General features: G+C 46.1%; 3 protein-coding genes across 8 annotated transcripts in view; all 3 read right to left on the reverse strand.

Annotated features, from left to right (window-relative positions):
* The window catches only part of celsr2 (cadherin, EGF LAG seven-pass G-type receptor 2), a 198,603-nt gene extending 193,663 nt beyond the window's left edge, over positions 1–4,940 (reverse strand). For all 5 annotated transcript variants that reach the window (XM_078420733.1, XM_078420736.1, XM_078420735.1 and 2 more), the window contains exon 1: positions 1,388–4,940. In XM_078420733.1, coding sequence (XP_078276859.1) covers positions 1,388–4,925 — 3,538 coding nt within the window. In that variant the 5' untranslated portion in view covers positions 4,926–4,940. The remainder of the gene's footprint in view (positions 1–1,387) is intronic.
* Positions 4,941–21,861: 16,921 nt separating this feature from the next.
* sars1 (seryl-tRNA synthetase 1) lies at positions 21,862–47,614 on the reverse strand. Of its 2 annotated transcripts, none has more exons than XM_078420739.1 (11): positions 47,419–47,614; positions 42,042–42,112; positions 40,528–40,605; positions 36,244–36,402; positions 35,071–35,214; positions 32,399–32,554; positions 31,311–31,532; positions 30,046–30,175; positions 28,686–28,843; positions 25,881–26,010; positions 21,862–22,761 (listed from the first exon to the last, which is right to left on the reverse strand). In XM_078420739.1, exons 1-11 carry the CDS (start codon positions 47,552–47,554, stop codon positions 22,607–22,609), a joined length of 1,539 nt encoding a protein of 512 aa, XP_078276865.1. In that variant the 5' UTR covers positions 47,555–47,614; the 3' UTR covers positions 21,862–22,606. The 2 variants fall into 2 exon arrangements, with proteins under 2 accessions (XP_078276865.1, XP_078276864.1); XM_078420738.1 differs by having other exon boundaries at positions 21,871–22,761; positions 40,528–40,608.
* Positions 47,615–56,495: 8,881 nt separating this feature from the next.
* On the reverse strand, positions 56,496–121,527 carry LOC144605284 (semaphorin-3D-like). The gene is made up of 17 exons (XM_078420387.1): positions 121,378–121,527; positions 100,415–100,575; positions 97,439–97,498; positions 96,505–96,624; positions 91,297–91,390; positions 83,298–83,426; positions 81,405–81,547; positions 70,396–70,510; positions 70,059–70,125; positions 68,982–69,126; positions 67,788–68,010; positions 67,336–67,424; positions 66,525–66,566; positions 63,859–64,016; positions 61,396–61,460; positions 60,183–60,322; positions 56,496–57,874 (listed from the first exon to the last, which is right to left on the reverse strand). The coding sequence occupies exons 1-17, from the start codon at positions 121,490–121,492 to the stop codon at positions 57,500–57,502; spliced, it is 2,241 nt and encodes a 746-aa protein (XP_078276513.1). The 5' UTR covers positions 121,493–121,527; the 3' UTR covers positions 56,496–57,499.
* Positions 121,528–121,896: the final 369 nt, after the last annotated feature.

Consider the following 121,896-nt stretch of genomic DNA (forward strand, 5'->3'; position numbering starts at 1 on the left):
AACTTGGAGTATGTGCCGGCAAATACTAATGAGACCAGAGTACTCGGGTTAATACTCTGATAAATGTAAAGAGATAAAAATTGAACTCGTATCATATCAAATGCACCAAATACAGGAAACTGATTTTGTCAATATTAAAGGTTCTGCTCTCATATCTACACGGTATTATTGTAATACCGTGTAGTCTTTAACTGTTCAAAAATGCAAAACATGTATTTTATCACAAGTGTTATCCTTTTACAGTTCTCCAAAATGTAACCCACAAAATCTAGGAGTTTGTCAAGGCTTATTTTTTTTAGATCGGATTGCCATCAAGTTTTCTCCAACTTATTTCAACAGCAAGTAGACTCAAGCGTTTCCTCCCTTAGGCAAAGGATTAATTAATACAAAGAACATCAAACTAACTCCTTTCTATCGCTTGCCTGAATTCAAGAAGTGCTGCTCAAAACAGAATAAACTATGTAGAACCTGATCAATAACTTAAAACGTTTAATTAAACTACATCAGTTTCGATGTGAAGAACCTATATTGCACCATTTGAAATAAATTATAATAATCACACAAAAATAGTCAACAATACAAAAGCCATCCAGATATTGATGGCTTTAATAGAATGTAAAACTTAAACAAAAACATTTATACAAAAAAATAAGTTACTGTAAAGTTTATATCCACTTAAAGTTACAAATGAAAATCTACTGCAATTTTTTAAGATACTCTGCACACAGTAAGGAATGGTGAGTTGTTACTTTTATGGTAAAGGTGCTATAAAATCCAACAACATTGACAATTATGTATCTCAACAACGGCTGGCTTTAACAATAATGGCATTTGTATCTTTGCAAAAATATACATTCATTAATGTACTGAAATGGGGACGAGATCTGCAGCACTCTCTCTGCGATGCAAAGTGTTGGACCAAAGGCTTTACTCATTTATAATCATCCAAAGCAATGGAAAGCAAGAAGGTACCAAACCCTGTTTGCTCAGGAACAGCTTCTTCCCCTCTATTATCAGGCTTCCAAACAGTTCTTCCATAAGCTAGGGTACTGTCCGATTCACATCAACCCCATCGCAGATGTGATACTTTGCCTCTGGAACTGATTGCACTACATTGCTAAGAACTATATTCTGCACTCTGTACATTCCCCTTTGCTCCACCTATTGTACTTTGAGGTGATTGTATTTACATACAGCATATCTGATCTATTTGGATGGCATGCAAAACAAAGCTATTCACTGTACCTCCGTACACCTGACAGCGATAAACCTAAACTTAAACTTCTCTCCGCTCTCTTTTTTGCTTGTTATCTGTAACAGGCGTTTGCAAATCCAGGCTATAATCCTGACCCAGGATAAACAAAAGATAAACTCCAAATCACCTTACCAGACACAGAAACTCTCATAGTGGCTTCAAGTGGCCTGTTGTTGTCCAGAGCGTGACTCAAGCTGAGCTCCCCTGTCGTTTGATTGAGAAGGACCAGGTTTAATTCATTCCCATGGTCAAAGCTGTAATACAGACTGTCAGAGACATCTGGGTCATGGGCTGGGATCCTGCCGATGATCCCAGAGGGAAAACTACTGGATTTGTTCGTGACATAGTTGTTGAAAATGATCTCAAAGTTCTTCAGCACAGGGACATTGTCATTTTTATCCAGGAGACAGAGATGAATGGTGGCTCTGCTGACCAGGGGTGCGGACGTGGCCTGGACCACAATGACGTACTCCGATTTAGTTTCATAATCCAAATCCATAAGCGCAGTCAACTCTCCAGAGAAGATATCCAGCTGGAACACCTCAGGGATATTCCCCTCCACAATCTGGTACATGATTTGTGCATTGGTGCCTTCATCCGGGTCGGTGGCAGTGATCCGGGTCACCACAAGCCCAATGGGGCTGTTCTCATCCACAAAGATGTCAAACTCGTCCTTCTCAAACACGGGCGGGTTGTCGTTAACGTCCATCACCATGACCTGGACATTGATGGGCGTCCTCATCGCCGGGACTCCTTTATCCACTGCAAAGGCCTTCAGGTGGTAGAGCTGAACGTTCTCCCTGTCGAGTCGACGGAGTGTGCGGACAATCCCAGAGGTGGTCTCAATGATGAAGTCTCCGTCCCCATCATCTCCACCTTGGAAGGTGTAAAACACCCGGCCGTTCAACCCAGAGTCGCGGTCGGTGGCAGACACCTGGAGGACACTGGTGAACGTGGGGACATCTTCATAAATGGACCCCTGGTAATGGTCCCTCAGGAACTGAGGAGCATTGTCGTTCACATCGTTCACCAGGATCTCAAGGTAGGTGGTGTCAGACTTCTGCGGGATCCCATTGTCTTTTGCAGTGACGGCCAAAGTGTAGGAAACCTGGTCTTCATAGTCCAGGTCCATTAGTGTTGTGACTGCCCCCAAATCAGGTTCAATCTTAAACTGAGGGATACTATCCTCCATGAAGTAGGTAATCCTAGCATTCTCACCCGTGTCTTCGTCGGTTGCGCTTATAATCACCACGGTGGTGCCAACAGGCCTGTCCTCGTTGATGTTGACGGTGTAATGGGAACTCTGAAACACCGGCCTGTGCGTGTTGGCATCGGTGACATTAATGAAGACCTTCACGGTGTCCAATCGCGTCCCGTCGCTGGCGGTCACGGTAAGTATGAACTGTCGCTCCAGTTTGTAATCCAGGGGCAGGGCCAGAGTTATTAGACCGCCTCCACTCTGGCTGGTGATGGAGAAGCGGTTCCTGGTGTTGCCGCTGGAGATCTGGTAGGTGACCAAACTGTTCACGTCCCTGTCGATGGCGGAGACGGTCACCACGCTGGAGCCCACGGCCGCGTCCTCGTTCAGTCTGACCTGGTACAGCGGCTGGGTGAACTCGGGGTTGTTGTCGTTGATGTCCAGCACCGTGATGCTGATGCTGGCAGTGGACGACATTGGCGGGTAGCCCTGGTCCCTCGCCTCCACGCCGAACCGGTAATAGTCCGTCGCCTCCCTGTCCAGCTCCGAGCCGACCACCAGCCAGCCGGTGTTGCTGTTGATTGTGAAGGGGGTGTCCGGGGCGGTGTGGGTCAGACGGTACTCCAGCCTAGAGTTGTTGCCCGAGTCGGCGTCGATGGCCTGGACGTGGATGATGGAGTAACCTATGGGCACGTTCTCCAGGACGGTGGACTGGAACGGGGTGCTGACAAACATGGGGGCGTTGTCGTTGACATCCACCACCAGCACGGTCACCATGCCGGTGATGTTGGACAGGGGGGGTCTGCCGCCATCCTGCGCCCTGATCCTCAGCGTGTACTCTCTGTTCATCTCGTAGTCCAGGTGGCTGACCACGTCCATGTTGCCGCTGTGCGCGTCCATGTAGAACTGGCCCCTGGTGTTGCCGCTCATGATGCTGTAGTGCACCACCGCGTTGTTGCCCCTGTCTCGGTCCGAGGCCTTGATCTGCACCACCTGCGTGTTGGGGGCCACATCCTCCGGCACCTGGACCACGTACCTCTTCTCGCTGAACTGCGGGGTGTTGTCGTTGTCGTCTTCCACCGTGATGTGGACGGTGGCGGTGGAACTGCGAGGACCAGGGTTCCTGCCTTGGTCATTGGCCTCCACCAACAGCTGGTAGTACTCCACCTCCTCCCTGTCCACCGGCCCCCTCGTCCTCATCACCCCCGACCTGGGGTCGATCTCGAACACCTCGTTGTGCCCCTGGCCGTTGAGGATCTGGTACAAGATGTTGGCATTGGGAGGCGCGTCCCCATCTGTGGCCCTCACTGTCAACACCTCGTAGCCGATCTCCAGGTTCTCCCTCACACTCTCCTTGTATTCCTGCTGCTCAAACAGCGGGTCGTGGTCGTTGGCGTCGCTGACGGTGACCGTGAGGGTGGCCATCGCCGTCCGCCTGGGGCTGCCGTGGTCCACGGCCATCAGCTTGAACACATGGGTGTCCTTGGTCTCCCGGTCCAGGCTCTGGGTCGTGGTCACCGCTCCCGTGGCCGTCTCCATGACGAACAGGTTGTTGGATCTGCTGTCGAACAGGGCGTCCATGGAGTAGTCCAACCTGCCGGACTCGCCCTGGTCCGGGTCCACCGCCCTCACCGTCACCACCCTGGCCCCCGGGTCCATGTTCTCCGGCACCGACACCTGGTAGATGGGAGGCTGGAACTGGGGGCCCACGTTGGCGCCCCTCTTCCATCTCCGGGCCGCCCCACCGTCCTGGCCCGAGGTCAGGGGCTTGGCAGAACCTCTCCTGGTGGACCCCCCAGCGGCTCGCAGCTCGATGGTGACATTGGCCGCGGCTCCACACTTGTTGGGGCAGATGACCTGCGTCCGGATACTCTCTGTCCTCGACAGGCAAACCTTCTCCCGGGTCCGCAGCTCCCCTTCCCACGACAGCACCAGGCGACCACCTCCCAGTTGGCAGTGCCAGGGCGGGCAGGGGGCGAGGGCGGTGGGGAACAGGTCCCAGAGGGTGAGGAGGGTTTGTCCGGCGGCGAGGCAGGGTGAGGTGTGGAGAGACACGATCTCCAGGTCTGCGCCTCGGCGGCGCCGGCGTTTGGCGATGCAGTGGCGACCGTGCACATGGATGTCGCTGCGGATGGAGATGTTGCTGACGGACAGTCCGGAGCCCCGGCTTTGGCGGCGGCGGCTTTGGCAGCGGGCGTTCAGGCGCAGGGTGAACGGGTTGGTGGGCAGAGCGGCACAACGCAGGCGGCGGGACAGGCGCACCGTGCCCGACCTCCAGCCCGGCTCCAGGTAACTCCTGACGGCCGCGGGCGCCCAGAGACGGCGCAGCTCACAGCCCCGAGCAGCGGCCAGCTCCAGGACCAAGGTGCCGGCATCCGAGCCCTCGGGAAGGTGCAGGGTGAAGCCCTCCGACACAGGCGGCCGGGCGAGTAGGCAGGTCAGCAGCGCCCAGCGCAACGCACAAACCTCCATCGCTCGGTCAACGCATCGCCCCTGCCCCATCCACCCCAGCCCAGCCCAGTCCAGTCCAGCTCACCCCCAGCCCAGCCCGTCCCAGCTCACCCCAGCCCAGCCCAGCCCGTCCCAGCCCAGCCCGGCTCCTCACTCCTGTCGCCGCCGCGCCCCGCTCTCCCGGCGCCCCCACTGTCCCGGCCGGTCCATGGTCAATGCTTCCCCTCCCTCCCTCCGCCCGCGGCAACTCTCCTCCTTGTGTGAAGTGAACGCACAAAATGGCTCCTCTCGGCTCCCCGGCGGAGCTTCAATTAGCATTAAACCTGCTCGGACAAGGCGCAGCCAGCCGGCAATGGGAGGGGGCGAGAGCGCTCCGCACACACTTAAAGGGGCTGCGTCCTCTAACCTCCTCTCCCTCTCCTGTACCCCGGGCTTTTTAAAAATAAAACAAAATTACATTTATTCAGCTCTACACACCCAGTGCGGCTGTCAGGGGTTATGGGGAGAAGGCAAGAGAATTGGGGTTGAGAGGGAGAGATAGATCAGCCATGATTGAATGGCAGAGTAGACTTGATGGGCCGAATGGCCTAATTCTGTCTTTCCAACTTACCAATATTTACATCAAACTACAACATGAACTATCACCACCATAATACACAACTGCCAAGTGTTCCTTAACTACTAAACATCAAATTACTATATCGCAACTGTGCCCGGGGTTACCTACTCTCGGCACCATCCAGAGTGGATAGAAAGCACATCTTATATAATATTATATACAAGTGGTTTCAGTTTATTCTGCAGAGTTTGGCTTCTGCCAGCAGCAAGTGTTCGGTGTCGGAGAACGGTGTCAAAGATCGCTACGCCCGAAATACGACCTCAACCCAAACATCATAGTCACGCAGCATGGAAACAGGCCCTTCGGCCCACCTTGACCATTCCGACCAATGCCCCATCTGCACTAGTCCCACCCGCTCGCGATGGGCCCATATCCTTCTAAACCTTTCCATTCCACGTACCTGTTCCAATGTATTGTTATAGCACCTGCCTCAACTACCCTCACCTGGCAGCTCGTTCCATATCTCCACCATTCCCTCCACAGATGCTGCCCGGCCCGCTGAGTTCCTCCAGCACTTTGTGTTTTGCTCCAGGCCCCAACATCTGCAGTTCCTCGTGTCTCCAGGTTCTTCAGTTAAGTTGGAGTGGGCTTCCTAAACAAGTCCATCCCATCACCATCTTACCCGTAACCCCTCCTCACCCGTATCCCCTCCTCCTCCCCTCCCCTCTCCGCTGCTCTTCTCCCATTTCCACCCTCCATCCCCACACCCCCCCTTCCCCCCTCGCCTGCTCCTCCGTGACAAACCAAAGGCGGAGGTACGGGCAGATGGGGCCAGCTTTGGTGAAGCATCTTGGTCGGCATGGACCAGCGGGGCCGAAGGGACTGTTTCTGAATATCTGAAGAAACGTCCCGACCCGAAACGTCACCTAACCAGGTTCTCCAGAGACTGCCTGACCCGCTGAGTTTTACTCCAGCACTTTGTGTCTTTTAGTGTAAACCAGCATCTACGGTTCCTAGAGTCCACATTGCGAGCGGCTTTGTCTAAACACATGCTCTCTCTTTGTTTAGGCGTCAAGGTTAAACCAATTGTCTCCGAGCAGCGTTAGTTCTGAGTCTGGGAGGTGTTTCAGCGGCAGAGCCCTGATTGTTTGTGCTTTAGGCAGTGGGAATGAACAGGTTACAACAGTTACTCCCGTGGTGGTGAATTTACAACGCGTGCTTGGTCGGCTGCGTGCACTTCGCTAATCGCCATCGCTACTGCAAACAGGGAGGGACGAAAGGTGACACGACTCGGGGAAGAAAGGAAGCCGTGAACTCCACGGACAGGGAGGGATTATAATTATAACGGAGACATTTCTGTCCCGAGTTTAATTGGAAAATAAATTCAACCGAGGACGAAAAAATGCCCCCAGCGTGAATTCAAATCCATTTCGCGGACTAACTCAGTGTCCACGATGCACAGGAGTAATTATTCAGCCTCGCCGCGCCAGAATGAGACCCGGGTTCAATCCTGACCTCTGCCGCTGTCTGCGTGGAGTTTGCACGTTCTCTCTGTAACCGCATAGGTTTTCTCCGGGTGCTCCGGTTTCCTCCCGTACGGGTTTGTAAGTTAATTGGCTTCAGGTTTTTTTTTGAAGTAACATTGGGCCGAGTGTGTAGGATAGTGCTAGTATGCGAGGATCGCCGACTCGGCGGGCCAAAGCTGTATCTGTCAAGTCTAAACCAACGCCCGGAGCTGCCTCCATTGTCGGGCCATCTGCCGCGCTCTCCGGGGGTAAGACAGCTGCGTCGGGCCGACCGCGAACCTCACCTTACACCGCCTGTTTAATTGTGATCTACAAGCCCAGGGCCCGATCCCCGTGTTGCCGGCCATCCAGCTCCAAGTAGTTAGCCCTCAGGCTGAGCCAACGGTACCGACCCCTAACCATTCTGGAGAAGGGTCTCGACCCTATTCCTCCTCTCCAGAGATGCTGCCTGTCCTGCTGAGTTACTTCAATGTTTTGTGTCTATCTTCTCATCTCAACAAATGGGTCTTGGTTTATTATTGACACGTGTTTAATTGTCGCATGTACAGATCAATAATACTCTTACTTGCAGCAGCGTAAGAGGCCTGTAAGCACAATACACGTAATTATATAATAAACAAAAACAACTTATTAACCACCATACGAGTGAAAAAAAAGTCCTTAGTGACTGTCTGTCCACAGACGTCCAACGTTGATAACCTGTTGCGTGCTCACCAATCTAAACCAATACTTCGGGTAGTGCAAGGAGAAACATCCTAGGGTGCAAAATACAGTGTTCCAGCAAAATAGCGTTAATGACAGAGGGGGGGGGGGGGGGGGGAGTGCGATGTCTGCAATGAGGTAGGTTGGAAGATTGGGAGAACCGTTCGGTAGTCTCACAACAGAGCGGGGAAGAAGTTGTTCCTGAACCTGGTGGTAGATGCTTTCAAGCTTCTGCATCTTTGGCAAGAAGGGGGGAGGGCAGCGAAGTGCTGGAAGGCAGCATGTTAATAGGACATCGCCCCTTTAAACCATCCCCGCCCGACCGCCTTCCTCGCGTCCCCAGCGCCCCCTCTCTCCGCTGCACCCGCGGACACCTCGGGACGGTTCAGGCGCCGTCAAAGGCAGGCACCAGGAACTGCCGACGCTGGGGTCTTGAGCAAAAACACAAAGTGCTGACCCGCTGAGTTATCCCAGCACTTTGCGTTCAATCCAGCAAGCTTAGAGATCAAATGTCGCAGCACATATCATGGACACAGATGTTATTTTCGATCAGTTTCGCGGTACGTTAAACCCTAATAATCAATTTAACGGCGCATTTTGCGTAAGCGAGACAATTTAACTGCAGTTCTCGGAGTGACCAGAGTAATTGGTTATATGGTCAACAAGGAACTGCCGATTCTGGGTTTACACAAAAAGACACAAATGCTAGAGTAACTCAGCGGGTCAGACAGCATCTCTAGAGAACATGGATTGGTGAGGTTGCGACTGCGGTTGTAACATTTCACGCCTCTCTTCTCTGTATCTGACACCCTTTTGTCTTCTTTCTTCCTCTCCTGTATCCACATATTACTACCTGAGTCGCTGAGTTACTCCAGCACTTTGTGTATTTTACACAAGACCCCAGCGCCTGCAGTTTCTTGTATCCACCTATCACTCGCCAGGCTTTGGCCCACTCCTGTTTTCCATCTTTCTCCTCGCCCGCAATCTGTCTGAAGAAGAGTCTTGACCCCGAAACGTGGCCTGTCTATTCCCTCCACAGACGCTGCCTGACCCACAGAGTACCTCGAGCACTTCTGAAGAAGGGTCTCGACCCGAAACGTCACCCATTCCTTCTCTCCCAAGATGCTGCCTGACCTGCTGAGTTACTCCAGCATTTTGTGAATAAATCGATTTGTACCAGCATCTGCAGTTATTTTCTTATACTACTTCGAGCACTTCTATGTTTTGTTCAAGATTCCAACAGCCCAGTTTTCCGCATCCACACGGGCTACCAGTGCCCCCCAGAACCTCCCCACTTGTACACAACCCGAGGCTGGTAGAAAAGCGGGCAATGCACAGAGCGCCCACGCCTTCAAACTTCCATCTGATTTGTTTACACGAGTCTGAAGAAGGGTCTCGATCTGAAACGTCACCCATTCCTTCTCTCCAGAGATGCTGCCTGTCCCGCTGAGTTACTCCAGCATTTTGTGATACCTTCGCTTTGTACCAGCATCTGCAGTTATTTTCCTACACTGTTTACATGTGCTGTTACCGATAACTGCATGAAGTCAATTTGCTTGTGTTTCATTTACACAGCAAATCCCACGCTTGACTTCTCTGTATCCCACAATGGAAAGTTACACAGACAACTATCAATGTAAGTGTTTGCCTTCGTATATTTGCAAGACCGCTGACACAAGTAGTTCGTTGCTAAGTTGGAGACACAGGGAACAGCAGATGCTGGAATCTCGAGTAAAACATGAAGTGCTGGAGGAACTCAGCGGGCCAGGCAGCATCTGGAGAGGAAATGGACAAACGACGTCTGAAGGAGCATCTTGTTCCGAAACGTCAACCACCCACGTCCTCCAGAGATGCTGCCTGACCCGCTGAGTTACTCCAGCACTCTGTGTTTCACCGCGTCAGAACTAGGAGCGAGGAGCACAGTGCAGAATCAAGCTCACGGTAAACACCCTCACTCCTGGTCACAAAACGTGAGATCCCAGCAGCCGAACATCTCTGCAATGTGCGAGGTCAATTTTCAGTGCGTGTTCCGTCAACTGTAACGTCTACTTAGAAGATGGACACAAAATGCTGGAATAACAGCCGGACGGGCAGCGTCTCTCTCTCTCTCTCTCTCTCTCTCGAGAGAGAGAGAGAGAGAGAGAGAGAGAGAGAGAGAGAGAAGGAATGGTGACGTTTCGGGTCGAGACCCTTTAGTTTAGAGATACAGCGCGGAAACTGACTCCCACCAAGTCGGCGTCGACCAGCGATCCCTGCACACCAACACTATCCTACAAACACTAGGGATTTTTAAAAAAAACATTCATACCAAGCCAATTAATCTACAAACCTGTACGTCTCAATATCTGCGTGGGAGGAAACCGATGATCTCGGGGAAAAAAACGCGCAGGTCAGGGGGAGAACGTACAAACTCCGTACAGACAGCATCTGTGGTCAGGATAGAACCCTGGGTGTCTGGAGCGGTCAGGCAGTAGCTCTACCGATACGCCACCGTGCCACCATTCTTCAGACTGAGAGTCAGGGGAGAGGCAGTCATTAGAGGTACGGAAGGGTAAGGTGTGAAAACTGCATCTGCAGTTCTTTCCTACACGAGTTGCATGTTCTATCTATCTTTGGTGTAAACCAGCATCTGCAGTTCCTTCCTACGCAATTCTGCTTAGATTCCATTTATCTGCACATCAACAAAAAACAATGTGACATGCGTGTATGTTCATTCAACCCAATCGGTTTAAATTGAAAAAATACTCTTCGATTTAACAGCAAGACTTAATAACGAATGAACACGTAGATAATTCACTGCCCCATTATTGTTCTCGCTGACAGATCTTATTGTTCAGGCGAATAATTCGACATCAGGCCGTTATTGATGTGACTAGATATTCTGATTGCAATTTCTCGGAAATCATTAAAAAATAATTCGAATGAATTCAAAAACGTTACGAGAAGCTTTCTCGCCTTTACACGCACTGCCAAGGAGAGTCCATGACCAGCCGTTAGAGGTGACTTTAAAAAAAGGACACTGTGAGGTGGAGTAATTCAGCGGCTCAGGCAGCGTCTGCCCAGAGGTGCTAATTTAGGTACTCATAAGTTCTAGGAGCAGAATTAGGCCATTCGGCCCATCAAGTCTGTGCGTGGTATTATCTGATGTGATTGGATAGCAAGCAAAACGTAGCTTGTCACTGTACCTCGGTGCACGTGGCAATAATAAACCTACCGAAACGTCACCCATTCCTTCTCTCCTGAGATGCTGCCTGACCTGCTGAGTTACTCCAGCATTTTGTGAATAAATACACATATTTACAGCTCTTCAATCCTCCTGTCTCACACCTATTTTAATCTCTAGCTTTTGTTCCCCCGCCAACCCCACCCCACCTGTGTTCACCTATTACCTGCCTCCCCTCTCTCCTAGCTCCACCCTCCCCCCCCCCCCAAAAAAACCCCAAAGTCATTCTGAATAACAGTCCCGACTCGAAACGTCACTTATCAATACTTCTCCAGAGATGCTGCCTGAATTGACCGGTCCTGGTCTTTTCTCGCCTCCAGCCCCCCTCCTCCTACTTTCAGTCTGAAAAAATATCCAAACCGGAAACGTCACCCATCCTTTTTCTCCACAGATGCTGCCTGGCCTGCTGAGTTTCTCCAGCACTTTGTGGGGGGTTTTGTAAACCATCGCCCGCAGTTCCTCGTTTCCACCTATTAATTTATTGCATGATTATCGCATATTTATCTGTGTTATTGTATTAACGGGCCTGTAAAGCTGCAGCTTATTGTCTACATAAGTGATCATTCAACACTCTTAAGGTTTAGCTCAGTAATTGTTTGGCCTTGCTTGGCATTAGGTGCAGGCAGCGACACCTGGTGACTGTGAAGGTGAGCACCGGTCTGCTGCTATTAGACCAGGTGAATTCAGTAACTTTCCAATTTCTGGGTGGTAAAAGAACACCAATACAAGATGTAACACTGTCGTTTAAAAATGACACATTAGGTAGCTTCAGGGTTAGAATTTCTACCTTAGAGACACAAGGAACTGCAAACGCTGGAATCTTGAGCAAAACAAAAAGTGCTGTAGGAAGTCAGCGTCTGTGGAGAGAATGGGCAGAAGAAAATTAAACAGCTGTTGGTACATTTTCTTGAGGAGAGTTCTTTTACTCCTCGTTCCCATCTTCACCAGAAAGCTCGTTCATGTTATAGGAGCAGAATTAGGCCATTCGACCCATCGCGTCTACTCCACCAATCAGGGCAGGTCGATCTCTCCCTCTCAATCCCATTCTCCTGCCTTCTTCGACACCCTTGACACTCTAGCCCATCAAGAATCTGTCAACCCCCGCCTTAAAAATAGCCACATAACGAAATATTTGAGAAAGGTGCAGATTTGGGTTAATTTGCTCTCCCTCAGAACGCCCTGACAGTTCCCCAAATTTAAAGTGACCTGCGCTGAACTTCAATAGGGTTGCATGAAGCATCTCCAGTGATTTGTGACCCGAGGCCACTTTATGTAATCAGTCTGAAGAAGGGTCTCGACCCGAAACGTCACCCATTCCTTCTCTCCCGAGATGCTGCCTGACCTGCTGAGTTACTCCAGCATTTTGTGAATAAATCGATTTGTACCAGCATCTGCAGTTATTTTCTTATACTTATGTAATCAGATTGATTGGTTGAATTTGTCGGCCTTTAATTCTCGCTTCTTCGTACTGCGAGGCTACTGAATTATAGGACATTTGAAGGCATGTTATGGAGGCAAATGGGCTTCTGGGGATGAAACTTTCTGCGTACGGTTAGCATCTGTTTAACCGTTAGACATTGTCCCTGCCTGCTGTTACATTACAGAGGAACAAAGTCTGTCGAATGACCAACACAATTTCCTCACATGCCCAACGTGCCAGCAACTGCAAAATCTTGAGCAAACACAACGTGCTGGAGGAGCTCAGCGGGCAGGCAGCGTCTGTGAGGGGAATGGGCAGGCGATGTTCCGTTTCGGGCCCCTTCTTCAGTCTGAAACCGTCTGGGGTTTTTTTTTTTGCATTAAATTATCACTTTGTAAAATAAACCCCAGATGAACTAAAACAACCTGCTTTGAATTAGTTGGTCTCGCTAAAATTATCGTTCCGCCACAGCGGTTCATCTAAACGGTAAACAATTAGCAATTAATTAGCTAGATGACGCCGTCCTTCCTCTTCGATTGTAAAGTGGTGCAAGTGAGAATGTATGGCTGGACGATTTCAAAATTCAGACACAAAGAGCTGCAGCTGCTGGAATCTTGAGCAAAACACAAATTGGACATGGATGAGTGACGATTCGGGTCGGGGACCTACTTCAGACCCCAAACTTTGCTTGTGCATTCCCTCCACAGATGCTGAGTTACTCCAGCACTTTGTAATTTGAAAATTCATCAAGTCCCATCTCGAGTCAGAATCAGAATCCTAAAAAAAATGAAAGAATTGTGTTAAAAAAATGTTTTATAAAATAAATCAAAAGGCATTTGAACAATTTTATTTGTGATGTTCAAATAGTGTAAATATGCGTAGAGTTGGCGTACAGGCAGTGAAGGGTCCAAATCGTTTTCAGCTTTGAAGACGTTACGAGTTCTTGGGATTGAGTTGGTGATCACATAGAGGGTAATGGGTGTATGGATCGAGCTGCCAGAGAAGGAGTTGAGGCAGGTACTATGTTCATAAATTATAGGAGAGGAGTTAGGCCATTCGGCCCATCCAGTCTACTTCACCATTCAATCATGGCTGATCTATCTTTCCCTCAACATTCTCCTACCTACTCCTCAACAACATTTGATAGATGCTTGAACTGGTAACCGGGTAAGAAAGGTTCAGAGGGATGTGGGCCAAACGCAGGTAGGTGGGAGGAGCGTAGATGTGGACGGCATGGACAGGTTGGGCCGAATGGGCTGTTTCCATGTAACATAATTCCGTAGACACAGAATGCTGGAGTCACTCAGCGGGACAGGCAGCATCTCTGGAGAGAAGGAATGGGTGACGTTTCGGGTTGAGACCCTGTCAGGGGAGTGAGTGGGGCAGAGATAGAATGTAGTAGGAGACAGTAAGACTGGTGGGAGAACTGGGAAGAGAGAGGGGATGGAGAGAGAGGGAAAGCAAGGGCCAACTTACCTGAACGTACAGCCCTCCGCCCACTCTGCACCAACCCTGACTTGATAATCAAACCTGCCGGCAAGGAAGAAATCTAACTTCAAATAGCCCCTGGCATCAGTCTGAAGAAGGGTCTCGACCCGAAACGTCACCCATTCCCTTCTCACCAGACATGTTGCCTGTCCCGCTGAGTTACTCCAGCATTTTGTGACTACCTTCGATTTAAACCAGCATCTGCTGTTCTTTCCTAACGTAATTCCGTATAATATAAAATTGTTCGCATGGGGATTCATTTTGGTCGGTTGTTGTCAGTTCCTAATAAATACTCACGGTGCATTTCATCAGATGGCGTGACATCAAAGACCGAAGATTTAGTTGTTTAGATGTAATAAGTAACTTCAGATCGATCGATTATCAAAGTGTTAATTAGGCGGATGAGCCATCTGTCGGTGGCTGGAACTAAACAGTTCAGTTACACGACACCCCAGGAACCGCTCTGGGAAAACATGAGGCTGATTCCTTTGTGTAATGCGAGTCGGAAACCTGTTCTCACCTTTTCAGATCACAATTCACACCCCATGAATCTTCCCCATCGCCCACGACTTATTCATGCTCGATTAATAAAGAAGCCTATAAGGCAAACTGGGCATTTCTTTGGAAGAGTGGGATGAAACTGCAACTGGGAAAAGTGCAATTTAAATAGTTTACTATCCTACCACAAAGCTTATTGAAGGTTCTCGATCCAAAACGTCATCCAGAGAGATGCTGCCTGTCCCGCTGAGTTACTCCAGCATTTTGTGTCTATCTTCGGTGTGAACCAACATCTGCAGTTCCTTCCTAGACAATGTACCTACCATCCTATCAGCAACTAGAGAGCGGCCCTGACGTCCAATAAACCTCATTGGAGATAGACACAAAAAGCTGGAAAAACTCAGCGGGGCAGGCAGCTTCTCTGGAGAAAGAGAATAGATGACGTTTCGGGTCGAGACCCTTCTTCAGACTCATTGGAGTCAAGTTTATTTGTCACATACACATACAAGATGTGCAGTGAAATGAAAGGTCACCCACAGTCCAGCAATAGAGCAATAAAAATAAACAATTTCACACACAATCACAACCAACACAAAACATAAAAAAAGAAACATCCATCACAGTGAGTCTCCTCCAGTCACCTCCTCACTGTGATGGAAGGCCAGAATGTCTTTTCTCTTCCCCTGCCGTCTTCTCCCGCGGTCAGGCTGTTGGAGTTGCCACATCGGGGCGGTCGGGGCTCCCGGCATTGAAGCCCCCGCCGGGCGGTGAAAGGTCCGCGGCGGGCCGACCCAAGCCCCGTGACTCGGGGCGGGCGAAGATGCTGCCGGAGCTCCCGAAGTCGGCCCCCACCCAGGGGCCTGCGAGCTTCCGACGTCCACGCCTAAGCCTCGTACTACCTTTAATCGGACTTCACTGGACTGGCAATAAACATTATGCCCTTTTTCAAGTATCTGTACACTGTGGACAGCTAGATTGTAATCGTGTATAGTTTTTTTGCTGACTGGATAACACGCAACAAAAACATTTTTCACTGTACCTCGGCACACGTGACAATAAACAAAACAATTTATCACCAAACTTTACCGTCACAAAGATATAAGTAGGAAAAATGTGCCTGGATAATATATCACGTTCAGAGGGTTGCTTCAAACGTTGCTACTTTCTGAGGCTTAGTTTAGTCAGTTCCATTTTAAGGGCTCTGCCATTGTCTAGAATCGCCCACCCTTCCAGGAACTACACACCCATCCTGCTTCTTCCGATTTCTATAAAACACGCTATCAAACCAACACGGACACAGTGAAACTAAGTTGTATGATTTGTGTGTAGGAAGGAACTGCAGGCGATGCTTTGTACCAAAGATAGACACAAAATGCTGGAGTAACCCAGTGGCTCTGCCAGCATCTCTGGGGAAAAAGCTGTTTTGTGTATTGGGGACACAAGCCTGAAGTTGCTGGAATTTGGGTCTTGCCAGCTGTTATTAGGCAACTGAACCATCCGATCACCATCTAGAGAGCGGGCCTGAGCTACGATCTACCTCGTTGGAGACAGATTATCTTTAATCAGACCTTATCAAAACGGTAGCGCAGCGGTAGAGTTGCTGCTTTACAGCGAATGCAGCGCCGGAGACTCAGGTTCGATCCTGACTACGGGTGCTGCACTGTAAGGAGTTTGTACGTTCTCCCCGTGACCTGCGTGGGTTTTCTCCGAGATCTTCGGTTTCCTCCCACACTCCAAAGACGTACAGGTATGTAGGTTAATTGGCTGGGTAAATGTAAAAATTGTCCCTAGTGGGTGTAGGATAGTGTTAATGTGCGGGGATCGCTGGGCGGCACGGACTTGGAGGGCCGAAAAGGCCTGTTTCCGGCTGTATATATATGATATGATATATGATATGCTGGTTTACAAATAAACATTGCTAAGTGCCTGAGTAACTCAGCAGCAGGTGAGTTACAGTGAGCTCATTGTAACAATGAGGGATCAGCATCTGTGCAGAACATGAGTGGGTGATGTTTCAGGACAGGACCCATCTTTAGACAGATTATTTATTGAAAATGAATCTGGGATTAAATTTAGCTTCTTGCCACACTGAGGAAACAACGTAGAACAAGCTGGTGTGCACTGCTGTGAAACAACTTATGCTGTTCCATGGACAACTCTTCAAGTTCTCAAGGGAAATGTAGATCTAGGTTTATAAAAAAAGGCACTAATGTGATGGAGTAACAGCAGGTCAGGCAGCATCTCTGGAGGACATGGATAGGTGACATTTTGGGTCAGGATCTTTCTTCATGCAGCTCCTTGTTTTCTCTGTAGACCCATGTAGTTTGTCATTATATCAAGAGGAATGGGAAATTTACTGCTCGATTAATCTAATCTAAAACGTGCCCACTCCCTCATCTTCCTGTCACCTTTCTTTAATTTCATTAGTATTAATTTCATTATTTTTCAGGAATATAAAGTGTCAAAAGAAAGCTTGAGGTGAGAGGAGCAATATTTAAAAGTAACCCGAGTGGTGTAGGGACATAGGGATTGGCTAGAAGAGTTCGAACCCTCGGATTGGCTAGCGATGTCACGAGGTGTGATAGCGCGCGAGATTCAGGAGTCTAGCGTTGAACTCTGTATAGGTAAGAAGTTTGGTAGTTGTCTAGAGTTTTGAGTGTTGCGAATTGTCACGGAGTTTTAGAGCTATTCAATAAACTTCATCTGCAACATCCATTCGCTATTCGACTCTCTACATTGGTGACCCCGACGTGATCCGAAGATCACAAGAGCATGTCGCAGGTAGGAGCGAACAGTGGGCAGCAGAACGCGAGCGGCGTTCACTTACCCCCGTTCTGGGCCCATCAACCGCACCTGTGGTTTGTGCAGGCAGCGTCCCAGTTCCACCTCAAGAAGGTGGAAGAGGACCAAGAGAAGTTCCACCTGCTGGTAAGCTGCCTACAGCCCGAGGTGGCCGCGCGGGTGGGAAGGTACCTGACCAACCCTCCCCAAACCGAGAAGTACGAGGGGCTCAAGAGGCTCCTGCTGAGGACTTTTGGCTTTAGCCAGAACCAGCGGGCTCTGAAGCTCCTACATTTACCGGAGCTGGGGGATCGGCTACCGTCGGTTTTGATAACGGAGATGCTAACCTTGATTGGCGACCACCAGCCGTGTATGATGTTCGAAGCGGCATTCCAGGAGAAATTGCCCCGGGACGTCAGGTTAGTGTTGGCGGACGTCTCTTTTGAAGACCCGGTAGCGTTCGCAGAAAAAGCCGACGCGCTTGTCATGGAGGGCTCCACACGAGATGGCTCGGTAAACCGGGTTTCGAGGCCTAGCAGCAGCCGGCCGCGCGGCTAAGATGGCGGCGCATCGGCCGTCATTTTGCAGTCAGCCCGCCAAGACGGGGCTGCAGCACCCGCCATTTTGCAGCGGGCCCGAGCAACAGAGCCGCACAGGCGCGGCTGGTGTTTTATTCACAAGCGGTGGGGCAGTGAAGCCCGAAGTTGCAGGGCCCCGTGTTCCTTTCCGGGAAATGCCTCGGCCGATCGAATGTAGAGGCAGTCTCGATCGGCCGCAACCGTCGCCTCTGCGCCACAGATCGAGGTACCGGCACCGATTTTTTGGTCGATACGGGAGCGGTCGTTAGCATCGTGCCTCCCTACGACTGCGAAGTTCGAGCAGGTAGGAAGGGTCCGTCCCTCATTGCGGTCAACGGCAGTCCCATCCGCACCTACGGCAAGAGGGCCATGTCCCTGTCCTTCGGGTTCGGGACCTACCATTGGGATTTCATCGTTGCCGACGTGGGCCAGGCAATTCTGGGCGCGGATTTCGTTGGTCGCAGACGTCCGCGGGAAGGGCCTACGACCCTCGGCTAGCAGTATGGAGCCTGCTACTCCTCCACCTGCCACCCCATCCTGCCCGTCGATCCAGGCCATCACCACGGCTCCCGGTCAGTTCGCTGCGGTCCTCGCCGACTTCCTGCAGCTCCTCGTCCAGCGGTTCGATGCACCTTCCGATAAGCACAGTGTCGTCCACTTCATCCCTACCGAGGGGCCGCCTGTATTCGCCCGGGCGCGGCGCCTACCTCTCGACAAGCTGGCCATAGCCCGGGAGGAGTTCCTCAATTTGGAACGACTGGGGATTGTTCGGCCTTCAAATAGTCCGTGGGCCTCCCCCTTGCATATGGTCTCTAAAGCATCTGGGGGGTGGAGACCATGTGGGGATTACCGGCGTCTTAACGCTGCAACCCGGCCTGACCGCTATCCGATCCCTCACATACAGGACTTCTCAGCCAGCCTCGAGGGCGCTACGGTTTTTTCAAAAATCGATTTGGTGCGGGGATATCATCAGATCCCTGTCCACCCACCGGACATTCCCAAGACGGCAACGATTATTCCGTTCGGGTTATTTGAGTGGTTGCGTATGCCGTTCGGTCTCAAAAACGCGGCTCAGGCATTCCAGCGTCTCATGGATCATGTGGGTCGGGGATTGTCTTTTGGGTTTATTTATCTCGATGACATCCTGGTTGCCAGTCGTTCGGTCCCAGAGCACCTGGTCCACCTTCGCACTGTGTTCCAAAGGCTGCAGGTCCACGGCCTGATCCTCCACCCGTCCAAATGCCAATTCGGCCTGTCCGCGGTGGATTTCCTGGGTCACCGGGTCACACCGGCCGGTGCCACTCCTTTGCCCGCTAAGGTGGACGCCGTCCGCTCTTTTCCCCGCACTACCACCATCAAGGGTTTGCAGGAATTCGTGGGCATGGTGAATTTTTACCACCGGTTCGTGCCTGCGGCAGCTCGGATCATGCGCCCCCTTTTTCAATGCCTCGCGGGTAACCCCGCTGAGTTGGTCTGGTCCACAGCTGCAGAGGCGGCTTTCTCCGCGGTTAAACAGGCCCTCGCCAACGCCACCATGCTCGTGCACCCCCGCTCCTCTGCCCCCACGGCCCTGACGGTGGATGCCTCAGACGTGGCGGTGGGTGGGGTCTTAGAGCAACAGGTCAACGGTCACTGGCAGCCTCTGGCATTTTTCAGCCGGCAGCGCACTCGGCCTGAGCTGAAATACAGTGCCTTCGATAGGGAGCTCCTGGCAATCTATTTAGCTGTTCGCCATTTCCGTTACTTTTTGGAGGGCCGCTCTTTCGTTGCCTACACGGATCACAAACCCCTCACGTTTGCTTTTTCGAAGGTTTTTGATCCGTGGTTGGCCCGCCAGCAACGGCACCTCACCCTCATTTCTGAGTTCACCACTGATGTTCGACACATCGCGGGTAGGCTTAATGCCGTTGCTGACGCCCTGTCCAGGCCGGCCAATTCCTCTGTTGCTGCGGTGGGGGGCGAGGTGGATTTCCAGGAGCTAGCGGAGGCTCAACGCCTGGAAGGAATTACCTCAGCGTACGCCTCCGCCACCTCGGGGTTGCGGTTGGACCAGGTAGCGTGCGGCCCCACAGTGATGTTTCCCTTCCCCGCCCTCGCCCAGTGGTGCCGACCGCCCTGCGGCGTAAGGTTTTTCAGGCCATTCATGGCCTGGCACACCCGTCCATCCGGTCGACCTCGGCCATGGTGGCCGCCCGATTTGTCTGGCACGGCCTGCGGAAGCAGGTGGCCACCTGGGCCCGCGCCTGTGTCCCGTGCCAGACCTCCAAGGTCCACCGCCACGTCCAGCCCCCGTACCAGAATTTCGAGGTTCCGCCCGTCCGTTTTTACCACATCCACGTGGATTTGGTTGGTCCATTGCCCTACTCCAGGGGCTACACTCATCTACTAACGGTGGTCGACCGTTTTACTCGTTGGCCGGAGGCTCTTCTGTTGACGGACACCTCGGCGGCCTCCCTGTGCACGGGCCCTGGCGTTACATTGGGTTGCCCGTTTCGGTGTCCCGGCTATCATCACTACTGACCGGGGCGCCCAGTTCACCTCGTCCCTCAGGTCCGCGCTTGCGCAGCTGTATGGGTCCCGCTTGCAGCAGACCACCGCCTATCATCCCCAGGCTAACGGGATGGTAGAGCGCTTCCACCGACATCTGAAGGCGTCCCTCTGTGCCCGCCTGACCAGCCCTGACTGGGCCGACCAGCTGCCTTGTGTCCTCCTCGGTATTCGCACGGCCCCTAAGTCAGATCTGGGTACCTCCTCGGCGGAACTTGTCTACGGATCGCCCCTGCGGGTGCCGGGTGACATTCTTCCCTTGTCCTCCCCCTTGCCGTCGTCCGTCCCGTCAATTTTGGCTTCTCTCCGGGCGCAGGTAGGTTCCCTGGCCCCAGTCCCGGCCTCCAGTCACGGGATTCCACAGTGCACGTGCCGGCGGACTTGCAGGACTGCGAGTTCGTCTTCCTCCAGCGGGATTCCCACCGCCCCCCTCTACAGCCGGTCTACCAGGGCCCGTTCCAGGTGCTGAAAAGGGGGACGGTCACCTTCACGTTACAGGTAGGAACCCGTCAGGAGCACGTCTCTGTCTCCCGGCTCAAACCGGCCCACTTGGAGCAGGACCGTCCCGTGCTGGTGGCCCAACCACCTCGCCGGGGCAGACCTCCGGCCGATCCACCTGTGTCCCCAGCGGTGTCTCGTCCCTCACCTCTCGGGCCTCCGTCGCCCACGGCCGGGTTCACTCTGCCCTTGCCAGCCACGCCCCCATCGCCTATACCTGCAGGCTCCCCCCTCCCTCCCCCTCCAACGGCCCACCCATCGTCTCCATCGGCGGGGCCTCCCCGCCTCCTTCGTCGCTGGCGGCACCAGCCTCCCCTCCTCGTACGCGTTCAGGTCGGGCGGTCCGGGCGCCCGTGAGGTATGGCATCGAGGGTTCTGGGGGGGGGGGGGTCATGTAGGGACATAGGGATTGGCTAGAAGAGTTCGAACCCTCGGATTGGCTAGCGATGTCACGAGGTGTGATAGCGCGCGAGATTCGGGAGTCTAGCGTTGAACTCTGTATAGGTAAGACGTTAGGTAGTTGTCTAGAGTTTTGAGTGTTGCGAATTGTCACGGAGTTTAAGAGCTATTCAATAAACTTCATCTGCAACATCCATTCGCTATCGGACTCTCTACAGTGGCATCTTTTCCACACAGAGTGGTGGGTGTATGGAACGAGCTGCCAGATGAGGTAGTTGAGGCAGGTAAAATGCGTTTAAAAGACATTTGCTTCGGTACATGCTTAGGAAAGATTCAGAGGGCCAAATGGGACTAGCTTAGTTGGGGCATCCTGGTTGGTATGGATGAGTGTGGCCAAAAGTTGAAGGTGAGAGGGAAAGATTTAATGGAAACCCGAATGGTTTGTGTGCTGTATGACTATGGAAGGAAATCATTTTAAGAGCCATAGTCATACAATAAACCGTGTCATCTCCATTGTAGCCAATGACTCCATAGTTTACATCACTTAAGTCTTTCCTAAATTGCTATTCTTGATCAGCACCTACAGAACTGAAGAAAGAGCAGGTTATTTGGTAATAACAAATCTGATTTTCCTTTTATTTGAAGCACAGCAAACATATACTTGTGACGAGAACACGTCCCTTAATCTGGAGTAAATACCCCCCCTCAATGCCCCAAGGCAGCTCATTGTAACAATGAGGGATCAAATCTGAAGAATGGTCTCCTGTCCATTCTCTTCACAGATGCTGTTTGACCCACAGAATCCCTCCAGAACATCTATGGAGGACATGGATAGGCAACTTTTCCATGCGGTACCCTTCTTCAGACTGGAGAAGGGTCCTGAGCCAATAAGTCACCTATCCATGTCCATCAGAGATGCCGCTTGACCTGATTTACACCAGCACTTTGTGATATACTCATTCCAGCATTTGCATTTTCTTGTTTCCATAACTCAAGCTTTACTGAATTTAAACTAAAAAGGGCACAAAATTGCTGGAGTAACTCAGCAAGTCAGGCAATTTCTCTGGTGACGTTTCAGGCCAGGATTCTTCTTCAGACCCACACAAAGTGCTGGAGCAACTCAGCACTTTGCAATGAAACTTTTGGCTTTAGAAAGGAGGGACACGCAGGACAAGTTGTGATGCAATTGAATAATGGACCACAATGATTGAAAGAAATAGACTTGCACGAGAAACGTGCTTATTTAAGCTGTTTATTATTGCAAATCATTCAAGAGATAACATTCTAAATTCCGAGCATATCTACTCCCATAAAACCTGTTCCACTAAATGACCTGTCGATGAGTGAACATGATCACCACAAACATGATGCACTTCCCGTTTTATGTAATATGGACGCCATTTGCAAACAAGCCTTCCACATGTGGTTAATCTGGACAATACCGACACTGATTATAAGTTAACCATTTAATTGAAAGCGTTCATTACTTGTTGACAGACATGTTCTGTACTTTATTTTCCAAACTGGTGTCAGAGAACGCGGGTTTCTTCTTGTTTCCTTCCTGCTGCCTTTTCTGTTTTTTAGATTGTTCCTGGTCGATAGGTGCTGGTTTAACAAACTTAATCATTTCAGTCAAACCTGTTTAAAGAAAAAGGATATGTATTGTGGTGGATGGAACAATAATGAAACGTCATTTGCTGGCTTAATATTCAGAATACCTCACAGCAACAATTATAGCTTTAGTTGCTTGCAATTGGAGCTGAAGATAGACACAAAATGCTGAAGTAACTCAACAGGACAGGCAGCATGTCTGGAGAGAAGGAATGGGTGATGTTTCGGCCCAGACTCTTCTTCAGACTTCAGTCTGAATTAGCTGTTAGTTCATTGCAGTTACACCAGCATTTTGTGTCAATCTTCAGTTTAAACCAGATCTGCAGTTTCTTCTTACACATAGAGTAAAGAAGTTGGGAGATCATGTTGCAGTTGTATAAGATATTGGTGAGACCGCATTTAGAATATTGTTTTCAGTTCTGGGCACCATGTACTAGGAAAGATATTGTCAAGCTGGAAAGGGTTCAGAGAAGATTTTCGAGGATGTTGCCAGGACTAGGGGGTGTAAGCTATTGGAAGAGGTTGAGCAGGCTGGGTCTGTATTCCATGGAGCACAGGAGGGAAGATCTTTTCGAGGTAGACAAAATCATGAGAGGAATAGATCGGGTAGATGCACAGTCTTTTGGCCAGAGTTGGGGAATCGAGGACCAGAGGACATATCACCATATAACAATTACAGTACAGAAACAGGCCCGTTCGATCCTACCAGTCCACGCCGACCACTTTCTCTGACCTAGTCTCATCTACCTGCTCTCAGACCATAACCCTCCAATCCCCTCCCATCCATATACCTATCCAATTTACTCTTAAATAATAAAATCGAGCCTGCCTCCACCACTTCCACCGGAAGCTCATTCCACACAGCCACCACCCTCTGAGTAAAGAAGTTACCCCTCATGTTACCCCTAAACTTTTGTCCCTTAATTCTGAAGTTATGTCCCCTTGTTGGAATCTTCCCCACTCTCAAAGGGAAAAGCCTACCCATGTCAACTCTGTCCGTCCCTCTTAAAATTTTTAAAACCTCTATCAAGTCCCCCCTCAACCTTCTACGCTCCAAAGAATAAAGACCCAACCTGTTCAACCTCTCTCTGTAGCTTAAGTGCTGAAACCCAGGCAACATTCTAGTAAATCTCCTCTGTACCCTCTCCATTTTGTCGACATCCTTCCTATAATTTGGCGACCAGAACTGCACACCATACTCCAGATTCGGCCTCACCAATGCCCTGTACAATTTCAACATTACATCCCAACTTCTATATTCGATGCTCTGATTTATAAAGGCAAGCATACCAAACGCCTTCTTCACCACCCTATCCACATGAGATTCCATCTTCAGGGAACAATGCACAGTTATTCCCAGATCCCTCTGTTCCATTGCATTCCTCAATTCCCTACCATTTACCCTGTACGTCCTATTTTGATTTGCAAAATGCAGCACCTCACACTTATCAGCATTAAACTCCATCTGCCATCTTTCAGCCCACCCTTCCAAAAGGCCCAAGTCTCTCTTTAGACTTTGAAAATCTACTTCATTATTAACTACACCACCTATCTTAGTATCATCTGCATACTTACTAATCCAATTTGCCACACCATCATCCAGATCATTAATGTAAATGACAAACAACAGTGGAACCAACACAGATCCTTGGGGTACTCCACTAGACACTGGCCTCCAACCTGACATACAGTTGTCAACCATTACCCTCTGGTATCTCCCATTCAGCCATTGTTGAATCCATCTTGCAACCTCACTATTAATACCCAACGGTTTAACCTTCTTAATCAACCTTCCATGTGGAACCTTGTCAAATGCCTTACTGAAGTCCATATAGACAACATCCACAGCCTTGCCCATGTCAATGTCCCTGGTAACCATAGGCTCAAGGTGAAGGGGAAAAGAATTAATAGGAATCCAAGGGGTAACTTTTTCAAACAAAGGGTGGTGGGTGTCTGGAACAAGCTGCCAGAAGAGGTAGTTGAGGCTGGGACTATCCCATTGTTTAAGAAACAGTTAGACAGGTACATGGATAGGACAGGTTTGGAGGGATATGGACCAAGCGCAGGTAAGTGGGACTAGTGTAGCTGGGACATTGTTGGCCGGTGTGGGCGAGTTGGGCTGAGGGGCCTGTTTCCACACTGTATCACTCTATGACTCTATGTAATTGGAGCTGTATACACACAAGAGGGAGCATATCAAAATCAAGAACTAAATCGTAGTTTAGTTTTTAAAAAAGAACACAAAGTGCTGGAGTAACTCAGCAGGTCAGTCAGCATCTCTGGAGAATATGGATAGTGACATTTCGGGTCAGAGCCTGACCTTAGTTTTAAATTTAATTTAACAATACAGCATGAAACAGGCCCTTTGGCCCACCGAGTCCATGCTGACCATCGATAACCCATTCGCACTAGTTCTACGCTGAAAACTCCATACAGACAGCACCCGAGGCAAGGATTGAACCCGGGTCTCTGGCACTGATGCAACTTTTAAATCATCTTTTAAATAGTAAACATGTATATGATTAATCCACTAGTATAATTCAGAGGACAGAATATGCTTATTTTCTTGAGAGCAATGTCAAAATTGTGAAATTTTCTACCCAAGTTCAATTTTCTACCCACAATTCTTCAAGGTTAGATTGTGGATCAGAAAGATCACCTGATACTGCCCTTACAATGCTTTTAATCATTTGACTTCCATTCTCCACAATATCCTTCACCTTTCAGTCTGTGAAACTGATGAAACAAAAAGTCTCAAGTGTTAAAGTTCCTGAGTCTATAACATAACGTTATAGTTTGCCTAATCTTATGTTCATAAGTCATCGGAGCAGAATTAGGCTATTCGGCCCATCGAGTCTACTCCACCATTCATTTACGGCTGAATATCTTTCCCTCAACACCATTCTCCTGCCTTCTTCCTATATCCTTTGACACCCTTATTAATGAAGAACCTGTCAATCCCCGCTTTAAAAAATACCGAATGACTTGGCCTCTATCTCCGTCTGTGGCAATGAATCCCACAGATTCACCACCTTCTGACTAAATAAAATGTTCTTTATCTCTTTTCTAAAGGTTCGTCCTTCTATCTTGGCCCCAGGTGAATAAAACAACAGCCCCATGCACTTGTTTACACTTCTGACACGTACCTGGTGGCATGTAGGGTCTTAGACTTTCCGGTATCACCACCCCATCTTCAGTCTGATAGTTCTCGAGGATGGCACAGATGACACGGGTCGTGGCACACATTGTGGCGTTTAACATGTGCACAAATTCAGCCTGCAAACAAGAATTACCTTTATTCCACATCCTGAGCACTTACATTTACATTCTCACAGTGAAAAAAGCTCCTTCAAGTGATGGTTTCCTTCCTTCATCCTGTGATTACTTACTTTTATTCCTATCACTGAGGAACCACTAGAAAGTGATCAAATGAGGCTACAGAGAGTTGTGGACACTGCCGAGTCCAACACAGGTACTGAGCTCCCCACCATTGAAGGGACCCACATGAGGTGCTGCCTCAATAATCAATATCACCAAAGACCCACACCACCCTGGCTACATTCCCATCTCGCTCCCACCATCAGGAAGAAGGGAGAGAAGCCTGAAAACTGTGACTTCCAGGTTCAAGAACAGCTGCTTCCCAGCAACCATCAGGCTCTTGAACACTGCACAACACGAACCTCAGCAACTAAGTCGTTGCATTACGGACTTCAGTTTTTTTTGCATTAGCATTTGTTATTTATTGACTAGGAACAATTTACAGAGGCCAATTAACCTACAAACCTGCACATCTATGAAATGTGGGTGGAAACCAGAGCATCCGGAGAAAACCTAAGCAGTCACAGGCAGAACACAAACTCCATACTGACAACACCTGTAGTCAGGATCGAACTCGGGCCTCTGGCACTACGAGGCAGCAACTCTACTGCTGCGCCACTGTGCCGCCCTTAACTGGTTACGTCAAGCACACCATTTATCAAAAGTCAATCTATCCTATGTTCAATGCTGAAACTTTCCAGCAATATTCACTCGTGCCCTACTTTAGAGAGATTCACACTTCCATATGGAGCTTCCTGGGTAATTTCTGATGCTTTCAAAAACACTGCATTCCAATAGCTGAATGAGTAAATATAAGTAACGATGCACAGTGTCGGCCATTACCAAACTAATGGGGGAGTCAGTATCTGAGCAGAGTTAGGGCACCGGGGCGGTGTGTTCACAAGGTGTGGTTCTGCATGAAGCAGCACCACAGCTCACTAGTTCCCTCTGCAGGAAGCCATAAAACCCTGATATTCAAGGAGACACAAGGAACTACAGATGCTGGTTTATACAAAAAAAGACACAATGGGCTGAAGTAACTCAGCGGGCCAGGCAACATCTCTGGTGAACATTAGATATATGGCATTTCAAGTCAGTGTCTGAAGAAGGTTCCCAACCTCAAATGTCATCAATCCACCTTCTCCAGAGATGCTGCATGTCCCACTGAGTTACTCCACCATTTCATGGCTTTCACTGTTTAAGGATTCTTTTGGATCAGATGGATGCTGGTAAATAATTGCTCAGGTAAACACTTACATAAACCCTTATTGGTAAAAACCTTGAATGTTATCAAAGAAAAAAAAAGCAAGGCTGAGAACTGACAATGTTCACTTTGTTGACTTTACGGGCACATTAATATTGACTACAGCTTGAGTCACGATAAGCTCATGCCTTATTTAATACAATTGTATACTACCACATAAAGCATTTATATTTACTCACTTGAAAGCATCAAGGTCTAAATGACCCTGAAAGCCTCAAATAGAAGTGTGAATAGAAGTAATTCACTTTTCATGGTAATGTAAAAAATATTGTGGAACATGATACAAAAGCATTAATGGAAAGTTCAAAATCCAAAGTGATCAGTCCAATATCAGCTTGGAATCAACATTCAGCTGGAAAACCAAAGAGGCTGCTTCAGTTTTCTGCGGCTGGTGCCAAAACTTTCTGAAGATTTCAATCAGCTTTTTCTTGTTATGCTGATGGACATGTGTGCCGATACAAGAACTGTGTCCATTGACTTTTAGCATTTTTAGCATATTCCAACAGATGCGAGTAGACAGAACATCTGCGGAAGATCTCCTTTCTTATGTTCCTCAAGATGATGATGACCATTCCAGCCACCCGATATCCAAAAACAATTCCTGAGAAACTCCATAAAAAGCAGCCAAAACCATGGCTTGGGAACGATGCACGATCTCCAACTGATGCAAATTTAACATGTGCCAATACGTGAAAATGTATGCAGTTTTATGTTACTGACCAACGTGGTTAAAGGAATAACATAGATCATTTCCACCCTGGGATAAAGGTCCTGTCTAGCCTATCTAGTCCTCTCACAATTTTATAAACATGGGTTTCCCCTCAGCTTCCGGTGCTCCAGAGAAAAGAATGCAAGTTTGTCCAATCTTTCCTTATAACAAATACCCTCTAATTCAACCAGCATTCTGGTAAAGCTCGATGTTAACCTGGAAAGGGTGCAGAAAGATTTACAAAGACGTTGCCAGCACTCAAGGACCTGATGTTGATAGGGAGAGGTTAAGCAGGATAGGACTTTATTCGTTGGAGCATAGGAGGAAGAGGGATGATCTTATAGAGGTGTATAAAATCATGAAGGCAATAGCGTGAATGCAGAGTGTTTTACCTGGAGTAGGGGAATTGAGAACCAGAGGACATATGTTTAAGGTGGATGAGGGGGGAATATTCAATAGGAACCCGAGGGGCAACATTATTTTTTTCATGAAGAGTGGTAGGTATATGGAACGAGCTGCCGGTGGAGGTTGTTAAGGCAGGTAATATCATAATGTTTAAGAAACATTTAGGCAGGTACATAGATAGGTTTAGAGGGATTTAGGCCCTGAAGGCTGTGCAATTCACCACACATCTAGTCCTCGACCCCAACAAGTACTTACTTTATCCATCATTTTTTTGGTTTGTCCATATCTGATCCGTAGCCTCCGTGCTTGGTAATCTGTACAGTTTGAGCACGATACCAATTCCCGGTAGGCAGCAGATCCAGGGAACCAGGCTTCCAAATCCAACTTCTTACTTGCAGCATGATTCAGTGCACCTAGCAGAGCAAGGAAAATTAACTTCACAATCGTCTCCCTATGCAATAGCAACTCAAGAGGAATAAAGGAGGGCGGCTCCAAACTGAGCGCATAAACCTACCTGACCAGGAGGCACAAAGCCACTTGGCCATTTGCATTTTGAAATCCCTTTCATACATTCATTACAAACCCTTCCTTGTTTACAGCAAATATCACCATTTAATCAGACAACAGAAGATGCAATCAAAATTGCAAGAACATTTCAGATGACACCCCCTCCCCAACCACCTCTCTTTCCCCAGCTCCAAATTCTGGTGCACATGCAATTCTCCCCCCACCCTAGTCATCTTGCTGCTTTCCCCTTCTCTGTATGCTTGCCTCCTATACCTTTTTCCACATTTGTCCCACATTTCCCTTTTATCCCTCTCTTCTGCTTTACATTTCACAGCTCTTCTTCTTTCTTTTCCTGACACCCTTATATCTCCATTTCTAATCTTCATCATCTGCAAACTTCTACCCATCTACCAATCACACCCCATTCCTCGCTCCCTGTATGTACGTATCACTTAACGCTTTGTCCCACCCTTGCCTCTCTGTCCCAGCTCTGTCCCTGCTCCATCACTCTGAAGGGCCCTGAACAGAATCATTGTCCATTCCCTGCCTGACCCACTGAGTTCCTTCAGACTGTTTTTTGCTCAAGATTCCATCATCTGCAGTTTCCTGCACCTCCAAAAACATATGTTCCTTTACCTTGCACATCCAGTGACAGAGCACGACATGACAAGTGGTAACACCCAAAAATATGACATGGTTCTCTATCACCCGAGTTGTGGACATTACGATATAAAACTTAATAGAGCACCTCTTACAAATACATTTCATTAAACATCAAGCTATTGTAAGTTTTGGAACCATTTGTTGTGTTGCTCACCTATAAACTTTCAAATAATCCAATCACCTGTCAGGTGAATGTGTGGCTTCCAAAATCTAAACTATATTCCTCATAAAAACAACAAAATGTCTTACAGAAGGTTCATTGAAATATAATTTTCAAATATTCATTGTGTTCTGCTCACTCTGAGCTTAAATTTACCATAATTAGCAAGTGATAACTGACAACACATTTGAGTTGAATACTCCAAATCGAACAGATAACAAACTGCATTTTGAACTGTTCAATCAGTAACCAGGATCAGGAGAAACAGTGTGACTGACCAGGTACCTGAGACAATATTTACAATGCGGTAGGGAATGCCAAGTGACTGGTAGAAATCTTCAGCAGTTTTAATCATTTCCTCAAACACATCCCATGACTTATTATCATGAGGGGACGCAAAAACAAATTGTTCGATCTGTAAAGACATAATGTAAAACAGCCTTAAGTTACCAAGAATTAAATGAATTGCTGTTCTGAAATAATATTCAAACTATTACTGTCAGATGAAACTGTATAGAAGTTCTGTAGAGACATTTTCATGCTACATAGTGGTGGTGCTGTGGTAGTTGCTGCCTTACAGCCCCAGAGACCCGTGTTCCATCCTGACTACTGGTGCTGTCTGTATGGAGTTTGTTCGTTCACCCCGGTGACCGGCGTGGGTTTTCTAGTTTCCTCCACATTGCAAAGACGTACAAGTTTGTAGATGAATTGGTTTCAGTAAAAATCGTAAAATTGTCCCTAGCATGTAGGATAGTGTTAGTGTACAGGGATCGCTGTTCGGCATGCACGCCGTGGGTCGAAAGAGCTGTTTATCTGTTAATGAAAAAGGTATGTTTGCAATCACCTAAATGTTATTTTGCTCTATTAAGCCCTGCACCCCTGACTTTAGGGGAACATTAGGGGATTCTTGAAGTGCTACAATGGTGGGCTGATATGGAAGCAACTATATCCCATGGCTGGCATAGCGTGACTTAATGAGGACAGTTCCAAGTATCTATCCACCCTCTCCTGAATTGGTCACCCACTTCCCTCTAACAGAGGAGAATACTATGGAAGAGGAACCATGGATGACACTGATTGAATGAAAGATATAATATGCAAACAGGTCCTTCGGCCCACCGAGTCCATGCCAACCATCAATCACCCGTTCACATCAGTTCGATGTTATTTCACTTTCTCATCCACTCCCAACATACTAGGGGCAATTTACAGTGGCCAATAAACCTAAAAAACCTGCATGTCTTTGAGACGTGGAAGGAAACAGGAGCACCCGGAGGAAGCCCACAGGGTCACAGAGAGAATGTGCAAACTCCACTCACAGGTCAAGAATGAACCCGGGTCTCTGATGCTATGAGGCAGCAGCTCTACCAGGTTTGCCACTGTGCCTCCCTTCTTCTTTTCCAGAACAGGACTCTGAAGACTACAGCTGTGCTGGCACAGGCGATAACATCTGGGTTACCTGTGAGACATGACACTGTATCGTACCATGCCACGTAATATACTGAGCTATTTTAGCCGGCTAGAACTACATTTCCTGGTATTTGATTTACCTTCTCAAACTGGTGAACGCGGAAGATGCCCCTGGTGTCCCGGCCATGGGAGCCGACCTCCTGGCGGAAGCATGTGGAGAACCCGGCGTACTTAATCGGAAGATCCTCGGGCTTCAACCATTCATCCCTGTGGAAAGCTGCAATGGGCTGCTCAGAAGTAGCAATCAAGTATTTCTCATCAACTGAACTGTCTTCTGATTTCTCACTGCCCTTTCCGATTACCTACAGAGAAAAAAGGGGAAAGCTGTTCAGGTTGTGTCGTTTGTAAACCAGATTTATTGTTGTCATATCTGACACTATCATATCACCACCATCCCCGGCCACACACTCCACTCGCCCACCACCCTCTGTGCAAAAAAACCTGCCCATCATATCTCCTTTGAACTTTCCCCTTCTCATCTTAAAGCTATGCCCTCTAGTCTGACATTTCCATGACATTTAGCGCTGCCATTTAAGAAAAAGGATAAATGGGTTTTTTACTACTTTTTGCAATCAAGAGACAACCATTGGGACCCTAGCTTTCATTCATTCCACAGTTCCTGAAGTACTCTGCCATTCTGATGACAGCCTCGAAACTAAAAACTCATACTACAAACAACATCAGCAACTTAGTGTATACATGTGCAGTGTAGACCACTTTTCACATGCCAATGTAAAGCATCTTCATCCTTATTAGTCAAAACCCCTAATATAATTATCAATATCAGTATGCACACATTCTATATCAAAGTGCAATAGAAACTGAGGGTTGGGAAAATAAATTCATTACCCCTAGTTGCACTGCACCCAGTGATGGCTCAGTAAGGTCAAATCATTCATCATGGACCAGGGAGTTAAAGTGGAACATTTTTGTTTCAATATATTAGATGACACATGTAATGCCAAAGTTATTGAGAAACCCAAATCTCTCTTCTTAAAGTTGATTGTATTTGACTTGAAGCAATGCTGCTTAACAAAGCGAGTTCAGTTGTGTCAGAAGTGATGATGAATATTTCTGACAATTCAGTTAGTTGCAACTTGAACGATCGCAGAGCACAATAGTGTGGGAATTATTATTTGTAACCAGATAAAGCACTGTACTTTGGTACCTTGTAGAGTTCTTCATCGAACTGACTGAGCTGTGCAACTTCTTGCATCACCTCTTTTCTCATGAAGAACGGTGTATAGAGTGGAGTGTACCCCTCGATACTCAGGCTCCGCAGAGCATGCTGGATCAGAGCTTGTTCAAGAAACACCAAAGGACCCTGCAAAAAACAATGAACACACGACGCATATTGTTATTTGTCCACCTTTGAGTCTCCTGTTATTATTTTTGTTTAATGCGTAATTACATTCTTATTATCTAAGCTCATAACTGCACTGTGTGTCAGAATGAAATTTTCCTTTGGATACTCTGGGAAGGAAGTCCGCAATTGGATTGCCAATGAAACCCATTGGGGTCGAGGGGGAAAAATAGATCAGCCATGATTGAATGGCGCTGCAAATTCAATGGGCCGAATGGCCTAATTTCACTCCTATGTCTTATGAAAAAAGGGTTTCTCCTATCATCTTAGGTAGACACAAAAATGCTGGAGGAACTCAGCGGGACAGGCAGCATCACTGGACAGGATTGGGTGACGTTTTGGGTCGAGACCCTTCTTCAGACTGATCCTATCATCTTTATGGCCAACCACTATAAACATTGCAAAGATAGCCAAGTAATTTTAGTTTAGTTTATTGTCATTGTCACAGGTACCACGGTAGAGTGAAAAGCTTATACTACACTAAACCAAGTGGACCCGTTGGGCCCAAACCTCTCCAGCATTGGTGCAGCACCCTCTCCTCCCCCACAGCCCCCTCCCCTCTCTCCCCCTCCCCTCTACACCCCTTCCCCCTCTCCTCCCCCTCCCCTCTCCCTCTCCCCCTCCCTTCCTCTCCCCTCCATCCCCCTCAACCCCCCTTATCCTCCCTTCCTCCCTCCCCCCTCCCTCCCTATGAGATAGATTTAAACTGTAAAATGTGAATAACTTTAAAAAATAACACCGATTTCAATGAAACTTCTTCCATTAGCACCAAAGGGACGAAGGTGAGTAAAGTGGGCCTAAAATTGTCGCGCTATAGTGTACCGTTTTGGCTGTAGTTCAGGAACAAACAAACAAACAAACGAGAGTTTTAATATATAGATGGCAAGGATCAGACACACAATTATGATTGGCTCCCCATCCACCAGCTTCAGCATTGACTTCCTTTACCATTGCACCATCGCTAGTGTGGACCTTGAATAAGATTCATTGCAGTCACTCATCAGGCTTCTTCACCAACACCTCACAAATACAGAACAGCCAAGGAAAGAACTGCAGATGCTGGTTTCCATCATTGACACAAAATGCTGGAGTAACTCAGCGAGTCAGGCAGCATCTCTGGAGAAAAGGAATCGGGTGACGTTTCAGGTTGAGACGTTCTTCAGTCTGAAGTGTCTCAAACAAAAACATCGCCTTTTCCTTTTCTCCAGAGATGCTGCCTAACCTGCTGAGTTACTCCAGCATTTTGTGTCTATCTTCAGAACATCTAATTGCCAGAATGACAAGATGGAACATAGGAACACCATCACAAACGAGCCGCATACTGTGCAAGAAATAAAGTGCTGGAGGAACTCAGTGATGAGGCAGCATCTTTAGTTTAGTTTAGAGATACAGCGTGGAAACAGCCCCACCGAATCCGCGTTGACCTGTACATTAGTTCTATGTTGTCCAAGTTTTGCATCCCACACACTAGAGGCAAGTTATAGAAGCCAATTAACCTACAAACCTGCACATCCTTAGAATGTGGGAGGAAACCGGTGCACCCGGAGAAAACCCTCGTAGTCATAGGGAGAACGTATAAACTCTGTAGAGAGCACCCTCAGTCAGGATCGAACCCAGTTGTTTGACACTGTAAGGCATCAACTCTACCAGCCACGCCAATGCGCCACCTTTCGTCACCATTAGTGTGAAAAAGGACCCACACTCTAAAAGTCGACCGTCCATTCTCTCCACAGATGCTGCAATTCCTTATGTCTCCAAGTCAAATATTGTCCCGTCTTACAAATATATCATTGGTTCTTCATCATCGAGGAGGTATGGAACTCGTGATCTGGGCACAGGGGCATGAGAGACTATTTTCCACTCTCCTGGATGGAGTGCCACTCCAATAGTACTATTAAAGCATTGTTACATCCAGGACAAACCAGTTCACTTTACCATCACTCATCCCCATTCACAGCTGGTTGCAGTTACTCTCCCGAATGCAAACTAACCACCAACGAGAAGGGTAGTAGTTTTGCCTCCAAAGTTGTACAGAATCCTAATCTGGAAATATATCAACATTTTTTCCCATTGAGTTTGTATTCAGAGCCACGAATTTCCTACCTAATCTCACTGTGGGACTAACTTCATGGAAGCCATGCAGTTGAAGATGGCTCACCAACCTCTCCTCGGGGGGGGATCATCAGCGATGGCCAATAAATGCCGACCTCAATAGCTGCACCCACAACCCAAAAGTGCAATAAAGAATACAAAATGGAGCTCGGAAGACCAAATTATTTCCTTCTCTCATTTTTAGAAGACATAAATACAAAAAGTTGCAGTAATCATTTTATAATTTACATTATTCAAACAACTAACAATAAATGTCAGCAGGAGAGGCAAACAGGAAGACATTCGGCAAGAGGTGAACTGGCAGGCTGCACAGATTTATAGAAAACTGAGTTGAAAAGCGGTTGTTAATTCTTACGAACACTCACCTTCAGGAAATAGCCTCGGCTCCCAGCCACTACAGCTGCTTTCTCTCCCTCAAAACCATCGACCATTACCACCAAGTCAACGTGAGAATATTTCTTTCTGGATGTACAATCTCCCCATGTTTGCTCCACTTTATTATCTGCATCCTGCAAAGGGGAAAGACAGAACACTGGTAGAGTGCTTTTAAATTTCCTATCTTAAATATGATACCTGTGAAATCAAGCACTGATCTTTCTCCCTGCTGATTGGCAATACTCACATTACAACTGGTAGTCTCAATACAAATAAAGTTAGGCAACAATGCCACTTGTTGCATTTAGGCTCTAGAAGAAAGCGATTGAATTAGAATGAGATGCAATATCTGGAAAATACATCAATTTTTGTAATACAATTTAAGTTATCCAGGGTCATTCAGAAATCTCTCAAATTTCTCAGACGCAAAAGGTGAAAATTAGTTAACTTTAATGCTTGAAAGGAAATTACCCAGCATGTGAAAACTGTACAGACAGCAAACTGGTCTGTGGTGTATCCAAAATGGTCTGTGTAGATCGGCCAAGATGGAATAGACGTGATGGGCTGTATGGCCTAATTCTGCTCCTAGAACTTATGAAATCAGGCAAACTCCACTCTCCAGTTGATGGGATGTGACCAAACATTGTGGAATATCTGAGAGCTACCAAGTTCCTTAGTTCTTCACTTTCCTTTTCACTCAATCCTCACCTCTTCCTAGGGGTTCGCCATTGCTGATAGCCCCCTTGTTTTAGCCTTAAAAATGGGGAAGCTTCGATTTTGCAAATCAAAATATCTTAATATTATCCCGTGGAGTGAGAAAATAAGGTTTCCTTTCAGCACCATCATGAATCCAAAACCCTTTTGTTTTAGATGGACCACAAGGTGCTGGAGTATTTCATCAAGCCAGGCAGCATCTCCAGAGGACATGGATAGGTGACGTTTCAGGTTGGGACTCTTTGTCAAGCTGCTTTTGCATTAGTTGGACACGATTTTGTTCTACTCTATAAGATAATTGCACCAAACTCTGTAGAGATGATTAATACCCGAGTCAAATACAATTTCAAGAATATTGTTTATTTTCCATACATTCGGGTTTAATGCTGAGGCATTTAAGTAAAATAAATACAAATTAAATGATGAAGCAACGCGAGCCACGTTCTTACCTCATCATTGCTGATGGGTACAGAAGGATGCAGGATGTTACCAATCTCCCTCAGACTGTCCAATCTTTGGACTTCCAGTTTCAGACGCTCGTTGTCACATTTTCCAATGGCTTCATCAATGAGGACCCGTATTTTCTTGATCTGAGTTACAGTTAAACCCTGAAAATCAAAATTTTCTGACCGTAAGATAAATTATGGCGCGATACATAACATTATGAGGCAGAGAAAAAGTAGATAGTCACAGTTTTTATCCCAGGGTAGAAATGTCAGGCACTAGGAAGGCAGCACGATGTTGGAATCTTGAGGGAATAACCTTAAGGTTAAAGGGGCAGAGTTAAAGTAGATATGCGGGCACAGCATAGATGTTTTTTACGTGCCTGGATCAGGCTGCCAGAGGTAGATAGTGGAGGCGGATACTATAGTGACATTTAAGAGGCAGTTGGACACATGAAGATACAGGGAAAGTAGGGATATGGATCATGTGTCGTTCGATGAGGTTAGTGTAACTCAGCTCATGGGCAGCAGACACCAAGGGCCGAAGTGCCTGTTGCTGCACTGTACCGTTCATTGTTCTATGTTTATAAAGCTTTACAAAATAAGCTGCAGTCTATCATTGCTTTAATTAAAATCACTATTACAAAATTACTTTCCACTCTGTGAAACTCCCTTGTTTGGCCAAGCTGCCATACAAGTCATAAGTAGAATTAGGCCATTCAGCCCATCAAGTCTACTCCGCCATTCAATCATGTCGAATCCATCTCTCCCTCCTAACCCCATTCTCCTGCCTTCTCTCCATAACCTCTGACACCTGTACTAATCAAAAATCTATCTATCTCTGCCTTAAAAATATCCACAGACTTGGCCTCTACGGCCTTCTGTGGCAAAGAATTTTACAGATTCCCACCCTATAACTAAAGAAATTTCTCCTTCTTAAAAGAACGTCCTTCAATTCTGAGGCTATGACCTCTAGTCCTAGAGGTGAACAGGGATAATAAAAAAATAAATTTTACGAAAGTATTGATTCATACATACTGCTTTATTTTCTCTAAGGATATGGAAGAAGGGAAGGCGTGATGTGTCACTGTCTTACAACCTCTAGGTATGGAATTAAACCAACAGCCACAAAAATGCTTTTGTGAGACCACCAATGCCCAAAAGCGAGAGATGGAAAAAAAACTGAGAAAATAGTTTCCAATTTAATAAAAACCTCCCATTATTGATCGTTAACCATCTCACCAAAATGGCCGGATTGCAATAAAACTCAGGTGCAACGATGCAGTTTGTTTGATCCCTTATATTGCAGATAGAAATTATTTATTTTGGTCTGATTACAATCTGCCACACACTATTAAACTGAATTAATTACAAGGAAGCCAGTTTTAAATAAATAGTGGTGAATGGAGTGGTTCTGAATGATACACAGGAAATACAGGAAATGATGGGAACATTCAACCTGTCAGGATGTATTAGTAGGCTAAGGAAACGGACTAATAATTCAGGCCAAGGACCCTTCAAAATTAAAAAAAACTTTAAAAAATACTTTCACTTATTGATTATCGACTTTTCAGAAAACTAATGTTGACCTTATACACCTGTTTAATAGTTTCTATCCATCATGAACAGTATAGACACAGGGAACTGCAAATGCTGGGTGACAAAAATGGACACAAAGTGCTGGGGTAACTCAGTGGGTCATGCAGTGTCTGTGGAGAACAAGGATGGGTGACGTTTTGGGTGGGCCTCTCAACACAATGGGTGCTTTATCGCTGCCAATCTGACCAGTTTGTTTTATTCACTTAAAAAGATGACAACGTGCAAAAACAAAACTGCATCATAGCTCCGATAGCTAATTTATACCTGCCATTTTCTGAGACAACTGAATCAGATGGAATAGATGCCCCCACTTTTTTCCCTTCCCATTCAAGACAGCAATTGACAAATACCTTCCTTACTGAGTCCACTCAGATCATGTGAATGTTGTAATCATATGAATGGTGCTTTTCCCAGTTATTACTCGCTCTATATCGAAGTGTCCCAACTGGAACTTTCTCATATTAAATTTTTTAGTATATTAATAATAATAATAATAATACATTTTATTTATATAGCGCTTTTCATATACTCAAAGACGCTTTACAGAGATTTTGAGAACATAGGAAATGAATAAATAGATAAATAAGTAAATAAATAAATGAATAGAGAAAGGAGACAGAAGGTGAGGTGACTTTCAGTGGTTGAAGGCAGTACTGAACAGGTGAGACTTCAGCGATGTTTTGAATGTGGTGAGTGTGGAGGAGTCTCTAACGGTTTGGGGTAGTGAGTTCCATAGGGTGGGAGCAGCGATGGAGAAAGCCCTGTCCCCCCAGGATCTGAGTTTGGTCCGGATGTGGGGGATAGGAGATTGGCAGCGGCAGAGCGGAGGGTGCAGGTGGGAGTGTGCCTGTGGAGGAGGTCGGTCAGGTGGGATGGGGCCAGGTTATGGAGGGCTTTGTAGGTTATGAGGAGGATTTTGTACTGGATTCTCTGGGGGATGGGGAGCCAGTGGAGTTTATAAAGGACGGGGGTGATATGGTCACGGATCGAGGTGTGTGTGAGTAGACGGGCAGCGGAGTTTTGAATGTATTGAAGTTTATTGATGATTTTTGAGGGTGCGCCATAGAGGAGGCTGTTGCAGTCGTCCAGACGGGAGGTGATGAAGGCGTGGATGAGGGTTTCTGCAGCTGTGGAGGAGAGGGATGGACGGAGACGGGCAATGTTTTTGAGGTGGAAGAAGGCTGTCTTTGTGATGTGTTTGATGTGTTTGTCGAAGGAGAGGGTTTGATCAAGGATGATTCCAAGATTCCGGATGTGAGGTGAGGTGGATACTGGATTTTATTTCAGTGATGCAGTTTGTCAGTGTAGAGTGTGTGGTGGGGGAGATTGACTTGGTGGAGATGAGGAGCTGGATATCATCGGCGAAGCAGTGGAAGTTGAGACCATGACGGCGGATTAATTGACCAAGGGGGAACAGGTAGAGGATGAAGAGGAGGGGGCCAAGGACTGAGCCTTGGGGGACACCTTGGGGGAGGGGAGCGGTGGGGGATTTACAGTTGTTAATGGAGATGAACTGGTGTCTGTCAGATATTAACTATGAAACAAGTGTACCACTATAGTCATATAGTCATATAGCATGGCAACAGACCCTTCAGCTCAACTTGTCCATGCCAACCAAGACGCCCATCCCGATGATCTTGATCTCCCTTCGCTCACCATCCTACAATTTCTCTAAAACCTGCTTAATATAATTCATTTGGAGCCTCCTAAATTATTTTAGCAAAACACACTGTAATTGCAAGCTGCCATTATGTTGGGTGGTATAGCAGTTAGAGCGGCTGCCTCATAGCTCAGAGACATGGGGAGAAAGCATGAACAGGGTACTGATTCTGGATGATCAGTCATGATCATATTGAATGGCGGTGCTGGCTCAAAGGGCTGAATGGCATACTCCTGCACCTATTTTCTATGTTTCTATGTCCACGTTTCTATAGGACCTGGGTTAAATTCTGATCATGTGGAGTTTGCCCCAGTGCTTTAAAATTAAATTACTCAGTGCACGTTTTTTTCCATGTTTAACTTTTTAAAATTCAGCAAGAGTACCTAAAATAGTACAGGATATTTTTGATCAAAAGCATCACTGGACAAACCATGGAAGTACTAGGCCAAAAGAGTTGGAAAAAGATTGGGTAACGTGTGGCAAATGACTCAACTTTTGACAGCCCCAGAGTCCTTCCACCAGCAAAGTGGCTGTGCTCATATCAGGAGGACAAAATTCTCTCCATCTGTACAGTTCCAAAAACAGCAGTTCAGGAGCAGCCAGGGCAAAGACCGTTGTGGGGGTAATACTAACCACTGCCCTCGGCATCATTCTCTTCACCACCAGCATAGAGTGGTTGCAATATGAGACTTTATCATTACTTTAGAGATACAGTGTGGAGACAGGCCGTTCAACCCACCAGTCCACACCGACCATCGATCACCCCGTACACTAGCACTACCCTACACACGAAGGACAATTTTTACAACTTTTTCATCGAAACCGATTAACCTGTGTGTCTTTGGAGTGTGGGAGGAAACCGGAGAAAACCCACGCGATCACAGTGAGAACGTTCAAACTCCATACAGACAGCACCTGTAGTCTGGATCAAACCCAGGTCTCTGGCGCTGCAAGGCAGCAACTCTACCACTGCGTCACTGTGCCGCCCGATAGTAGAAACAAAAGACAACCATCGACCGAGTATAACTTACACATAAAATGTCAGCATTGAGATCATCCAGGTTCTGTGTGTTTTGTGGAAGCACATCACTTTCACCAACAGGTTCCTTCCTCTGTGGAAAAACACATCTGAAAATACTAATTCCATTTTTTTAAAGTTTAAATAATTCACCGTAAATTTGCTGAACACTTGATTTTTGAATTTTTCATATCAATTCATTGTCTGGTGGGATAGGTGCAAGCATGTTTCTGTTCAATTATTCAAATTATAATTCACAAGTTCACCCCCAGGTTTTACTTGTCAGTACACAATTTCAACAACTATCATTCATTGAATGCAAGAGCATGCAAAGCTACTAAATATCAAAACAAACTGATCCCACACATAACTGCTACCATTAATAACCACACTTTGCCTCTATTAAAGCAACCAATTTGGAATCTACCTTAACATTTGATCGCTAGTCCCACAGACCTTATAGCCATTTATGCGATAATTTACCAAGGGCTTTTTAGGTAATCAAGATCCACGATATCTGTGAAGTCAAATTAATGATTTGATGAGTCTGGGCCCTGGCAGTGGTAGCACTCTTGCCTCGGGGTAAGGTGGTCGAGGGTTGAAGCTCAATTCTAGACATTGTAGCACACAATTTAGACTGACCGTTCATTGCAGTACAGACGGAGAGCCACATTGTTGGAGGTACAGTTTTTTTTGCTGAGAAATTAAATTGAAGCCCTATTTGCCCTTAAATTGAAGCCACTTTTTCCAAGGTGTACGTAAAAATAATTCTTCAGTCCCTGCATGATAAATTCCTCGATCAAAAAAGATGAAGTTAATTATTGTTGTTTGTGAGACTTTATCCTGCACAATGTAGACACAAGGAACTGCAGATCATAGTCATACAGCATGGAAACATGCCCATCTGTCCAACTTGCCCACACCAAACAACATGTCCCATTTACACTAGTCAAATGCTGGCTTGACTAGATGCCGGTTTACAAAAAATATACAAGTGCTGGAGTAACTCAGCGGGTCAGGCAGCATCTCTGGAGGACATGGTTAGGTGACGTTTTGAGTGGCAACTCTTCTTCAAACCGATTGTAGTAGAGGGGGATTGGGAGGGGGAGGGAAAAGAGTTCACTCCTCACGTCTCTTTGACTTATACCCTTTTGTCTCCTTTTTATCTCAAGCTTTTGTCCACCCATCTCTTCCAGCTTCCCCCCCCCCCCCCACCACAATCAGTCTGGAAAAGGGTCCCGACCCAAGACGTCACCTATCCATGTTCTCCAGAGATGCTGCCTAACCAGGCGAGTTATTCCAGCACTTTGTGTCTTCTTTTGTTCTGTCCAAGACATCTGCCATTTTTAACTACTTCAGCCATCATGAAAGAATCTTCCTTTTTAAAAAAAGATCTAGGCACTTATTCATTCTTCAAGTGAGACAGTCATACAGTTTAGTAATGACACCCTCACGCTACCCAATAGAAACTTTCTTTAAGTTCCAAGTATAACCATTTCTGATATTTTATCAACAAGATTAATTTACCTTCATTTTTTCACCAATTGTTTTGCTGCAAAGGTTTTTCAATTTGTTTAAGTTGTCTGCACGGAACCGACCTGGTTAAAAAAAGGATAGAAGTAGAAAATATGACTGCTGCACATTTAAGCTGAATCAAGAACAAGCTGTGAACAGTGATATTAAATGTTGTAACTGCCTTCCATTACCACATCAGTTCGCAAACACCTCATTTAAAACAATCTGTTTTGTGCATGTTACGTGACATCTCCATTTTTTGCTATTTGCACTATAAAAATATCATGTTGTATCTACACAAGAACACCGTACAGAAAATTTGACAGTGGAATAAAATGTATTGAAACATCCAAACACAATAAAATGTAGCTTAATAAAAAATGAGATTTAGGCCTGAATTTTTTGAAAGTGGAAATTAAAGACCAAAAGCGTGATGTTTGAAAATTTATATTTGATTAATCCTGTGTTTAAATGAGACAGTACATCGTTGTCATCTCAAATCAATAGACCATCAGACACAGAAAATGTAGAAGGAAGTGCAGTTTTATTGAACTGGGATGTTTACACAGCAGTTGATCAGTGCTGTGCCACTGCTCATTGTTGTGTGCCATATATATACATAACAATTTTGATGAAATTGTAGATCCCACGATTAATTAGTTTGTGGATGACACCAAAATGGTAGATGTGGAAGTGTGGTAGATCAGCGAAGAAGGTTGGCTGAGACCACAATGGGATCGAGATCAACTGGGAAAGTGAACCAAGAAATAGCAGATGGAATTTAACTCAAACAAGGGCAAAGTGATGCATCTTGTGACGTTAGACCTGCACAGGGCCTGCACAGTGAATGACAGGGTTCTGAGTAGAATTGCACAACAGAGAAGCTGGGATACGCGTTCATAGTTCCCTGAAAGTGGAGACACAAGTAAAAGTGGTGAAGAAGGCAATGGCATAGTGCATAGAACAGGACAGCACAGGAATGGGCCCTTCGGCCCACAATGGCTATGCCGAACATGATGCTAAGTTAAAGTGATCTCATCTGCCTGTACACGTTCCATATCCCTCAATTCCTTGCACTTCCATCAGAGCCCTTAAATGCCACTGTCATATCTGCCTCCACCACCAGTTCTCCGACCAGTCTTACCGTCTCCAACTACATTTTATCTGTTTGCTTTGTGGTTACCGTCTCCCAGCCAACAATGATCTATTCTACATTTTCCTTGATCTCCATTCCCTTTGTCCTATTTTCATACATTACACTTCTTTATCTATGTATATCCCTCGCCCTGACATCAGTTTGAAGAAGGGTCTCGACCTAAAACGTCACCCATTCCTTCTCACCAGAGATGCTGCCTGTCCCGCTGAGTTACTCCAGCACTTTGTGTCAATCCTCTGTTTAAACCAGCATCTGCTGTTCCTTCCTACACAAGGCTAAGGGGTTCGCTTGCTCACTGTACGATTCATTTTTACCCCAGCAATGAAATGTTTTTTCCCCCATTCAGCCACTGCAAATTACTAAACATTGAAACGTACATGCGCCAGTGTGTTTTAATGAATCATTGGTTGGTACAAAAATGAGAATAAAACACAACTAATGCAATGAATTTCCTGATCTTAAAGATACGCAGCAGTACACATAATGCTGGCGTTCAGCAAGAATGACACAGCACCAAACCCCAGATTTAAAATAAATGCACATCATATTTTTATTGTCTTTCTATTTACTACAGCACGATGTTCTGTCCGAAACCAAGTTGCATCATCCGTTACACAACCCTGCACTGAAAATAGTTCCAAAAAGTCTGCACAACTTAGTGCGGCAAGTGGTGATTTCACAGAAAAACACTGCCTTCCTCATATCTAATTTGCAGCCGTGGAGTTTGATTTTTTTCCTTTTATTAAATTTAGAACAACTTAGATAGGATCAAAGATAGGAGTTTCTCCATTAACATAGGCAGTTATTCCTCTGCTCCAGCTAGCCTCTCCTGCGGAGTTCCACAAGGCTCCATCCTAGGCCCCATTCTCTTCTCTCTATACATGCTCACCCTTGGCCAAATCATTCAAAGGCACGGCATTTCTTTCCACTGCTATGCCGATGACACTCAGCTTTACCTCCCCCTGAAACCCAACAACCAGTCAAATTTAAACAGCCTCTTACACTGCCTTGAGGACATAAAATGTTGGATGGCACAGAACTTCCTCCAATTAAATGAGAGCAAGTCTGAGGTCATCCTATTCGGCCCCCCCGACTCCATCAAATCGATAACAGGCAGTCTTGGAAGTCTATCCTGCCTAGTCAAACCGCATGTCAAAAACACCGACATGATATTTGACTCTGCATTAAAATTTGATAAGCAAGTCAACGCTGTGGTAAAAGCCAGCTTCTTCCAACATCGAACCATAGCTAAAATCAAACCTTTCCTCCAATTCGACGACACAGAAAAAATCATTCACCTTTTCATTTCCTCCCGCCTAGACTACTGCAACTCCCTATACACTGGGATCAGCCAATCTTCCCTGCCCCGCCTGCAACTGGTCCAAAACGCCGGAGCGAGACTCCTGACGGGTACCCGTAAAAGGGACCACATCGCCCCGATTCTGGCCTCTCTCCACTGGCTCCCTGTACGGTACAGAATCAACTTCAAGCTCCTCCTATTCACGTATAAAGCCCTAAATGGACATCCCCCCCCCCCTCCCCCTACATCAAAAATCTTCTAACCCCCCTCTAACTCCAGGTCCCTCAGGTCGGCCGACTTGGGGCTACTCACTATCCCGCGGTCTAGGCTTAAGCTCAGGGGTGACCGCGCTTTTGCGGTTGCAGCTCCTAGACTGTGGAACAGCATCCCTCTCCCCATCAGAACTGCCCCCTCCATCAACTCCTTTAAGTCCAGGCTCAAAACCTATTTCTACTCCCTAGCGTTTGAGGCTCATTGAGGAGGCGCTGTGAACTGTTTGCGTGCTACTGTATGTTTCATTTTTTTTCCTTAGTACCTAATCAGATGTACAGCACTTTGGTCAACGTGGGTTGTTTTTAAATGTGCTATACAAATAAAATTGACTTGACTTGACTTGACTTAAAGATATTGACATAACCAAATTTCAATTTCAAAAGGTGTAAAAAATGAAGTACATCAATTGCTCCTAGGATAAAGGCCCCACTGCAATTTAAAGAAAGTACTTCAAAAATATGTGATTCAAGAAAACACAGATTTAAAAAAAAAATTTAAACAGAAAAACGAAAATGAAACAATGGCTTGCGTGAGATTGCATCAGATTCTGCAAGCTAACCACAGACACCCTGTGGAACTGCGTGGAACTGCATGCTTACTGCATCAAGATCATCCAGCACTTTATGAAATTGGCTGTAACAGGCCAATTGCACATAAAATAATCCACTCCCTTCAGTACACAGAACAACTGTAGCATCTCTGGGTTGTTTTAGTAAAAGCCAGATAACATTACTTTTTACAGGCAGTACTAGACTTTTAAATACTGCACGGTACTAACTTCAAATATAAAGGAGGCCATGGGATTGTTACCAAATACTAAATCATATGACACTGATTGAACATTGGTTGCAGCTCAGGATTCAGCAAGGAATATTGCTTGGCTTTGCCAATTGGATTTCAAGGTACTGACCTCTCCACCATCAAAGGGATTTACAGGAGTTGCTGCCTAAATGGGGCAGCCAGCATCATCAGAGACCCACACCGCCCTGGCCACACTCTCATTTCACTCCTGCCATTGGGCAGGGGTAGGAGCCTGAATACTGAAACGTTCAGGTTAAGGAGCAGCTTCTTCCCAACAACCACCAGGCTATTAATCACTATAACTCCAAAGAAGCTCAAAACTACATAGACCTTGGAGGGCATTGTTTGGGTCTTTGCACTATTATTGTATGTTCATATACTGAAATTTTGTTGTTGTTTATTACAGCATTTACAAAGTACTGTGTTTACATATCTGTTGTGCTGCTGCAAGTAAGAACTTCATTGTTCCATTTCGGGATTTATAAAACACTCTTGACTCGAATTCCAATTATTCTTTATGGATTATAGTGGTGGATGGAAACACTGCATGGAGAATGCAGTCGCAATAATTTAAAATGTAAATATTCACAGATTGTAGTGTGGAACTGCACAGCAGCATGAACGTAAACCTTGGAGACAGCCCAAAGACGCAAAGACCCTCAGAGCATTTTCATCTCCTTACTCAATGCCAATTATCACATTACCGAAACAGCAATCTCGGTTTAGTTTTGAACGATCCTGCATCATTTAGTATTACATCTGAAGGGAACCTTACACCACTGGCGACCATGAATGCCTCTAAAACAGGACTGTAGGGTCTAGCAATTTGAAGATCACACAAAAAACTGCAGAGATAATGCAAGCAAATATTTAAGGTCTGTCAAAGCCTCACTGACCTGAACACTGTTAACACTTTTTCTCTCTCTCCGTAGTTGCTACCTGAACTACTGAATATTTCCAACATTTTCTATTTTTATTTAACATCTCAGGTCAAATGACCTTTCATCAGAACAGGAGCCTTACATTAAAAGCAATACAGTGGAGAGAGAATGAAGGTTGGCACTGCATGTTGGGACTCTTAATGGTAAACCTCTGACATGAAATGTTAAATGTTTTCACCTCTACAGCTGGTGCCTGTCCTGCTGAACATTTTTATCTCTCTGCTGGTGGTTCTGATTTGCAAAATCACTGATATTTGGCCTGTGGGGAATGGGACACCCTCCCCACCAGGTTACAGTCAACTTACCACACTGTCAGTGTTACAGCCCTGCCAACAAACAACACAATTAACCATTAACACCCGTCCGTGTCCAGAATCTGACAGATCGCTGTGACAGAGGGTGAGCCAGAGCAGAGGTATGCACAGCAGCCCCCCCTCCCTCCTTGTTTCATGACCACTGGAGTAGTATTAACTTCCTTCCCCCCACCCCCCCCACCCACTACCCATCCCATCTAACCTTCTACTCTCCACCCCATTACCCCAGCCCTGCTGCCACCCCACCACATCACCCCTTCCCCCTGCTGCCACCCAACCCCTCCCCATCATCCTGTACCCTGCTCCTCACCCCCACCACACTATTCACCACTCCCCCACCTCCGATCTCCTCCAACCTTTGTACCCCATCCATCACCCCTTCACCCTGCTCCCCACCCTCTACTCCCCACTCATCATCACCCCTCCCCTGTTCTCCCACCCATCACTCTCCCTGCTGTCACTTCCCCTCCCCTCCCCTCCCCTCCCCTCCCCCATTGCCCTCACCTGTCCCACGTCCCCTCCATCGCGTCACCTCACCACCATTCCTCCTGTCACCCTTCCCTTCCCTTCCCTTCCCTTCCGCCCCTCCCTGCTCCGCACCCACATTTCCTCCACTCCGTGTCCACCTCCACCAGCCGGTCGACCAGCGACGCGTCCTTGAAGCGCTGGGTCTGGTTGCGGCGGACGCTGTCGGGGTCGCCGCCCTTGTCCACACGGAACAGGTCGAGGTCCAGCACCATGTCGCCCGGCTGCTGCTCCCGCACCGACCCGCCCGGGCATGCGCACTGCGGGCCGCCGGGTGGGTGGGCAGCCAGCGAGCACGCGCACTGCGCTGCCTGCCGACGCCCGGCAGCGGCGAGCTTGCGCACAGTGCATCCTACCGACACACGCCGACACTGGGTATGCGCATTCTCCCACTGCCGTCGCCTGTCACTGCTGGGCATGCGCATTTTCCCACTGCCGTCGCCTGTCACTGCTGGGCATTCGTACACCACAGCCTGTCGGCAGCTGCCGCCGTTGAGCACGCGCACTCCTTATGTTGCCGCCGCTGTCAAGCGACGCGACCGCCGGAGGCAGCGCCACCAGCAGGCACCTGAGTGCATCGGCTGTGCAAAGGGAAAGGAACGAAGAGGCAATAAGGAAAATGACCACAGGGAGGCTGTTTTAGGAAGAGTTTTACCTAAAATGTTGTCTCCCAGCCCCCTCTACCATCATGTAAAGAGGGGGCCCCATTGAATTGAATTAAGCAGAAAAAAGGACACAAAGTGCTGGAGTAATTCAGCAGTTCAGGCAGCATCTCTGGAGACGTTTCGGAATGGGACCCTTCTTCAGATTGACCCGAAATGTCACATCCATAAAGTGATGCAGCACGAGTCATATCTGAGTCAGACAGCACGGAAATAGGCAAACCATCATGCCAACCAAGATGCCCCATCTGCCAGCATTTTGGCCCATATCCCTCGAAACCTATACTACCCATGTACATGTTCAAATTACTTACAAATGTTATTACAGTACCTGTCTCAACTGCCTCCTCTGGTAATTTGTTCCTTATACCCACCAGTCCACCCTCTGTCAAACCGTGTTCTCCAGAGATGCTGTCTGACCAGCTGAGTTACTCCAACAATTTGTGGGGTTTTTTGTAAATCAGCATCTGTAGTTCCTTGTATCATCATAAAGAGCTGATTGGGCTTCTGTAACCGCTCTGTTTTACTTCATCTTAACCACATTAGATCATGTGGAATATTCTGTACGTTGAGTTGCTATATTTTAAATATGAGATATAGAGTCATTGAGGGGGCCACAAAAGAATGTTTATCAGAATTATACAGAACCATAATATTAGTCTCTCAGGACATGATCAGCAGGCAGAGAGCCTTCTCTTAAAGATAGAGGCTTTGTGGTGACAGAATATAGAACAATACAGCACAGGGGGGCTGTATTGTGGGCCCTTCAACCCACTATGTTTGTGCCGAACATGATGCCTAGCTGAACTGATCTCATCTGCTGCATGCACATGATCCATTCCCTGCATACCCATGTATCTATCTAAAAGTCTCTTAAACACCACTATCATATCTGCCTCCACCACCATGCCTGGCAGCACATTTCAGACACCCACCACCCTCTGTTTCTAAAAATCCCTGCACTATGGCAAGTCCGAAAACTTGTTGGTTGTAGAAGAAGTTTATTGCAGCCGCAATATTCGAATACAGAGTTAAACAACAAGGTAAAGGACAACCATCAAAAACTTACTGTCTTCTTCGAAGACTTCGCCGAACTGAACATTTCGGGCGCCAAAAGCGCACATGACCACGCTGGCCAATCAGCGATGTCGCTCCCTGGACCAATCCCCATGGTCGCGTTCACACGTGACCTCGCTGGCCAATCTGAGGGTTCGACGACCTGGACCATTCTCTATGGTCGCTACATGACCCCCCCCCAGAACCCGAGGTACGGAACCTAGCAGGGAGCAGGATTTCACGACCATAACGAGTACGGAGAGGGACAGCCTGAACCACAGGAGCTGGGGGTTCCGGACTTGGAGGAACTGCCGGAACGGGGGGTCCTGGAGGAACTGCCGGAACGGGGGGTCCTGGAGGAACTGCCGGAACGGGGGGTCCTGGACTGAGCGGAACTAACGGAGGTCGGCCTCTCCTAGGGGTTTGACCGACCAGGACTGGTTGATCCGGATCCAAGTGTGCAGGTTTGAGCCGGGACACCGAGACGAGCTCACTCTTGCCGCACATGTCTAAGGTGAAGGTAGCCGTTCCCTTACGCAAAACCCGGAACGGCCCTTGATAGACCCTCTGCAACGGGGCGCGATGGGAATCTTTTCGCAGAAAAACAAACTCACAGTCCTTCAGGGAAGGCGGTTCATGTACCATGGGACACCCATGACGTGAAGTCGGAACTGGAGCCAGGGAGCCCACCCGTGCCCGGAGAGATGCTAACACTGTTGGGACTGTAGGCAGCTGGTATGAAAGGTCCGGAAACAAATCTCCGGGTACTCGAAGTGTCGAGCCATATACTAGCTCCGCGGACGATGCACCGAGATCTAGCTTAGGAGCAGTCCGGATGCCCAAAAGAACCCAGGGGAGCTGGTCTACCCAGTCCGGGCCTTCAAGCCTTGCACTGAGGGATGCCTTAAGTTGACGGTGGAACCTTTCTACAAGTCCATTTGCCTGGGGGTGATATGCAGTAGTGGGTTGTAACTTGGAACCGTACAGTTCTGCAAGCGCGGCCCAGAGGGACGAAGTGAACTGCGGCCCCCTGTCAGTGGTAATAACTGCCGGGACCCCGAAACGAGCTACCCAATGGAGGGCCAAAGTCCTGGCACAAGACGCTGACGAAATATCAGACAATGGGAAAGCCTCTGGCCACCGGGTGAACCGATCCACCACCGTGAGGAGGTGGGTGTAGCCCCGGGAGGAAGGCAAAGGCCCGACTAAATCTACGTGGATGTGGAAAAAAAGAAATGCTGGGACCTCGAAATCCTGTACGGGGGGCTGGACATGGCGCTGGACTTTAGCGGTCTGACAGGGAACGCAGGAACGCGCCCAACCCGCTACCTGTTTCCGTAGGCCATGCCAGATAAACCGAGCTGCTACCAAAGCAGAGGTGGAGCGGATGGACGGGTGCGCCAGCCCATGAATGGCATCAAAAACCCGGCGCTGAAGGGAGGGCGGTACTACCGGCCTGGGACGGGGAAGAGAAACATCGCACCAGACTTTTGTGCCTTCCGACCCGCAGGCTACCTGAGCCAACTTCAATCCCGAAGTGGTGGACTGGTATGCCGAAGCGGTATCCGCTAGAAGCTGTGCCTCCGCAAGCTCCTGGGGATCCACCTCGCAGTCCACCGCCGAAATAGGGGAAAAAGCAGGTCTAGACAGGGCGTCAGCAACGGCATTAAGCTTACCCGCGACATGACGGACATCGGTGGTAAATTCGGAGATAGCAGTCAGGTGCCGCTGCTGGCGGGCCGACCATGGGTCAGACAATTTGAAAAATGCAAATGTTAATGGTTTGTGGTCCGTAAAGGCCACAAATGGGCGGCCCTCAAGGAAGTACCTGAAATGATGAACAGCTAAATAGAGGGCCAGAAGCTCTCGGTCAAATGCGCTATACTTCAGCTCAGCCGAATTTAGTTGCCGGCTGAAAAACGCCAAAGGCTGCCAACGGCCACCGACCTGCTGCTCCAAGACCCCGCCCACCGCCACGTCAGAGGCGTCAACCGTCAGGGCCGTGGGGGCGGAGGGGCTCGGGTGGACCAACATGGTGGCGTCTGCCAAGGCTGCCTTAGCTGCTGTAAAAGCCGACTCTGCGGCCGGGGACCATATCAACTCTACCGGTTTTCCCGCAAGGCACTGGAAAAGCGGGCGCATGACCCGCGCAGCTGCCGGAACGAACCTATGGTAGAAGTTAACCATGCCTACGAACTCCTGTAGTCCTTTTACTGTGGTGGGCCTGGGAAATGCCCGGATAGCCTCCACCTTCTCGGGCAAAGGGGAGGCGCCGGCAGGGGTAATTCTGTGCCCTAGAAAATCAAGAGAAGGGAGGCCGAATTGACACTTGGAGGGTTGGATAATGAACCCGTGGTCTTGGAGCCGCTGGAACACAGTCCGCAAGTGGACCTGGTGTTCCTGCACTGAGGGGCTGGCGACCAGGATGTCATCTAAATAAATAAACAAAAAGGGTAAACCCCGGCCCACACGGTCCATCAGTCGTTGGAAAGCCTGTGCCGCGTTCTTTAAACCGAAAGGCATACGCAACCATTCAAACAACCCGAACGGAGTAATCGTTGCAGTTTTCTGTATGTCCTCCGGTCGCACCGGAATCTGGTGGTATCCTCGCACCAAATCGATTTTGGAGAACACCACCGCTCCTTCCAGCCCAGACGAAAAGTCCTGTAGGTGCGGTATGGGGTAGCGATCAGCCGTGGTGACAGCATTGAGACGCCGATAATCGCCACATGGTCTCCACCCCCCAGATGCCTTGGAGACCATATGCAACGGCGAGGCCTACGGGCTGTCGGACTGACGGACAATTCCCATTTCCTCCATCTTCCTAAATTCCGCCCGTGCCACCACCAGTTTGTCTGGCGGTAGTCTCCTGGCCCGAGCGAAAACGGGAGGGCCTTCGGTGAGGATGTGATGGACCACGCCGTGCTTGGCCGAAGGCGTGTCAAAACGTTGGATGAGCAGTTCTGGAAACTCCGCCAGGATCTCAGCATACGAGTCAGGGGCCGCGACGACGGCCTGGACAGTAGGGCTGGGCGGGGAGGCGATTGTCGGAGCGACGGGCTCCTCTCCGGCGGAGGGTCGGAGGTCGTTACCGCGGACATCAGGGACAAGTGAAAAAGCCCAGAGAAAATCTGCGCCCAGGATCGCTTGTCTGACGTCGGCTATGATGAATGGCCATTCGTACGTGCGGAGGCCTAACACAAGGGACATCTTCCGTATACCGAAAGTGCGAATGGGGCTGCCATTAACCGCGATGAGGGTGGGACCTGTCTTACCCGTTCTGGTTTCGAGGTCGGTCGGCGGCACTATACTGACGATGGCTCCCGTGTCCACCAAAAATTCTGTGTCCGTGAATCGATCATGGACGTAGAGGCGTCGGTTCTGGCCAATCGTAACTGCCCCCATGTACGATCGGCCGAGGCATTTCCCGCGAAGGTACAAGGTGAGCGGCAGTTGCGGGATTCGCTACCCCATCGTAGGTGATAATAGCACCAGCCGCGCTTGTGCGGATCTTTTTGGCGGGCTTTCGGAGAAATGGCGGGAGACGCGGCGCCAGCTTGATGTCGCTGTGGCGTGGTCACTGATGTCGAGACCTTGTTGATCGAACCGCTTGCCTTGTTTTTAGCCGCTATGAGCGCGTCCGCTTTCGCTGCATATGCTTCGGGGTCCTTAAAAGAACAATCCGTGAGCAGCAGTCGGACATCCTCAGGAAGCTTCTCTCGGAATGCCTGTTCGAACATAAGGCAATCCGTATGCTCACCGGCTAGCATCATCATTTCGGCCATGAGAACGGAAGGTCGTCGATCTCCGAGATCCGGTAGGTGCAGAAGTCTTGCAGCGCAATCATGCCTATTAAACCCGAAGGTTCGCAGTAACACTTTCTTCATGGCCTCGTACTTGTTTTCCGCAGGCGGATTAACGATGAACCGCATCACGCATGTGGTCGTCTCCGGTGATAGAGCGCTGACGAGGTAGTAATACATCGTGGAGTCGTCCGATATCTTCTTTATATGAAATTGAGCTTTGGTGTGGACAAACCAAGATTGCGGTGAATGTGTCCAAAACAACGGAAGGTGAACGCTTACCGCGCTTAACTCCGGTGTGCCAGGCGCGGCAATCAACAACGAGGCGTCGTGTCCCTGCATAGTCGGTGATCGTCCAGATCACGTCGGGGTCACCAATATGGCGAGTCCGAAAACTTGTTGGTTGTAGAAGAAGTTTATTGCAGCCGCAATATTCGAATACAGAGTTAAACAACAAGGTAAAGGACAACCATCAAAAACTTACTGTCTTCTTCGAAGACTTCGCCGAACTGAACATTTCGGGCGCCAAAAGCCACATGACCACGCTGGCCAATCAGCGATGTCGCTCCCTGGACCAATCCCCATGGTCGCGTTCACACGTGACCTCTCTGGCCAATCTGAGGGTTCGACGACCTGGACCATTCTCTATGGTCGCTACAGCACCACACATCTCCATTGTTGGTCAGCATGGGCAAGTTGGGCCGAAGGGGCTGTTTCCATGCTGTATGACTCTATGGTTCTAAACTTTCCCCCTCTCACCTTGTAGCTGTGGCCTCTAGTGTGACGTAATATAAGTCATTTAATTAATGGGATGATTTAATAGAGTGGTCACTAAAGAATGATTCCAGTTTTTAATCGTTTTTAATTTTTTAGAGAATTACAAAACATCACTGATTAACATATAGTATAAGAAAATAACTGCAGATGCTGGTACAAATCGAAAGTATTTATTCACAAAATGCTGGAGTAACTCAGCAGGTCAGGCAGCATCTCGGGAGAGAAGGAATGGGTGACGTTTCGGGTCGAGTCCCTTCTTCAGACACATCACTGATTAACATTACTCATTCCTGTTATTAAAGCATGTTTTAGTAATCATCATTTTACCTCGACAAACAAGACTTTAGTTTTACAATCAAGTTCAAAACAATATGTTGCATTCTTGTGTGGTTATAGATGACCCAACTTCTGATCTCTCTTCTGGAGCAATTCGTTTCACATCTATCACATTTTTATTTAAAATAAATTCAAATATATCAAAGTAAACTAAAGTTAAATTGATGGAAGATAAAACGCCATTTTATAAAGCAACACTAAATTGGAAAAGCATTTCTAAAGCAAGCCACTTCGATACCATGTCCATAGTTGATGGTGTCTCTTTTCAACCCTTCTTCTCCCTAATCCCATCTGGCAGAAGGTACAGAAGCTTGAAAGCGCACACCATCGGACTCAGGAACAGCTTCTTCCCCTTGTTATCGAGCTTCTGGACAGTCCTTCGATAAGCTCGGATACTGTCCGATTCAATTCTACCCCATTGCAGACATTGGACTTTGCCTCTGAAACTGGTGCGCTACGATGCTGAAAATTAAATATGGAATTCTGTATCTTGCCCTTTGCTCTACCTATTGTACATGATCTGACGATTGTGTTTATATAAGGTATATCTGATCTGTTTGGATACCATACAAAACAAGGCTTTTCACTGTACCTCACTGCATGTGACAAACCTAAACCTATATTTATGTCAATTCTTTGAGCTAATAAGCTGATGCTGCATAGTCTTTGTGTTGTTTCTCAAAGGACGTACACGCCACTGGAGATAAATGGGTCTATTGTGGATAGGGTGAGCAGTTTCAAATACTTGGGAGTCCGCATCGCAGAGGATCTGACGTGGGCAACGCACATTGCCGCACTGGTGGGTAAGGCTAAGCAGCGCCTTTACCACCTTAGACAACTGAGGAAATTCAGAGTGCGCTGAGGATCCTTCATTGCTTCTACTCTGGGGCTGTAGAGAGCATCCTGTCCGGCAACATTACAGTCTGGTTTGGGAACAGCTCTTCCCAGGACAGGATGGCCCTGCAGAGAGTAGTGCGTTCGGCAGAACGCACCATGGGAACTGCACTCGTCCCCCTGCAGGACCTATACATCAGGAGGTGCAGATCCAGAGCAAGCAAGATCATGAGGGACCCCTGCCACCCCAGTAACGGACTGTTCCAGATGCTACGGTCAGGCAAACGCCTCCGCTGTCACGCTGTGAAAACGGAGAGGATGAGACGGAGCTTCTTCCCACAGGCCATCAGGACTGTCAACTTTGATAACCCCAGAGACTAAATTTTTGTCGACACTTTTTGTGCTATGTTTAGTAACTTATTAACTTTATTTATATGCTGTAACTGTAATTCTTTTTGTGCACAACCCGCAGGCATTGCCACTTTCATTTCACTGCACATCGAGTATGTGTATGTGACAAATAAATTTGACTTGACTTGACTTGACTTGAAATGGTCACTCTCTTCATTTTATGACCTCCAGGTTCAAGAACAGCTTCTTTCCAGCAGCCATCAGGTTCTTGAACATTGCACAATGCTAACCTCAGCAAATGTGATCTTCTATGGACAGTATCTTTGCTTGCACTACCGATTTAATTTTTTGCACTATTATAGTTACCTAGTAATATTTTTATTAGTTTATTGTATTTTGGATTATTACATATTTATCTGTGGGTTAAGCCTTAATGAGCCAGTTAAGTTGCAGCAAGTAAGAATTTCTTGTTTTGGTGTTGGTACATATGACAATTAAACACTCTTGACTCTTGATTCATTTTTCTTTCTCCCATTCCCAATCTTGGATTAATTTTATATGCATCTGATTTACAATTCCCCTTAATTCTTCCTAAATCACACACCAGGACAGTGGTAGAGTTGCTGCCTTACAGGGTCAGAGGCCCGAGTTCGATCCTGACTATGGATGCTGTCTGTACAGTTTTTACGTTTCCCCTGTGACTACGTGGGGTTTCTCCAGGTGCTCTGGTTTCCACCCACATTCCAGAGACGTGCAAGTTTATAGGTTAATTGGCTTTTGAAAATTGTCCGTAGTATGTAGGATAGAATTAGTGTAAGGGTGATTGCTGGTCAGCGCGGACTCGACGGGCCGAAGGGCCTGTTTCCGCGCTATATCTCTAAAACCACTTTTGGGGAAGATTCTTTCATCTGACTGGTTGACAAGCCTTGCCATTGTGTAATCCGTTCATATGTGACACAGTGCCATATGGACAGCAAACTGCAATGAATCAGTCACCAATTCTGGACAAATTTCACTCAAAAGCCCCCAAGAGCTTGTCTGTATGTTAATTGACCATCTGTAAATAACCCCTGATGTATAGGGAGTGAATACTGAAGTTGGATAACATAGAGCTGGCGTGAACGGGTGATCGATGGTTGGCATGGTCTCAGTGGGCTGAAAGGCCTGTTTCTATGCTATATCTCTAAACTAAATTTCATGTGTCATTTCAGCAAAGTGCAGTACATTGCATATTTTTTTGCCACTGGCAATGCATTCTGTTCATTTCCATTCTGTCAAGTCGCACATTAGAAATGTTATTTGTAGCCCAGATGGAACATAGATTACAAACACCATGCATTCTGAGATTAATAGACCAAAATGGAAGTCATTACCATATTGCACAATGAGATCCATTTACCCGAAGACTCAAGAGGTTTGAGAAGTCTTCAAACATTTAATTCCCAAGCTAGGGCGGCACGGTAGCGCAGCGGTAGAGTTGCTGCTTTACAGCGAATGCAGCGCCGGAGACTCAGGTTCGATCCTGACTACGGGTGCTGCACTGTAAGGAGTTTGTACGTTCTCCCCGTGACCTGCGTGGGTTTTCTCCGAGATCTTCGGTTTCCTCCCACACTCCAAAGATGTACAGGTATGTAGGTTAATTGGCTGGGTAAATGTAAAAATTGTCCCTAGTGGGTGTAGGATAGTGTTAATGTACGGGGATCACTGGGCGGCACGGACTTGGAGGGCCGAAAAGGCCTGTTTCCGGCTGTAGATATATGATATGATATGATATGATACATTATAAAATTGCCTACATCTTAATATTTCCTTTCAGAGCAATTTTCCTTTCAGAAACGTGATCCTCTCGAATGGAGTCCGCACTATATAATATCTCTTGTTACATTTTTCAACCTGTGAGGTAACACTTCATCCTGGGACACTTGTTCAGAGTTCACAACATGCCACAAAGTGTTGGAGGGACTCAGTAGGTCAGGCAGCATCTCTGGAGAGAAGGGTCCCGACTTGAACCCCTGAAGATTATTTAATGAAAGATGAGCAGGAAACTTTCCAATTTTATGATTGGATAGAGTCATAGAGTCACAGAGTCACAGAATGAGTCACAGAGTCACAGAATGAGTCACAGAATGAGTCACAGAGTCATGGAGATATGCATAGTCATAGAGTCATGGACTCCATGGACTCCATGGCTTGATTCCAGGCACACACAGTTCCTTGTGTGTCTGTTTCACACAGTGCTAGATTGTGTATCCATTTCTTTGATACAATGACAGAGGTTATACAGGCACTGTTGCATCTCCATGTAAAAGGACCCACACAGCATCCGATATCTCTCCGACCTCTAATACCGTTTGAACTCCTGTGCTTTTCTCCATTTTGCCGCAGTCTTGCTACTTTGTCCTCGTTTCCCCTTACGCCACACTTGCTGGCAATATTCCCTCACAGTGATGCCCGGTTGATTCAGAAGCTGCAGGAAGTCCTTGTAACGTATTCTCGTCCTGTTCCGGGTGTCTTTGCCCTTCCCGTCGCTGTGCGATTTCGGTTTCGGCGGGGCAGCCATGAAGTTACTCAGAATAACATTGAGGTGAAACTTGGTAATGACTTGGGTGAAAGTGTTATCTACGGCTCGGCAGTAGTAAATCCCAGCATCGTCCTCCTGCAAATCACGGAGGAGAAGCCCCAGCCTGGTTTTGATGATTCTGGAAGTATAGTTTATCTAAAATTAAAATTAAAATGAGACAAGTTTAGCTTAGTTTGTTATTGTCACATGTACTGAGGTGCAGTGAAAAGTTTTTTGTTGCGTGCTATCCAGTCAGCGTAAAGACTATACATGGTTACAATCAAGCCGTTCACAGTGTATAGATACAGAATAAAGGGAATAACATTTAGTGCAAGACAAAGTACAGTAAAGTCCAATTAAAAATAGTCCGAGAGTCTTCAATGAGGTGGATGGTAGTTCAAGACTACTCTCGAATTGGTGATACAATGGTTCAGTTGCCTGATGACAGCAGGGAAGAAATTGTACCTGAATCTGGAGGTGTGCAATTTCACACTTCTGTACCTCTTTGCCTGATGGGAAAGGGGGGAAGAGGGAGTGAGACTTGTCCTTGATTATACTGCTGGCCTTGGCAGTATGCAGTGTAGATGGAGTAAATAGAAGGGAGGTTGCATGTCCACAACTCTCTGCAATTTCTTGTGGTCTTGGATGGAGTTGTTCCCAAACCGTGCTGTGACACATCCCGATAAAATGCTTTCTACTGTATATCTGTAGTAGTTGGTGAGAGCCCTTGGGGACATGGAAGTAGAGGCGTTGGAGTGCTTTCTTGGTATGTTGATAAGTTGATATCGAGCAGTGTATTCCTGTACTTCCTTTAAAATGCCTTAACTGTGCAGCATTGGCATGCGATCGGTGGATGTAGGTAAGGAGGGGTGTATTGGTGGATGGAGCAAGGTGGGAGAGAGAGGGGGGTAACAGAGGGGGGGTAACAACCGGGGTTGGGACGCAATTGGTGGTGACCAAAGGTTGCAGATGATGGAATCTGATGGGGCAGGAAGGCGGGGTATGGAACCAAACAAGAGAGGTGGGGTGGGAAGATGGGGGCAGGGTGGGGAAGTGGGGTACTGTAACTTTATTATCTATTACCTATTTTGCCATTGTGACGATGATCAAAATATAATTTATTTTTCAGCAATTAACAGGCCAAATATCAGAATAAAACTATGCAGGAAGGAACTGCAGATGCTGATTTATACCAAAGATAGACACAAAATGTTGGAGTAACTCAGCGGGACAGGCAGCATCTCTGGAGAGAAGGAATGGGTGACGTTGCGGGTTGAAACACTTGGTCTCCATCAGAATAAAACTGCTGATGCATTGACTTTACATTGGGTTTTAGAGCACCCGGAGAAAACCTACATGGTCACAGGGAGAACATACAAACTCCATACAGACAGCACCCACAGTCAGGATTGAACCCGATTCACTGGCGGTGTAAGGCAGCAGCTCTACCCCTGCGCCACTGTGCCGCCCTATTATCTTCCTGTGACAAGTTGCCATGATAGTATAATATTAGTTTCAGAGGAGATGACAGCAAATATATATTTTGTTATTGATAATCTGGTCCAAACTTAGAGGGCATAGGTTTACGGTGAGGAGGGAAAGATTTAATAAAGACCTCAGGAGCAAGTATTTTCACACAGTACGGCTGGGTAAATGGAACGAGCTGCCAGAGGAAGTAGGTAAAAGAGGTGGGTAAAATAATAATATTTAAAAGACATTTGGATTAGGTACATGGAGAGAGGTACATGGATGTGGACAAAATGAATGCAAATGGGACGAGCTCAGGTGGACATCTTGGTCATCATGGATGAGTTAGGCTGAAGAGCCTGTTTCTCCAAGTCTCTGACTCCATGTCCCCATGTCTCCATGTTCACTTGTCCCCATGTTCCCATGTCCCCATGTCTCCGTCCCCATGTTCCCTTGTCCCCATGACTCCATGTCTCCATGTCCCCATTTCTCCATGTCCCCATGTCCCCATGTCCCCATTTCTCCATGTCTCCATGTTCCCATGTCTCCATGTTCCCATGTCTCCATGTTCCCATGTCCCCTGGTCTCCATGTCCCCATGTCCCCATGTCTCCATGTCTCCATGTTCCAATGTCCCCATGTCCCCATGTCCCCATGTCTCCATGTTCCAATGTCCCCATGTCTCCATGTTCCCATGTCCCCATGTCCCCATGTCCCCATGTCCCCATGTCCCCATGTCTCCATGTCTCCATGTTCCAATGTCCCCATGTTCCCATGTCCCCATGTCCCCATGTCCCCATGTCTCCATGTCCCCATGTCCCCATGTCTCCATGTCTCCATGTCTCCTTGTCTCCATGTCTCTATGTCTCCATGTCTCCATGACGATGACCCTAAGACTATGACTATGTCTCTAGTGACTATGTAAAATTGGAAGGTTTCCTCTACATCTTTCATTGAATGATCTTCAGGCTTTGGAATGGAACGTTCAGACTAATTACCTCCTCCTGCTGACTATCGAACGATCGCTGAACCGACCAAACGACCAACGTTTGTTGTGACCTGGGACTGCACTCCAGGAAAGTGGAGTTGCGCTGAACGCCAAAAATTAACTTCTTCTCGTGCAGCACCTTTGTTGCATCTGCGGAACAGGGAATTTGAATGTTAACATTTGGAAAGCAAAAGTATTGTAATCGTTTCCTACTGGCAAACATTGAAGAAGGTAGAAGGAATTCAAGGATAAATGATTTCCATGCACCATGGGGTCATGAAATGTGAACAGCTGCCATAAAATCCTCTCAGGCTGATGTTCCTAACGATTAGCTTTTGCAAGGAATGTTTTAACTGATTCCACACTAAAGCTAGACGTGCACCAATATAATCACAGCCTGTCAAACCGCAGCTATGCTTCTTGATGAAATAAAGTTTGCCTGTCAAATACCTGCACGTATCATTTATTACCTGCAAGCGCACCGTAATTGTTTAAAATTATACATATGTTTTTAAAAACGTAATCAAAAGGATTGAAAGTAAAACACAATTCCTAACTAAAAGCCAGGATCATTTCCAGTGACGATGAAAAAGGGAAAAATAGAATTTATTGAATAGATGAAGGAAAGACACAAAAACATAAAGTATCTCAGTGGGTCAGGCAGCATGAGTGGAGAACTTGGATAGGTGACGTTTCAGGTCAGAGCATTATTGAATAGATGGTTTGATCAACAGTGCAAGAGCATAATTTAGTTTAGTTTTGTTTACAGATATAGTGTGGAAGCAGACCCTTCGGCCCACCAAGTCCGCACCAACCAGCGGTCACCACATATTGACACTATCCTGCACACACTTGGGACAAATTACATTGATACAAACCCAATTAGTCTACAAACCTGTATGTCTTTGGAGTGTGAGAGGAAACCGAAGATTTTGGAGAAAACCCACGCGGTCACGGGGAGAATGTACAAACTCCGTACAGACAGCACCCGTAGTCGGGATTGAACCCAGGTCTCTAGCACTGAAAGTGCTGTAAGGCAGCAACTCTACCGCTGTGCCACCGTGCCGCCCCAATTTGTAATCCTTCACGCCAAATGGTTTAGGTAGGAATGTGTCATCTATGCTAAAGGAAGATCATTGCCATCAAAAACAACTAAAGCATCACCGTCACATAACCATCGAGGCGTAATGAAGCATTTGCTGAATTTAACTTAATCCACTCACAGTCCTCTTGATCCCAACACTGCGTTATTGGATCTCCTGTCTTTACATCTTGACGTCGAGTTTGTCTAACAGAAGAACAGAGAATTAATCTTTGGTTTTAAACAACAGAAAACCAGAGTAATAGAGAGGCAGAACTTGTAAAAAAATCTTGTGGAGACAGGGGCAGGAGGGTAGTCTTCAGTTCCTAGGCTACCACCTCTGGTCATATGCTTAGAAGTGATGGCATGGAGTTTTTAGTTTAGAGGTACAGCGTGGAAACAGGCCCCCCCCCCACCCCCACCCCCCACCCCCACCCCCCACCCCCCCCCCACCCCCCACCCCCCCCCCCACCCCCCACCCCCCCACCCCCCCACCCCCCGAGTCTACACCGGCCAGCAATCACCCGTACACTGGTTCAATCCTACACACGCGGGATAATTTACAAAAGCCAATTAAGTTCTTTGGAGTATAAGAAAATAACTGCAGATGCTGGTACAAATCGATTTATTCACAAAATGCTGGAGTAACTCAGCAGGTCAGGCAGCATCTTGGGAGAGAAGGAATGGGTGACGTTTCGGGTATACTCGACCCGAAACGTCACCCATTCCTTCTCTCCCAAGATGCTGCCTGACCTGCTGAGTTACTCCAGCATTTTGTGAATAAGTTCTTTGGAGTGTGGGAGGAAACCGGAGCACCTGGAGAAAACCCAAGGGAGAACATACAAACCCCTGTACAGACAGCACCCATAGTCAGGATCGAACCCACGTCTCTGGCGCTGTGAGGCAGCAGCTCTACCACTGCGCCACTGTGCCGCCCCGACTAAGGCATGATCACAGCAAGGGAGATGCTATGCCTTTGTTCTTCACCTCATTTTGGGCAGGCAAATTGGCCACTAGTGTGTAGGTGAGTGGTAGGATCTGGAAGAATCAATGGTAACGCGGGGAGAATAAAATCGGACAATTGAAGGGTTCAGGTGATAGTTGGTTGGCAAGAAGATGCTGTGCTGGCAGGTCAGTTTCCACACGGTGTGACTCTGACTCTACTTTCACTTGATAGATCGACTCCATATCAAGGGGACAAAAAGCTGATGCCATCATCTGATAAATTCTTGGTCAATTCAATTGTGGAGTCAAATGCCTTACTTGGACACTGAAAGGAAGGAAGCGGGAATATTTGAGAGTTTCTTTTTTCCTTTAATGCATTTAAATCTATAGTCAGCATCTGTCCACTAACAAGAGATGATGGTGCAGCTTTGACGTTGTCCTGTTTGGAAAGGAGAATGTTTCATCTGCTGTAGCTGACTAGGTCTACTACATTTATTGAGGAGCGAGTTATTTTTCTCTCATGGAAAGGTTGCCACATCAGAGAGGCACAAGGAACTGCTGATGCTGGTTTCCAGAAAGAAGACACAATAAGTCAGGCAGCATCTCTGGAGAACAGGGATAGGTGATGTTTTGTGTCGGGACCCTTCTTAATTCTGAAACGTTACCTATCCATGCCCTTCTCAGATGCTGTCTGACCCGCTCAGTTACTCCAGTACTTTGTGTTTCGTTTTATTTCGTTAACTAGCACCACCTGCAGTTCCTTGTGTCCCCACACCAAGGAAGGTCAGATGTTTAGCTTCTTGATGCTTGAGTTGGCTGGACAATTTCAGCTGACATTGTGTGACCCACCAAAATAACAGAAGTTATCAGATGCGTGCGCACAGCGTCGCCTGAAAAATGGGGTGTAAAGAGAAGACAATGATGGTTCTCTCTGGAGCCCTAACCAACTTTCTCACCATCTCTTCTTTGCAGTTTAGATTGGTGCAATGGTAGAGTTGCTGCCTTGCAGCACCGGAGACCCAGGTTTGATCCTGTCTACGGGTACTGTCTGTTCAAAATTTGTACATTCTCCCCGTGACTGCAAGGCTTTTCTCCGGGTGCTCCGGTTTCCACACACACTCCAAAGATGTGCAGGTTTGTAGGTTAATTAGCTTCCGTAAATTGCACCTAGTGTGTAGAATATAACTAGTGTACGGGGATCGCTGGTCGGCGCGGCTCAGTGGGCCGAAGGGCCTATTTGCACGCTGTCTCTCAAAACCAAACTAAGGTCCAGCATTTATGTCGTTTTCTTTTGATCTCAGTGGTCCAGGTGAGTGGTGGGGGCTGAAGGCGAATGAGAATAGAAAGCATTCTCCGTCGCGACTATACATTCTAGTGCAAGTATATTCCCCTGGTCTGAGTCTGTGTCAAATTTTGAACATTCAAAAGGAATGGATTTATAATTTGTCTGGAATCACAGAGCAAATGCAGCCTGCATGAATGCTTGTCGGATGTTGCTGATAATAAATTTTCCTACTTTACAAACTACTTCATCACAATCAGTATTAATAATTCAGAGAATAAAACTTCCGCAATTACTGAAAACAAAGTGCAGAAAAGATCATCTGGAAAACAACAAAGAGAATTCACAGTTCAAAGCCGAGTTTGATTTACCCCTCACCTTTTCAGTGCTGGCACATATTGGCAACAGGCAGTTCCATTCCATGCACAGTAGGGATCTCTGGCAAGGCAACAATCAGAGCATGTTGCTCCATATGCACCACACCTCTGCAGAGCCAGCTGCACGACACCATCCTTTGACCCAATGTAGATCTGCTTCTATAAGCAACACAGAAAATGCATGTGTATAGTGTCAATGCTACCAACAATTTGAGAGCAGTCCTAAGCTACTATCAGTCTGAAGAAGGGTCTCGACCCGAAACGTCACCCATTCCTTCTCTCCCGAGATGCTGCCTGACCTGCTGAGTTACTCCAGCATTTTGTGAATAAATACCTAAGCTACTATCTACCTGATTGGAGACCCAAAGACTATCTTTGATCGGACCTTACTGGTCTTTACCTTGTACTAAACGTTACTCACAATTTTCCCTTTATCCTGTATCTGTACACTGTGGGTGGCTTGATCGTAATCATGTATTGTCTTTCCACTGACTGGTTAGCACGCAACAAAAGTTTTTCACTGTACCTCGGTACATGTGACAATAAACTAAATTCAAACTAAACTCAAACTCAAACTCAGTTTCTTCCCTACAACCACCAAGCTATTAAACACGACAGCCAAACATATATATGATGTATTACATAAAGATTTAAAGTTATATAATTTTTTATTGTTTATTAGGGTGTTTACAGAGTACTAAGTGAACATATCTGTTGTGCTGCTGCAAGAATTTCATTGTTCTGTTTTGGGGCATATTAAAATAAAACAATCATCACTCTTGTGCGTAGAAAGGAACTGCAGATGCTGGTTTATACCGAAGATAGACACAGAATGCTGGATTAACTCAACGGTTCAGGCAGCATCTCTGAAGAAATAGGATGAGTGACATTTCTGGTCGGGACCCTTCTTCTGACTGAAAGTAGAGGGGAGGGAACTGGAGGCATGTGTATACGTTATGTTAAAGGACATATGTCATTCAGGGCATGCTGTGTAAACATAAATAATCTTTAGAAACTTTCTGCGAAATAACTCCTTAGCTTTGGGGCAGCACAGTGGCTCAACGGGTGAGTTGCTGCCTTACAACGCCAGAGACTCTGGTTCGCTCCTGACTATGGGTGCTGTCTGTATGGAGTTTGTACGTTCTCCCTGTGACAGCGTGGGTTTTCTCCGGGTTCTCCGGTTTCCTCCCACATTCCAAAGGCGTACAGGTTTGTCGGTTAATTGGCTTTGGTAACATTGTAACTTGTCCCTATTGTGTAGGATGGTGCGGGTGTATGGGGAATTACGCTAGTCGGCGCAGACTCGGTGGGCAGAAGGGCCTGTTTCCGTGCTACATCACTAAACTAAACTAAACAATGTGTAGGATAATGCTGGTGTACAGGGTGATTGCTGGTCGGCGTGGACCAAAGGGGCTGTTTCAGCTACATCTCTAAAGTTTAAAGTCTAAAGCTTTGAATTTCTTAAATCATTCTAAAGTGCCTTGTATGGAACCACCAGATGATTCCACCAGGGGTCACCAGTCTGTAACCTAGAGTAGAAACTGTTTCATCATTACAGATTCAAACAGCACTGAAACAGGTCCTTCAAGTTTGTAAGTTAATTGGCCTCTGAAAATTGTCCCTATTGTTCAGGATACAACCAGTGTAGGGGCCTGTTTCCACACTGTATCTCTAAAAACAACCCCCCCCCCCAAAAATAAAACATGAAAATGACGTTTAATCAGCTTAGCTTCATTATCTTTTTTAGTTTTTAGAGAAACAGCAGTGAACCAGGTCCTTCGGCAATCAAGTCTGCACTGACTAATGATCATCGATACACTAGTTCTGTCCTACACACTCGAGGCAATTTATAGAGGCCAATTAACCTGCAAACCTGCAGTTCTTTGGGATGTGGGAGGAAAACAGGGCACCCGGAAGAAACCCACGCGGTCACTGGGAGAAGGTACAAACTCGTACGCACAGCACCCGTAATCGGGAACAAACCCGGTGGTCTCTGGCGCTATAAGGCAGCATCGCTACCACTGCGCCACTGTGCCACCTCTTCATTTCTCCATTTTGGTTCTTCCTTTCTGACTGTATCAGACTGAGAAAGTCTTTTCCTAGCCCTCTGCAGGTGCCAGTCATGAATCAGTTACTTGTAGTGAATAACATGATGAATCCAAATTATTCGTGAGGCTACATTTTGAACTTTGGGTGAGCAAAATGTACTTTTGCAGCAGCTCACTGGCAATATTTCTAATCGTGTTTTGCAAACTATGTAGAAAATCTGGGTTTCTTTTGTAGGCATCGAGGTGCTGGTAATTTAATTAACATGTTTTATTGTTTAAACTCCAGTACTCTTTCGTACCAAAACTAATAATTTGAAATTGAATAATTAAAATTCTAAAAGTTTAGAAATCTTTAAAAAACTTTTTAGAGGTACTGTCACAAAATAACCACTGGCAAAAAACTGTTGATTTATGTGCACTAAATTCACATATAACTACAGTTTTTACAGGGATGACAATAAAAAATATTGTTATGACAATAAAACATTCTTGACTCTTGAGCTTGTAAAACACAATGAGAAACATTTCCTCTTGGCACAGGCGAAAATATATTTTGCACATCCAAGCACAATTCAGTTCCAATGATGGAGTTGTGTCGAGTTATATATAGATTGCTTACCTGCTTTGAAGAAAGTTCCATTGTCAACACTGGAGTTGACGCCTAATAAAATATAAACATTCCAAGTTATTGTATTTTAATAACTCGTTAAAAGAACGAATAGAGTTGCACAAACTTGAAATAAAGCAGCAAATTGTGCGCCAATTAATTCATTGATTGTCTTTTTACTTAATGGTGTTCGAAGGCTGTGACTACTGTTAACTGTTTGATTTTTCAACTTCAACGTTAAAAATATTGTTGGAGATTGCCAGGATTCAAGGGTCTGAGCTATAGGGAGAGGTTGAGTAGGTTGGGACTCTAATCCTTGCAGTGCAGGAGGATGAGGGGTGATCTTATAGAGGTGTATAAAATCATGAAAGGAATAGATCGGGTAGATGCACAGAATATCTTGCCCGTAGTAGGGGAATCAAGAACTAGAGGACAGAGGGTTAAGATGAAGTGGGAAAGATTTGTGTTTCCATATTTTGGAAGAATTTTACCTATAAAAGGAAAGAAAATTTTGTTAATACTCAATAATTAACATGGATACCTTAAATAATGTTCATAAGTTCATAAATTGTAGGAGCAGAATTAAGCCAATCGGCCCATCATCCTCTCTGCCATTCAATCATGGCTCATCTATTTTTACTCTCAACCTCTCCCCATAACCCCCAACACTCTTACTAATAATAACAATACGCTGTAAATATCGAGTTACATAAACATGCTAGTAGATTACATTAATTGAGATGGGGAATTCTCACGAATTAACTCAATTTCAGTCACATAAAAATCTGTTCCTAATCAAATTGTAGAAGATAATATTCCATACCTCAAACACTTGCAATTCTTCCAATACAATTCCTTCTGCATTCAAATTGTCCTTGGTGATACACAAAGCCTTTATTACTGTCCCAACATCTGCAAACACATGAAGACCATGCACTGTGCATATTACATAGAGCTTAGAGCATAGACCAGTATGGCACAGGAAGAGGCTATTCAGCCCACAGTGTCTATATCGAGCATGATACCAATCTAAACAAATCTAGACAATAAACTAAACTAGACTAAACTAAACTTTAAACACAGAGTGAGACAAGATTTGCTCCACCCATCTGGCGGCCACTCTGTGAAGCAACAAACTCGGTCCTGTGAACCTGATACGAACGGATGCCTCGGATGCAACAGATATTGTCTGCTGTAGCAGTTATAAAGAGGTTTGTAACAATGAGAATAGACTGTATTTTGAATGATTTTCATTGGAAATGAAAGCTTGCATACCTGTGCCCAAAAATAGAACTGCATGGTGTCCATCCTTGGCCTTGACCCGGTCAACCACAAGCTGGGTGATTCTGTAGCCAACGTTCACTTGGATGAAGACCGGGCTCTTGTTTATGGGGTACACAGCCTTGTACATCAATGGGTGGCTCTTAATGAAGCTGATGACATCATCTGAAAAATCCTTGGTCGACTCAATTGTGGCGTCAAATGCTTTGCTGGGACACTGAAAGGAAGCAAGAGGCAATATTTTACACAGCTTGTTGAGAAGGTGGGCTATTTTTCCACAATAGAAAGGTTACTACATTGGGGGCGGCACATGGTGCAGCGGTAGAGTTGCTGCCTCACAGCGCCGGAGTCCAGGGTTCGATACTGTCTGCATGGGGCTTGTGCTTTGTCCCTGTGACAACGTGGGTTTTCTCCAGGTGCTCTGTTTCCTCCCACATCCCAAAGATGTGCAGGATGAGTTTGCATTCCTTGCTGATTTCCAAAACTTGATCGCCTTCCAGTGTAAAGCGTCTGCAAATGAATATTGCCCATTCCCCGGTACTGCTCATATGAGAGGGGAATAGATAGGGTGACAGCACAAAGTATTTGTCCCAGGGTAAGGGAATCAAGAACCAAAGGACATAGGTTTAAATTGAGAGGAGCAAGATGGGCAATAGTTTCACACAGAGGGTGGTGGGTAATTACAGATTCAGAGAATGAGCCATCAACAGGAACATTACTGTTGTTTCTCTCTCCACAGATGCTGCCTGACCAACTGAGTATTTCAAGTATTTCCTGTTTTTATTTCAAATTTAGTTTCTAATTTGTCTTTAGTTTTAGAGATGCAGCATGGAAACAGTCCCTTCAGCCCACTGAGCGCATACCTACCGTCGATCACCCGCTCACACGTGTTCTACGTTACCCTACTCTCTCATCCACTCCCAACACACTCGGGGCAGTTTACAGAGGCCAATTAACGATTGTCTTTGGGATGTGGGAGGAAATCGAGCACCCGGAGGAAACCCACGTGGCTACAAGGAGAACGTGCAAACTCCATACAGACAGCACCCAACGTCAGGATCAAACCCAGGGCTTTGGTGTTGTGAGGCAGCAGCTCTGCCAGATGCACCACAATGCCACCTTAGTTGTGGCTTGGTATTTTTGCTTTTAGAACATCCAATCCCTGCATTAATGAGTGACTGTACTCACCGTCCCTGGTCTGGGGTAAGGAATCTTCCCCTGGTATTTAACCCAGTGGTGGTCAGGGCTGTCTTTGTGTGTGAAAGGTCCATTAAATGCAGCTTGAATGTCAGCTAGGCTGTATGCACAAATGGCAGAGCCACTGAAAACAGAACTGGGAGAACAAAAAAGTTCTTAAAACATCATTCTCGATTACTGTAGATACAAGGAACTGCAGATGCTTGTTTACAAAACAAGACACAAATTGCTGGAGCAACTCAGTGGGTCAGGCTACATCTCTGGAGAATATGGATAGACAACGTTCTGGTTTGAGGCCTTTCTTCAGACTCTGGTACTTTGGGCTGAAGATGGGTCCAATTCCAAAACATTGTCTGTCCATTTTATTTGTAAACCAGCATCTGCAGTTCGTTGGGTCTTCATTTCTGGAGAACATGGATATTTACAAAAGGGTCCCGACCTGAAACGTCACCTATCCATGTTCTCCAGAGATGATGTCTGACCATTTGTGTTACTCCAGCACTTTGTATCTTTTTTAATTTGCAATTGCTATCGACAAAGTCAATTTGTCTCAGCTATCTACATTAATATTCTTTAGTTTAGTTTAATTCAGAGATACAACGTGGAAACAGGTCCTTCGGCCCACCGAGTCTGCACCAACCAGTGATCCCCTTACACGAGTTCTATCCTACACACTAGGGACAATTTAAAATCTTTACCGAAGCCAATTAACCTACACACTTGTACTTCTTGAGTGTAAGTGTGGGAGGAAACCGGCAACATTTTCACTATAGGAAGGTATAGAAGTGGATACAATTATGACTTTTAAAAGTCATTTGGGAAGATATATGGATAGGAACATTTTAGAGGGCTAAATGCAGGCAAATAGGATTAGCCATCTTGGTCAGCATGGTAAGGTGGGCCGAAGGGACTGGTTCCATGCTGTACACTTCCATGTATTGAAACCATAGAAAGTGAACGATTTACAAATCAAATTCTATCTTTGAATTCAGTATTTATGGTATGTTTATGGTAATCAAACTGCATCAATCTTATACAGTGATGATTGAAATGGCAATGTATGTTTACCTGGAAGATGTGAAGACTCCATAAAACACAGGTAGTTTGTCGATGGTGTTGAACAGATAAACATCCTCTTTGTAAAGACAAGACAACACAAAATAAAAACCTTTGTCCAAAACATCAGTCACAATGAAACCAGGATAAACTGTTCAATTCTGCTCAACATGTATTTGCCAAAATCAAATTAATTCCATGCCTCGTTATTCTGCATTGAACATGACAGTGGAATTTACACGAGCGGATATGTTAAAGTACGTTGTTTAAAGGATGTTTTTATCAACATTTTAAAGTTAACCCTGCCTTTTATTTTCATGATTCGGAACAGAAAATGAACATTACTTACGCAGTTCGTCGAAGTACGTCTGATAACCATCGAGCCCCGGCACAGAACAGATCAGACGGGCTTTCAGAAAGGTGGTCCACTTGTTGATCAAACTCCTCTGGCCTCCCATGTCTTTCTGCAAAGGTTTAGCTTGTGTTATTGAGGAAGAACAATGACGTCATGTTATCAGGGGGGATGGATGATCCATCGCCAACCACAATTCACACCGAGGTCAACAACTGTGATGCCTTACAGTGAGTGCGTAAGGGAAAGTTGTTGGTGCTGATGGGACTCTGCAGAAAGCTAGGACATGGTTGGTGTGTGATGGGTGGGAAAGGGGAAGTGTCAGGAGTTGAGAGTGTTTTATTGTCATATGTCCCGAACTGGAGCAATGAAATTCTTACTTGCAGCAGCACAACAGATATGTAAACATATTACTCTATAAACACCGTAATAAACACCTGAAAAAGTTCAGTAATAGCCACACAAACAATAGTAGTACAAAGACAAAACAGGGCCCCAAAATGTATATAGTTTGGAGCCTATTTGGAGTTTGTAGTGATTGATGGGAAGAAGCTGTTCCTGAACCTGGATGTTACAGTTTTCAGGCTCCTATACCTTCTTCCCGATGGCTGGATTGAAATGCGAGTGTGGCCAGGTCGGTGTGGGTTTCTGATGATGCTTATTATGCCTTAATAAGGCGGCGACTCCAATAGATTCCTTTGATGGTGGGGAGATCAGTACCTGTGATGGGCTGCGGCAGGATAACTAGGCTATTCTCATGTTTTTTAAATTCTAGTGGGCATCTTTCTTTTCCAGCTTTCTCCCCCAAACTCCACCAGTCCGAAGAAAGGTCCCGACCTGAAACATCGCCTGTCCATTCCTTCCACAGATGCTGCCTGACCCGTTGAGTTTCCCCAGCACTTTGTGTTTTGTAAAAAGTAGTAAACAGTGTTTGGGGAAGTGTGGGATTTGCCTGGTACTCACCTTCCATGTCACTATGGAGGTCATTTGGAATATCAGATTCATGCCAGCTCCAAACAGACCAATCCCATCTATCTCTACCCCCCTCGCTTAGCATCTCGTTCAGCATGGACATTGAGGGCCGAATGGCCTAATACTGCGCTGTACTGTTCTATGTTCTCCCCTTTGATTACTAGCTTGGTGGGCATAGGAAGGTTTATGGATGACAATCTATAAACTTCTAAAAATCAGGCTGTAAGATTTTGACAGAAGAACATTATTAAAAACGACTTCATAGTATTAAAGATAACTTTGTGGCAGTGGGTTGAAAAAAAAAAAAATCTTGAGAATATCGGAGCAATAATATTTTCCATCAATCTAATCTGGGAACTTGTCACTCTATTTATTATCAATTTGGATGAAGGAATGAAAAATTGCTTACTCAGGAATGAAGAAATATTGAATAAAAGTGGAGGAATGTTTTGAACTTTGGAGAGTTAGAAATGGTAGAAAATACTCAGGGGTCCAATGCTAAGATCTTTTCTCTGATGGCACCAGTGAAAGGAAATGTTGACAGGGTTGCCTATCCCATCACTACAAGACACAACAACGCAGCCAACATACCATATCCCAATTCTCATCTCCTTTAGAATCTTGCTGGCTCAGTTATAGCTGCAATTTGCCAAAAAAAAACATTGGACTTTCTCTTAGGATAGATAACATGGATAGTTTGATAGACAGGAATGTATAATCGGATTAGCTTTCATAAATCAGTTGTGCGTTAGACTTGTCAGACACTGGACGTAAATGCTTCATTCTGCAATAGTGAAAGAACTAATGATTTTTGATGAAAATAGGAGCACACAACAAGTTTTATTATCTAGAACTCGCTGCGTGTAAGAATGGTGAAAATAGAGGCAATTGGGTTCATTCAGAGTTGGAGAGAGAGTTTACAGGGCTTCACAAGCCAAGAATCAAGACATAAGAGACAGATGTATCAGTAACAGAAGAATGAAATTCTTTATGAAAAGAGCAGAGATATAGAACCAAATGAATTATTCTACAGAGAGCTAGCATGAACCTGCCACGGGTCATAACGGTTTTATGATTCTATTTTGCAAGAATTTACATTTTACAGCAGGAAATTTGGGCAAGAAGTTGGATAACTGTGGTTAGTGATTAGAGGACATTTGCACAGTGACCAGGTCAAACGAAGGCATGGAATCATTACTTTGATGCCTATCTTTGACCATCCCTGTGGTTGTGGAGATCCCCATGCCATTCCTGGCTCTGTAACATTGAATAGTGAAAGCCGACATGAGAATTGGTTGCTCTCCAGTTTCCAAGTATGTCAAGTACGCAACTTGTACAGTCAGTTCAGTGCAATTGGGACTTGTAATGACTGAAACACAATCCACCCACACAGTGAGATCAGAAATTAATGTCAAGTTACTCATTTACATCAGAACTAAGACATCTCAAATGTTGATAATTGACTTGCATATCTAGATGTAATTCTACGTATACAGTCATACTGCAATTTAGATATTCACCACTTTTAGCTGATTTTTAGAAGCTACGAAGTTAGTGTTGAAACTAATTCAGAATGTGAATATCAAAAATTAAAAACTTAGTCCTGATATCTTTATAGAAAAGATATTGACCAATTCTCCACAGTCGGCATATCTATAATTTATGTATACAGTAAACCCTCGCAATAACGGATCTCTATGTAACAGATTCCCCCCCCCCCCCCCCACCCACCCACCTGCTACCCTACCAGCTTGCACCACATGGCGGGAGCTTCTGATAGTGGGAGCGGACAGAGTGAGCAGGATGAATGTGGCGTGAGTACTGGGCCCGCCCCTGGTGAACCATACTGTGAAAAGCTTTGAGTTGTCACCTTCTCCTAGCTAACCATGGTCTATTCTACATTTTCCTTGCTCTTCTCTTTTGATCTCGTTCACTTCTTTATCTCTGTAACCCTCTCCCCTGATGCTCAGTCTGAAGAAGGCTCTCGACCTGAAACATCACCCATTCCTTCTATCCAGAGATGCTGCCTGTCCCGCTGAATTACTCCAGCATTTTGTGTCTTTCAGTTTGTAGTTCATAGTGTTCAATAGCTTTATAGTTCATTATTTCAATAAATTCAACTTGAGATGACAGCACTTCGCTTACAGCAATTACTCACTCTAACGGATCTATGTGAGATCTGTACCTTGGAGCATGGAAAGTTCAGAGATGAGTTATAATGCAGTCAACACAAGGCACTGAGTCGCTGGAGCACAAGATAGTCCATTGAATGTTTTACATTTATTTTGTGACATTCTGGCTCCAGGTTCTCTTTCCAGAGAAGTCAATCACATAGGACTATGGCACGAAATTTGGAGCACATAAAGGAAAATTTATTGTTATTCACAACAGATTTGATTTTCTGGAAACTGGAGGAATTTAAATCTCTTCAGCCACTTGTCAAATGAGACTCATTTGGCCACCACACCTGATGTTGAGCTCTGCAGTTCTGATTCAAAGTAATTCTCCATTGACGTACATGTAACAATCACGGCTGACACTCCAATGCACATCTGAGAGGTCACTGTAATGTTGAAGGTGCTGGAGTCGAACGTCGGTGCAATTGGTGCCATATAACTGTCTTTTGAACATCAGTCCACCTCCAAAGTTTATTCCATTGACTTTAATCAAATGAACTTTGGAGGTGGAGGAGTTGGCTTTGGGGTGATAGTTTTGTCCGGACCAACTGACAATGAACATCTGCACAGCCACCTCGCAAATAAGATGCCACGTGAAGGAGCCAATTACTCATACAGGAGGATGCAAAAGGTCTGATAGCACTTCTGTGAAAAGCAGGGGAGTGATCTGAGTGAGGTGTCCCCCACATCATAAAATAGCAGATTACTTGAGAAAAGTGTCATTGTGCTGTACAGCATGGATTACTGAGAAGGATTACGTGTGGCGGCGCCTAACGGCTGCGGCTCGCTAGCAGTCTGTTTGTCATTTGTCCTTTTTGTTTGTGTGTTGGTGGTGGGGTGTTTTGTTTTGGTTGTGTATGTGGGGGGGGTATGTGTGGGGGGGTGGGGGAAATCTTTCTTTTTTTAGGTCTCTTCCACGGTGCGGCTCGGCCGCGGGGCCTTCCATCGCCCGGTGCGGCTCGGCCACGGGACTGAACAGCGCCCGGTGCGGCTCGGCCGCGGGGCCTTCCATCGCCCGGTGCGGCGCGGCCGCGGGACTGAACAGTGCCCGGTGCGGCTCGGCCGCGGGGCCTTCCATCGCCCGGTGCGGCTCGGCCGCGGGGCCTTCCATCGCCCGGTGCGGCTCGGCCACGGGACTGAACAGCGCCCGGTGCGGCTCGGCCACGGGACTGAACAGCGCCCGGTGCGGCTCGGCCACGGGACTGAACAGCGCCCGGTGCGGCTCGGCTGCGGGGCCTTCCATCGCCCGGTGCGGCTCGGCCGCGGGACCTTCCATCGCCCGGTGCGGCTCGGCCGCGGGACCTTCCATCGCACGGTGCGGCTCGGCCGCGGGGCCTTCCATCGCCCGGTGCTGCTCGGCCGCGGGGCCTTCCATCGCCCGGTGCGGCTCGGCCGCGTGGACTTTCCATCTCCTTGCGGGGGCTGTGCGGGTCGGTCGCCTCGGTAGGGGTCGAGTTGTCTGTACGTGGGAGGGGCATGTGGGAAGAGAGAGGGGAAGATTTTGGCCTCCATCACAGTGAGGGGGTGTTTGGAGTCACTGTGATGGATGTTTGTGTTGGGGTTGTGTCTTGTGTTTTTGTACTGCTGGCTAAGTAATCTCGTTCCGTAAGGAATGACAAATAAAGCTATTTTGGATTTTTTGGATTTTTGGAAGAAGACACAACGTGCTGGAGTAACTCGGCGGGCCAGGCGGCGGGCCAGGCGGCGGGCCAGGCGGCATCTCTGGAGAGTACGGATGAGCGACGTTTCTGGTCGGAACGCTTCTTCAGACAGCACGGAAACAGACCCTTCAGCCCACTTTGGCCTTGCCATCCAGGTTGGCATCAAAGATAGACACGAAATGCTGGAGTAACTCAACGGGACAGGCAGCATCTCTGGAGAGAAACCTCTCGACCCGAAACATCACCCATTCCTTCTCTCCATAGATGCTGCCTGTCCCACTGAGTTACTGCAGCATTTTGTGTCTATCTTCGGTCTAAACCAGCACCCGCATTTCCTTTCCACACATCCAAGTTGGCATACTGGGCTATGCCTCAGTGTCATATATATATATATATATTAGATACACACACACATCTTTCAAAAGTCCTATCCACGCTACAGCTTCCTCTGGCAGTTCATTCCATATATGTATTAACCTCTGAGTAAAAAATATGTTTCTTTAGGATGTTTAGAAAGAGGTGTTAATAGATACATGTGTTTTTACTATTTGCGTAAATGAGATTAACTACAAGTAAATGGCAGTATGCTACCACAACATATTTTTAATGTCCTTCAATTAAAATGTAATTCCTCATCTCTCAACTTCTTTTTAAGATTGCAGAAATACTTCTTGTGGAAAAGCTTTAACAGTTAAAAGTTAAGATTTAAATTAATAAATTATGGCAGCAATTTATTTGCTTCATCGGTGTCACAGTAGCAGACTGAAGGAGAACAGTTTAATATGGTCGAGTGGTTAAATATAATTAAACCAAATCAAACAGCAGACATATGTTGAAAATAACTCCCTACTTGTACCCACTTTCCTTGACTCTTCAATCCACAAATTTTAATATTGGGAGAGGTTCCTGTATCGGGCCTGTTCCTGTGCTGTGCTGTTCTATGTTAGGCCTAGATAGAGTGGATGTGGAGAGGACTTTTCCATTAGTGGTAGAGTCTAGGATCAGAGGGGACAGCCTCAGAATGAAAGGACGGACCTTTAGAATGGGGTGGGTGAATGTATGGGATTCATTGTCATATCATTCTTGATTACTAAGATGTCAAAGGTTATGGGGAAAAGGCAGGAGAATGGGGTTGAGAGGGAAAGCATAGATCAGCCATGATTGAATGATGGAGTAGACTCGATGGGCCGAATGGTCTAATTCTGCTCCAATGTCTTCTAATCTCATGTCCTAATTGCCAAACTAGTTAGGTTGACGTGATTGAGAGCAATTAAAAACATTAAAAAGCAAGTTCAATTGACCACAATTATCCAGGACAGGCAGAAATGTTTAGCCATTATAAAATGAGTTTTATGACATTTCGCAGTTCAAGCATTTGGTGCTCCAGTATTTGAACAAGGACAGGATCCTGCCTGTTTCACCGGGGCTCTGCAAGGTTCCTCTGACATGTGGAAACACTTTAAGACTTCACAAATAACTTACATGGAATGCCAACGACCCTTCACGAGCCTCCGGTGCGGTTCCAAGTTTAGTCCATAAATCTATCCAATATTCCTATCTGCTTGTCCATGACAAAGTACTGAAACAATATATCAGTCACAGAAGTACCACAGTTATTGCAGCTTCTAAAGTACAGTGGACTTCGAAGGAAAGAGGCAGCAAGGGGGGAGGATAAAGATTTTGTGTTTAACATTTAGGTTGGCTTTGGATTCTGATGTTGTTCTTAACCTGTGAATATGTTTCCATTTCTCTGAACATCTTATGAATAGAAATGAGCAGAATTCACCAAGGAATAATTACTGCACTATTTGAAAGTTTGTTGCAGGCTTGGCAAACTAGTGAGTTTGATCCTAGTTGTCCTATCTGAAATTAATTAATAATATTAAAGAGCAAATTCACTTTTGCGCCATGGAGTCAAACAGAATGGACACAGGCCCAACTCCTTTATACTGACCCTGTCTCAGCTTGTGCTCATTGCCCATATTTGGCCCATATCCCTATAAGCCTTTCCTATCCATGTACATATAATAAATGTCTTTGAGATGTTGTTAATCTACCCACATTTACTACCCCCTTCTGGATGCTCATTACATATACCCGCCACCCTCTGTGTGAAAAGGTTGCCCCATAGTTTCCCATTAAATTTTTCCCCTCTCACCTTAAACCGATGCCCTTTAGTTCTTGATTCTTGATAAAAGACTCTGTGTATTCACCCCATCTATCCCCCTCATGATTTGATGCACCTTTGGAAGATCACGCTCATCCTCCTGAGCTTCAAGGAATAAAGTCCTAGCCTGCCCACCTCCTCGCTGTAGCTCAGCCCTTAGGGTCCTCATAAACCTTCCCTGCACTCTTTCCTCCACGTCGCGGGGCTGGAAACTGGAAGTGTCCTGAGCTAATTCTGCTACCACCATCATCTGTTGCAACAAGTGATGGCTCCCACTGATTGTCGCCGGAAGCTTCCGCCCTTTTCAGGACGGACGATGACAGCGATGTCTACATTTGAAACATGGATGATGGACCCGAAAGAAGAAGAAGAAGCACTCTTTCCAAGTTAAGGGCGGTTACTACCGTGAAATGACGCACAAGGGGAAACCTACCGGTTTTAGAGAGAACATCTTAGACTTAAAATATTGAGAATGCTTCGTGACCACCAGGTGTTGGAACAGCTTCTACCAGACGACCATCAGGCTTTTGAACACCACACAACACGATCCTCGACTATGAACTTCGATGGGCATTCTTTGGTTGCATTAAGGACTACTAATGCTTTTTGCACAAGTATTGTGGTTATTAACTTTTTGAACCTTTAGTTTATTGTTTATTATCTATGTGTATTAGTCTGAAGAAGGGTCCCAACCCGAAACATCACCCATCCTTTTTCTCCAGAGATGCCACCTGATCCGCTGAGCTATAAGCCAGAATCTGCAGTTCCTTTCTACTCAAACGTTTTAGTACTTATTGGTGCAATTAGCAAACCAGGGTTCAAAATTGGACAGATAAAGAGTTGATTCAGGAGTTTAGGTACAGGAACAACAAAGGTCAATGACAGAGACCAACCCTCTCTGTCCCAAGGACACCTGGAAGACTTCTGATCCAATGCAACATCAGGCCATCTTTCAGACATGTGGACAGCAAGCCAATACAGTCCTTTGTTGGCTAATGAGGTCCCTCATGGTAGGCTGATCCTGAAGATTAAGATGTTTTGGACCCATGGTGGCTTGGAGGTCTGAATTCAGAACTGGCTTACCCATCAAAGGCAGAGAGCAGTGATGGAAGGGTGTTGTTATGCCTGGAGGCTGAATGCCAGTGGTGTTCCGTAGGGATCTGTGCTGGGATCTCTGTTGTTTGTGATCGAGATCAATGACTTGGAAGAAATGACAATGGGTTGGTTCGTACGTTTGCAAACGACAGAAAATTTGTTGGAGTTGTGAGCAGTAAAGAAGGCGGCCAAAGGACACAGCATGATATCGATCAGTTACGATGTGGGCGGAGAAATAGCAGATGGAGTTTAATCTGGGCCAATGTGAAGTGCTCTGCTTTGGGAGGTCAAATGTAAAGGGAGAATATAGAGTTCATGGCAGGACTCCTAACAGCAGCGAGGTATCGAGGCAACTTGGGATCTAATTCCATGTAGCTATGACTGATGTATGTTTATGTGTTGTCTATGTGCATGTGAGGCAGCTGCAAGTAAGCTCCTCGTTGTTCCTGTACCTCACCATACTCGTGCAGATGATGATAAACTCAACTTGACTTGACATTGAAGACAGTCACAAAATGCTGGAGTAACTCAGCGGGTCAGGCAGCATCTCTGGAGAGAAGGAATAGGTGGTGTTTCGGGTCGAATTCATATAACTGTTTGCATCCATTTATCGCTTTGTTATCACCGCTTCCACGTCCAACAATGGACCGTGCTGCCTGAGCCGCTCAGTTACTCCAGCACACTGCTTCTTAGGAAGTCAGTTCAACGCTGACTAAGTCATAAGTCATAGGAGCAGAATTAGGCCATTCGGCTCATCAATCATGGCTGATCTATCTTTCCCTCGCAGCTCCATTCTCCTGCCTTCTCCCCGTAACTTTTGATGCCCTTACTAATCAAGAACCTGTCAATCTCTGGCTTAAAAATACCCATTGACTTGGCCTCCACAGCCGTCTGTGGCAATGAATTCCACAGATTCACCACCCTCTGACTAAAGACATTCCTCCTCATTTCCTTTCTAAAGGTACGTCCTTTTATTCTGAGGCTGCGCCCTCTGGTCCTGGACTCTCGAGTATTTCAGCACATGGACTGGTCACTGCATGGACCAAGTTAGCTCAGTGCAGGTGATAAATGACATCTCGCTGTTCAGGCAGATGTGGAATTCCGAAAAGGTTGGGGATTATCCCGATTTCTTTTGATCGGCGTAATCAAGAACACATTCATTGGCCGATCATCACATCGCTGCCTCAGAGACGTTTGTCAGTGTTATGACAAAGCATGAATCTCAAAATAAGTCATCGCCTTTGATGTGTTTTTAGGATGTTTCTAATGAATGGGATGAAGCAGCATATAAATGGTATTCTGCATTCCGGGCCTTCACTTTCTTTGGATCAACTGCTATTTTTTCACACTTGTTTACATTCTTATTCTTTCATGTTTTCTTTCAACTCTGCTGTCTCTCGTTATTATTCTCCCAGTGCCCATTGACGTGATCTAACCAAGGCCATAATGGAGAACAGAGACAGATCTGGTGCAAATATGAGCAGACGGCTCTTCAGTGGTAATGAAAGCACTACTTCAGTGCACTGGTTGAAACTGACATCTGTGTACACCCCTTCCCCTCCCTCCCTTTGTCATACTTGCAGAAGGGAGGAGAATGAGATTAATTACGAGGAGAAACCTTCAGGGATGTACCACGAGGAGAAACCTTCAGGGATGTACCACGAGGAGAAACCTTCAGGGGTGTACCACGAGGAGAAACCTTCAGGGATGTACCACGAGGAGAAACCTTCAGGGATGTACCACGAGGAGAAACCTTCAGGGATGTACCATGAGGAGAAACCTTCAGGGGTGTACCACCAGGAGAAACCTTCAGGGGTACAAGGAACTGCAGTTGCTAGTTTACACCAAATGATGGAATAACACAACGGGTCAGGCGGCATCTCTGGAGAACATGGATTGGTGACGTTCCTAGCATTGTCAAGGCATGGTTTGGCAGAAAGACCTGGCGGGTCATGCGGCCGGACTCACAACAACCCAGCGGTCCATGGTCTGTAAGGGGAAGTCACCAAGCCGGCCCCTGCTTGTACCCTGAAGACCAGAGATGGTGAAGACTGTTGCAAGGAGGAAGGCCAGTATGAGTGAACCAGGGTCTTGCCTTCCACACCCCCGGGGCACAAACGTGGACAGGCGAGGAGAGGGATGTCAGTTCGCTGGACGAAGGCAACCTGCCTAAATATTTCATAAACATTATGATAGTATCTGTCTCAATTACCTCCTCCAGCAGCTCGATCCACATACATAGCACCATTTGTGTGAAGAAGTTGCCCCTCAGGTTCCTATTGAAAATTTCCCCCTCATCTTAAACCTACGTCCTCTGGTTCTTGATTCCCCTACTTTGGATAAAAGGCTCTGTGCATTGTCCATATCTACTCCTTTCATGATCTTATACACGTCCTCTCATAATCTTACACACATTGCAAGCTCATTTGAGGGACAATATTGTTCTGTTTCTGGCTGGTTTTTCAATGCACAAATAACTCTATGCCCTTTATACTGATACAAAGAGGATACGGGTGGTTGGAATGGGAAATGGAGTCTTCTTCTTGATTGGAGCAAGGGTTTACCATTCAGAAGTAACAATGATAATCTCCAGTCCAGCTTATCACATGACTAATCATGCAAAGCTTTCACGATCTTAAGCTCATAGGTCATAGGAGCAGAAATAGGCCATTCGGTCCATCGAGTCTACTCCGCCATTCAATCCTGGCTGATCTATCTTTCCCTCTCAACCCCATTCTCCTGCCTTCCCCCCATAACCTTTGATGCCCTTCCTGATCAAGAATCTGTCAATCTCCGCCATAAAAATACCCAATGACTTGGCATCCACAGGAGTCTGTGGCAAAACACACAAAGCCAATAGTAATAAAATGAACAGCTGCATCAAATCGCTTAGAACCGTTGACAGAATCGATGTTGAAGGTTTTACAAACCAACCTTACAGACTCGGGCCACTCTGGAGTAGATGGCTCTCTCAGTGCCAGCTGTGTCCACAGCTGTCTCTCGGAAAAATACATAGATTTTATCATCGTCGTCATCAGAGGTGTCAGCAATGGGGTACATCCCGAGAAACTTGGCATCTGAAGAGGAAAGCACAGCAGGTATTGTCACCCTACATAGTTTTGTTACAAATGTTAAAAATATTAATAAAATATACTGCATCGCAGAGCCACACAGCAGGGAAACAGGCCCTTCGGCCCAACTCATCCCTGCCGACCCAGAAGCCCCATTTACACTAGTCCCACCTGCCCACGTTTGGCCTTATCCCTCTAAAACCTTTCCTCTTCATGTACCTGTCCAAGTGTCTTTTAAATGCTGTTTTCGTATCTGCCTCAATTACCTCCTCTGGAAGCTCGTTCCATATACTCACAATCCTCTGAGTGTTAAAGTTGTGTCATTTAGAATTGCAGTGTGGAAACAGGGCCTTCGGCCCACTAGGTCCATGCTGACCATCGATCACCTGTACACTAGTTCTACTCTACACTCTAGGGACAATTTACAGAAGCCAATTAATCTACAAACTGCACGTCTTTGGAATGTGGGATAAAACCAGAGCACCCGGAGAAAACCCACACGGTTACAGGGAGAACGTGCAAACTCTGTACAGACTGCACCCATAGTCAGGATCGAACCCAGGTCTCTTGCGCTGCGATGCAGCAACTCTGCTGCTGCCCCACTGTGCCGCCCTTATTTTATAGATAAGAAATAAAATTATATTGTGGTATCTGTCTCTCTGCATTCTTTACCCTTCAGGTTCCTGTTAAATCTTTCCCCTCTCACCTCGATCCATGCCCTCTAAATATATCTGTGTAAGTCAGAATGAGATTGTTAAAATACCCTCTACGCCGGGTCCCTCTTTGCCCTCTGCTGGGTCACCTCTTTGCTCTCCGTGGCCCCCCTACGTTGGGTCACTCGTTGCTCTCCGCGCGCCCCCCCACATTGGGTCACCTCTTTGCACTCCGCGGCCCCCCTACTCTGGGTTACTCTTTGCTCTCGGCTGCCCCCCTACGCCAGGTCCCTCGTTGCTCTCGGCAGCCCCCCTACGCTGGGTCACTCATTGCTCTCGGCGGCCCCCCTACGCTGGGTCATTTGTTGCTCTCGGCGGCCCCCCTACGCCAGGTCCCTCTTTGCTCTCGGCGGCCCCCCTATGCTGGGTCACCTCGTTGCTCTTGGCGGCGCGACCCATCGACCTGGTTCCGACCTCCAGGGACTCCGACCTTGCTCAGTGCTGGCTACCCTGTAGGTCACGGCGCCCTGTGGGAGCCTCCCTCTTCTAATGTTTGTACGGAAATGAGATCAGACATGACGGGTGGTGGGTGGATGGAACGAGCTGCCAGAGGAGGTAGTTGAGGCAGGTGCTAAGACAACATTTGGACAGGTACATGGACAGGAAATGTTTAGAGGGATATGGGCCAAATATGGGCAAAGGGGTCTAGGCTCAGATGGGGCGCCTTGGTCGGCATGGACAAGTGGGGCTGAAGGGTCTACTTCCGTGCAGCATGACTTTGAATTGCAATTGCTTTTAAATCTTTTAATTAACTTCTGTCACTGACTCTTGACATTTAGACTTTAAAGATACAGCGTGGAAACAGGCCAACGAGTCTGCGCCGACCAGCGATCCCCTTACACTAGAAATATCCTAAACACCAGGGAGAATTCACAACTTTACCGAAGCCAATTAACCTACAAGCTTGTACGTGTTTGGAGTGTGGGAGGAAACCGAGGCACCCGGAGAAAAACCCCGCCATAACGTATAAACTCCGTACAGTTTGAACTGAGTAAAAGATTTACAACCTAAAGCAGTGATTTTGCAGCAAATCTCAGCCTCACCACTTAACCAGAGCGGCTGGTTGTGTTCTGTGCGGATATGCTGATTCTCCAGGCGATGGATGGGGGAGCGAAACAAAGCCACGTCTCTCCCAAGGAAGTCAGACGATGTCCCCGCAAAGAGATGTTCGTCTGGGGATTTAAACGTGAAATGGTGCCGTTTAGATTTCAGCATTGATGGCACAACTTTAACATTCAAGACGATTTCAGAAGTATCACTTAATGTATCACCTTGTAAAATAGAAGTCAGGTCTCTCACTTTCAGCAGTATTTAAGATGTTCACCACCATCTATTGAATTGGTACCACAAGGATTCTTTGACAGCCCTTGCCAACTCTACAACCTCTAACTTCAAGACCCTTGAATCTCAACCCATGATCTGACATCCCAATGTTTTCCTCAGAATAATAGTTTGTTAACCCAAAATCACTTTTATGGCTAAGAATTCTTGAATCGTGGTGGGTATATGGAATGAGTTGCCAGGTGAGGTAATTGAGACAGGTACTATAACAACATTTACAATCATTTGGACAGGTACATAGATAGGAAAAGTTTAGAGGTATATGGGCCAAATGCAGACTTTAGAGCTACAGTGCCGAAACAGGCCCTTCAGCACACCGAGTCTATGCTGACCAGAGATCAGTGTACTCACCAGAGTACACTAGCACTATCCTACACACAAGGGGAAATTTACATTTTTTTTACTGAAGCTAATTAACTGACAAACATGCATGTCTTTGGAGTGAGGGAGGAAACAGGGGCACCTGGAGAATACCCAGGCAGTCATAGAGAACATACAAACTCCGTACAGACAGCACGCATAGTCAGGGTAAAACCCGGGTCTCTGGCACTGTAAGGCAGCAACTCTACCTTTGCACGACTGTACCGGCCTAATGGTTGGCATGGATGAGTTGGACTAAGGGGCTGGTTTCCATGCTCTGTGACTCTATGACCCTATCTCTAGTTTACTCACTTCAGATGTGCTTTTTAGCGTAAAAAAAAATCTCCTCCGGGTCTGCCTACTTCAAATGTTTTCCTCGTCTCTCCAACAGTTCTGTGAGACCCTCTCTCACTGGGCCTTCTCTGTGATTCCTGCTGCTCTCTTCTTTAATTATGTTCCGGCCTGGACTCATACCTATTCTATTCTTGTCTCACGCTGTTTGCCTTTTCAGCTCTGAACTTTGTCCAGCCATCTGAAAATCAACCCCTCCTCCCCACCTGTATCCACCTATCACTCACCAGGCTTTGTCCTGCCCTCCTCTCTTCCCACCTTCTCCCCTCCCTGCACACAATTAGTCTGAAGAAGGGCCCTGGCCAAAATCATCGTCTATCCATGTTCTCTATAGATGCTGCCTTATCCACCGAGCTACACCAGCACTTTGTGTCTACAGCATATTGATTATTATTGTTTACCTGCATTAGAAAAGGAATAGGTGACTTTTCAGATCAGGACCTTTCTTCAGATCCGTTACATCGCCCATCCATGTTCTCCAGACATGCAGCCTGACTTGTTGAGCTACTCCAGCACTTTGTGTCTAGAGCATATTGATTATTATTGTTTTACTGCATCTTTGGAGGAAAGGATTAGGTGACCTTAAGGTTCAAGACCTTTATTCAGACCAGAAGTTACTCCAGCATTTTATCTTCGGTGTAAACCAGGATCTGCAGTTCCTTTCTCCACATTATTATTTTACTGTCAGAATACCCGGAGCCATTTTTTTCAAAATGTGTGCGCAGGAATAAATTGTAAATGTAAAATGGATTGAGAGCGTAGAAACCAGTTTGAGAAATGACCGAGCAGGGCAAGGGCAGTTAGCACACAGAGACACCATTGTCTATAGGTTCCTCTCCCAGTGACTCATTGATGCCATTTAGGTATACTTTGCAATCCCTCTGATGTGACTGGGTCAACATCCGAGTGTTATCAGCTCCTCACCGCTGCAGAGACTGCTTCACCAAAGGCAGAGGCAGGAAGATAGCTCAAGGCCACTGTGACAAAAGTAACAATGAATGGGAAATAAACGTTAACTGTGCTCATTTTTAAAAAAATGATTAATTTCGAGAAACTAATGACTCGCAGAATTGTGAGAAAACGGGAAAGGTTATCAAACAAACTCCATCCAGACAGAGTTTCTGGCATTGAAGACGTTTATTGGAGATAGGAATCTTGAATCATTGTTTGCTTTAGAAAAACATCTCAGGAAACGTGGGCAGTGACCTCCCATTCCTCATCATATAAACACCAAGGGATTACGTTGACCAACGGCGGGTGAGCTTTGTTGTAAAGCCACAAAACTTTTATTTCTTTCTCTTCGGAACCTGCAAGTGGTTGTAATGCTGTTGCCAAAAATGAAACATTTCTCCTGCAATGGAATGGTGGGAAATCCCATAAAAAGAATAAATGGAATTCCAATGGTTTCACGGCCCCAACCACTCTTCGCTGGGCTTGCACTTTCTTTCGGTGACACACAGAACGGCAGCTGCTGGAATCCTGAGTAAAACACAAAGTGCTGGAGGAACTCAGCGGGTCAGGCAGCATTTGTGGAGGGAAGTGGTTAGACGGTATTTCGAGTCGGGACCCCTCCTCAGATGGATTGCAGTAGTGGAAAGAAAACTCATTTCTCCCACCATCTCACCCCCTTCCCCATCACTCTCTTATCATCATATCATATCATATATATCCAGCCGGAAACAGGCCTTTTCGGCCCTCCAAGTCCGTGCCGCCCAGCGATCCCCGTACATTAACACTATCCTACACCCACTAGGGACAATTTTTACATTTACCCAGCCAATTAACCTACATACCTGTACGTCTTTGGAGTGTGGGAGGAAACCGAAGATCTCGGAGTAAACCCACGCAGGTCACGGGGAGAACGTACAAACTCCTTACAGTGCAGCACCCGTAGTCAGGATCGAACCTGAGTCTCCGGCGCTGCATTCGCTGTAAAGCAGCAACTCTACCGCTGCGCTACCGTGCCGTCCTTTGTACACTTATCCAATTCCCTCATTTCCACTTTTTCTCCTCCCTCTGGCCCCTTCCACCCATATCCCTCCCTCTGGCCCCTTCCACCCATATCCCTCCCTCCGGCCCCTTCCACCCATATCCCTCCCTCTGGCCCCTTCCACCCATATCCCTCCCTCCGGCCCCTTCCACCCATATCCCTCCCTCCGGCCCCTTCCACCCATATCCCTCCCTCCGGCCCCTTCCACCCATATCCCTCCCTCCGGCCCCTTCCACCCATATCCCTCCCTCCGGCTTTACATTTCACTCCACCTCTTCTTTCTTTATCTGACACCCTGTTGTCTCCTTTTCACTTCCAGCCTTTGTCACTTACTCCACCCATCTGCCAATCAAGCCCCCCCCCCCTCCATCTGCATCCACCTATCATTTGCCAGGCTTGTCCTGCACCCACCTCTCTTCCAGCTTTCTAGCCCCTACTCCATCAATCCGAAGAAAGGTTCCGCCCCGAAACGTCGTCTGTCCGCTCCCTCCACAGATGCTGCCTGACCCGTTGAGTTTCTCCAGCACTTTGTCTTTTGCTTGGTTATTTTTGCTGGTGTGATGAAAATCTCTGAGTTTATTACAAGTGCTGGGGGCTTCCCTTGAATTAAACACCTTCCCAGGGCGTTTCAGAGAAGTCAAAAGGCACCTTCACCACAGCAGGTGATTGTCCATTCTCAGGTCAAGAGGGCAGAGGTTCCCGAAAGAACATTAGCAAAATGGACGTTTTATAACAAAACAGTAGCTTGATGGCCACCATTATTGGAGCTTTCATTGGTTATTTATTTAGCAAAGTGAATTTAAATTCTCCAGCTGATACGCTTTGAACTCTCCAGATGGTTAGAGTTTGTTTCAGGATCACGGCTCTGAGCACTAAGCCACTGTCGCTCATACATGACTTCATTTAATGTTGGCTCAATGGGCAGCAATATGCATCACAATATGTTAGAATTGCAAAAGGAATTATTATTGGATCACTCTGTGTCAAATTCTGCAAATTTCTCAAACCAAGATTAGATTCATATGGCTGTTGAAAAGGTGTCAATTGTGGCGTGCATGGCAATTAACATATCAATGGTTAAACGTTACCAGGTGTTAACACAACTATTCATAATACAAGGGTCAAAGATGAAGGTACAGTTTTGGAAGATTTGTTGTTGGAAAATCTGTCGTGTGAACTGAGAGCAAGGTTATTTCTATAGTTCTGGGGCAAAACTCCTCTATGTCCTAAAACAGACCTAGAGCTTGATTACATACATTCCTTATGTGAAGTAAATGAGTATGTAATCGTTTCACCTATGGTTCATTGAGCAAATGCCTGACCTTTGTCGAAATGAGCCACTCTTATGAGGGAATTCACTGGTTGAGTCCTTTAACTGTGTTCAATTAATCGCTCTCAGCTGCAGGTTTGCCAGAAACGGCGAGCGTTTCTGAGGGTGGGGAAAAAATCAATTCAGTCAAGTCCCCATTTCAAATCTCGTTGCTGCTGCAAAGGGCTGTCCGTGTGTAAGGCCGACGAGGAAAAACAAACTGTTTTTGGCAGGAGGTTTGGTCGCCCGAGGGCAGACATTGAAGTAGATTTGCCAAAGAACAAGATAGGATTTTCGACACATGATGTTGATTGTGGAAGAGGAGTGGAGACAGGTTCAGTTGTAGCTTCCAGCCGGGAATTTTTTAGATTTTTTTTTTATTTAGAGATACAGCGCGGAAACAGGCCCTTCGGCCCACTGGGTCCGCGCCGCCCAGCGATCCCCGCACATTAACACTATCCTACACACACTAGGGACAATTTTCATCAATAGCATTGTTACCTCCAGCCCTGACCACTTTACTACTCTCCTGGCTGAATCCTGTCTTGTAGAGACACAAGAAACTGCAGATGCTGAAAGCTTGAGCAAAAAATCAAAGTGCTGGGGTACCTCAGCAGGCCAGGCAGCATCTCTGGAGGGCAGGGATAGGTGATACATAGATACATAGACAATAGGTGCAGGAGGAGGCTATTCGGCCCTTCGAGCCAGCGCCGCCATTCAATGTGATCATGGCTGATAATCCACAATCAGTACCCCGTTCCTGCCTTCTCCCCATATCCCTTGATTCCGCTGGCCCTAAGAGCTCTATCTAACTCTCTTTTCAATGCATCCAGTGAATTGGCCTCCACTGCTTTCTGTGGCAGAGAATTCCACAAATTCACAACTCTCTGTGTGAAAATTGTTTTCCTCATTTCAGTTCTAAATGGCCTACCCCTAATTCTTAAACTGTGGCCCCTGGTCCTGGACTCCCCCAGCATCAGGAACATGTTTCCTGCATCTAGCGTGTCCAATCCCTTAATAATTTTATATATGTTTCCTGTCGGGTCCGAAGAAGGGTCCTGACCCGAAACGTCACCTATCCATGCTGCCTGACCTGCTGAGTTACTCCAGCACTTTGCATCTTTGCATGGAGGCCAGAAGGCACCACGTAGCAAATGGCCTGCCTTTAAGCTGCATTCTCCTTGTGTTGAATTTAGACACCACACATTGAAATTGTCCCCTTTTTCTTCCTGGACTTTCAAATCTCTTTTCTACCTGTAAGCATAGCACCTTTTCTAAATGTTCCAATGATATTCTGTTACAATGCTGGGGACTCAGGGACTGGCACAGTGGCACAGCGGTAGAGTTGCTGCCTTACAGCAGCAGAAGCCCGGGTTCGATCCTGACTACAAGTGCCATCTGTATGGAGTTTGTACATTCTCCCTGTAACGGCATAGGTTTTCCCTGGGCGCTCTGGTTTCCTCCCACAGCCCAGAGATGTGCGGGTTTGTAGATTAATTGGCTTCGGTAAAAACAGTAAAAATTGTCCCCAGTGTGAAGGATAATGTATAGGATAATGCTCGTGTACAGGGATCGCTGGTCGCTGGACTGATGGGGCCCGTTTCCACGCTGTATCTCTAAACTAAACCAAAACTATTTTGGGCACTCTGTACCTTCACCTTTGCAATACCTACTATACTTGATTGTCTTTATGTACAGCAAATCTGATCTTTTGGATAGCATGGCAAGGCAAAGCTTTTCACTGTACCTCGGTACACATGACAATAATAAAGCTAAACCTAATCATCAGCGACAGGCTTGTCTTGTGGTGTCCATCCTCTCCCCTCACCATCAAATAACCAGCTGACAAAATGTCTGGGTTACACATAAAGAATGGGCCAGTGGAGGGAGACGGTCACTGGAGAACTGCAGCAGAGCCATTTATTCGGTGGTGATTTCCATCACTAGCAGGAAGCTGCTCGGGTCAAGTAGCAAGGTGACAATCCATCAACGTTCTGGCCAGACCTCTTCAACAGCAGCAGCGAGCAGCGGGAAGTGAGGCCAGAAGGCAACGGGCAACTCAAGAAATGGGACCTGGGGAATCTGCAAAGTGACATCTGCTGGCCACTTCCACCGAACCATCCACAGGAAGGTCACAGGGTTCTCTCTCCCCGTGCTCTCAAATTTAATGGGGCTTCAACCCACTGGGAGAACGTTTCAATTATTTGTTTCCTTTCTGTAAGGGATTTCCAGCCACATTTTGGCCACAGATGGTCCAGATGCAAGAGATCGCTGCACATAAAAATGCCCAATTACCAGGCCCTGCTTGACATGGAAATAGTGTGCTTTTATTCACCAGGGTTTACCGTGGGCAGTGATTCTACCTTAAGCCTTTTCAAAAAACTTTTCCTGGCTGACTCTTTTAATGGTCGCTTTAGAACATAGAACATTGCGGGTGACACATTTATACAGCGGTAGAATTGCTGCCTTTCAGCGCCAAGGACCCGTGTTCAATCGCGACCTCTGGTGCTGTTTGCACGTTCTACCTGTGGCTGCGTAGGTTTGCTCCGGGTGCTCCGATTTCCTCCCACGTTCCAAAGACGTGCGGGTTTGTAGGTTAATTGACTTCTGTACAAATTGTTCCTGGTGTGTAGGATAGAACTATTGATGGTCAACGTAGACTCAGTGGGCCAAAGGGTCTGTTTCCATGCTCTAAAACTAACACTCTGAAAAGATGGAATGCAGAACATCGACAAACACAGCACATGAAAAGGCCCTTCGGCCCACAATGTCTATGCCGACATGGTGCCAAGACCATCTCCTATCTGCCTGCACGTGATCCATATCCCTCCATTCCCTGCATATCCATGCACCTATCTATAAGCCTGTTAAATGTCACATTTGGATCTGCCTCCACCACGACCATGTTCCATGCACTCAACACCCTCTGAATAAAAACTTGCCCTGCACATCTCCTTTAAACTTGAGAGTAGTTCCTTGTTTGATTTACTAAGCATTAAGGACGTTGAGTGAGAGTGGAGGAAAACGTGGGTCCATTTTGGATGGCACCTGAGGAAAGTGGTGATGATTTAACTGTTTGAACTGTTAACAACCCCCCTCATGCGCAATTATTTAAAAAATCCCAGTGTTACAAAGTTATTATTTTTACACCACTGCAATAATTATTGATGTGGCTTTTCAGGGAAACACAGTTCATGTGCTGGGTGAAAAGATTAAAAAAGGTTTAAATGTGGCTATTGAGTCAATGATCATACAAGACTAACTCGAGCCACATGTTGTGTTGCTCCTGTGACAAATCTATGATGAATCCCTTCCAGCAGATACTCAGTGGGGCTTCCTTTTGCAGTGTGGAATTTTATTTACTTTACTTTACTTTAGAGATACAGCATGGAAACAAGCCCTTTGACCCACCAGGTCTGCTTTGGCCAGCCATCACCCCATACACGAGTATTATCCTGCACACAAGAGACAGTTTTTCCGAAGCCAATTAATCTACAAACTTGGGCATCTTTGGAGAGTAGGAGGAAACCCATGTGGTCTCAGGGAGAACGTGCAAACTCCAAATAGACAGCACCTGTAGTCAAGATCGCTGGCGCTGTGAGGCAGCAACTCGATTGCTGAGCCACCGTGCCACCTTCAACATTGTACAACTTGTACAAGTCACATCTTCAATATTGTACAACTCACTTACCAATGAGAAGTGATGTGAAAGGTTGGCTGGGGTCATAAGGGCACTTCAGCTTTCCAGATTCCAGACTCTTTAGGTCAAACGACAATGAGAGCTCCTGTCAGTAAAGTTACACAAGAAAGACAGATCAAAATCGACTGAAACCGAATACTTTGTACTCTTACTGTGTGTTCAATACAGTAAAGTAATGCGTCGCGACAAATCTTATACTAGAAATTGGATTTGGAGTTGGCAAAATCATAAAGAGTCATCTATTTCCTAAATACAACATGTCAGAATATTTTTACGCTTATGTGTCGATGGATTGGAGGGTAAATTGTGGGAGACGGGCTTTTTAAACCACATTATTAACCAATTTAATCGTCAATACAGTTATGATGATTTAACAATTTAACAAGTTATCATCCAATATATCTTCATTAGATTTCAGTTTGCTACATTTCCGTTTTCTGACGCCAATAATCCCTAGCTCACCGAGCGAGGTACAGGAAAGGTCTGACTGAAGGTTATTAGTTGAAACACACGCATGGACAGATTCAATAAGCAGAGGTCCATCATGGTGAAATGTTCCAGCTCACAGTTTACATCGTCCAGTCTTTTGAGATTCAGACGCAACAGACTCCATACTTGGCTGCCCTCTGTGTTTTCCACAGTTCACTTTAAAGATGTCTCTTGGATATGATTTATTAGCAAAGGCAACATATCGCTTACAATTAGTCATGTTGAGCAAAATAACTTGTTGAAAAGAATAAACCATTTGCCCAATTGTAGTGGGGCCACACAATGTTGATATTGAAGACAAGAAGGCATGTTGATATCTGTGGGATTCAACATCTAAGCTCCATCGTTGTCATATTTCCTGAATAATTCATAATCAATGAATTCATTAGTCCATTGTTCATAGAGCAAGATACACATTGACCACATTAGTTGTAACTTTAATCTTTCTTAAGGTAACATTGCTTCATATGAGATAGATGCAGGACCCTCGTCAATCCGAACTGCTCCATTTAACAACATTCTGGTGCACTGGCATCCTGGGAGATTGCACCATCAAGTATGAACTCACATCAACTGCAGAGCTTCAAGTAACCAAGGAATCTCAATCCATTGAGGTAACTAAGGTAAACTTGGACGAGGTCAACTTCATTCGTGGTACAAAGTGAAAGTAAGATGACCCATGGACTTACAGGTAGCAGTTTCCATGACAACTAATGGACATACACCACAAACATCATGGCAAATCCAACTCCTCACAATTCCTCAAACTCTAAATTAATTTCTTTCTTAGCCCTAACTGTGCTAAATTTAGATAACGTAACGAGCATGGTGAAGCAGCAGTAAAGCTACTGCCTTACCCAGAGACCCAGGTTCGATCCTGACAATGGGTGCTGTCTGTACGGAGTTTGTACGTTCTCCCTGTGACCACATGGGTCTCCTCCAGGTGCTCTGGTTTCCTCCCACATTCCAAAGCCGTACAGGTTTGCAGGTTAATTGGCTTTGGTAAAAATTGTAAATTGACCCTCGTGTGTAGGATAGTGCTAGTTGTACAGGGATCACTGATCGGCGTGGACTCGATGGGCCAAGGGCCTGTTTCCGTGCTGTATCTCTAAACTAAACTAAAGTAAAATAGATTTTTTGCCTTTTTCGTGTGAAGTTTGTGCAGTTTTGTACGTTTGGTGTGAATGAATTACCAGCAGTTCTTTCAGATATTCAAGAAAAACAATCATGAACAGTTGCTAACTTAAACAGTCCACCTGTTAATTTTAAAGGGCAATTCCTAGTTCTAAATTGTCCTACAAGAGGAAACATCCTCTCTAAATTCACACTGTTAGGTTGCTCTGTTATGCTGGCTTCAAGCAAGGGAATAAAGGGATATGGAGAAAGTCCTTGTAAATGAGGGATATATCGGGCATGCTCGAAGGGCCAAATGGCCTGTTACTGTTCATATGTTTACAGATACTATCAGCATCAATATCTTAATGCCGATGCAACTATTAATCACATACAATAACTTATCCCCTCCTTATCTTAACTTGAGAGTTTTATAATTTATCACAGTTGTAGTTATACACAGTTGTAAGGATATTTGTCCCATGTGAGTTGATGTTGCACAAATGCCAAGAATATTGTACTTTCTGAAGGAGAAAATGGAAAGCCAGGTTGGGAAAGCTAACGAGTGTGGAAGACCATATTACAGCGTGAAGTTAGCACTGGTAGATATTCAACTACTTCAAAGCAAGAGCAGTCTAATCTTGTGGTCAGGAGTTAAGATCACAGGAAATCTCCAGCATGCAGGTTTGTATTATAAAAGGGAGTCACTGATCACCAGGGGGAGAGCCTCATGTAATATTTCACAGCCAACTTATTCCTTGTCGACATGCTTCCTCTCAATAACTTTTAAAAAAAATCCTTGAATAACTATTTCAGAAAGGAAATTCAATCAATATGACTAAAAAATGTTGGAAGACCTTAACTGAGGAGACATGAGAGCGCAGTATTAAATGTCACAAGGGACATTGCTCTGTAAAGGTTAAATGGTTCTTTCCACAGTTCGTGTATATATTATTTTACTCAATAAATTGGTATCGGTTTATTACTGTCACATGTACTGAGGTACAGTGAAAAGCTTTTGTTTGCATGCTATCCAATTAAATCAAATCATACCATACATGACTAAAATTAACCCATACACATGCACAACATGTAGAGCAAAGGGAAGAATACTAGAGTGCAGATTATGGTTTTCAGCAAAACAGTATCACAGGTGCAGAGAAAAAAGTCCAATGTCCGCAGTGAGGTGGGTTGGAAGATCAGGGCTGCACGCGAGTTTATGGGAGAACCGTTCAGGAGTCTGATAACACTGGGGAAGAAGCTGTTCCTGAGTCTGTGGTACGTGCTTTCCTCTACCTGACAGGTGAAGAGAGAAGAAGAAGTGACCGGGAGGGGAATGGTCCTGAATTATATTGAAACAATGAGCTGCAGATGCTGGTTCACACAAAAGGATACAAAGTGCTGGAGTAACACAGCAGGTCAAGCAACATCTCTGGAGAACATGGAAAGGTAACGTTTCAGTTCAGGACCTTTCTTCAGACTGATGGGTTCCGACCCAAAACGTCACCTACTCATGTTCTCCAGAGATGCTGCTTGACCTGTTGGGTTACTCCAGCACTTTATGTCCTTGATTATGTTGGCTGCTTTCCCAAGGCAGCGTGAAGTGTAGGTGGAGTCGATGGTGGGGAATCTGGTCTGTGTGATGGACGGCTACATCCACAACCCTCTGTGATTTTGTGTGGTCATGGACAGAGCTGTTGGCAAGCTGAGCTGTGATGCAACCAGGCAGGATGGTTTCTACGGTGCATCTGCTGAAATTGGTCAGAGTCTTTGGAGACATGTAAGATTGTTATTCCCCAGTGGAAATATAGGCTTTACTTTGGACTAAAGAGATACAGCGTGGAGACAGGCCCTTCGGCCCACTGAGTCCACACCGATGCGCAATCACCTCGTATACCTGCACAATCTTACACGCTGGGGAAAATTAGCAATTTACATGAGCCAATTAACCTACAACCTGAGCAACTTTGGAGTGTGGGAGGAAACCGGAGTACCTGGAGAAAACCCACGTGGTCACAGAGTGAAAGTACAAACTCTGTACAGACAGCACCCGCTGCGCCACCGTGCAGTACTGTGCATTGATGTGGCCGGAGCTTCAGAGTGATTGGTCCAGGACGGATTGTTGGTGATAAGTTCAGTGAGTCTCTCGTCCGCTTGCTTCTGAAGGGGGTTTCTTCATCATGATTAGTGCGATCGTAAATAATGGCTGTAGCAACTGACACTGAGTTACGACAAACAAGTTGGGTTGAAAGGGCAACAGACCAACGACACGTTCCTGTGGCTCATTTACACTACAGCACGGTGGGCAGGCGAAGGCCTAACGTTTATTCAACATATTCCTGCACCGATGCAAAGTATAAGAAAATCTACAAAGTGAGGTTTGTTATTTCATCTACTAATATTAGATTGACACAAAAGTCTGAGGGGTGATCGTATAGGGGTGTGCAAAGTCATGAGGGGAAGAGATAGGTTGAAGGCGCTGAGCCTTTTACCCAGGGCAGGGGAATTAAGAACTAGAGGGCATAAGTTTAAGATGAGAGGAGAAAAAATAGGAACCTGAGGAGCAACCTTTTTACACAGACGGGCGGTGGGTATATGGAACGAGCTGTCAGAGGAGGCAGTTGAGGCAGGTACAATAACAGGTTGAAAACACACCTGGACAGGTAAACGGATAGGAAAGGTTGAGGGGGAAATGTAATAAAAAAAGAACTGAAGGTGCTTGTTTATACCAGAGATACAAAATGCTGGAGTAATTCAATGAGTCAGGCAGCATATCTGGAGAAAATGGATAGGTTTCAAGTTGGGACCCTTATTCAAATTTCTTCATACATTTAGGAGGATATGGACCAAATGCAGGCTATGGGATGAGCTTAGATTGGACATCTTGGCATGGCTGTTGGGCCGAACGGGCCTGTTTACGTGCTGTACGACTAGATGACATTGCTCCTACAAAGGTGCTCCTTGCACGCAAAGACCTTGTTGGTTCGGATCTCGGAGATTTCACCTCCACAAAGTCCAGCTGCACCCCAGGCAGCAGAACAAAGACAAAAATAACAAAGAAAACAACTTGAAGTCAAAAATCTCCAGCCCCCTCTCCCGATGCATTCCAGCTGCACCTCCTGCAGGAATGTGGTGGAATCGCTACAGATCTGGCCGGGATCCAAATGATCCAGGCCCTGGGTAGGTCATCGATTCCCTTGACAAAAAGTTACGCTAGGAAAATGCTGGGAGATGATTCTTCAGGGTGATAATCGAGCCTGTCTCAGCAGGTTTACAAAATATATGTACACTATGTGTGTTGCATTGCCCTCGGTACAATCATTTTTTTTTCCTTAATTGATATATTTGATCATCGCTGTTTGGAGAGGCAGACAGGGAGAAATCTGTTGTAGGTGATGAAATGGTGTTTTATGGCAGGAGCTTGCCATTGGAAATTCAGATAATTAAACCAGCCTTTCTCCCCGCCCCCTACAGGGCTGTAGTCATTAAACGGCCTGAACTCTGGTGACCTGGAGATAATAAGGTTTGAGTTTGAGTTTGGCTCAGCTGACATGACAGCTGTGGCCCATTACCTTGAGCGGAGTCAAAATGCGTTACCTGTGCGGGGGGGCTGAGCTGGAGATGTCCACAGGCAGGGTTGAAGGCTCCCGTCCCACAAGCGTAGACGTGAGTCTTGTTGAAGTTGTGCAACAGTCGGACAAAGTTGGCACACTCCGCCTGACAACAACAGCGATTACAGTTACCAACAGCTTCAGACTTGGAGCTAAACACAATCACGCCGGCATCCTGCCCTCCAAGGAACAAAGCCCTAGCCTGCGAGCATGTTGCAGTGAAACAAGACGTTGATGAGACCACATTTGGAGCATTGTGTTCAGTTTTGGGCAGCAAGATATAGGAAGGATGTCGTCAAGCTGGAAAGGGTGCGGAGAAGATTTACGAGGACATTTACAGGACTGGAGGACCTAAACTATGGGGAGAGGTTGGGCAGGCTAGGACTTTATTCCTTGGAGCGCAGGATGAAGGGTGATCTTAAAGAGGTGTACAAGATCATGAGAGGAATATATCAGGTAAATGCACAGTCTTTTGCCCAGAGAAGGGGAATTGAGAACCAGAGAATTGAGAGGGCTTCAGGTGAGGGGGGAAAGACTTCATAGGAACCTGAAGGGTAACTTTTTTTACACAAAGGGTTTGGGTCTATGGAACGAGTTGCCAGAGGAGGTAGTTGGGGCAGGTACTATTGCAACGTTTACGAAACATTAAGACAGGTATATGGATAGGATGGGTTTGGAGGGATACGGTCCAAATGCATGCAGGTTGGACTAGTGTAGATGGGGCAGCTTGGACGGTGTAGGCACATTGGTCGGTGTGTCGGAAGGGCCTGTTTCCGGGCTGTATGACTCTAACTCTGAATGTTCTGTGATTCGTATACATATAAATAGCAGCTGTTCTTTTTAACATAATTAACAAATTAAGGCTGACAGAAAATATGATCAACTGTTTCTGAGAAATAAAATGAAAGAACGCTCCTTACTTCCTCTTTGCCAGTTTGTTTGCAGAGTTCCACTCTCTCTTTAGTTGCAGGCCAATAAATCTGACAAGAGAGAAAAAATCATTCCAAAGAGAAATCAAATAGATTAGGTAGACACAAAATGCTGGAGTAACACAGTGGGTCAGGCGGCATCTCTGGAGAACATGCAATGACAATGTTTCAGGTTGAGAACCTTCTTCAAATAATCAACTAGATTAAGTCACTTTAAGGACAGCACAGTAGTGCATCTGGTAGAGTTGCTGCCTCACAGCACCAGGGACCCGGTTTGATTCTGACTACAGGTGCTCTCTGTATGGAATTTGCACGATCTCCTGTGACCGCGTGGGTTTCCTCCGGGTGCTCTGGTTTCCTCCCATTTCCCAAAGACATTAAGGTTTGTAGGTTAATTGGTCCTCTGTAAATAGCCCCTAATGTGGAGGGAGTGGATAAGAAAGTGGGATCACTAGTGTGAACAGGTGCTCCAATGGTCGTTGTGGACTCGATGGGCCGAAGAGCCTTGTTTCCCTGCTGTATGTCTAAACTCTAAACTAAACTCAACATAGAGCCTTTGGCCAGTTGTTAAAGTGGTGCAAAGGTCTGAACAAAACAGACGAAACCGAAGGTGATTAACCATGTGGCTGGAACTCTGCACTCTCCACATTGCAAGGCCCACCCAGAATCACTAGGAGCCACACCTTTGCAGGCAGGTTGCCAAGCCTCAGCCACCCGCCTCTTTGGCAGAAACGTTGGGGTAAACCTGAGGGGTCGGGGAGATGGAGATGGCTGGATAACATCAGTGGGATTCTGGGCGGGGAAGGTGAATGCAGGGCAGCACAGTGGCGTAGCGATAGAGCTGCTGTCTCACACACCAAAGAACCGGGTTTGATCCTGACTGTGGGTGCTGTCTGTGTGGAGTTTGCATGTTCTCTCTGTGACTACGTTAGTTCCTCCAGGTGCTCTGGTTCCTCCTGCACTCCAAAGACATGCGGATTTGTAGGTTAATTGGCCCTCTGTAAATTGCCTCTGGTGTGTAGGGACTGGATGAGAAAGTGGGATAAAATAGAACGAGCATGAATAGGTGATCGATGGTCGGTGTGGACCCGGTGCGGCCGAAGGGCCTGTTTTCATGCTGTATCTCCTGGCAAAGATAAATGGATGACAGCAGCTATCAAAGGCTGCGTGGAAACAGAGAGAGACCAATTTACGGAACTGTTGGCAAAAAAAGAATTTATCTGTACCTCGGTACATGTGCTAATATAAAAACATTGAACCACTGATCTACTCTTCCCCTAATCTACCCTCCCTGACACTCAGTCTGATGAAGGGTCTCGACACGAAACATCACCTATTCCTGTTCTCCAAGGATGTTGCCGGACCCACTGGGTTACTCCAACAGATAGACACAAAAAGCTGGAGTTACTCAGCCGGTCAGACAGCATCTCTGGAGAAAAGGAATAGGTGATGTTTCGGGTCAAGACCCTTCTTCAGACTGAGAGTCAGGAGAAAGTACTGTCTGACCTGCTGAGTTACTCAAGCACTTTGTGTCTCTCTTCGGTGTAAACCAGCATCTGCCGTTCCTTCTTACACACTTCTCTTCCCCACGGTTGTCTGACCCACACAGTTTATTCTTCTGTCAGCTCTGCTTTTCTGACTTCATGTTCCCCTGCAGGGATTTGAGAGTTTCTGAGGGGTGACATTCTAGCAGAGTATCACATTTCTTTGAGATTACTTTACCGCACAATGGCCAGAGATCATTTTTGCAACGTTCTACAAAGAAATTCTGCACAGCTTGAAATATCACTCACACTTTACCCTGCCAACTTAATTAGCACAAAGGAACAATCTGTAGAAACTTTCATCACAGCTTTTAACAGTAGCCTTTTCAACTGATTATTCAGAGGCAGGTCCCACAGGGAGAACTTGCCTAAATGTTGGACTTCATAGTTTCATGTTTCTATGGAATAATTTTTAAAAATAATTGAAACACTGAGATTCACGGTAGAGTCAGTGGTTTTTATTCCCCAGGCCCGTGATTTTAAAAAAATGGAATTTATTGATTGAAAGATTTGGCATGGAAACAGGCCCTTCAACCCACTGAGTTCACGTCGGCCATCGATCACCCGTTCGCCCTAGTTCTATGTTATCACCACTTACTCATCCACTCCCTACGCACTAGGGGGAAACTTACGGGGGGGCCAATTAATCTACAAACTCGCGTGGCTCTGGGATGTGGGAGGAAACCGGGGCACCCAGAGGAAACACGCAGCCTCAGGGAGAACGTGCAAACTCCACACGGGCAGCACCAGAGATCAGGATCGAACGCAGTGAGGCAGCTGTGTGAGGCAGCAGCTCTACCAGCCGTGCCATTGTGCCGCCCTAATACGAACACGCATGGTCTTTTTCCTTGGGTAGGGGAATCTTGAACCAGAGGGCATAGCTTTGAGGTGAGAGGGAAAGGATTTAATTGGAACTTCAGGAACAACATTTTCACTCAGATGGTGGTGGGTATATGGAACGAGCTGGCGGAGGAGATAATTCAGGCAGCTACTATAACAACATTTGATCAGATACCGGGAAAGAAAAGGTTCAGAGGGATATGGGCAAAACGCAGGTAAATGGGACAAGCTTAGATGGGACATCTTAGGCCAGTTAGGTTGAAGGACCTGTTTCCATGCTGTACGATGCAAAGCTTTTAACCGTCTGCTCCCCTACTCCATCAGTCTGAAGAAGGGTCCTGACCCGAAACGTCGCCTGTCTATTGTCTCCACAGATGCTGCCTGACCCACAGAGTTCCACCAGCACTTTGTTTAAGATTGCTGCTGATGTAGAAAGCAAGTGAAAATCTGTTGTCCTGTTGTTTTGAATTCAAACTAAATTATTGTATATATAATTTATCCTGAAATATATAATTTATCTTGAAATGAGATTGATATCAATGTTTTATTTCCAATAGCTTGGCTTCAATGTTGATGATTGTACCTTTTCGGGTTCCTTGTTCAGATTTTCCAGACTCAAGACATAAATCAGATCTTTCGCTCCGACTAGTAGTCTGCCCCTTTCTTCGTCTATTAATAAAGACTGGAAACTTGAACTTTCGGCTGATCCGTGAAATGGGATACAACTGTCGTTCATCAGCAGGTCTGACAGAGAAACACAATATAAACTTCAAGTATTAATCATTATTGCCAACGGGAATGTCTTGCACACTCAACAACACACATTAATGATCTCAGTAAGGTTCAAGCTGCTGCCAAAATTCAGAGCAAGAAGCCCGAGCTCAAAGGTTTGCTTTGGATATTTAAGTTTAGTTTAGTTTAGAGATACAGCATGGGCTTACTTTACATTACTTCAGAGATACAGCACGGAAACAGGCCCTTCAGCCCACCGAGTCCGTACCGACCAGCGATCCCCGCACATTAACGCTACTCAACACACACGAGGGATAATTTACATTTATACCTAGCCAATTAACCTGCAAACCTGTACGTCTTTGGAGTGTGGCAGGAAACCGAAGATCTCGGAGAAAACCCAAGCGGTCACTGGGAGATCGTACAAACTCCCCACAGACAGCACCCGTAGTCGGGATCAACCCGGGTCTCTGGCGCTGCAAGCGCTGTAAGGCAGCAACTCTACCGCTGCGCCACCGTGCCGCAAAGCTGTATAAATAGTATCTTATTGACATTTATTCCAATGGTCCCAATTATCTATTTCCCCACCTGGCCAATCGATCAAGATTCTGCTGCAAATTTTCACAACCATCTTCACTATCTGCCTGCAATCTCTTGACATATTTGTTCTTCTAATTCCTGAAGAATGTAGTACCCCTCCAACAAGGTGATCACTCCTTTCTCCACCCACACAGCCTCACTAGACGAACTGTCCGCAATGTATTTTTGAGTATTTTCATGGAAGGAAATCGTGTACCAGTAGGCAGTCTAAAGGGGCGCTGGTCCCACAGCACTTGTTCAGTGCCTTTGATCAGAGGAAACCTGTTACTTTGTGTGTTCTTCAAACAGCTTAGTAACATAACTAAAAATATTCATGTTAAACTTGCGTGATATAAAACTAAAATAGTTCTCTGAAAGCTGTTTTGAATGATTCCATGAGTCAATAGTTATACTGACAGAATGACTGTTCGGAGGTAGACACCAAAATGCTGGAGTAACTCAACGGGTCAGACAGCATCTCTGGACAGAAGGAATGGGTGACGTTTCGGGTCGAGACCCTTCTTCAGACTGATGTCAGGGGAGGGGGCGGGACAAAGATAGGATGTAGTCAGAGACAAGAAGACTAGTGGGAAGGGGGAGAGAATAGAGAGGGAAAGCAGGGACTATCTGAAGTTAGAGAAGTCAATGTTCATACCGCTGGGGTGTAAACTACCCAAGAGAAATATGAGGTTCTGTTCCTCCAATTTGCGCTAGGCCTCACTCTGACGATGGGGGAGTTTTATTCTTGTCACCTGCAGGGATCTGTAAAGCTTTCTGGATTAAACTTCCATGTGGAACTGATTCCAAGAAACATCGCCCCAATCCTGGTGCCTGTGACTGAACATGCATGAGGTGATTATCACAACAACTGATGAAGGAGATTGCAAAATTATCGTTCTTTGAAAATTTCAGGTTGGTTATGTTTTCTATACTCTTGCGGTCATAAATGCTGAAAATGCAAACAGTAACAGCAGTTTAGTTTAGATAATTGTCAGGCGTACTGAGGTACAGTGGAAAGCTTTTGATGCGTGCTAACCAGTCAGTGGAAAGACTATACATGATTACAATCAAGCCATCCACAATGTACAGAGACAAGATAAAGGGCATAACGTTCAGTGTAAGATAAAGTGCAGTAAAGTCTAATCAAATATAGTCTGAGGGTCCATTTAGATAGATGGGAGATTAGGTTCACATATGTAGAAAGGAACTGCAGATGCCTGTTTAAATCGAAGATAGACACAAAATCCTGGAGTAACACAACGGGACAGGCAGCATCTCTGAAGAGAAGGAATGGGGGACGTTTTGGGTCAAGACCCTTCCTCAGACCACACTCTAGTTGCTGATAGGATGGCTCAGTTGCCTGATAACAGCTGTCCTTGAATCTAGAGGTGTGCTTTTTCACACTTCTGCACCTCTTGCCTAATGGGAGAGGGGAGAAGAGAAAATGACTGGGGTGAGACTGGTCTTTGATTGTGCTTGAGGTGGGGGGGAGATGTGGATTGAGAGGTGGGGGGAGATGTGGATTGAGAGGTGGGGGGAGATGTGGATTGACAGGTGGGTGGAGTGAGTGGAAAAAGGCTGGAGGTGAAAAGGAGACAAAAGGTGTCAGAGAAGGAAGGAATGGGAGGAGTGAAATGTCAGGACAGAGAATGGGTGGAGGGGGACGGGGAGGGGAAAGATGAAAGAGAAATATGGGATTCGGGATGGGAGGCGAGTGTAGGATGGAATGAGAACGAGCAGGATGAGTGTGGGGGATGAGAGACGGTGAGGGAGATCTGTGTGTACCAGGATGAAAAGGGGCAGGTGTGGGAGAGGGAGGGGAGGAGGTATTACTTGAGAATGAATAATTCAATGTTCAAACCTTTGGGTTGTAAGCTACCCAAGCAGAATATGTATACTGTCTCAGTGTACTATTGCTATACGTACCGTATCTGAGATGCTTAGCTAAGTGTATCAGTGCTTATGAATAGTGATACTTGTACTGAACCGTATACAAAAATGAATTTTTGGCACATGTGACATATAAATTGCCATTGAACCATTGAATATGGGGATGGGAAGGGGAGTTGGTTGGGAATGTTTGGCAACCGGGAGATACAGCAAGCCCTGGTGGACCGTGGGCAAGTGCTGGGGAAGGGGAAGTGCTCGGCGAAACGGTCGCATGTTCCTGTGCGATGTAAAGCAGGTCACATCAGGAACATCTAATGCAGCGAATGAATACAATAGGAGCCTTGATCTCTCCCAACAAGTAATTATGACAGGCATGTTGCAACAGATTGGAATAAAGAATAAAAGAATCAATAGTACAACCATTGCTTAGGTTAATGTGCTCAATTATCCATGTTGCTTCGTTCCACATCCAGCTATGAATACCTTGAGAGATTTTAATAGCAGACTGAGGTGGTTGTCAGGACTCAAGGCCCTGAGGTACAGGGAGAGGTTGGGCAGGCTAGGACTTTATACCTTGGAGAGCAGGATGCAGAGGGGTGATTTTGTAGAGGTGTATTAAATCGTGAGGGGAATAGATAGGGTGAATGCACAGGGCACTTTACCAAAGTAGGGAAATCAAGAGCCAGGGGACTGAGGTTTAAGGTGAGAGGGCGAAGATTAAAATGGGCCTGCAAAGTTACGGCAAGTAAGAATTTCATTAATCCGTTCCCGATACATAGGACAGTATGACTCCAAACTCTGATCCGGGCTGTGACATCCTCATCATATTGAACAGTTTAGAATCTCAAAGGCATTCATTTACGCAATGAATCTAAGGATTGCCAGATCTCATCTAACCTCTGGATGATGCTTCTTAAAGAAGGCGAAAACATGTACTTGATTTTGCAAGTATGCATATTAAAGAAATATTTTCAAAGCCACATTAACCACCCACAGTTGAAATTAAAAAAAGATTTGATACCGGAAACATTAACTAATCCCTGGAGAAGATGCTGGTTTTAATTTTCTCAGCTTGCAATGAACACTTGGCCTGGATTGTTTTACCGATTTCCCATGAAACGTAGGCCTGGTAATGATATGTTAGAAAAGATAATTAAGTACGTGACGTACAAGAAAACTTTGTACAACCAAAAGGCTCTTGAACAGAGCTCAGCAACTATGATCTACGATGGACTGTGTTTTTGGTCGCACCACTGACTTCAGTTTTTCGCACTGTGACAGTTACCCAGAATTATTAATTTATTGTATTTTTGATTATTTAATATTTATCTCTGTGTTATTGAGATTATGGGCCTGTTAACTGTTAAAAGTTTAGTTTAGTTTAGAAATACAGCACGTAAACGGGCCCATCGGCCAATTAACCTTCATACCTGCACATCTTTGGAGTGTGGGAGGAAACCGAAGATCTCGCAGAAAACCCACGCGCTCACGGGGAGAACGTACAAACTCCGTACAGACAGCACCCGTAGTCGGGATCGAACCCGGGTATCTGGTGCTGCAAGCGCTGTAAGGCAGCAACTCTACCGCTGCGCCACCGTGGCCGAACAATTTCATTGTTCCATTGCCAGTACATATGAGAATGAAACAATCTGGACCCTTTTGACTCTTGACCAACTGTCCATTTAAATATGTATCTTATTGACATATATTCCAATATTCCCAATTATCTATTTACTTTCACAAATAATCTAAAGTAGCCACTGGGAGTAACCAGCTATATTCAACATCTTAGTTTAATTTAGTTTAGAGATAACAGGCCCTTCAGCCCACTGAGTCTGTGCCGACCAGCAAGCCCCACGCTCGGGACAATTTGCAAATTTACCAAAGCCAATTAACATACAAAGTGTGGGAGGAAACATGAGCACACGGAAAAACCCCTGTGGTCACGGGGAGAATATATAAACTCTATACAGATAGTACCCAGAGTCAGGATTGCACCCAGGTCTCTGGCACTGTGAGGCAGCAACTGTACCACTGAGCCACCGTGCCACACTAAATCTTTAAGCCTCAGAGATTTGTAATTAAAACTAGACCAAGTGGACCCGTTGGCCCCAAACCTCTCCTGCATTGGTGCAGCACCCTCTCCTCCCCCTCCCCCCTCCCCCTACCCCCCACTCCATCCCCCTCAACCCCCCATATCCTCCCTCCTCCCCCCTCTCTCCTCCTCCCCGCCCCCTCCCTCTCCAGAAGATAGATTTTAACTTAAAAATGTGAATAACTAAAAATATAACACCGATTTCAATGAAACTTCTTCCATTAGCACCAAAGGGACGACGGTGAGTAAGGTGGGCCTAAAATTGTCACGCTATCGTGTACCGCTTTGGCTGTAGTTCAGGAACAAACAAACAAAAAAACGAGAGTTTTAGTATACAGATGGAAACTTGCACCCTTTACTCCAGGGGTCCTATTTTCAATTTGATTTACAATTTTTATGCACGGTTTGAGATGGGTAACATCACCAGCTCGCCGTCTAAAAACAGCAACGAAGGGGCGCTGGCTAGCGAGGCTGGAGGGGGATCCACCGCCGGGGATGTGCACACATTCTCGGTGTCCGAGCATGAGGTGAGGTGGGCTCTGACGCGTGTGAACACGAGGAAAGCTGGAGGCCCAGATGGTATATCTGGGCGAGTACTAAAGTCTTGTGCTACTCAGCTTGCTCCAGTGCTCACCACAATATTCAACCTCTCCTTGGCCAAGTCCGTGGTCCCTGCATGCTTCAAAAGATCCATCATTGTACCGGTGCCAAAGAATGCCTCTCCAGCGTGTTTGAATGACTACCGACCGGTGGCCCTCACCTCGGTTGTCATTAAATGCTTTGAGAGGCAAATCAAGAAGCACATCTGCGCCCTCCTTCCTCGCAACATGGACCCACTGCAGTTCGCATACCGTCCGAACAGGTCCACGGATGATGCGGTCTCCCAGGTTCTGCACACCACTCTCTCTCATCTGGACAACCAGGGGGGCTATGTGAGGATGCTGTTCATTGACTTTAGTTCAGCATTCAACACAATAGTCCCCAGCAGACTGGTTGAGAAGCTGCTGGAACTGGGGCTTAGCACCCCTCTGTGTGCCTGGGTCCTGGACTTTCTCACCGCCAGGCCCCAAGTGGTCAGGATGGGGGAACACACATCTAGCTCCCTCACCCTGAACATAGGATCCCCCCAGGGTTGCGTCCTTAGCCCCCTACTGTACTCCCTGTACACACATGACTGTGGGGCCAGGTTCAGCTCAAACTCCATCATCAAGTTTGCTGATGACACTGTGGTGGTGGGCCGGATCTCCAACAACGATGAGAAGGCCTACCGGGAGGAGGTGGCTGATCTGGCACTCTGGTGTCAGGACAATAGCCTCCTCTTGAAGGAGCTGATTGTGGACTTCGGAAGGGCTAAACATCCAAGGACGTACATGCCACTGGAGATAAATGGGTCTACTGTGGATAGGGTGAGCAGTTTTAAATACTTGGGAGTCCGCATCACAGAGGATCTGACATGGGCAACGCACATTGCCGCACTGGTGGGTAAGGCAAAGCAGCGCCTTTACCACCTTAGACAGCTGAGGAAATTCAGAGTGTCTCTGAGGATCCTTCATTGCTTCAACTCTGGGGCTGTAGAGAGCATCCTGTCCGGTAACATTACAGTCTGGTTTGGGAACAGCTCTGCCCAGGACAGGATGGCCCTGCAGAGAGTAGTGCGTTCGGCAGAACGCACCATGGGAACTACACTCGTCCCCCTGCAGGACCTATACATCAGGAGGTGCAGATCCAGAGCAAGTAAGATCATGAGGGACCCCTGCCACCCCAGTAACGGACTGTACCAGATGCTACGATCAGGCAAACGCCTCCGCTGTCACGCTGTGAAAACGGAGAGGATGAGACGGAGTTTCTTCCCACAGGCCATCAGGACTGTCAACTTTTATAACTCCAGAGACTAAATTTTTGTCTACACTACAGTAACTTATTAACTTTATTTATATGCTGTAATTGTAATTCTTTTTTGTGCACAATCCGCAGGCATTGCCACTTTCATTTCACTGCACATCGTGTATGTGACAAATAAACTTGACTTGACTTGACTTGAATTAAAATAGTTCCTGAAGTTTTAGGATTAAACGAGTTTTAGGATTTAACAGGATTAGATGAGAGAAGCCCTCATTATTCGATGGAATCGTTGCTGGATTTTGCAGTAAATAGTCAGAATCTTTATGCCAAGATAAACAACTCTCATCTGGGTGCACATGATCCATATCCCTCCATTCCCTGTATATCCAAGCCCTTATCAAAAAGCTTTTTACCCAGAATAGGGGAGCCAAGAACCAGAGGACATAGGTTTATGGTGAGATGGAACATTTTTAATAGGAACTTGAAGGCAATTTTTTTCATGCAGAAGGTGGGGTGTTATATGGAACAATCTGCCAGAGGAGGTAGTTGAGGTAGATACTATAACAACATTTAAACGACATTTGGACAGGTACGTAGATTGGAAAAGTTTAGAGGGATATGGGCCAAACGCAGGCAGGTGGGACTAGTGTAGATGGGGCTTCTTGGTCAGTATGGGCAAGTTTGGCTGAAGGGCCTATTTCCGTGCTGTATGGGTCTATGACTCTATCACTCTCTGGTATGTATTTTTATCAATCAAAGCTCACGTCAATGTGAGAAGTTGTTGCATCGTCAAACAGAACGGTATAGCAGGGGAACAGGCCCTTCGGCCCAAAATATCTGTGCTGGACCTGATGTCAAGGCAAACTCATCTCAAATGCCTGTACGCGATCCATATCCTCCCTCCATTCCCTGCACATCCACATGGCTCTCTAAAAGCCTTAACCACCACCATCGTCCCTGCCTCCACCACCGTTCCAGGCAACATCAATCGTAGAAAGTTGCAATCTGCCCCGGAAGTTGGCCGTGTGTTTAAGGCTTCCCAAACCTGTGTCCTGATATGCGGAACGTATTCACTTCTAATCCATTTGCAGCCGATTCAGTTGCAAACTGCAAAACAGGTCAGTGAATTGAGTACGGATGCTGGGAAGCGTTACAGGCGCGGAGAGTTACTGATTGACACAGGCTTGTCCGAAAAGTAAACCCCACCCTGCTTCCTACAGGAGATTGCTGCCAGACTGATTTTAAAAGCCCACACCTGGGTGGAAACAAAAACAGATTTCAGGAAATAAAGTTAATGAGATTGACGTTAAGATAAGCAGTGAAGAAATCAGTCAGGGTTGAACTTGCGTGAATCCAACAGTTACATTTGCACGTACATCACTAATCTCCCAAAATTCAGCAATGTCTAGACTTTGAATTTACTTGGGGCTCCTCACTTAATCTTTGCAGCCTCTGATGTATCACTGTTTGACTCAGAGAGGACGATCGTAGAAGATGGAGGATTATTTTGCCATATGGGCTAATTCAGACTGAGCTTAAATAATAAAGACGTAGAAGTGGTGGGTATATGGAATGAGCTGCCGGAAGATGTAATTGAGGCTGGTATTATAACAGCATTTAAAACATTTGGACAGGTACATGGATAGGATAGGTTTAGCGGGAAGAAGACACAGAGTGCTGGAGTAACTCAACGGGTCAGTTAGCTTCTCAGAACATGGATAGGTGACATTTCAGGTGGGAGCCCTTCTTCATTCCCGAAATATCACCTCCTGAGATGCTACATGACCCGTTAAGTTACTCCAGCAATCTGTGTACTTTTTTGTGAACTAGCAACTGTAGTTCCTTGTGTCTAAGGTTTGTAGGGAAATGGCCCAAATGTGGGCAGGTGGGGCTGTGTCATGGTTGGCATAGGCTAGTTGGGCCGAAGGGCCTGTTTTCATGCTGTATGACGCTGTTTGATCCACAAGGAAAATAGTCTTTATCGCCTAAGAATTATTTAAATGGGGCAGAATTAAAAAAAGAATGTTTGCATTTGTGACAATATGTGCAGATGTTTCCACTAGTGGGAGAGTCATAGCCTCAGAATAAAAGGATGTACGTTGCCAACGATGGTTGTGGAGGACGTCAATGGATATTTTTAAGGCAGAAATTGATAGGTTCTTGATTAGAACAGGTGACAGGAATTATGGTGAGAAGGCAGGAGAATGGGGTTGAGAGGGAAAGATAGATCAGCCATGATGTATCGTGGGAAAAGATTTAATAAGAATCTGAGGGGTCATTTTTTTCACACAAAGGGTGGTGGGTGTAAGGAACAAGCTGCCAAAGGAGATAGTTGAGGTAGGCACTAGCCCAACATTTAAGAAACAGACAGTTACATAGATAGGGCATGTTTGGAGGGACATGGACCAAACGCAGGCAGGTGGGACTAGTGTAGTTGGGACATGTTGGCCGGTGTGGGCAAGTTGGACCGAAGGGCCTGTTTCCACACTGTATCACTGTATGATTGAATGGAGTATACTAGATGGGCCGAATGGCCAGTTTCTGCACCTAGAACCTATGAACTTATAAAAGCACCATTGAATTTTAAAAAATCTCGAATCGAGCCCTCGATGTGATGGGGAAGTAATTTCACACAGCAGTATATGGAGCCAGACAGGCACAACCTGCAAAGAATTTCACAACCTGCAAAGAATTTGGTCACAGATGTGGTGCAGCTGAGGCTGAACTCTCTGCAACACTCAGAGCTTTCCTCACCCTGAAGCTTCAGAGATGTGCAGCAAAGATATCGCACCCTTCACAGTTTCTACTAGTTTAACTCCCAATGGTTTGCATGTCAAAGATTGGCACAAGATTAGCACAAAGAATCTAATTCAGAATTTGCTTGCAGCTGCATACATACCATCACAGAGCTGTACAGCATGGAAACAGGCCCTTCGGCCCACCTTACCCATGCTGACAATGACATATTGGGCTAGTCCCATTTGCATGCATTTGGCCCATACCCGTTAAACCTGTTTTATTCATATATCTGTCCAAATGTCGCAATTGTATCCATTTCTCTATCTTTCTCTGGCAGCTGGTTCCAGATGTGGACTACCCTGAGTGAAAAAGCTGTCCCTCGAGGTCCCTTTTTAAAACTCTCTCCTCTCACCTTAAGGCTGTGCCCTTTAGTTTTAGAATCCTCTATCCTGAGAAAAAGACTGTGAGCGTTCACTTTATCCATGCCCCTCATAATCTTGTACACCTCAATAAGGTCACCTCTCAGCCTCCTACGCTCCAAAGAAAATAGTCCCAGCCGCTCCCTCTAACCCAAGCCTACAAGTCCAGGTGGCATCCTTATTTATACAAGACCACCACAAATACTAACTTGGGCTATTTAAGACGAGCATATCTGAATTCCCAATATACAAACCACTTCCTGTTTACTCCACTTGCATAAACTTCCTACAGAAGAACACACGGATGCAAATAAAGGAATAGAAGTCCGTAAATCTATGATCGCAGCACTGTTATCCCACAAAGTCTGGCTATTTCTAGAGGAGTGTGGTTGGAGTGGTTTCAGGGTCAAACTGCATCATTCCTGATACTCAACAGTGTGCCGTCAATCTTGAATCATCCTTGCATTGTTGGTGCAATTTGCACATTGAATAATATCATTGCACATTAAGCCCACGTCAGCTTGCCTGAATGTGGGCAACACAATTGTGCAGTGGGTAGAGCTGCTGCCTCACAGCGCCAGACACCAGGTTTCAATCCTGACCCGAGGGTCCTTGTCTATGTGGAATTTGCATTTCTCCCTGTGACTGTGTGGGTGCTCCAAAGACGTGCGGGTTTGTAGGGTAACTTTTTAAATTTGCTCCTAGTGTGTCGGGAGTGGATGTGAAAGTGGGGTAACATACAACCAGTGTGTGTGGGTGATCGATGGTCGGTGTGAACTCGGTGGGCCGTAGGGCCTGTTTCCATGCTATATCTCTAGACTAAGCTAAACATTAAGAGACACAAGGAACTGCAGATGTTGGAATCTTGAGGAAAAACATGGCGTATCAGGTCGAGACCCTTCTTCAGTCTGAAATGTCATCTGTCCGTTCCTTCCCCAGATGCTGCCTGACCCGCTGAGTTCCTCCAGCACTTTGTGTTTTGAAATCAACTTTTCACCGGACTGCTGAGTCACATGGAACTGCAGATGCTGGAATCTTGAATGAAACACAAAGTGGTGGAGTAACTCAGCAGGTCAGGCAGCATCTGTGGAGGGAATAGATCCACATTATGCCTTCACATAAACAGACCGCTTCCTGAAACTGGTCCAGCTGGCTCGCCCATGTGCATTCCAAATGTTGACACAAGGAACTGCAGATGCTACTCTACAACAGAAGCAATCCTGACCCAAAACATCACCTCTGGTGCTCCAGGGATGCTGCCCGGTAGCCAAGTTACTCCAGCACTTGGTGCCTTTTCTTTGCATTATAAATATCTCCACATTTAAATTCTATATCAGTATCAAAATCAATTCACATCCGCGATAAGCTTCACTTTACATTGAGCAACCAAGTTGGATCCTAAGACAGGAGTATACTTGCCAAATATATCATTAAATTAAAAACTGTTTTATTAAATAAATTACCAAGTAGTAACAAAGTTTCTCAGAGCAATTCTCTTGTCGAAACTTGTGTAAAATATTTTTTACACTGTGCATCTGCACCTGTTTATAGTCAGGCTAAATACAACTGGGTTTTTTTCTTTTTAAAATAATGTTCATTTCATACAGTAATATATTCTCACTAAGTATTGGTTTAAACAAAAACTACCTCACACTTCCTGTCAGGCCAGCAGAGTTTTATTTTAATTAAATCTCAGGATGTGTACAGCACAATGCTTTGCTGCCATGGGTGGAATATCCCGCCTGGCAAAGTTTGATACAGCTGGCTGACTCTTGAGGCCATAGAAACAAGGAACTGCAGATGCTGGTTAATACACAGAGTGCTGGAGTAATTCTGCAGGTCAGGCAGCATCTCTGGGGAACGTTGGTAGGTGATGTTCATTCTGAAGAAGGGCTTCTGTAAATTGCCTTTCGTGTGAAGGGAGTGGATGAGAAAGTGGGATAACAGAGGATGATCGATGGTCGGCGTGGACTCGGTGGGCTGAAGGGCCTGTTTCCATGCTGTATCTCAACTCACAACACAACCCAACTCTCAGTCTGTTGATATGTATTGATAGTAACGAGCTGTCTAACCAAAATTCTCAATTTGCTTAACTATTATGAGAAGGCTGTGATTTTAACCAATGTGTCCCAAGTAATTTTACAACCATTGAAGAAGGCAAGTCTGTAATGAAGCCATTGCTCAAAGGTCGGTAATTTACACACAGCAAATTGCAAAACAGAACACAGTGGTAACGACCAGAATATGTGCTGCTGGAGTTGGCCAAGGGGAGAAAACGGACTCTGACAGCTTTTATTATGTGGTGCAGGTTATGCGCCTAATGACTGAAGAAACAGAAAGAAGCGTGCAAGATTCAGTCAGTATATTTTATGCTCCATGTTTACATAACGTTCCTAACCTTGCAACATGCACCAACTGTGCAAAGCCTCAACCATTCCTCGGCATCTAAGATTGAATGGGTAAATCAGAACTGTGTGGCAGGGATTTACAACTCCCTGTGTTGTGTGGTAATAGACAATAGACAATAGACAATAGGTGCAGGAGTAGGCCATTCAGCCCTTCGAGCCAGCACCGCCATTCAATGCGATCATGGCTGATCACTATCAATCAGTACCCCGTTCCTGCCTTCTCCCCATACCCCCTCACTCCGCTATCCTTAAGAGCTCTATCCAGCTCTCTCTTGAAAGCATCCAACGAACTGGCCTCCACTGCCTTCTGAGGCAGAGAATTCCACACCTTCACCACCCTCTGACTGAAAAAGTTCTTCCTCATCTCCGTTCTAAATGGCCTACCCCTTATTCTCAAACTGTGGCCCCTTGTTCTGGACTCCCCCAACATTGGGAACATGTTATCTGCCTCTAATGTGTCCAATCCCCTAATTATCTTATATGTTTCAATAAGATCCCCCCTCATCCTTCTAAATTCCAGTGTATACAAGCCCAATCGCTCCAGCCTTTCAACATACGACAGTCCCGCCATTCCGGGAATTAATCTAGTGAACCTACGCTGCACGCCCTCCATAGCAAGAATATCCTTCCTCAAATTTGGAGACCAAAACTGCACACAGTACTCCAGGTGCGGTCTCACCAGGGCCCGGTACAACTGTAGAAGGACCTCTTTGCTCCTAAGGAGGCACAAGAAACTGCAGATGCTGGAATCTTGAGCAAAACACAAAATGCTGGTGGAACAGTGGGCCAGGCAGCATCTGTGGAGAGAAATGGTTTATCAACGTTTCAGGTCAGGACTCTTCTTCAGACTGACTGGAGTCAGGGGGGAGAAAGCTGAAAATGAGAGACGGGGCAGAGCAAAGCCTGGGCAAGTGATAGGTGATACACGGGTGGGGCAGCACAGTGGCGCAGCGGTAGAGTTGCTGCTTTATAGCGCCAGAGAACAGGGTTCGATCCCAACTTCGGGACTGTCTGTACGGTGTTTGTACATTTTCCCTGTGACCACTTGTGTTTTTTTCCGGGTGCTCTGGCTTCCTCCCACATTCCAAAGACTCACAGGTTTGTAGGCTAAATGGCCACAGTAAAATTGTAAATTGTCCCTAATGTGTAGGATAGAACTAGTATATGGGGTGATCGCTGGTCGGCACGGACTCTATGGGCCAAAGAGCCTGTTTCCGCGTTGTATCTCTAAAGTTTAAAGGTGAGGGGGAGGGAATGATTGGCAGGTGGATGGAGTTACTGACAAAGGCTGGTGATGTATCAATCTGAGGTAGGGTCCTGACCCGAAATAACGTCTGTCCATTCCCTCCACAGCTGCTGCCTGACCTGTTGAGTTCTTCCTGCACTTTGTGTTTTGCCATGTTGCGTTGTAATGAGTTTCACGTGTAAAAGCAGAAATCTCTCGTGCCAGTCTCTGCAAAAACTTAATTCAGCTGGAGTTGTGCAGGTGACTCAACTCATTTCTTCCCAGAAGAAACCTCTTTAGCTTGTGGACTTTAGCCTGGCCAAACTAGCAGCAGCCACGGTGTGAGATAGTTATCAGCTGGTGCAGCGGGAAACAGTATCCTGGAGGAACAATCACCAACCGACTGCCTGACACAAGTGCTGTGAAAGTCCCACGCTCAGACAAAACTCATTAAATTCATGACACAAAATATTTTCTTTTTATTCACTTTGTGTTTGCCTTAGATCACAGAAAGTGGATCAAAAAGGAGCTGATTGTCCCACAGACCTCCAGCCAAAGTAAATGGACAGGCATTAATATTCTTGTTTCGGGGCCAAGAATAACCAGTTCAAAGACTATCAACTTTTCCCATCATATCAAGTGAACCTCACGCATGGGCAATTTGTTCTTGTTAAGTTTAGAAGTGTTCAACATTATAGCTAATCATATATATCATATATATATACAGCCGGAAACAGGCCTTTTCGGCCCACCAAGTCCGTGCCGCCCAGCGATCCCCGTACATTAACACTATCCTACGCCCACTAGGGACAATTTTTACATTTACCCAGCCAATTAACCTACATACCTGTACGTCTTTGGAGTGTGGGAGGAAACCGAAGATCTCGGAGAAAACCCACGCAGGTCACGGGGAGAACGTACAAACTCCTTACAGTGCAGCACCCGTAGTCAGGATCTATGGTTTGGGTTTAGATTTATTATTGTTACGTACCGAGCTACAGTGAAAAGTTTGTTTTACAAGTTATCCAAACAGATCGGATATACCATAAATAAATACAATCAAACCAAACAATAGGGAGACACAGTGTCACAGCGGTAGAGTTGCAGCCTTACTGCGCCAGAGACCCGGGTTCGATCCTGACTACGGGTGCTGTCTGTACGGAGTTTGTACGTTCTCCCTGTGACTTTTCCCCAGATGTGCCAATTTCCTTCCACACTCCTAAGATGTACTGGTTTGTAGGTTAATTGGCTTGGTATAAATGTAAATTATCCCCAGTGTACATGTGTAGGATAGTGTTAATGTGTGGGGATCACTGGTCGGTGCGGACTCAAAGGCCCCGTTTCCGCGCTGTGTTGATAAACTAAACAGTATTTGATTTTAAAATGACCCTTAACATCTCAAACAAAACTCATGACGTTTAAATCACAGGGTGCTGGAGGAATCAGCAGGTCAGGCAGCATCTGGGGAGGGAAGAGAGAGGTGACACTTTTGCTCGGGACTCTTCTCCAAACTCAATTACATTACTAGAATGACTCAAACTGAAAAGTGGGCGTAAATTCACATTCTAACTGTGGTAAATATATTTTCAGTCATGTCCACTGAAATGAACAGATCACAGAATGTTTTCTTAAGGCATTTAGTTTTAGTTTATTGTCACGTGTACCAGGGTAGAGTGAATAGCTTTTGTTGCGTGTTAACCAGAGAGACGTTGAGGGCCTTGACATTTTCTGGTTATGTGATCCATTTGTTCTCAGACTGTTGAAACATGACCCCCTCACAGAGCAGAGACAGGAGTGAAGGGCTGGGATGTGGTGAGGTTGTGCGTTACTTCAACATAAAGAACATTTGCAGAACTGCTATGATCCAGGGCTGGCTTCATCAATGAAGATCACACAAAGACACACATGGTCAAACTAAAATATTGCTGACAAGAGTAGAAAATGTTGGAAAGCTTTCAAATTGGCTATCTGCATCTCCGGAGAGAGAAAAGCAGTTAACAATTTGTATCAAAAAAGACAAAGTGCTGGAGTAATTCAACAAGTCAGCCAGCATCCCTGGAGAACATGGAGAGGCAACGTTTCTGGCCGGGTCCCTTCTTCTGAAGGTGAGTCTTGATCTGAAACTCCACCTATCCATGGCCTCCAGGGATGCTGTCTGACCTGATGCATTACTCCAGCACTTTGTGTCTTTTTTTTATAAACTGGCATCTGCAGATCCTTGTATCCAACAATTCATGTCACTCGCCTCTCAAAGCCGGAAGAGTTATCAGTTCTTCAAGGTTCTCTAAAGAGTTCTCACTCTTTCGACCATCGTTGATGAGTGGTAAAAGAAACGATTACAGTACTTTCTGCATGGCCGGCATTTCGGACTAGCATGTACAATGGAATTTTATTGATTGAGAATGATCAGCCATGATCACATTGAATGGCGGTGCTGGCTCGAAGGGCCGAATGGCCTCCTCCTGCACCTATTGTCTATTGTCTTATTGAAGTATTTTATATGGAGATTGATGTAATTGTGTCTGCCATTCCTCTGCTCCTCCTTTATCTTGATACGTGCTGTGTTGTGTTGTTTGTGTTGTGTTGTGGGCATTGCAGGCAAAGTCCATCTCTACTTGTCCTGGAGATGTTGGTTCATGCTGACCAAGTTGGCACATTGAGCTAGTCCCATTTGCTGCATTTGGCCCACATCCCTCTAAACCTTTCCTATCTATATAGCAGTCCAAAGTGGTCATTGTATCCGCTTCTATAGCTTCCTCTGGCATCTCTTTGCAGATACGGACTACACTCTGAGTGAAAAAAACTGTCCCTGAACTCCCGCTCACCTTAGCCTATGCCCTCTAGTTGTAAAACTGTACTTGAGGAAAAAGACTGGGAGTGTTTGCTGGACTTTGTTCTTTCTTCAACACCGTTCCCACCACAAGAATGACTTCCACCGCCGGATCCTCAATTAAAAACCATTCACTTCAAACATCTTCCTGTTGTGCTGAGTAGTCCTTGACGTGAGATGTTAACTCATTCTCCTCGTTCCTTTCCCACCCGAGTCATGTTACTGGCTTCACTGTCATTCTGCTTAGTTTCACTTTGTATCCATTTATCACCTTTTCCTCAGCCAACAATGGACCATTGTGGGCACCACCTCTCCTTGATCGTTGCTGGCGTTGCTTCTTTTCATACCTTTCGTTCATTTGTTCTTCGTACCTTTTCACACTTCAGGTTTCCCTCTCCCCTGACTCTCAGTCTGAAGAAGGGTCTCGACACGAAACCTTACCCATCCATTGTCTCCAGAGATGTTGCCTGAACCGCTGAGTTACTCCAGTATTTTGTGCCTGTCTTCCTTTGCTACATTTGTTTCCTTCACCTGTTGAAAGCTTAGATTTTTTTTTTAAATCTATATATTTTCTTGACTGTCCGAAACACCAGATAAAAATTCCCTTGTGACTGAACCAGGCCACAGCATTTTACTTCCCCTCTGTTGTACGTGTCTGTGCAGAGATCGTGCCAAGAGCGATCACAGAGAGCAGATGTGTGGCTCCCCCAGGATTACTCTGCATGAGAGTTTCAAACAGCTGTAACGTTTTCTGTTAATCTCATGTGCAATACAGTAAGATCCTTCGAGCCATTATGTATATATTTAGAACAATTGGTGGAATTAGATAATGCTACCACTTATACTCACAGCTTTACGATTGTTTTCAGGGCAAACTCTGTATCAAACTAAATTCCAGAGTAAGAATAATACATTTTATTCCCTGACTATTGCATAACAAAATGCTAGGTTTAGGTTTAAGTTTATTATTGTCAGTGGATCGAGGTACAGTGAAAGGTTTTGTTCTGCATGCTATCCTAACAGATCAGATAATACTCTCCTTGAATACAGTCAAGATAAACTAAAGTACGATAAATAGATTAAACGAGCAGTTACAGAGTGCGGAATATAGTTCTCAGCACCATGGCGCAACAGTTGAATAGACAAAGTCCAAAGTCCAATGTCCGCAACGGGAGGGAGGTGAATCGGACAGTAGCTTGGTTCTGGAAACCTGATAACAGAGGCGAAGAAGTTGTTCCTGTCTGGTGCTGCCCGCTTTCAAGCTTCTGTACCTTCTGCCGGACGGGAGCGGGGAGAAGGAGGAATGGGGCAAGACTAGGATGGGACAAGTCTTTGATTATGTTGGCTGCTTTTCTGAGGCAGCGTGAAGTGTAGGTGGAGTCAGTGGTGGGGAGTCTGGTCTGTGTGATATGAATGATGGTGCCTTGCAATAAATCGCCGATTGATTAAACACCAGGGACAAGATATCCATCGAAGGTCTGTGTGGTAATGAGTTATTTCCTGGATAACCGTGAAGTTCGATGAGAGATAGACAAAGGCAAATTATGATGAGCTGTAAACTCAAGGCAGTCATGTCACGAGATGATCGCCGACCGCTCTCCTACAATTAACGTGATCCTTTCAGCTAACAGAATTACAAATGCCGCAGAAGATAAATGAACGAATGATTACTGCAACAACATCGTACTCATTGTGTCTGTAAATGAGATTCACAAGACCTTCCAGGGTTTCATGTCCAACTAATTTTGGGAACATTGTGGATGGTAGCATACTTTTTGGCGCTGTGAATTTGATTTCATTCTCAGTTCCCTCAAGACGTTTGATGGGACTGACTTTAAACCGCTCATCTTCAGGAACAGATCGATGAGCACTCTGCAGCAGAATAACTGCTTTCTTTCAGCTAAGACATAATTCTGGGCGGCACAATGGCGCAGCTGGTAGAGTTGCTGCCTCACAGCGCCAGAGGCCAGGGTTCGATCCTGATCTCGGCTTCTGTGTGTGTGTGGAGTTTGCACAATCTCCCTGTGATCCGGGTGCTCCGGTTTCCTCCCACTGTCCAAAGATGTGCGGGTTTGCAGGTTAATTGGGCCTCTGTAAAATCTGGTTTGCAGGGAGTGGATGAAAACGTGGGATAACATAGAACTAGTGTGAACGGGTGATCGATCGATGGACGGCGCGGACTCGGTGGGCCGAAGGGCCAATTTCATGCTGTATCTCTAAATTAAACTAAACGTAATATTATAACCATGCCATAAACTCTGAGTAATTTGCCTTTCCTTGTGGCCGAGGGGTCACGGTGCCCCCTATCCTGTCAGTAACAACCCAACATTTAAAATTCACACACATACCTCCTTACCCCAGACCAATCCCACATGCCAAATGTCTCATATCTGGCTGATACGTCAATTGCCTCGCTCTGGAGGGCATGCAGATGGAGAAAGTTCCGTTTAACTGTGATTAATCTCAGCAACTCCAGCCATTGTGTTAAATTCCGTAAAAGGCATTGAGCTTTAAAGATCATCGTGGTTCTTAGATGATCTCCTAAAGCGAGGAATTGGAAACGTCACATGCAAATGTATCGGGTTTTATTGACCCCTGTCTTGTGCACACTCAGGTGAAGTGTGAGAGAGCTGTGCTGCCAGCAACTGCAGCAAGTGTGGCCACAGCAGGATTACTGCCGAGAGTTTAACGGCACTGGGCCTGTACTCGCTGGAGTTTAGAAGAATGAGGGGGGACCTCATTGAAACGTACAGAATAGTGAAAGGCTTGGATGGAGTGGATGTGGAGAGGATGTTTTCACTAGTGGGAGAGTCTAGAACTAGAGGTCACAGCCTCAGAATTAAAGGATGTTCTTTTCGGTAGGAGATGAGGAGGAATTTATTTAGTCAGAGGGTGGTGAATCTATGGATTTCTGCCACATGAGGCTGTGGAGGCCAAGCCAGTGAATATATTTAAGGCAGAGATAGATAAATTCTCGATTAGTACACGTGTCAGAGGTTATAGGGAGAAGGCAGGAGAATGGGGTTAGGAGGGAGGGATAGATCAGCCATGGTTGAATGGTGGAGTAGACTTGATGGGCCAAATGGCCTAACTCTACTCCTATCACTTATGATCTTATGACTCTGTTGAGTTGAAGGTCACTGCAGTAAACTCAGTACTGACAATACCCAGTCATGGTGGTGGATTAAAGATCATAGTGTGTGCGTGTGCATGTTTGTGTATCTGTGTGTGTGCGTGTGTGTTTGTGGACTCGTGTGTGTGCGTGTGTGTTTGTGGACTCGTGTGTGTGTGTGTGTGAGAGAGCATGTGAGCGTGTGTTTGTGACTGCATATAAACGTGTGTGGTATGGATGTGTTCGTGTGAGCATGTGTTTGTGACCACATGTAAACATGTGTATGTGTGCGCGTGTGTGTGTGCATGTGCACAAGTGTGTGTGTGTATAAGCATGTGTGTGTGTGCATGTGTGAGTGTGTGTGAGTGCATGAGGGGAGGTATGTGTGGGAGAGGAAGAGAGACTGCTTATTATAAAAGGCTAAAGTTGTGTTAATCCTGGCCGTTTTGTGATAGTTCCACTTCTCCAGTTCGTTCAGGGCTTCATTAAAGTGGCGTTCACATTTGGGACTCCGAACAATTTGCATTGCACTTTTGTTAAAAGACAAGCTGTCGAATTGAGCTTGTCAGGTGAAACCAAGTACTTTGTAAGTTAGTCCCCACCATTCCTAAGAAACAAACTGTAAATCTGATTTGGAGTTGCAGTTTGTATTCTGCACTCCAGACTGAATGTTGGAACGTGTTATAATTTGTTTTTCTTTCCAATTAACATGCGAGGCGGGGTTCACATAATGAGGCACATGTCACGACGTGTAGAAGTGGAGCTGTGTGGAGAACTGACACATTGCTTCCACGGTTTTAAAAAGCACAATGCCTTTCCACCTTCTGACCCGCTGCTGTCAGCAGGTCGTTGGGTCGTTCCTGAATTTAGTTGGGCCATAAATGTGATTTAAACTGATCACGTTCAGCGGGAGCCGAGGACGAGGCGAGGAAAGAAGAGTTGAAATTAACCGCGAGTAGAAGTTCACAGCTTTCCTGCTGATTTAAGACAGCCCATTGCCTTTTATTACAGTTACCTCGGGCAGTCTACCTCTGTCACATGCATTGCCCTTCACTGGTGAAATAGTTCTCTTTATCCCCTCGACAATTCTCCGTATCCCTCCTCATTTACAAACCTCCCTTCACAAACCATCTGCCCAATGTACAATACTGCAGTGTTTTGATGTGGGGGAACATTGATCAACATTTCTAATGTCTCAGGAACTCTGAGAAGCAAAATTGATATCAAAGCCGCAAATGGCAAGCAGAAAACTTGCAATCCTCTCTCCGGGAAGTGTTAAGTTAAGCCATTAAGTCAGATTGTGTTACGTTAAACCATTTGCCCAAATGTGTACACAACTGGACTGTTTTTCCTTTCTCAGTGAATTTGTCAGATTTTTCTCGATGTGGTCACTAAATCATTATTTGGCACCCCCAGGGACAATTTACACCCAACCTTCGAAAACCCCTCAGCTTTACAGAGTTTAATCGAAGCTCAAATGACAAATCAGAAAGATTTCAGCTGTCACGATAACCATCTGCATCTTGTATTGTGTCAGAATAATTACTTCGTCCTGCTACAGCTCAGAAACACTCCCCGTGTTGTTTTTTTAACTGTAAGAGTTACCGGTTTGACAATGCTCTTGGGGTGGTTACACGAGATGTGAGAAAATAAGTGACACACGGAAAAGTTTTACCTTTGTATGAGAACTTCAGGCGAGGTTTGCTTTGTTTCCAGGCTTCATTCATTGGTATCCGAAAGAGAACTACAAGGCAGAGGCACATGGCAGTGGTCCGCGGTGGAGGGAGCATGCTTTGGTAATAGCTCTCCCCGATTAGAAGTGACCGCACTATCTATCCCTCCAGTCTACAACATTACTGCAATGCTGGCCGGTGCTCTCTCTACACCGACTCAATTCATTCCAGTCCACTGCTGAGATAGTCCTGAAAATGACAGTGGGTGTGGAAATCCCACTGCCAATCAGTCTCTACCGAACAGGCAAGAAAGGAGTGGTTTTGTCCGTCACGTAATACCCAGCAGTGTTAACATCTGCCCAACAACGGGGCGCATTAATTCATGAGAACCTTTAAGATGCACATAACTAATAAAGAGTGGATGATAGACACAAGCTGGTTATATCTTTTAAGCCAGACTTGACTTTCAATTAGAAAAGTCAACTTTGATCAGTTACGTATTGTGTAAATAAATCGATTTT

Source organism: Rhinoraja longicauda, chromosome 24 (genome assembly GCF_053455715.1).
Source record: "Rhinoraja longicauda isolate Sanriku21f chromosome 24, sRhiLon1.1, whole genome shotgun sequence".
Taxonomy (NCBI): Eukaryota; Metazoa; Chordata; class Chondrichthyes; order Rajiformes; family Arhynchobatidae; genus Rhinoraja; species Rhinoraja longicauda.

Coding starts and splice junctions, on each gene's coding strand:
- sars1 (XM_078420738.1), bottom strand. CDS start 47,554: ATGGTGCTGGACCTCGACCTGTTCCGTGTGGACAAGGGCGGCGACCCC. Junction 26,011..28,685: donor CCAAAAAAATGATGGATAAA/GTAAGTACTTGT, acceptor TCTTGTTTGCAG/GCTGAATTTGTGCACATGTT. Junction 22,762..25,880: donor AAGACCCTACATGCCACCAG/GTACGTGTCAGA, acceptor TTCTTTAAACAG/GTTTGACTGAAATGATTAAG.
- LOC144605284 (XM_078420387.1), bottom strand. CDS start 121,492: ATGCTCCCTCCACCGCGGACCACTGCCATGTGCCTCTGCCTTGTAGTT. Junction 96,625..97,438: donor AACAAACTGGCAAAGAGGAA/GTAAGGAGCGTT, acceptor TGTTGTTGTCAG/GCGGAGTGTGCCAACTTTGT. Junction 91,391..96,504: donor AGCTCAGCCCCCCCGCACAG/GTAACGCATTTT, acceptor CTTTACTGACAG/GAGCTCTCATTGTCGTTTGA.